The sequence below is a fragment of the Lepidochelys kempii genome, chromosome 11 (genome assembly GCF_965140265.1).
Source record: "Lepidochelys kempii isolate rLepKem1 chromosome 11, rLepKem1.hap2, whole genome shotgun sequence".
NCBI lineage: Eukaryota > Metazoa > Chordata > Testudines > Cheloniidae > Lepidochelys > Lepidochelys kempii.
The window spans coordinates 62,783,160-62,926,776 of NC_133266.1; the positions used below are offsets into that span (position 1 = coordinate 62,783,160).

Here is a 143,617-nt window from a genome sequence, read left to right on the forward strand (position 1 = left end):
GCTACTGAATACAAATGGGCTTCTTGATTTCTTTGTTGTGGCGGCCAACTCAGCATAGCTCAATGGATGTAGGCCAATTTACACCATCGGAGGGATCTGGTCCCTAGAGATCTATCTAAGTACAGTACATACTAGTCATTTGACACTTCACTCCGACCTCATGTTCTCCGCTGCAGAACAAGAGTTCTCCTGGTGAAGTCAAACATAGCTCCAATTCTGCCAAATGGTTTTTCCATTTTATCTTCAGGCAGCCTTTGTTTTTGCCCCTTCCAAGGGTGGGCCTTCTCTTCCCGCCCTTCACTGCTCAGAACTAGGTCATTATCCAGGGGCTGAGAATGGAGGTCAGGTCACAGAACCACCTCAGCTCAGGTGCTTCGCCAGGACCTTCCAAAACCCTGGGGGGGGGGGGGGGGGGAAGCAGGGGCGGGAAAACTTTAAAGAAAAAAATAATCCTTTACCAGTGTTCAAAATAAGTCCCCCCACTCGGGGCCTAGCCCGCTCTCTCTCTCTCACTCCCCCACCCTACCAGGCGTGGGGCTCGGCCACGCACCGAGCGGTGGCCCGCGGGGCTAGTGCGGGGACCAGCCGGACTCCATCGGCGCCGGAGCCGCGGGGGTTCCCTTCCCTCAGGCGCGGCGCGGGCCGCGAGCCTGCCCCTCCCCCACCCCCCGCCGGCGCGGGGCGGGAGTTCTGAGGGGCCGCCGGTGTGGCGCGAGTCCCGCGGCGGCGGCGGGGGCGGCTGGGAGGCCGCGGAGGGGGAGGGGGTCCGAAGCAGCAGCTGACCGGAGCCTGTCTCGGAATGGGTGGGGGCTTCACCCAGGAGCCTTGACGTAACCTAGAGGGACCGCGCGCCCCGCTTCTTAAGGAGCGGCGGGAGCCGCCACAAGCCCGGGCAGCGACGGGAGCCGGGGGCCACCGGGCGGGAGTCGGACGCGGCAGCTGGCGGAGGTAAGGCGGGGCTCGGGACAGGCTCCAGCACCCCGGACAGCGCCCGGCCGGGCCGGGCTGAGCTCGGGCGGCGCGCGCCGGAGGGGACGGGAGCCCCGGGGCGCTGCGGGCGCCGGGCTCCGGGGCGTTCCCCGCTGGAGGCGAGCGGGGCTGGGGGAGGCGCGGGGCTGCCCTCACGCCTCCCCTCCAGCTCGGCGCTGCGGGGCGGTGCCGCGGCTGCAAACACGCCTGGAAGCCCGGCGAGCGGCCCCCGGGCTCCCCCGGTGTGGGACGGGCAGCCCCGCAAAGGCGCGGCACCGAGAGCTCCGCCAGGACAGGGGGCTGCTGTTCACAGCTTTACCGCCCCCCCCCGGGGGACGGGAAATGTGGGACAAATCCTGCCGCGGAAGCAACTCGTTGCCCCGGGGCGGGACGGCTGCCCGTGGCCCGCTCTCAGAGCGCCCCTGCTGTTCTCGTGCTCGGCGTTGTGGTAAAGGGGACACGCGCGGGGCGCCCCCGTGCGCGCCCCGCTCCGCGCCCCGCCCCGCCACCTGCGGCTCGCGACGCTCCGGAGCTGGGTGTTTGTCCCATCGCCACCCCGGGGGCCGGTGCAGACTGGTCTTTAGATTTATTGACCTCGGGCGCTGGGGGTCTTCAAATATTGAACTTTTACAAAAGGCGACTGCAATGGAGACCGCCACCACTGCTGGCCCGACATCTTTACTGTATAGGTCGGTAGGAACCGTTTGAGCAACTGTTTGACCATTCATGGGAAAATAAACACACCAATGAGAAATTGCAGTCTCCACTACTCAACTTGCATATAACTCGTGTTACTTGGCTGACAAGTCAATACTCAACCCCTTTACTGTTTATGGAGAAGGCAGAGTGCTCTTGAGGCAAAGACCTTCTTCAATATATGGTGTACAGCACCTAGCACAATGGGCCCCCAATCCCTCATTGGGGCCTCTGGGTGCTACTTCAGGACAAGTAAATGCATACTCTGGATAGAAGCCAGAACAAGAGATCACCTCATATATATCTTTAACGCCAAAGGGCCAAAAGAGCACTTACTCTGGGGACAGCTTTGAACAGGGGATTTCCTGCTTTGAGCAGGGGGTTGGACTAGATGACTTCCTGAGGTTCCTTCCAACCCTGATATTCTATGACAGGCAGTTTAACTCCAGTTAAGCTGCAATAGCTATGGGGATTTATGCTACTATAACATTTGGCCCCAAATCTTTCCATTTTGGAAGAGGGCATCTTCTCCTGATGAAAGCATCTAGCTCCTCAATGAGACGTACCTACCAGCAGACTTTGTCAAGAGAGTATTTGGTAAATATTTCCCTGTCATCACTAGGGATTGTTTTCTAAATATTTTCATTTTATGAGATTTTATTAAGTGTATTTGTTATGTTCAGTGTCTAGGCTGATAAAAGAACTGTGATCCTTCTATCTGAACCATATGATATGGATGCTATAAGTTAATAGGCTGAAATATATAGCAAAAATCACTTTCTCTTCCTAAAAGTTTTCTAAATTTAAAAATAATGGAAGAATTTGAAAGAAAGTCCTAGAGGTTGCAAACAGCATGTTTTGGGTGGAGGGTAATCAGAACTCCATGTAAAGACTCCACTTCAGGGAATTTTCCTCCAGTTATTTTTAGAGCTGGTTGAAATTTTCCATGAACATTTCTGAAAACTTGTAAAAATATTCACCCTTTTTTTCCAAACAAATGAAGCTGCTAAGACTCATATCTCTTAGTTTTACATCCATCATCTGGATGGGTCTGGCTTTTGGGAATAGATTAAAGCCTTTTGCCTCTAAGTCACCAATTAAAATTAGCCCAGGGTGGTAGTGACCAAAGAGGTATCAACTTCATAAAACTACCGTCACTGTGGTGTGAGTTGGCCTGGCACTTCATTGAGGGCAGGGTTTCTTACAGCTGTATGGCAGTGTGGGAAAGCTTGTGTTGCCCTTTTTCTGTTGATAAAATGTAGGACTTCAGATCCAGGGTTGTCAAGCTAGAGTTTTTTATGGGCACCTAATTCACTTTATAAATTGCTGTAAATCTCTAAAATGTTAAGTCTCATTAGGGTGTAAATACCCCTTCTCCTCTCCGCCCCACATCCTCCTGTACCCAAACCAAGTAGCAGGGCTGAATGTTGGGGAGGAATCTTACTCCCAAGACATGGAACTTCTCCTAAAAGGTCCTTAGCAGGCTCCCTCCAATGGAGGCAGGTGTTCTTGCCCTGCACCCTGCTGATGCTAAAGCTGCATGCTAGGCAGGGAGTGTATATCCCCTTGCATGACCAGTCCTGATTCCATCCATTCCCCTTGCACAGCAGAACAGCACTGTTTATATTGCCCAGGGACCCTCTGTGCCCTCAAAGGCATGGAAGAGGCCTAGCTATACAAAGCTATGCTGTACCTAGATATAGTTTCAGAAGTTAGCTTTGGCTCCCTGAGGTAAAATATCCAATTGTTCCCTACAGGAATCTGGGCAAGTGACATAATTAGCTGCAATACTTGGAAAGGCAGCTTTGGTCACCCATCCAAAAAAACATTTATGGACTATTTCATGGCCAAAGTCTGAGATAGAAATGTTGACCTCTAGCAGCATGATCAACTCACAGTAGAAGTTAAGGATTTTTCTTTTTGGTACACTGTTATCCCCTAATACAGGAGCAAGAGCATTTAGTGGATAAAATTCACTAGAGTGGTGATCTTGTGGTGACAGCTAATGGGAAGGTCAGATTTCAGATATTTTCTCTTTGTAGCCTATAAACAAGTACCAAGTAAACAAGTAAATTTCATGATTCTAGCTCAACAGGAAAGTGTCACTGAGTCATCTGTTACAAGGGTGTGTATTTAATATGACGTGCACACTTCATTTCAGAGCCTTTCCAAAATTAATAGATACACACAGTTATACATTATTTTGGAAATGTTCTGAAAGAAATATACTATGTAAAATAGTCCTATTGAAGGGGATGTTCTTGGCCAATTTACATCAGGGGACAAACTGCTGTTTTAGATAAGAAGAAATCTTGAATGAGTTTAGCGGATTTAGCCTTTGGGTAATAAACTTGGATGTTTATATCAATGTAATGGAATTGAACAAACAAATAAAGTACACACCAGGCTTAAGGCCAGAAGGGACCAATGCTATCATCTAGGCCAACCCTCTGTATAACACAGGCTGTAGGATTTGATTTCACCCATCCCATTTCTTCATTTAGCCCAGCAACATATGAAGGTTAGATGATTTTTCAATTGCTTTTGTTTTTGTGAAGTTTCAGTGACACAATGGATCCTGGGAACAGAGGAAGAATTCACTCCAATGTGAGACTTATCTTCTGTCTGTTAATCATGGGAGTGTTTTGTGTGACTCCTTTCTTCTGCCAGAGCCAAAATGATCCACTGGCCCTTGGCCGAGCTGATCCCCAGTGCTGGGCGTTCTCCACAGCTGCCTTGCTGGAGATGAGGAAGCCACATATTTCTGAGTCTGTCAATGGTTTTTGGGACTTTATGATCTTCCTGAAGTCATCAGAGAACTTGAAGCATGGGGCTCTGTTCTGGGACCTGGCTCAGCTCTTCTGGGATATCTATGTAGACTGTGTGCTCTCCAGAACCCATGGCCTAGGGAGGAGGCAACTGGCAGAGGCTGAACAGAAAATCATAGCTCTGCATTCTCAGCTCACAGAGAGAAAGCAAGGTTATTACTTCTCTATCCAATACATGTACACCTTGTGGTGGAGAAACAGCAGTAGTGTACATAAAAATCAGACACCAGTAGAGAAACAAGTTTAAATTGGAGAATGAGAACCAAGCAAGAGTACGATTAGCATTAAAACAACTGAGTGCTTGGTGCTGTACAAGTCAAAGATTAATATGTTCAATAAAGAAGCTTAATCATGCTCAAAAACTTCTGAATGGGAGTTTTGCCTGAGAAACAGCTGCAGATCAGGCCCATATATGATTGACTTTTCCCTCAGGGATCATAAGAGGAGGTAGAAGTGAACCACTTGAAACATGTATGGGTACAGGTAGGGAAGATAGATTAGTAACCAAACACATGAAGATATACTGCCTCATTAACAGTGTTACTGGGTAATGCGTGGTCTAGGCCAGTCTTACTCATATGCAGTAGTATCCTACTCCTTGAGCAGTCCAACTGGAACCATTGTGGAGTATGATACTAAACATGAGCACAATGAATTAATATACTGTGAGTAAAGTTTTCAGCCACTAGCTGTCTCCAAGTTGCAGCCAGGGTCTGGTTACTGGTAGATCATGCAGGTAAAGCTGGGAATCAGGCTGTGTAGAGGCTGTTAGTGTGCACAGATTCTTTTAAAATACATACTTTCTGCTTAAGACTGATACCATACATCATGACACTAGGTAGGATGAAGAGATTTTTAGACACAGTCCAGTGCACGCACACTCTTAAAAAAGGAGGGATATTTTACTTCTGTTCTTACTTCTATTCTGTTTTGTGAGTTGTAATCAGTCCATCTAATTTCTTAATGCTGTAATGGTCAGCTAGTAGTGGTCAGACTGCTACAGTGACAGCCTAATTTTTGTTGTTGTAGAACTATCTAAGCTCTCATCCAAGGTCTTGTAGCATCTTAAAACCAGATTGTTCATATCTGCCTTGCTTAGTCAGTGAAACCAAAAGTCAACTGCTAGAAGGAGATTGCTCTCTGCAAATGATATGAGGAATTGAATTGCCACTTCTTAAGCATAACAAATTGTGCAAGCCTGATTCTTTAGTTTGAGCTGAACTATTAGCATTTGAATGATTTCATGGACCAATTCTGGGTCTAGATGGGAGAGCCAAGGCAACTTTCAGTGGGTTACTTTGAATATAAAACAATATTCCAAGTTTCTCCCTTCATACTTCTATTGTATCTTTTCAGACTCAGTTGCTACAAACTGAAATGGTCCTGGTCTTACCTTTTGAAAATATTTAATGATGGCTTACACTGTTTAAACCTAACATACAACAATATGTAATATCTGAAGCAGCCTCCGAGCCTTAGTCACAGTAATATTTAGGTTTCAGAGTAACAGCCATGTTAGTCTGTATTCGCAAAAAGAAAAAGGAGTACTTGTGGCACCTTAGAGACTAACCAATTTATTTGAGCATGAGCTTTCGTGAGCTACAGCTCACTTCATCGGATGCATACCGTGGAAACTGCAGCAGACTTTATATACACACAGAGAATATGAAACAATACCTCCTCCCACCCCACTGTCCTGCTGGTAATAGCTTATCTAAAGTGATCATCAAGTTGGGCCATTTCCAGCACAAATCCAGGTTTTCTCACCCTCCATCCCCCCACACACAAATTCACTCTCCTGCTGGTGATAGCCCATCCAAAGTGACAACTCTTTACACAATGTGCATGATAATCAAGTTGGGCCATTTCCTGCACAAATCCAGGTTTTCTCACCCCCCCCCCCCACCCATACACACACAAACTCACTCTCCTGCTGGTAATAGCTCATCCAAACTGACGGATACCCCACTATAGTGGCATTAGTCAAACTAGGCAAAACCCTGAATCAATGCAGCTCAGCTCTGCACTGGCTAGAGAAAGTAGGCTGGAAGGCAGCAGACCTGAGTTCTAGTCCCAGTTCTGCCATGAATCTGCTGTGTGACCTTGGATAAGTCACTTCACAGTGCCTCAGTTTCCCCAGCTAGAAAATGGGACTAATGCTACCTCCTTAATAACATGCCTTGAGGTGTAGGGGTCAAGAGAGCTAGGAATTATCAACACATCTGATTTTGGTACCAAAAGGTAAGTCTCATCAGTTTCACTAATTATATCAACATATCTGTTTATCATTAGTAGCAAATACTAGAGAGTGGGCTTTTATGCAATGAAGGACTAACTAAAGCTCTTGTAAGAGCTGTAGAAATATATAGCTCCACTTAGCACTGTTCTCTTATACATGTCAAAGTGGAGAAAACATTATCTGTATTTCACAGATAGGGAAACTTAGGTGCAGAAAGGTTGAGTGTCTTGCCGAGGGTCATGTCACACGTCAGTGACAGAACTAAGCTTAACACTCAGGTACCCAAATCACATTTCCATGTCCTGTTTGCTATGCCATACGGCCTCCTGATGGTGAATCCTCAGGGTAGAGTCAGTCTAAAAGGTGCTTTTTAATAAGCACCTTAAAGTTCAATATCAGTCACAGAAAAAAAGCCATCACTTTCCACATCAAATATACCAAATGATATGATAAATAATTCATACCCACTGAAGTACTAGTTGACCAAGCTTCAACTTTAGCATATTGCTTGCCTTTAAGGAATTATTAATTAAGCTTTAAGCTGAATCCCTTAAGAGTCCTTCAAACAAACACTGTTTTTTACATTGCCTAACTACTGAAATCACACCAACTCTCACATTTTTCTCTCCTCCCCCATGAAACCAGAGTGGCTTGTTGGTAAGGGTTTCACATAGCATATCTGATATGGTATGATCATAGAATCATAGACTATCAGGGTTGGAAGGAACCTCAGGAGGTCATCTAGTCCAACTCCCTGCTCAAAGCAGGACCAATCCCCAATTTTTGCCCCAGATCCCTAAATGGCCCCCTCAAGGATTGAACTCACAACCCTATATTATAGGGAACTATTTTACAAGCCCTGTAAAAATCAGACCATGAAATGTCCAGCAGAATCAGCCCTCAGGGCTCCCTTCAGGTTTTCACTTAATTTGCCTCTGCTTTCACCAGGAATACTCTGTAAAAGGAATACTCTCAAATGAGGTGCTTATTCTGTCTCCAAAGTTCCAAGGCAAACATGCTTCATTCACAAGTCCAGAGATGGCCTTTCATAGCCCTACAAATTCAACATGCACTGGCTTTCTTTCTTTCTCACACTATTGCATGAGGTCAGATTCTACCTCCACTATCCACCTGTGCAACTCCCACAGTGAGTTTGTACAGGTGTAACTAATTAACCTGTAATTAGATTTTTAGCATGCAATCCTGCTGACTGTGCACAAGAGAAGGAAAATAATCAAGCTTGTTCTCTCTTAGCTGTGTGGCTCTGCAGGGCTAACAGGAGTGAAATGCAGTAAAAGCTTACTTATGTCCCTAAAATAAGCAGTGATGATTGTAATAAACATAGGGAGCAGGTCTGTTGCTATTTTTACCTAGAGAGACAAGGTAGGTGAGATAATATCTTCTATTGGACCAATTTCTTTTGGTTCAATTTCTTCTTCAGGTATGGGATATGTACTCAGTGTCACAGCTAAATACAAGGTACAACAGATTGTTTAACATAAATAGTTAACACATATTCTAAGTGACCATTCAAGGTGAGGTGGTCCATTAATACCTTCACACTCATAGGACAAAAAACAGGGGGTTAGTGGGTTACAGATTGTTGCAAGTGTCTTTATTTAGACCATGACTTTTAGCATCTAGCAAAGTTATGAATTTAAGCTCCCAGACTTGTTTTTGAAGGTCTTGTGCATGTTTTCTTTGAGGATGAGGACTGAAAGGCCAGATATGGAGTGGTCGTTTTGTGAAACGTGTTTGCCCATGGGTGATAGTGTTTTTGTCTTTTATTGTTTTTCTGTGTGAATTCAGTTGAGAGCATGGTAATTGTCTGGTTTCACCCGTGTCATTGTTAGTGGGGCATTTAGTGCACTGGATGAGGTACATCACATTGTGATAGGCATGTGTAGGTCCCTGGGGGGTTGGTCATCTTAGCAGTGGCGGTATAACTGCAGGTTTTACATCTGTTATGCCAGGGTCTGGGGCTGCTTTGACTTGGTGGGTTCTACTTTTCAGACTAGAACTACACTTAACAAATCAGCTTGCTGGCTTTTGGGCCTCATCCTGCAGTCATTCAAATAAAGAGCAAGATTCCCAGTGAATTAAATGGTAAAGGATCACTATGGAAATGGTCTGAAGTCTAGTGACATTGAGAGTCCATTGACTTTGACAGGATTTGGATCAGGTTCTGATTGTGACTGACAGCGACAGACAAGATTATGATTCTGCATTTCTTACCAGGAGAAAACCTATTATTGTCTTGTATGGCTCATACTAAGGTTCCAGGATAGGGTCCATAATGTAATTTGGACCCTATTCTGGATTTCAAAGTAATTTGCTAACTAGAGACACTTGCTTAGTTTTGCCCATTGTAAGACTTCATCTGATGCCAATGATTGGCTCTGATTAGTTGGATACAACATTTATCTTAAATATCAGACTGGCAAAACATGGAGGATGAAAGCTACATAGGCTGCCAGCTTTACATTGTTTGGAAGCTGACCCTGATTTCCTCAGACATGGTTTCATGTCCCTTTCTTTTTTTTTTCCTCCCTAATTTCTAGGGACATTTGCTCACAATCAGAAGACACGAGTGCTGAACAAGAAAGAGCTGATTGAAGACTTAATAAGCATCCATGTGCATAAGAGTGGATCTGCATTACTCCGAAGAATTATTGGGGGGCTAGGGATAAAGAGGAAACAATTTGTCTAGTCTGAGGTTTATCTGTACAGTGGATATTTTTTAAACAATTTCCTTTTGGTTTTTGTTTTTAATTTTCCTTGGAAAGCTGCTCTAGGTGGAGGGGGAATGTCTGTACCTATCAACATTGTACCTTTGGGTTAGCTTTGACTTTTTGCCCTGTTGTGGCTTTTTTTTTTAAATGATGCCCATGAATTCAGTCTCTTTAATAAACTGCATGATTTATAAAGTGTTAGCCACCTTATCATGTGCATGAGCTACTGAAACTGTGTCTGGGGGGCATGCTGGAGAATACTGCCCAGTCATGCAACTGGACGTATACAGGCAGAGCAGGGAACCAACACGGAACTCCACTGAAGTCAACAGTTTTGCCTGTATGGATTCAATTGCAGGATTGGAGTCAAGTAGCTGTACTTGCTCTGTTTTAACTATTTTTTATGCATATAACACAGCACAAACAGCAGCCAAAACATCATTCTATTTAAAAAGAAAATGTAAAGAGTTAAAAAATCCAGGACCTCCAAACTTCAAGCTTCCAGTTTTTTCTCATAGGTTAATAAAACCCAAACATTCTCCACACCTTAAGTGAACAGATGTTCTCAAAGTTAATTTTCCAGGAAGAGTGTCCATAAACAACACCCACGTGCATATTCATTTTGATGATGTACAAGGGCAGCTGTTTCCCTCAGGTAGCACCTTATTCTGCTCCACTGCAGTCAACAGGTGTTTTGCCATTGATTTCACTGGGAGCAGGATTGGCCCTGAAAAACCAAAATGAAATAAAAGTCAAAAGTAAGAAACAAATATATTCTGAAAGAAAGCACACATACAAATGCTTTCTGTGTCTGTTTCAATCAGTACATGGTTACCTTTCAATTCCCAAGGCTCAGCAGATCAAAGGGATGCTAGAATAAAGTTAAATGCTGTACTGTGACCCAGGCAGGCAGGCAGGCTGCTTCCCGTGTATAGAGCCCAGCTGACTTGGCCCCTGCAGATCACAATGCAGCTTGAGCCTCAAATTCTTATCAGGAATGGAGAGCTCATAGATACATTGTAGAACAGGGTGAGTAACTCATTACTAGAGCTGGTTGGAAAATAGTAAATATTTTCTGCAAAAAGTTAAAACAAATTTCATGGAACGTTCCTAGATTTTTTTCAGAAAAAATGTGAAAATCAAAAAACCCCAAACGTATTACCAATTCCTTCCCTCTCCCTGAAAAATTGTTTTGGTTTTCCATTGGAAAAAAATTTGGAAAATTTAAACCAAGTGAATACTTCCCCCATACAATCATCATCTTTTTTGGGGGGGGATGGGGGTGGGAGGGGGGAGTCATTACATAACAAATATTTTGTTGATGGAAATGTTTCCATTAGCTATGTGTGACATAATCTGGATATTTGACAAATTTTGCTGCTTTTTCTGTTTGCAGATTGTCTGCAGATAAATCACAGTTTCTTCAAACTAACATAATTCAGTTTAAAGAATTATTCAAAACTATGAGCATTGAATGATATGTTGACTTCAGGATACTGATTAAATGTGCCATTCATTGCAAGAATTTAATATTCAAAATTGTGGCTGTTTTTAGTGGGTGCCTAGGTCAGAGGGCATGTTTCTATTACCTGGCTGAATGAATGTAACTCTTAAGCTACATCTACATGACAAGCTGGGAGTGCAATTTTCCTGTGTACGCATACTTATACTAGCTCTCAGCAAGCTAGCAGGAATATAAATAGCAGCGTAGCCACAATGCCATGGGTGTCCGCAGCGAAGGCCCAGCTGAGCTGGGTCAAGTACATACCCACTGGTGTACTCCACTGCCACTACCTGTGCTATAGCAGCTAAGCTGCTATGTACACCTATGCCATCTCAATGAGAGCTAGGCTGAGTATGTGTACGCAAGTAGGGACATCACACCCTACCTCGCAGAGTTGCCATCGTCTTAGAGTCCGGTTTCAGAGTTCAAGTTACAAATTTGTTCAAGTTACAAATTTTAAGTGACTTTCCTTGAATATTCTGCAATATATTTTATTCTGACAAATGTATCTGCCAGAAAACTCATTTACTGATGGACTCAGTCCTGATAGGTGCTAGGAACTTTGCCCCAATCCAGAAAAACAAATAAGCATATAGTTGACTTAAAGCATGCACGTATTCCCTTTGGGGAAATTCTGGACCTATTAAAGTCGATGACAAAACTCCCATTGGTCTCTGTATGGCCAGGATTTCACCCATTGACTTCAATGGGACTACATATGTACTTAAAGTTAAGCTTGTGTCTAAAATATCTGGGGAAACAACCCCAACAGGAGCATGAACACAGGGACAGAACCTTTATTTTCAAATATTTTGCAACTTTCACCAGCTTTAACTGTCTCAGGCTGTGCCTACTAGTATGTCCCCAGTACTTGCTCGGGGGTGTTGCCAGAACCATTCTCGCACTAAGTTGCAGTACCAATTGGTATTAGGGCCTCATGGTGCTAGGTGTTTTACAAACACACACAAAGGAACAATTCCTGACCCAAAGAACTCACCGTCTATGAAGACAAATGATAGACAAAGATTATGGGGTAGAAGAATACAATTCAGTATACACATATGTACACTTGCAATTGTTATTACTATGGATAGACAATTGATAGATGGGGAGAGCTGGCACTGTCTTCCAAGATTTCACTAGTCAGTAGCAGCAGAGAGATTCTCAGAAGACACTGTTTTCTGTCTCTGACATGCTTTAGGAGGGGCCTTCAGGAAGAGGCTACTACTATGGGCTTGTTTTCGCTACGGAGCTAGATCAGCACTGCTGCAATCAACGCAGCGGCATCGATTTAGCAGGTGTAGTGAAGACAGCTCCCATCGATTTCTGTACTCCACCTCAATGAGTGGTGGAAGCAATGTCGGCAGGAGAGCGTCTCCCATCAACATAGTGTAGTGTGGACCCCGTGGTAAGTAGATCTAAGCTACGTTGACTTCAGTTACACTACTAATGTAACTCAAATTGTGTAGCTTAGATCGACCGGCAACGGCCTGTAACTGTACATACTTTCCCTCTCGAACAACAGGACCCTGCATCCTCCTTTCTCCTGTTGAATAGCAGGATTATTGGTGAAAAGTAATTGCTGGCCAAGACAACATTCAGCTTTGGACCAATCCACCACAGAGCTCTGCATCAGCTCTTTTCCTTCATTAAGAAACTACAGCAGCCATTTGACCTTTGAGGAAATGGGCAGGGAAAGGTGTGTGTGTGTGGGCGTGGGGTTGAAAGAATAGTTTAGTTTATAACAAAAGGTCATAGTATTACAAAGAGGTCTGGAAGCTGCTGCTGTAAGGGAAACCATTCATGGTATTAATGTTGCTGAAATAAAAGAGTGAGGCAATTAAATGTAAACTTGCAAGTAATAACATTCCTGAAGGAACTGTTACCTCAGGCATTTTCTCCTGTCTGAAGACCTCAGAGCCTAATTCCATTTCATAGCATAGACCTTGTTTGTTTTTGACTGGAGCTCAATTGCTTGGCATGAAAATGATGACGTTGATACTTGCTGTAAATTCACTGATTCTAAACTGGGACCCTGTCACAGGCTGGCTGGTGCTTTAAGGGGAGCTGGGCTCAGCCTTGCCTGTGAGGTAATAGCCATGCACCAGCTGACCCTGATGTAGTGATTTAATGACACCCACTAGCCCGGGCTGTGAAAGGGTTAGGGTGGACTACAGAAAGCGAGCAAGCAGAAAGAAAGAACTCAGCCATAGAACAGAGCTCCTGGAGTAGGTTGCTGAAGGGAGTCATAGTGAGTAATATATGTCTGTCTATCAAGGGTGCGCCAAGGAAAAAGGAAAGGTAGTTCTGTGGGCTAGTGTTCTAGAGGAGGACCTAGGAGCTAGGCAGACCTAGGGAGAAGGCTGAGGGTATGTCTATATTGCAGCTGGAAGTGAGGCCTCCTTGCTTCCCACTAGTATGCTAAAAATAGCTGTGTGCATGTTCCTGTGGCAATAGCCAAGGGTCAGGCTAGCCACCCAAGCTCAAGCCCACCTTGTTCTGAGCCCATAGGATAGGCTGAGAAGTATCCCAAGAGAGGCGGAAGGACTCTTATTGGGACTTGTGAACTTCTACCTGGACTGCTGTTACCCCAGAAGGGGCCTGGACTAGATGTGGCTTAGCCACATGGCAAGTTTGGATGGAAACAGGCCACTGTGGGACCAAAGTGGCTGACAACCGAGGTGCTAGATGCAGACACCTTCAGCGTGATGCTCTAACTCTACAGCAGTGAGTGGAACTGCTTACAGGCTCTCAAGAACAACTGTTAAGAAGAAAGTATGTACTTGATTATGAATTGCAACTGTGTGCATTCACAGGGCCCTGCCCTGCAATCTTAAAACTCAATTCCTGGAATCAGGCTCATTGCTCAGGCTCATCTCCCCAGCTGCCTGACACCACCACCACCCCCTGAAACCTTAAGAGTCGCTCTGATGTGAGCCAAGTGTACTGCTGCCCCTTCCTTACTATTCCTCAGCCTGAGCACCATAAAGGGAGTCTAACAGAACGTAAGAGCTGCCCAAAAGTAGGGACTGTGGCCCTTTAACCATATTTTAATAGACTAGAGGTGGCTGCCTCCTGTGGGTCCCCCGTTCCACTATGTGTTCTATTTCTTCTTGTGTCATCTGGACACCACTGGTAGAGATGGCTGTGTAAGGGGAAACCATCTCCTTTGGCAAGGGCAAACTATGAGCCACAGCTGTGGCCCTGAGTCTGGGCTACTATAAAGGGGCAGTCAAGGATTCTCCACTATAAGGGAATTCCTAGGTGGTATAAAGCTGGCATAGTCAGCTCTATTACCCACTCCCAACATCACAGAGGATGTCAGGACAGAGTGGGAATTCACGGCACTCTGGATGATCCTCAGCTGGTGGAGCAGTCTCTAGGGGATGTTGGAGGATATTTTGGCCCTTGCTGTCTACAAGAGCATCAGAATGGAAAGGTGAGTTAGAGCCACCTTTCTCCTCCACCCTTAGCTGTGCTGAGGATTTAGCCCAATATCTGTAGTATTTACATCAGCTGGTTCAATGGAAAATACTGTCATTTATTTATATTTAAATAATACAAATAAAGCCCAGACAAGAAGCAACATATGCCCTAACAATTAGATTTATAATCTGAAATCATTAACACCCAGCAGAAAATGTGCAAATGACTGAATTCAGCCAATCAGTGCAGAAAATCTGTACTTTTAGCACACCAGGAACATACCCCCAGCTTTTTCCCACCCCCACCTCCAAATCCTTATCAAATAATTTGCTTTTACACCATGCATGGAAGGGCATCAAGGTCAGGCTATTTTGGACCATATTTTTGTTAAAACAGAATTCTGTACCACCACTTTGCTCTGACCTCAGAGAGGATCGTTATCGTCTTCTGGGGGTGAAGTATCAGTACGGTGCATTGGGATTCATCCATATGAAACCTGCAAGTGCAAACCATTAAGTCCTCACTCAGGTCTTTCTTGGGCCAACTCTCAGACTTCAGCATGAGCTGGCCTGAGGCAAACCTGAATAAAAACAATGTTAAGGCTTCAGGATTTAGTCCCTTTTATTTATTGGGAAATGGACAGCCAAATAGCTATGTACTATATGAAAATGTACTTCCTTATGTCGCAGGCTGGGGCCATCAAGCATAGTGTCCTAGGCAAATGGGACTATGTACTATAGTGTTGCTACTGCCAAGGCTACTAAGTTCCCATCCAGATCTTATTCCCCCCCAGCTTCCGTGTCTCTTTATGGGGATATAGCTGTACCTGCTTCCCACTGGTCCCTATTGCCCTGCCGTTTGTTCCATTTCTTCTTGTATTATCACCAGCCAACTAGTATTTTACCTTCTTTAATGTCTGTTCATTTGTAGATAAAGTCTTGTTAGCATCTAGCTCCTTCCCTTCATTTGTCATATGTATTCTTTGACATCTTTATGTGTTAAGCATGATTTGGGGCTTCTGTGACCAAAGTCTATATGAAGAGTTAGGAATGTTTATTACCGTGATCACTACTTTAAAGGTCTCTTGAGTGGGTGGCTGAGGTCTTGCCAAAGAAAAGCCTTCTATTCGTCTTGATTCGAGTCAGATAGCCCCCTTTATCTTGATGCCTTATAATCCCATCAAGACTTCTAAAAAACAGAACTTTTCTAGGCAGAAAAGAAAGCTGTCCGTTGAAACTGCGCCTCCTTGTTAAACGCCATGTTTCAATCTGCGTAAATGTTGCTGCACTATTTATGGAGCTCTGTTTCAGCATATGACCTTCTTCACTTTATCTTTTTCCAATAGTGCATTAATTTTCCCCCAAGTCGAGTTCTTTTTCTAGTCCTTAAAGCCATGAACAGTCTCTGGTTGTCCTTGGAAGTTTCATTTTTGGGGGCTAGATTCTCAGCTGGTGTCAATTGGTGTAGCACCTTAACTTCACCTATAAGTGATCTAGTTTAGGTACATTATTTTTGGAATTATGTCTGCTCTCATGATTTGTGCAAATCCATGTCTCTGTACTCTGTTCACTAAGTCTTCTGTGTACTCTTGCAGAACATTGATAGCAGGTCGATCTGTAATTCCACTGTCTGAAGGGAAACTGAATCACGTCCATTTCTTATTCATTAAAGTACATTTGTACTTCAGAGTAATTGATTCCTCATCTGTGTCATCAACTAGAAACATACATCTCAATTTGATGGAAATAATGTATCAAATAATAATATATCACAGAGCAAGAATGGGCTGACAAAGAGCGAAATTCGCAATAGTCAGCACTGGTGAAAAGCCAAGTCAGAAAACTTTAGTTCATCCTCTCATTCAACAAAGTATCTGCTTCCAATACAGTGAGTCCTTGTCACAGTCTGGGGTGCAGCCCAGACCAGCAAGGGGGTTCTGTCACTGCCTTCCCTGTAACCATGGGTGCCTCACAATGCATCTCTGTTGTAGTTCCCAACCTGGACTGCTCACAGCTAGCCTACCAGCATGCAGGCTGCACCCTGAGTATGTGTGTGCTAGACAATCCTGATTCAGCAGCTCTGATCCCGCCAGCCTATCTACAGTTCCACTCTGGCTTCCACCACCCTTGGATGCTACTTGCAGGGTAACCCCAACATACTCCCAGTCCCGGATTTTCTCCCAAAATGGATGTTCTGCACTGTCCAGCCCTTTTCTGGAAAGTTCAGATATTAAGGTTCCTTGCTCCTGTAAAGAGTTGATATTCAATAGTTTACTTAACTGGACTTACCAAACAGTTCAGTTTAAATAAAGTACTGGATTAGTTTAGATTAAAAATAAAACAAGTTTATTAAGTATTAACAAAGAAGTTAGGATTTTAAGTGAATGCAAGTATAAGAGAGAGAGAGTTAGAAATGGTTACCTGTGAAAATGCATCTAAAAGTCAAACTTATTCTAGCAAGTTTTTTCTCAATGCTTTGTTCAAGATGGCCTTTCTTATCCACAGTCTTCCAGCAAGATGGAGGCTGACAGTTTCCTTGGTTAAGATCTTTCCCAGAGGCCCAAAAGTGCTGGTGCCTTAGTCTTCTTAGGAGAAAGAGAGAGAACTTGGGGTTCTCTGCCCCTTTCTTTGGTGGATTCTTCTGAGGGTTATCCTTCAAAGCTGGGGTGGACAAATTTTTTTGGCATCTGGGTATGGAAATTGTATGGTGGGCCATGAATGCTCACAGAAGTGGGGTTGGGGTGCAGGAGGGGGTCAGAGCTCTGTGTGGGGGTGCAGGCTCTGGGGTGGGGCTGGGGATGAGGGATTTGGAGTATAGGAAGGTGCTCCAGGCTGGGCCCGAGCGGTTCAGAGGGCAGGAGGGGGATCAGGGCTGAGGCAGGGGGTTGGGGCAAGGGGTGGGGGGATGAGGGCTCTGGCTGAGGGTGCAGGCTCTGGAGTGGGTCTGGGGATGAGGGGTTTGGGGTGCAGAAGGGTGCTCCAGGCTGGGCTCAAGGGGTTCGGAGGGCGGGAGGGGGATCAGGGCAGGGGGTTGGGGCATGGGTGGAGCTCAGGGAAGCAGCGATATGTCCTACGTGGAGGCATAGCCAAGTAGCTTTGCACGCTGCCCCATCTGCAGGCGCTGCCCTGCAGCTCCCATTGGCTGCAGTCCCCAGCCAGTGGGAGCTCTTGGGGCAGGGGCAGTGCGCAGAGCCCCCTGGCTGCCCCTAAACATAGGAGCCAGAGTGGGTACATGCTGCTGCTTCCGGAAGCTGCGGAGCAGCCCCAGACCCTGCTCCCCAGCTGGAGTGCAGGAGCAGGGCAAGTCCCAGACCCTGCTCCCCAAAAGGAGCTCGAGGGCCGAATTAAATCAGCTGGTGGGTTGGATGTGGCCCGTGGTCCGCAGTTTGCCCACCCCTGCTTCAAAGTAAAGTTTATTCAAGCAGTAAAGAAGGCAACATGGAGTCTGGTGATAAAGGAGGCTCCATGCTCTCTTTTTTTTTCCCCCTCCCTTTGTCTTTGATGAAATCCAACTTGTTCTGTTTCTAGTCATCTCTTCCCCCTGCTATCTCGAGGACCCTATTTACTACTTATATGTACATTGAGGGGTAAACATACATGCCTTTATTTAGGATATGCCTGTTTAACAACTTTTGCCTAGACAGGCCTGTCTGGTTGTGAGCATGTGTTAATATCATATAGAGTGAATTTGTAACTTCACATATAATACTCTCATAAATTTCACTGTATTATTGACCAGCAAGTTATTTATTATTTTCAGATGAAATCTCACACGGCATATTTCATACTAAGATTACAATAGTATGTAGAGTGTGAACACAGGGATGCTTTTGGTCATAGTTACCCACAAAAATATCCGGTCTGGTGATAACACCACAATTAATAGTCCAAACATGACTGCCTTGCCCTCTCACCATTGTCTCAATCTTCAGCATTGCTATTCCATAACAAAACTGTCATGGGCGTGACTCTCTTCTGTTACCTCAATTTTATGTCAATATAACTCCATTGAAATCAGGGGAGTTATATTGGTGTAAAACAGATGTAACCATGGAGAATCAGGCCCAAGGCCAGGACATTAAAGAACAGCATATGACGCAAGTGGCTTTTCTTCTAAGTGCGAGTTCAGTCCTTTCCTTCCAGATCTCTCTCCTATGTACCAGAAGGAGAGAAAGTGGAATGTGGTACCTCTTATAGATGAATCAGTAGTGATTATCTTCTTCTTTTGTCCACTATCTTACTCCCCTCCAAAGCATCCAAGGCTGAAAGCTTGCACTGCTGAAGTCAATAGAAGCTTTGCCATTGACTTCAATGGGCACAGGATCTGGTGGTCAGCTAGCAATAACCTAAATAACCATCTAAACCCTTATAAGCATTCCAATATCTCTCAATACCATACAAACCTTCCATATATAAATACCATCCTTAAGTATTTTCAATGCTGCGTTGGAAATGTTTTCATAATTTGTTTTCAGCTGACTCTGTGACTATGCTGTGCTAGCAACAAAATAAAAGTTTCTTTTCTGATGTTGTAAGACCTTCAAGTAATATTAAGCTCTTTAACAGTTCCATACATATATATATATAGATATAGATATAGTAAGGGAAGGGGCTTCTAAAGCAATACAATGCCTCTAATTTTTCATAGCTCTTCCTTCTCACCAATTTAGTTGCTAATTTAATAAAATGCAAATACCCGACTGTCAGATGTTGGAGACAATGGACAACTTGGAGAAGACAACTAAAGATTTACTCCTTCTATTCAGTGCTTCTTGAACTATGATACAATGTCAGACAACTTATCAATGAGACTGGTTAGCTAAAGCCATCTCCATGTGTTCATGTAGGGGGAAAAAAATCCTCTGTTTCCTGAAACACAAGCAATTATCAGGTACTATAGTAATGAGAAGATAGTATGGGCCAGATCATTAACTGTATATGTCAGCATAGCCTCACTGAAGTCAACAGAACTATATTGATATGTATTGGCCAAGATCTGGCCCTATATTTTCTTGAGGTTAGGAATAGGCTAGGAATACATGGTTCTAATGTAAGCAGTGTCAGGATGAGCTCCACCCTGACATCTGGTGGTGAGGTGTGGCAAGTTGTGGAAAAGAACTTCAGGGGCCGATCTCATTTGCATAGGCACACCCACCATGCCTAGAATGAGACCATAGCTGCCCAAATGGTCACTTTGGCTGCTGTGGGATCCCCAGTGTCTCTGTTATTGGGGCAGGAAGAATAAATTGTTATTACCCTGATTATGGGAACTGTGCTTGGAACTGTATGTGGCCTTTTGTTATGATGGAGGGATTCACCATCATCTAAGTAGCACTCGCTAGGCAAGGGTCATGGGTTCCAAAACTGTGTGAATGGAGAGAGGCTGGGGACAAGTATTAATACTTGGTGGCATGGGCCCTTTGGTGAGGGCCTTACATGCTGATTGCACTTCCTCCTCTCTCCACTGTGGAATATCAGAGCTAATTTTGATTTCATTAGAAGTCTAGTTATAGGCTGCTGAGCTCACTTTGGGCTGACAGTGCACCAGCACTGGGGCTCCCCTACTATAAGCTGAATTCACCTAAGAGCTGAAATCACTGAGTGTTGTGTTAAGTAGTGGGGGAGCCTGAAGATATATTGTGGAGCAGGTTGCGGGACGGCTGGTGAAGCAGTTCGACGCGGAGCAGTGTGTGGATGGCAGGAGCTGCTTGTGGGCCGTGGAGCTGAGTGAAGGAGTTCGTGGGGCGGCTGGCGGAGCGGAGCGCAGCTGAGTGAAGGAGTTCGTGGGGCGGCTGGTGGAGTGGAGTGCAGCTGCGCGAAGGAGTTTTATGGGGCGGCTGGCGGAGCAGAGCGCCACTATGGGGCGGTCAGCTTCGGATCACGTAAGGTGCCTCTTACCCCCGTCCCATTTCCACCCAGGTTGGGAGGTAAAGCTCCGCCGATAAACTTTCGAACTCTGGGGCTGCCCTGACCAGGGACAGAGACTTTTGGGGCATTGGACTTTTGGGACTTTGGGTGATTTGGGGTTGCTGGACTCAAGAACCAAAGGGAAAAGGGCATGCCCCAATTTGCCTGGGGTGGGGTTGTTTTTGCTCATGGGTTGTGTTATGAATCCTGTTGGTGGTGTTTCCCCAACATAATGCCACATTGTTTCTCTCTGTTATTAAAAGACTTTTGCTACACTCAGACTATGTGCTTGCGAGAGGGGAAGTATTGCCTCTTGGAGGCGCCCAGCGGGGGTGGTATATATTTGTCCCAGGTCACTGGGTGGGGGCTCGAGCCGGTTTGCATTGTGTTATTGGAATGGAACCCCTAGATATTGAACCCGGCCCTTGTTGCTGCCAACTCTGACGGGCAGAAGGGTTACACTAATATAAAGGAAAATTCCTTCTCTAACACCACAGAAGAGTCTGATAAAGACCCCAGAGACAGAACTCCATTATGTTAGATTATTACAGTTCAATATCTGACCAACTTTAGAGATGACACATGGCTGTAATTACCTGGGCAATAGTGCAATGAAGTAGTAAGGCTAATACCGGCGTTCCATTACTTCCAAGCTGGCAAAGTCACCTGGCTGATGAGGTCAGAGAAGGACCTGCAAATATGCTCAGCTGAGGAGACCAACTCCTGCTTTATAGCAGACTGCTGAGCTGGAAAGAAAAGAGATTCTTTCATAGCACCTGAATGCAGCAAACTCCCTGTACAGCTCTTTATACGACTCCAATTCAAGATAGCTTTGTAAAAACAAAAGTTTTATCTGCTGGCTTTCATTATTACATCCTTATTAATGAAAAAGAGGCATTCTAGGAGCTGAACAAAGCTATGCTGTAATAAGACGGTGGATTATAAGGGGATTTTATGTGACTGGGAGACTGGCTGTGGGGTCAACCAATTACACAATCATAGAAATTGGAGATAGAAAAGACCACCAATGCAAGTTTGTTCCATATTGACTGCTGTGAGTGACTTCCTCTACAGTAAAAGGAAAAGGAGTACTTGTGGCACCTTAGAGACTAACAAATTTATTTGAGCATAAGCTTTTGTGAGCTACAGCTCATTTCATCGGATGCAAATAAATTTGTTAGTCTCTAAGGTGCCACAAGTACTCCTTTTCTTTTTGTGAATACAGACTAACATGGCTGCTATTCTGAAACCTGTTACTCTACAGTACTAGGTCTTCTCCAGTTTTAAATGACTCAAGCATTGAGGATTAAATGCTAATCTTGCATGAGTGCAAATCTGGAGTAATTCTAGAGTGATTGCAAGCTGAGAGAGGAAGGCTAGTGTTGTGGTGACAGTACTGTAGTGGCAATTAGGAGATCTGGGTTCAATGCTTGGGTCTGCCACATGTCTAATATGCTATTTATAAACTATGAAGAGAGTTGTCAGATTATATCTCTACTCATGTTGAGTTGGTCTTTGCTCTGTAACTTATATGCATAGGCACTGACTTCCTCTTTGCCCAGTGGGTGCTTGACCTCCTGACCCCACCCCTGCACTGCCCTCGCCCAAGTCCCCTGCCCTGCCTTTTCTCTGCCTCCTCCCCTCAGCGTGCCACATCCCTGCTCCTTCCCCTCCCTCCCAGAAAGTCCTAAGCACTGCCAAACAGCTGTTAGGTGGCAGGAGGGCGGGAAGCGCTGGGAGGGAGGGGGAGGAGTGGGGACTTGGTGCGCTTGCGGGGGGCGGGGAGAGTGGGGAAGGAAGCGAGGAGGGGGGAGCTTGGTTGCCAGTGGGTGTGGAGCACCTGCTAATTTTTCCCCATGAACTTGTCTGGACAATTTCAGCCAAAATGGCCCAGCCATTTCTCAGAACAAGGAGAGGGAAAATATTGTTTTGACCATGTTAGAGTATTTCAAAGAAAAGGTCACCAGAATTTTTTAACACCCCCATGTTTTGAAGCAGGGAGTAGAAATTCATCAGGCAGTGACCTTTGTGGCAGGGATGTGCCTCCTTCTATCCCTTGGAAAATCTGCCCAAATTTGACCATCCTATAAGCTTTGAAGAATCGCAGGTTGCACATGCTCAGTAGAGATGTGTTAGAGCTTAAAAGCTAAAATCTCCAAAGAATCCATCCTCAATGAGCATGCTCCATCCCCTCACAGCTTCTACATGGGCCAGGACTGCACCTATCCCCACATAGCAACTGTGAGCATGCTCCTCCTCCATAAGGCTACAAGGGCGAAGTCAAACGTTCCCTATAATGGCTGCTCTGGCCCAGGGCAGAGTTGGCACTAGAGCTTGTCTCTCCTGTGCTGTCAGTGACCCGCTGCTGGCAGTCAGCTAGCACAGAGGAAAAGCTGTCTCGTTTGAATACAACGGTAACAAAAACTGGACTGTGGAGCAGGGAAGAGTAGACTGGGACAAGGTGTCTGGTGAGACTGGAACCTGGGGTGAGGGGTGGAACCTGGGACTGGCTAGGCAAAGTGGTGGGACTGGAAGTCAGGGAGGGGAATGGAGGCTAGAACTGGTTGGTCCCTCCCGCCTTGAAAATCCATCCAGCATAACACAGGTGACCTATGAATCTAGCCACTTCCTGTCAGTGAGAGACATACAAGAAATGGCTACCTACCTTTCGTAACTGTTGCTCTTCAAGATGTGTTGCTCACGTCCATTCCAAGCGGGGGTGTGCACACCACATGCACAATTGTTGGAAGGTTTTTCGCCTAGTGGCACCCTTCAGGTTGGCTGTGGAGCCTCCTGGAATGGAACCCTTATGGTGGTGAAATAGGTCCCTGCTGACCTGCCGCCTCTTCAGTTTCTTCTTGCCGGATACTCTGAAAGAGGGGAGGTGGGTGGGTCTTGGAATGGACGTGAGCAACACATCTTGAAGAACAACAGTTACGAACGGTAGGTAACCATTTTTTCTTCTTTGAGTGATTGCTCATGTCAATTCCAAGTAGGTGACTCCCAAGCAGTCCCCTGGAGGAGGGGTCGGAGTTCACTGAGTTGCCGACTAGCATGTCTCTGCCAAACGCGGCATCGTCTCTCACTTGCTGAGTGATGGCATAGTGCAACGTAAAGGTGTGAATAGACGACCACGTCGCTGTCCTGCCGATGTCATGAATGGGGATCTGTGCCAGGAATGCTGCAGATGAAGCCTGTGCTCTTGTGGAGTGCGCTGTCCATGCTGGGGCTGGAATCTTTGCTAAGTCATAGCATGTACTGATGCAGGCCGTGATCCAAGAAGAGATTCTCTGAGATGAAATAGGGAGATCTTTCATTCTTTCTGCAATAGCAATGAAGAGCTCCATCAACTTCCTAAATGGCTTTGTTCACTCCATGTAAAAGGCTAATGCCCGTCTGACATGCAGGGAATGGAGCATGCATTCCCTGTCGTTGGCGTGCGGCTTAGGATAGAACACAGGCAGAAAGATTTCCTGATTTGCGGGAAATTGTGAATCTACCTTCAGGAGGGAACCTGGGTGCGGCCACAATCGTACCTTGTCCTTATAAAACACAGTATAAGGGGGCTCGGACATCAAAACCTTGAGCTCAGACACCCTTCTGGCTGATGTTATAGCCACTAGGAACACCACTTTCCAAGACAGGTGGAACAGCAAACTCGTTGCTAGGGGCTCAAAGGGAGGGTTAAACTCCCATGGAGGGATTGGTTGTTTTACTTGGTTTGTCAAGGGACTGGACACTTTGTCCAGTCCCTTGAGGAAACGCCAACCCCAGGGTTAGCAAACACTGAGCATCCCGTTGAGCCGGGATGGAAAGCTGAAACTGCTGCCAGGTGCATCTTTATTGATGAAACTGACAACCTCTGTTGCTTTAGGTAAAGCAAGTAGTCCAGGAAAAAGGGAATCAAGGACTGCAATGGAGGAATACCTTTGTGGAGAGACCAAATGGAAAATCTCTTACACTTTGCCAGATAAGTGGCACGAGTGGAAGGCTTCCTGCTGTTGAGGAGAACCTCCCTAACCGAGTCTGAGTAGGTAAGCTCTAGTGGATTCAATCATGGAGTTCCCATGCTGTGAGATGGAGAGACTCTAGGTTAGGGTGCTGGAAGCAGCTGTGGTCCTGGGTGATCGTCTGGAACCAAGGGCAAAGTAATGGGTGTACCCACTGACAGGCCCAGCAGCATGGTGAACCAGTGCTGATGTGGCCACGCTGGTGCTATTAAAATCAACTATGCTTTCTCTCACTGGATCTTGAGGAGGACCGTGTGGATGAGTGGGAAGGGCAGGAATGCATTCAGCAGGTGCCCTTTTCAGGACAGGAAGAAGGCATCCGTGAGCAAGCCCAGGCTTTGGTTCAGGAAGGAGCAGACCTGTTGACGCTTCCTGTTGCACTATGTCGTAAACACGTCTGTCTGGGAAGATCCCCACTGTTGGAAGGTGTTGATGGTGACATCCAGGTGCAGAGACCACTAGTGGCTGTGAAACAACCTGCTGAGGTGATCGGCCAGTTCATTCTGTGAACCGGGAAGGTATGAGGCCTCCAATTGTATCAAGTGGGGGATGCAGAAGTCCCACAGCTTGAGGGCTTCCTGGCACAGGGAGAGGAGCTAGTACCACCCTGTCGGTTTATATACGGATATATCAGTACGGATACACATCTTCCCTGCAGATGGGTTTGAAATGTCTGGCAAGCGAGGCGAACCGACTGCAGCTCCCTGATGTTGATGTGCAGCAAAAGTTCTGCCTGGTACCAAGAGGCCCTGTGTCTTGAGTTCACTCAGGTGCACCCCCCCATCCCATCGCTGACGCATCTGTGACTAGAGACAGCAACGGCTGAGGTATGGAGAAGAGCACTCCCACACATACTGCTTGCAGGTCGAGCCACCGTCGGAGGGATTCAAGAACCTGAGGAGTAAGAGTGACCCGTCTGTCTGTGACCTCTGTTAGGCCTGTAAACTCAGGCTAACCATTCCTGAAGAGGGAGTAGCCACAACCTGGCATGCTGTACCACATACGTGCAGGCAGCCATATGCTGGAGCAACTTCAGACAAGTTTGCGCCATCTTGAGATCCTCTCTGATAGTGTTCATTGCGAGGAAATGAGCTTCCTGGAGAAAAGCCTTGGCCTGGATGGAGTCCAGGAGGGCCCTGATGAACTCTATCCTCTGCATAGGAGTTATAGTTGACTTTTTTCCACATTTAGAATGAGACTGAGCCTGAGGAATATCATGTGCACCAGGCTCACATGGCCCTCCACTTGGGCCCATGCTTGACCCTTGATCAACCAGTTGTCCAGATACAGGAAAACTTGCACCTGCCGCTTTCGCAGGAAGGCTGCCACAACTGCCATGCACTTCGTGAACACCCAAGCGGCTGCCAAGAGGACGAAGGGGAGGACCGTGAACTGACAGTGGGTGTTGTTGACAACGAATTGAAGGAAACGTCTGTGGTTCGGGACTATGGACACATGGAAGTACGTATCCTTCACGTTGAGGGCGGCGCACCAGTCTGCCGCATCCAGAGAGGGCATGATGGAAGCCAAGGAGACCATGCAGAACTTCAGCTTCTTCATGAATCTGTTGAGGTTTCGAGGGCTAGAATAGGCCAGAGCCCACTGTTGACCGTGGGGACTAGGAAGTAACGGGAATAGAATCCCCTTCCCCTGAACTCCATAGGTACTTCTTCTACTGCTCTGAGTTGCAGGAGCATTTACACCTCTTGCACTAGAAGTTGCTCGTGAGAAGGGTCCCTGAAGAGGGATGGGGAAAATGGGTGGACAGGTACAGAATTGGAGAGAATATCCCAATTCTACCGTGCTCAAGACCCAGCGATCTGATGTTGTTTGAGCCCAAGCATGGTAGAAATAGGATAGATGGTTCACAAAGGAAGGAGAAGGATCCGGGATATGGACTGGTGCGCCGGCCCCGGGCGCACCTTCAAAAGTTTTTCTTGGGAGCCGGCGACTGTCTCACCGAGCCTTGGCCCTGGGTAGAAGAGGACTGCAGAGGCCTTCTCCTATTACTCCTACCCTGTCTCCTGTTTATAGTCTTGCCTCAGCTGAGAGGGGTTGAAGCGAGGCAGGGGCTGAGGCTTAAAATGCTTTCTTTGCGCGGCCGCGTATGAAGCCCCAAGGACTTTAAGGTCACTCTAGAGTCCTTGAGATTATGGAGCCTAGAGTCCGTCTGCTCAGTGAAGAGACCCACACCATCAAAGGGCAGGTCCTGCATAGTCTGTTGGACCTCTGTGGGGAGGCCCGAGACTTGTAGCCACAAATTGTGCCGCATGACAATGGTTGTAGACATTGTACGGGTGGTCGAGTCCATTGAGTCTAATGCAGCCTGCAAGGAAGTCCTTGCAATGGTCTTGCCTTCCTCCAGGGCAGCCCCAGAGTCACAGCAGGAGTCAGATGGAAGTAGCTCTCCCTGGACAGGGAATTCCAAGAGTTAAAAGGGTAGCAGCTAAGAACCGCCTGCTGATTGACAATTTGAAGCGGGAGTCCCCCAGTGGAATAAACCTTATGGCCGAAGAGGTCTAGCTTCTTTGCCTCTTTAGACTTTAGAGTGGGGCCCTGGTGACCCTGCCTTTCCTTGGCCTTGGCTGCATCCATGACCAGCATACCCAGCTGAGGGAGGGTGAAAAGGTATTCATACCCGTTAGAGGGTACAAAGTACTTCCTTTTCACCCCTTTAGCTGTGGGAGGAATGGAAGCAGGAATGTTCCAGAGGGTCTTGGTAGTATTGTGGATGGTCTTGATCAATGGCAAGGCCACCCTGGAAAGGTCTTCTGGCCTCAGAATGTTCATCATAGGGTCCATTTCTTCTGACACCTCCTCCGCTTTCAGGCCCAGATCTTGGGCTACTCTTCTGAGCAGCTCCTGATGGGCTCTATTGTCCAAAGCCGGTAAGGAGGCAGACCAGCCGGGTACTGCCTCATCCGGGGAGGAGAATGAAGAAGGCCTCATAGGCACGGGATTCTCCTGACCTTCCAACTCATGGAGGTCCTCCCGGGCAGGTGCTTCCTGCGCAGTGCAGATGTGTTGCCAGATGCAAACTTGGTGCCGGGTTCGGTGCTGTCCTGGGCACTGGGCTCCGAATCCCTTGGAGGTTCTCTCACCATTGAGGCAGACAGAGGTCCCACATCTGTCCGAGGTGACCGAAAGGGATGTGAAGTTGGCCCCTGGGCTGGATGATACGCCCAGGGAGTCCAGAATGGCCAATGAGTGGGTGCCTGCCACTGTGGTGGCCAGGACATCATCGGAAGTTGTTGCATCTTGTTATATCTGGAGCAACGAGACTGGTGCTGGCTGCATCTGGAGATGTATAATTCTGGTTCTAACTCGGAGGACGAGTCTGATCTCGGGCTCCATGGCAGTGCCGTGTGGGCTGGTGCCAGTGTTCAGTGCTGAGACGAGGACGACTGGTGCCGCAGCATGGCTGGTTTGCTTTGGACAGTCCAGCCCCCCTGTGCAGTGTTGGTGCTGCTGGCTTTGCCGGTGCTGGGGACTGCTGGGTTGCCATCTCTATGAAGTTCCTGGCAGCCTCGAACGTGTCAGGAGTGGACAGCATGTCAAACTCCCCAATTTGGCTCTCTCGTCCTGGGGGGTCCAACAGAATTGGAGTCAACAGTTCTGCCTGGATGGCCAAAGTCAACAATACCGGCTGTCCCTGAGCAGGAGTTGAGTGTCCCGATGTGGGACGCACTCCACGGGCACCATTGTGCTCCACTGCTTGGACAGTCAGCAGGTGCCCCCTTTCAGCTCCTTATGCAGCACCGGTGAGTGAAATTGGTGCTGAGAAGTCGACAAACTTGTCTTCAGTGCCAGAGAGTAGTGGTGCTGCAGGTCTATGGGCCCCAAATCCTTCGCTGCCACCGCAGCCTCCCTTACTGAGGCCGGTGCGCTCTGCACTGAAGTGCTGGGCTTGGATCCTGACGCGGTCTGAGCCAGCTGGGGATGGAAAGCTGACTCCATAAGGACAAGCTTAAGTCTAAAGTCTCTCTCCTTTAGTCCTTGGGCGGAAACTCCTGCAGATTTTGCACTTGTCAGTTTTGTGGGTTTCCACCAAGCACTTTAAGCAGGAGTCGTGAGGGTCTCCCCTGGGCATAGGCTTCTGGCAAGACTCACAAGTTTTGAAGCCTTGAGACCAAAGCATACCCCAGTCCCTGGAGGGTAGTAGGATAACGGGGTGGGGGGTATCCCCCAATAGAAATTTATCTACGAACTAATTAACTAAAATACTAGAAAGAACTAAGTAGAACTATATACAATACAAGAATAACTGTTCACTAGGAGAAGAGCTTGCCCAAGGCAAGAGAACAAAGTAGCTTCAAAGACCGTCACTGGTGGTAAGAAGTAACTGAAGAGGCAGCAGGTCAGCAGGGACCTATATTCACTGCCATAAGGGCACCACTCCAGGGGGCTCCACAGCCGACCCGACAGGTACCACTAGGGGAAAAACCTTTAGACAATTCTGCACGCAGCGTGCACACACCTACTTGGAATTGTAATGAGTAATCACTTGAAGAACTACAGGTTCCTCAGAATGCCATGTCACTCTCTCCTTAGTAATTTACAGTGCCAGGAAGCACATCTAACACAAATATCCTGAGACCTATTGTCTCCCATGCATTTCAGATTTCCATGTAAAAGCTTTCTGCTAATGTCAGGGGATGCAGTGAGGTTTAGTTACTGCACATCTAGAAGTAAAAGACACTTATGTGACACAAATTATCTAGTTGTTAATATACTGTCTCACCAAATTATATTCAAATTGATGAAAAACAGCAGGTGCCATCATTACATACTCTGCGACTTCTGTGAAGAGGGGATACGAAGGACACATCCCCGATGTTTAAAGAATGGATGTGAACTCTGTGGGCATCCTTTTTAGAGTAATTTTGAACCAGCGAAAGAAATTCAAATGAGATCTCAAATTTGTAGAGAAGGGTGCAAATAAGTGCAGCACCTGACTGACTCAAAGTGTAAATATAAAGGCACCTCATGCTAGACTCAATGGACTAAATTCTCTGTTGGTGTCAAAGGGTGACACTTTAAGTCAGTGATGCTTCACTCATTTACACCAGAATAGAGTTTGGTCCATCAGGTCTGATTCTCCACTCACTCACATATGTGTCCGGCGTAGCGCCAATGAAGTCTATAAACTATGCTGGATTAAATTGGATGTAGGTCAGAAGACAATCAGGCCTACTATCTGTGACTTTAGAACTCTTACCTGGTTGCAGTTGGAGAGATAAAGCATCCTTCAGCTTCAGCACTAGCTGCTGCAGTTCCTTCTCTTCATTCACCTCCTTCTCATTAAATGGCAATTCTGCTGCAGTGGGACTAGAAGCTGTGGTCATAATTCCCTGGGTAAGGTTCCTGGTCCTTTCAGGTTGTGATATCCCCTCCTGATCTGTCTGAGGAATTCCCTTCTCTTTTGATTTTTCATGCTGTCTCATTAGGGGATTGCCATTCTGCAGGAATATTGACCCCAAAGTGGTACCTGATGATCTCAGGTTCATTGCAGCTGGATCAGTCTGAGTCTGTAGTAACTTCCTTTTTTCTGCAGTGGAGGAGGGATCCAGGGATTTCAACTCAGTGAAGCTAGTGGGGATGGGTTTTGCCAGAGCTGAATCTGATCCATTGTGAAGCTTTCTTTCCTTCCAGGGGTCCTCACTTTTTGGCATCATATTTTGACACAGTACAAATGAAGGATGGTTTGGTGGTTGTAACATTGCCTGAAATGAACACAACACAGGAAACCTCTTGCTTATAAAGCTTGATACAAAGCCAATGGAAGCCTGTTAAAGAGGTAGGATGGTTTTGTAGTTAAAGAACTGAAATGAGACTCAAGAGATCTGATTTCAGTTCCTTCCCATCCCTACCACAGACATCCTGTATGACCTTGGGCAAATCAGTGAATCTCCATGACTCAGTTTCTCCACCTGTAAAAAGAGGATAGTAATGCTTCCCTTGTCGGTCTTGATTAATCAGGTTGTAGCTTTTCAGGACAGGGACTTTCTCTTCATATGTTTGTACAGCACTTAGCCCAATGGAGTCCTGATCATGGCTGGGGACTTTAGACACTACTGCAATATAACAACAAATCAACAGGAGTTATTCCATTGACTTCAGTCGATTTTGGATCAGGCCCATAAAAGTTTGGTGTCTATCACGAAACACCATCTCTGCCTTTTTCTTCTTCTAGTGACTCCTGCCTGATTTTCAGTGTCTTGGGTCTAATTTTATTGTACATAGGTTTCCTTCCACAATTTTCTATGTCTCGATTTATTGCAACTTCAGTCTCAAGATACTGTATCTTACTGTGCCAGTAAAAAGGGGACATCACAGTAGCCCAAGATTTAATTTGCTGGAAAATTATTCTAAAAGAATTTAACTAAGAATATAGGCAGAGTATATATACACGCACACCCACACCCATGCAATGTGTGTGTGTGTGTACATATGACTCATGCAAACAAATTGCATGTATATCCAGCTGTATGTATTTGCATAGCATATGGACTAATATTTTAGAGGTGAGAACATCATTTGAACTTTAGAAACCAAGGGTTACTTTAAATGAATCAGAATTAAAATATTCCAAAAGAAAAAGGCAAAATAAGATATTGATCCGCAGCAAGTAAAGACTTTCCTTTAATTATCTAATTCTTATGTAAGATTGTTCTTTAGACTGCACTGTCTAGTGATGTGTCCAGTCTTGCTTAAGATGCATTGAGCAATTCTCTTTGGAGCCTTTTTTATGGTTGGAATTTGCACAGAAAGGGTGTTTACTCAGCTGTTCACTCAGCTATTTATTATTAATTATTACTCTTATTTATTTATTTGTACTGTGGTGGTGCCTATGAGCCCCATTGTACTAGGTGCTGTTCAAACAGAACAAAAATAGCCCCTGCTTTCTATCCATCTATCGATAAGAGACAACAGGGGGAGCACAAAGTAACAATGAGACAATGCTGGTGCGCAGTGGTCAGAACATGTCAAAGCCAAATTGTTGTCAAGATTCTTGGTACACTGTTCTCTGTACCTTTATTTCCTGCCTCATTTGCTGCAGCTCCATCTGCACACTCTCATGGTTTGCTATCAGGACTTGGAGCTTTGCTTCTAGTCTGCAGCTTTTGTCTTCCTGGGAGTTGTGGAGGAGCAGCACCTTGTCTTTCCATTTGTTTAACTGCTTTCTCAGGTACCTGCCAGGCAACAGGGGGACAGGGGAGTTACTGGACTAAATTATCTTCCATGCACACTCCTTAATGCACAGCACAAGAGAGGACAAATATTGCAGCTTGGCTGGTGCAAAGGGGCTATAGCGCAGGTATAAGAACCTTCCCATCCAGGGTGCAGGGGCTGAGCTGTCTCCACAGCAGCCTATACACAGGGACATTCCAGGAAGCCCAGGACATGGGGAGGATGGAGAAGGTGTGGCCAGGATGGTCCTGGGCTCTGGTGATTCAACATTCCTGGAATGGCCCATGGGGCTGTCACAACAGAGACAAGAGAAGAGCTGCCCTCCTCTGTGCCTGGGGTCAAGCCAGCTCCTGCTAGCTCTCAAAGTGGGGAAGTGCAAGCTGTCTGTCCTGGCCCAACCACAGGGATGAATCTGCCCCATTGTTCCTTGATGATGATCCTTCTTGCTAAGGACCTTCTGTATGGCCTCCACTGATTGCACAGAAAGTTTCTATAGAAGCCACTGTCCTTGGAAAGATGAGGTTATTGCAATCAAAAGTGCTACCCCCACACATACTAGAGCAGGATAATTAGAGACTATGCACATAATATCTACTCAGGGTAGACAATACATAAATACCACCCATTTCTCTAATATAGAGGCAGACTCTTGCGGAGAAGTGCTGCCCACAGGATAGCAATACAGCTTTGTCTTGCCCACTGCTGAGGCGGAGCGAGAGATATAAAAGCTGGTTAGCACTGGAGCAATAAGACAGCTGCTGTATATTGCTCAATTGAAATAGTTATCCCCACTCTTCTATTACATCCAAGAGTTCTATTTATTAACTTTCCATTGGATAATGTGTTGGTTCACATAAGCAAGAAGCAATGGTGTTATAAATCAGTCTTTTACTAAATGGTTTCTTCCAGCTCTATTTTTGAAAGAAGAAATACATTAATCAGTACGTACTCAGAAAAACCCACACTAGGGGTAAAGACAGAACTCATCTGCTCACTTTCCTCATGCCAGTAGCCCCACTGACCCCTTCAATGGGATTATACATGTCAGCTGAGCAAGATTTGGCCATAAGGCTTGTAAGAAGTCTGGACATGCAAAGTTAACACTAGTATTTGGATCTGGGTTTAGAAAAGGTTTTCCTGTCCTTGCGAGAATTTTCTTTCAGATTTTTGACATTTTTTCCCATCCTGAGATGGGATAAAAAGTCAATCTCAAATTTTTTTTTGTGAACCAATGGTCTGAAAACTTTTTTGGATCAGATCAATTGAAACATCTCATTTTGATACCGACCTTTCAAATTTTTTTAAAACTTATTTTAGTACAAATTAAAATTTCTAAGCAAAAAGTCATTTTGAATCAGAAAATGAACAGATCAACATTTCCTGATTGGAAAAATGTTTCATTGGAAAATTCTTGACCAGCTCTACTAGTCCTTTTAATAGTCCTTATATTTCAGCATTTAATGGCTCTGTCCTGTGCGGTTCTGAGCATCTTTAGCTATTTTTTTTCCCATAGATATTTAGGTCAGAAGGGACCATTATGATCATCTAGTCTGACATCCTGCACAACGCAGGCCACAGAATTTCACCCACCACTCCTGCAAAAAACCTCACACCTATATCTGTGCTATTGAAGTCCTCAAATCGTAGTTTAAAGACTTCAAGGAGCAGAGAATCCTCAAGCAAGTGACCCATGCCCCATGCTACAGAGGAAGGCGAAAAACCTCCAGGGCCTCTTCCAATCTGCCCTGGAGGAAAATTCCTTCCCAACCCCAAATATGGCGATCAGCTAAACCCTGAGCAAGATTCATCAGCCAGATACCCAGGAAAGAATTTTCTGTAGTAACTCGGATCCCACCCCATCTAATATCCCATCACAGGCCATTGGGCCTATTTAATTACCAAAACCATGTTATCCCATCATACCATCTCCTCCATAAACTTATCGAGTTTAATCTTAAAGCCAGATAGATCTTTTGCCCCCACTGCTTCCCTTGGAAGGCTATTCCAAAACTTCACTCCTCTGATGGTTAGAAACCTTCGTCTAATTTCTAGTCTAAATTTCCTGGTGGCCAGTTTATATCCATTTGTTCTTGTGTCCACATTGGTACTGAGCTTAAATAATTCCTCTCCCTCTCGGGTATTTATCCCTCTGATATATTTATAAAGAGCAATCATATTTCCCCTCAACCTTCTTTTAGTTAGGCTAAACAAGCCAAGCTCCTTGAGTCTCCTTTCATAAGACAAGTTTTCCATTCCTCAGATCATCCTAGTAGCCTTTCTCTGTACCTGTTCCAGTTTGAATTCATCCTTCTTAAACATGGGAGACCAGAACTGCACACAGTATTCCAGGTGAGGTCTCACCAGTGCCTTGTATAACGGTACTAAAACCTCCTTATCCCTACTGGAAATACCTCTCCTGATGCATCCCAAGACTGCATTTTTCACGGCCATATCACATTGGCAGCTCATAGTCATCCTATGATCAACCAATGCTCCAAGGTCCTTCTCCTCCTCCGTTACTTCTCTGTTACTTCTAATTGATGCATCCCTAGCTTATAACTAAAATTCTTGTTATTAATCCTTAAATGCATGACCTTACACTTCTTACTATTAAATTTCATCCTATTACTATTACTCCAGTTTACAAGGTCATCCAGATCCTCCTGTAGGATATCCCTGTCCTTCTCTAAATTGGCAATACCTCCCAGCTTTGTATCATCCGCAAACTTTATTTCTGTTCCCATTCCTGTCAGCAAACGTTCACCTGAGTAACTTAACCTGTGCGAGTATTTCCACTGACTAGGAATGAAGGGGACTGCTCCTGGGAGCAAAGTTACTCATTTTCCTGTTTACGGAATCGGGTCTTGAGCAGGGTTGCCAACTTTGGTTGGATGCATTCTTGGAGGTTTCACCACACGACACAATCTTTAAAGATTCATCTTTAATTCCTGGAGACTCAGCAAGTATAGTCTTGAGTCAGGACAGAGTACATTTCCGAAGGAGCAGGCTTCATATGCATCATCTCAGCTACCATTAACTTCAGTGGGAGCTGAAGATGTTCAGCATCTCACAGGACTGGCCCCTATGGGTATATCTACATTGCAATGTAAGCCTGAGCTTGATCTTGGGCTCCATCCTAACACCCCTTGCATCTACACTGCAATTGCTCTAACCCAGGACTCAGTCCCAGGACCCCTCAGGGCTGCAGGGTCTAAGCAAATGGAGGAGAGGAAGGTGATCAGGAACGGTCAACATGGATTCACCAAGGGCAAGTCATTCCTGACCAAGGTGATTGCCTCTATGATGAGATAACTGGCTTTGTTGATATGGGGAAGGTGGTGGATGTGATATATCTTGCTGTAAGCAAAGCTTTTGATACGGTCTCCCACTGTGTTCTTTCCAGCAAGTTAAAAAAGTATTGATTGGATGAATGGACTATAAAGTGGATAGAAAGCTGGCTAGATCATCGGGATCAATGGGTAGTGATCAACGGCTCGATATCTAGTTGGTAGCTAGCATCAAGCGGCGTGCCCCAGTGGTCGGTCCTGGGGCAAGTTTTGTTCAACATCTTCATTAATGATCTGGATGATGGAATGGATTGCACCTTCAGCAAGTTTGCAGATGACACTAAGATGGGGGGAGAGGTAGTTATGCTGGATGGTAGGGATAGGGTCCAGAGTGACCTAGACAAATTGAAGGATTGAGCCAAAAGAAATCTGATGAGGTTCAACAAGGACAAGTGCAGAGTCCTTCATTTAGGATGGAAGAATCCCATGCACCACTACAGGCTGGGGACCGACTGGCTGAGCAGCAGTTCTGCAGAAAAGGACCTGGGGATTACAGTGGATGAGAAGCTGGATAGGAGTCAGCAGTGTGCCCTTGTTGCCAAGAAGGCCAATGGCATATTGGGCTGCATTAGTAGGAGCACTGGCAGCAGATCAAGGGAAGTGATTATTCCCCTCTATTCAGCATTGGTGAGGCCATACCTGGAGTAGTGCGTCCAGTTTTGGGACCCCTGCTATAGAAAGGATGTGGACAAATTGGAGAGAGTCTAGCAGAGGGCAGCAAAAATGATTACGGGGCTGGGGCACATGACTTATGAGGAGACACTGAGGGAATTCAGCTTATATAGTCTTCAGAAAAGAAGAGTGAGAGGGGATTTGATAGCAGCCTTCAACTTCCTGAAGGGGGGTTCCAAAGAGGATGAAGCTAGGCTGTTCTCAGTGGTGGCAGATGACAGAACAAGGAGCAATGATCTCAAGTTGCAGTAGGAGAGGTCTAGGTTGGATATTAAGAAACACTATTTCACTAGGAGGGTGGTGAAGCACCGGAATGGGTTACTTAGGGAAGTGGTGGAATCTCCATCCTTAGAGGTTTTTAAGGCCTGGCTTGACAAAGCCCTGGCTGGGATGATTTAGTTGGTGTTGGTCCTGCTTTGAGCAGGGGGTTGGACTAAATGACCTCTTGAGGTCTCTTCCAACCCTAATTTTCTATGATTCTATGTTGGCCCCTGAATCCACCATGAGGACTGAAGGCAGCCAGCAGCAGGCTCCAAGTGAAGGGCATGAAGTGACTCTCTTAATGAAACCAGTCCCAGAGCAGGCTGTGGATCAGCATCAACAGTGAGTTCTTGGTCCCTACTTGGAAGAGCTGTTTGATCCCCCTGCCCGAGGAACAGCCCACTGCCAAAATTTGCAACAAACACGGTGCAGTCTGAAGCGGCCCCAAAGCCCAGTAAGTGTATGATTCAAATTTACAGTTTATTATTACAGTAATGGGAGGGATTTCTGCTCTAAGAAGCAATGTAAAAATAAGTCCCAGATATCAGCATGTGGCCAATAATGGTGGATTGTAGCACAGCACCGTGGTGTTTGCCTTCCCTTCCCCCCACTTGTTTAGTTCAAAATGGCAACCTGAAATTTCAAAGATTCATAAACAGCTGTAAAGGTTATTGTAGCTGTTAAGTCACAGATGTTTGCTAGGGTCATTCATGATTTCCCTTCAGCAATAAGAAATATCCCACGCTGTAATCATTCCTCCTGGGTCTATACAGCTGCCTGTGAACAGCGAACTGAGCATGTGTGTTTGGGGTAAAGTCTTCTATTTCCAAATCTAGCTCATTTCTGTTAAGCGTAATCCATGCAGTCTGCGGGTCACAAATTCATTTCTCCAAAGTACGAGTGGGGCATCAGTTTTTCCCCAGAACTATGCCAGGTGCAGGGTGGAGAAAAGCTGCAGATTTTAGCGTATTTGTATGCAGCAGTAACAGGGTAAGCCAAAGGTGCTGTGTCAGCTCTTAAGGTTAATTCCTTCATGGATTCTGACCCAATCCTGGCTGCTGATAGCTGCATGCTTTTCCTGAAGCAGGAGCTCCACATAGATAGTCACATTGTGGGGAAGGGCATATTTTCCAGGACCTCCCTGCCCCGTATAGCTGACTAGTCCACCCCACTCTCAGATATGCTGTTTGGTCACTATATGTTTGAATACTTCAGCTGCATACACTGTATGTTTCCCTCCAGCAGCTTGGAATAACATGTCCCTCTGCCAATAGAGCACCACAAGAACACTTATGTCATCTTCCAAAATATGAAAGACCTGAAATGACAGAAAAAGCCTTTTGCAGCAAGGGCATTATACACACCTCTCCTCCTCCCCTGCATGACAATTAGTTACGAAATTTTTATGAAACAGAAAAAAGTTACAATTTTAAACTTACCATTGTCTTCACACTTCTGTAACTGTGACTAACAAGGCTGTGTTCAGAGACAGCATGAGGACTGAAGCCTTCCCGTCACAATATGTGTTCACTTTAGAAATGTTACATTTTATGTTCTTGAGATTCCACCATAATTAATTCTGTGCTCCTCCACTGAGCTACTTTAGACAACAATCCTTTTTCTTGTCCTATTTCAGGACCCTCAACCTCTACTGCCTGCTGTTCTTCAGGAATTCGATCCCTGGCCCAAGATACCTTCACGAACCATTCCAAAAGGAAGAGTTTCCATGACAAAGTTATGGTTGATGATCTTAAGAGGGCAGACGAGCAGGTCTGGTACCAGAAGAAGAGGGATGAAAAACTGAAACAACAGCATACTGACAGGCAAGAGGAAAGGCTGGGGCTCACCACCCAGGTAGAGAACAGGGTTTCAGCGAGGGGGCTGGCACTTGGAAAGCAGTTCTTGGAACAGGAATGGTGGCTTAGGGAGGGAGACAAAGCTCAACAGGGAACTGTTTCAGCGATTCCTGTCCATAATGGCTGCCAGAATACCATCTCCTGTTGCCTCCCCCACACCACAGCACGACCATCCTGCAACATACCTCAGATTCATACAGGATTCAAAAGCAGTGGGACAGGACAACTAAACTCCATGCAGCCTTCCTTCTTCAACTCTTCTCTAATGGAAACATCCACCTCCCTACCCCACTGTCAAGTGAAGGGAAAATGTGTAAAGAGGGGAAAGGAGAACATGGGGTGAGAGGACATGTAGTGGCATGGGGATTGTGTCAGGTATTAAGTATTTCCTCTGTGTGTGTGTGTGTGTGTGTGGTTTTGTTAAGGCAGCTGGTCTGACCAACATTGTGTGAGTGTTTTGCTATTTTAAGACTTGTTTACAAATAACATGCTTCATGTTTTCAAAAAAGTTTATTGCTATCAATGCATCACATCATGCAATCATGATTTGGGATAATAAAGCTGCATTCTAGGGGTTATTTCCAACTTGTGTTCTGGAAAAGGCAGAAGATTTTGCTTGTATTAGTAGTAAATTTAAATGATAATATTATAATAATCTAAAAAAGGACTTGGAAAATTGTTATTTGTATTTTTTTTTATCTTTTGCAGGGACGATAGGAGCTGAACTATCTTGCTGTGTTCATGAGGAGCCAATAAAAACAGCTTTATTCTTGTAACAATATTTAAAGAGAAATTAATAAGTGACAACATATATTAATGAGGTTCTCTGACATGGCTCTTGAGAACATGAAAAAGAGAATAAGAGGCCACAATTAACATATACTGCATTTAATGGTATATATTACTGACCCATGTGTAAGGCCAAACTCTTCCCTGGTGTAAACTGGCACAGTTTCTTTGACTTAAATGGAACCATGCCAATTGACACCAGCAGAAAATTTGGCTCATTAAATTGATGCCCACATGACAGAATTAAGACTTGCAAGCTGTCTCACTGAATAATGCACACGAGAGCTGTAGCCCAGCATTTGACAGCTAGAAAAAATCCAAGTGGACGGACGGACACACACACAGACACACACACACTGCACAAGGTTAAAAACCTTTCTCTTGCTTTGGTCTGGTTTAGGGTTGGAAATGAAGGGTTGGGACTGGAAGGAAAGAAGCAGTAATGTTTATTCAAGTTGTCTGGTTTTAATATTAAAACACTTATCTCCATTTGGCTTCAGCTTTGGTGTTAACACACTTACCCACCTCTTCTCACTGTGAAGGGCTTTGATGGATTCATGAGCTTTTAACAATTCTGCCTTAATAGAGGCTATTGCCTATGGAAGAAAGAGAGAAGATTCTGTTTTGAATTTTACCAGTGTGGTGTTTGTAATCATATTTGCTGTGTAAACCTTGCTGTAAGCAGTAATATCACATTTAGGATATGTCTACATTACAGTTTTTGTCTTGAGTTATTTGACTGCCATGAACTTGAGGTATTAGCACATTTCGAACAGTCTGGATACTTCTCTATGGATCACACTTTTCCACTGTGCCTGGAAGCAGATCCTCAGGAACCCCTAAGCATCTTGATTTAGCGCATGTCTGGTACAGTTCTGGTACATCCTATATCTATCTTCCGACAAAACAGGACTCTAGGACTTCCAATCTGTGTCTTTTAAAGCAGCACTGAAAAACCAGCATGATGTCAGTGTAGAACACAAAAGGAGGATAAAGCTTCTCAGAAAGAATTCTCAGCCCATGGAGAAACTAAACAAGTCAACAGCCAGCATGACAAAACCCCAGGCTACCTCACCAGATGGAAAAAGAATACACTGCAGGAACCCAAAGGTGGCAGTCCTGTCTCTCTCTCTTCTGAAATGAATGCATGCCTGACAATGAGGTGAAGTGCTCTTGACTTGAATATCTGCAGATGCTCACAGCTGCTACTGCTGGTACATGGTGGCTGACAGTGTCTCATGTTCTCCATGGAAGTACAGCTCCTGAAGAGAGGCATGGGTGTGATGGCAAAATAGATGAGCTTATATACGGGGATTGATTCTCAATTACTCCATTCTGGAGCTGGGGAAGAGACAGAGGGGTGGGGAGGCAAAATTGGCCTTGACCTCTTTTGTGCTCCCCATAGTCTAGGGCTATGCAGAGGCTGCCTAACCTGAGGCTACTCTAACTTACATTCTGATTCCCATGGCCCCTGGAAAATAAGGCAATACTGTTGTGCAATGCATTCACCTCCACCCACTCCCAGCATGCCCCTAACATGGCTGCTGGGCAGGGAGCAGAGTTGGTTTAGAGCCTTTATGGCACTTCTACATTGGCTGGAGAGAATCACTACTCTGGACATATCTTCAGAGGGACTATTTCTGCTGCCTTTATGCTGTCATGATGGCACAGAATGGCCCAAGCCTAATTGAGATTCAGGCCTATGATGTCTTTCCTTAAACTGTTGCTTTCAGAAGGGAGAGGTGATGGTATTTTGACCACAATCTCAGTGGAGCCTGTCATGTGCTACTGTAATGCAAATAAAAATGAATAACAGAACAAATAACCCTGCAGTGCAAATAGCCGTGTGTGCTACCACATTCAGGTAACGAGGCCCAGATTCACAAGGGGACATAGGAGTTGTGGTGCTCAGTGTTACAATGCCTGACTTTTAGGCGCATAACAAATCACAGGAACAACACTGTGATCCACAAATCCTGAGTTGTGGGCTAGGCTTCCGGCACAATGAGCAGAGCCAGACTGTGATTTACAAAGCCAGCAACTAAGCAGGGAGCTGCCTAAGCTAGCCAATGGGAGACGCTGACAAGGGGGGTATGTATGTGGTAGTGCCTTTCTCTGCTAGTGATTCTCAGCTGTGAACCCTTTTCTGGAGTTCAGGGCCCAAAGTGGTTTTTGCTAATTGCTGGGGAGAGGAGGGTACTCAGCTGGGATGCCCTGGCTCAAGTGCCCCCTCCACCGGATGAAGAGAAGGGATTTGACTGGGAATCTGCTACCTCCCAGGTGAGCACCCTAATCATTGGGCAATAGGATATTCTGACATGGGCTCCCTCAATCTCTCCTGTTCAAGCTATTCCACTGTGTATAAATAAAGAGTAATTGGAGCAGGGGGACTGGACCCTGGGCTCTCACATCCCAGGAGACAGCCCTAACCACTCAGCTAGAAAGTTATGTAGGGCCTTCATAAGCTGGGAAGAAACACTGCCTTGAGACATCTCTGTTGTAAGGATGCAGGGGGCTAGAGCCCAGTTTGGTGGAGCTTAGGACACCTGAAGTTCCCACATCACCACTAGGCTAAAAGTTATGAGGGAGCAGATCCTCCTCCTCGCCCCAGCCATTTTGTGTGAGCTTGCCGACGGCGCCAAATCTGGAAGGTGTGCTCTGAGCATGCTGACTGGATAGGGCTCTGCAGGCGAGTTAAGCAGAGGAATGTCTGTATTCCCTGGGTTCTTGAATTGCTCTGGGGTGAGGTGGAAGGTAAGTGTTCAGCTCCCTAGCATGGAGCAGCAGTGCACGTGCCCCGAGGTAGAAACTTAAGCACCTTAGGAAATTTCACTCTTGAAAATTTTTAGGCTAATTAAGTGTCAGTGCCTACAGGGTCAGTGGGAGTCTTGTGAATTGCAGTGGTGACTAAAAGCTGGGACTTAGGTGCCTAAATCTAGACTTTAGGCACCTAAGCCCTTTGTGAATCTGGGCCTAGCCACTATGATTGGGTGTATACACCCCAGACTTGTTAACCAGCAGTTAATAGAGCCTGAGCCCAATTAAGCCTCTGGGTGTCAGGTATAACTGATGATCATACCCAGGGGGGAGGAACTGGGCCTTCATAAAGGAAGGACTAAGGAGCATAGAGCAATAGGAAGGTAGGCAGGCAGGCAGGCAGAAGACCCAAGTGAGAGATAGCTAGAAAGTTTAGCTGAACTAAAGCCAAAGAGAAGTCTGGGACTAAGGGGCATTTGGACTGAAGTTTGAGGGGATACAGCTGCAAGGGCTACAGAGAACAAGTAGGTCCTGTGGGAGACCCTGAGGCAGAGTCTGTAAGAAGCAGGGAGAGGCTGGAGGTACTGAATAGGGCCTGGAGAGTAGATCACAGCAGGAGACCTGACATAATGGTTGTAGTTAGTCAGAACAGGTCCAGGGATGTAGCAGCAAGGAGTCTCATGGAGCAGACTACTGCTGTTTGTTTCATGATACCTGCTCTGGAACCTAGTGGAGTGGGAGGATCTGGGTTTCCTTACCAGCCACAGGAAAGATGGCATGAAGCCCCCTGAGAGGGGAATAAGGATGACTGGAAGCCCTGAGAGAAGGAGTGTGAAGACCTTTCGTAAGGACACTGGGACTGTTATTTGTTAGACTCTGTTACCTCAAAAGTGGGGAACTAAAATGTAATGTGGCTAGAGGGCTGACTTGCAAGATGAGACAGATCATCACAGGGCCGGAGAAACTATTGACAGTGTTAGGCAAGAAAGAGCTGCTATCTCAAGCTCTGCCATCCGGGGACTTGCCAATGGTGAGTCAACTCTTCTGCAGTCACCAATATTGAAATGTGGTCAAGCTCTTTAAGGGATGACTACGAAGTTTCCAGGTTCCTGATTTGTTTCCTTCTACTTTCTCCTGCCCACTTCCCTCCCTCCAACATGAGAAATTAACAGAGTTGAAGTTAACCAAGGGAACATCTTAGGATCAGTATTTAATAGGCAGTCTGAAAGCTGATCGATAATTGGTCTGGGTCTCCCTGCACGCTTCAATACTCGCCCTGATTTGTTCAGTGTGGCTATATCTTGTTTTTGCTCACCTGAGCTGATGTCTTGTCTTGTGCTGGTGCCCTGCTGTCATTCTCAATCTGCTGCACTGCAGACCCCTTTTCAGCTAAGTGCTTGGATGACTCTGGGGCCAGTCTGTTTTCTGGGGAGGATAGGTAATGATGGGCAGGCTGTGGGGAGGTGCTGAGCTCTGTAGAGGGCCTGTACACCAGGAAAGAAAGCAAAAATAAAGAGAGGATGAAATGAGAAGCTCAACAGTCGAACTCTTAGGTTCCTTTCCCTAGAATCTAGAATCATCATAAATAAAACTTCTGTTTTCAACAGAGTAATAACTGTCATGCCTGAGTAGGAATTACGGAGTAGTTATGACCACTGTTAGCTAGCACTATATTTGGCTGTAAAAATGGATAACCGACAGTGGATGTCATTTTGTTTATTGAATGGAGACCATAAAGTCTTTAGCACGGAATTCCAGTTCCTCTTCATTTAGCAACAGTACAGCTGCTCTCCCTTTTCATCTTCCCCTGTTTCTTAGCCATTGGCAGTAGAGGGCCAACTAAACTAGGCAATTCAAATAAGGAAAGTTTTAGAAAGCCAGAAATCCTGTGGCCCAATCTGTGCTAGGCTGAGGTACCAATGATCCTTTTAATGACACCTGGAGTAGCAACTCAAAATTCTGCTCTCACTGATGGCTTATCCTGCCCAAATGTGATATAAGCAAAAACCCCTCAAGTCATCAAATGACCTTGTGGACTTGGAGAAAGATTACGGTAAAGTTCATGTAAAGAAGGGAGCTTTTGTTGCTAAATGAAAGTAAGCAAATATCAGTCATGAAAGAATTAATGGGCAAGTTGCATTCAATCACATTCCATGCTAAGGAACAAACACTTAAGCAACATCTCAGTGATCAAATAGCTTGTTGACAAGGTTGATATTCCAGCAAACTATTCATACTGTAGCTAGGGGCCTTGATTAGTCTGAATGTATTTAAAATTGGTTTCTAATAGCAATAACACTACTCAGTGTAAAGTTTAGTAAATATATTTTCCACTTCCTTCCTGTTGGGAAGGATGAAATTCACCCCTGTTCAAAAGGATGAATACCATCACTCAATTTTACTTAAGCCCTGTTTGGCAGATATTTAAGTCTACAAACTGAACAGACCAATTAGGCAAGACAAACACTCAGAACTTGTGCTAAGGACCAGCACATGGTTAAGAGACCTCTTCAGTCTCATTCAAGTCCCCCATAGACAAAGTGCAAGAATGGGTCAAATGAAGGACAAGCATAACAAGATGCCAAAACAACTCACAGATATAGAGTATTGCAGTGAACCTAAGAGGAGCCTTTTCTCACACCTGGATGACGTAAAGGGACATGGGTCATTCAGGAATGGAGGTAACAGACTTAAGTCAATTACCTGAGTCTAAAGGGCACAGAGCAGTCTCATTGACTTCAGTGGTGTTACCCACAGTGGGAGGTACTGTCTGGTAGTAAGTATTGCAAAGCTGGGCCCGAGATTAGATATGACAAAACATGGCACACAGAGCTGACATTAAGAAGAGAAAACAAAATAAATGTGTGCTTGTTTGTGAATGGTGCTCATAATTCTAATTCCATCTTTGTTGTTTTATTTAGATAGTTATTAGTACGGCCCCCAGCACCATAATATTCAAACCCCTGTAGAAGGTTGACGTAAGAAGTCACATGCCTTCAAATTCATTGTTTACCTACTCTGCTGCCAAGCATCCTAAAGAGTTGATGGACTACAACACTCATGACACCCCCTAAAGGAGAGTATGTGTTATAGAGTAACTGACTCATCCAAAACTGCTTGCTTATTTGTATTATGGTAATACCTAGTGAATCCACCTGAGATCAGGGCCTATTGTGTTACGTCTGTACAAATACCTAGAAAAACATGGCGCCTTTCCTAAAGCATTTACATTCTAAATAGACAAAGGAAGCATCGTTGTCCCCACCTTCAGATGGGACACTGAGGTTCAGATAAGTTAAGTGACTTGTCCAAGGTGTCACTTCAGTAGCAGAGCTGGGAAATAAACCCCGAGCTTCTGAATCCCAACCCAGGGCCATAACCACACGACCAGCCTTCCTTTCTACTTGTCAGCAAGGCTGAGTTCTGCAGTTACTATATAGGACCAAGGCCTGATAGAATGTTTTAAAATTTCTTTTATGGAAGTGTGTTAGATAGGTTCTAAGTATGGGGGCCATTGCGACCACCTTCACATTCTCTAGGGTGAGAGCTTTGCAGATTCCTGCTCCTCTTTCTGCCATAACATGAAGTCACAGCATGGAAAAGGTTCTCAGTCACTGACCCCCATAGACTGTAATGGCTACTTTGTGGGCACAGTATCAATATATCATGCAAAGGCTTATTTCAGATGACTGGTATTTTTTAAAAAGCATGGAAAGAAGCTGCTTTTATTGTACAGTTTCAACCCTTCCATTTTGTAATCTTAATTTGTGTTTTATGGACTGATCACTGACCACATTTCATCTGTCAAATCAAAGTCATTTACTGTGTGAGCACAGTCAAGTAGCTTATGTTCAAAACTGCTTCTATTTTAGTACTGTTAAATGCAGGTGGTGAATGTGCTGCAGCTTGGAAGTATCTGGTCTCTTCAAATTCACCACTCAGGTGGTATAAATACCCTGGGACTCACACTCACAGTGCTTGCTCATGTTCTGGAAAGTCCCCTCCCTCCATCGTTTCCAGTGTCTGCCTTCTCTGAGCCTCCTTCCTTCTGCAGCGCTCTTGAAGCAGGTTATTTCTGACAGTGCGAAAAAAGATCTTTGCATTCTCCTTTGCTGACATCTGCTGGAACGACATGTAACAGAGAAAAGAGTGGATTTAAAACCAGCACTGCTCTGAAGCAGCAAGCAGTCAGTCGGTCAACACAATCCCAGATAAAGCTGAGTGTTGCTATCTTCTCCCCTCTACCCACAAGAAAGCTAATGTAACTCCAGACCTTTGTGGATGCTGGCTAACTTTAGTTGCTCTTCCCTAGTTTGTCTGGAGCTTAATAGAACCCTCATCTTTAATATGATTTTGTTTTGTAGATAGGGGTGAACCTAATGTCCTTTTTGAGGTGGTTTTTAAGAATGTGCTGGAAAGACAACAAAGGGCCCAGTTACTTCCTGCTGTGAAAAGTGGGTGTAAAATGCTGCCTTTCCTAGCTGGGAGCATTTGATGCTCATTATGCATCTAAATGGGGAATTGTGAAAAAGCAAACAGGAAAAAATAATGCAACCATTGTATGTTCTACTCATTTCTTACATTGATGATAAAACTACCACAAGGTGTCACTGTGGTAAAGAAAAACAGCATTGTCATTATAAACATTGGTGTGGGGGCTAGAGAAAGACAATGTAGACCAGGGATTTTCAACCTTTTTCTTTTTGAGGCCCCACCCTACCCCCCCAAAAACACAAACACACACACACGCTATAAAAACTCCACAGCCCACCTGTGCCACAACAACTGGTTTCTGTATACAAAAGCCAGGGCCCGCATTAGGGGGTAGCAAGCAGGGTAGTTGCCCGGGGCCCCATGCCACAGAGCCTGCGTGAAGCTCAGCTGCTCAGGCTTCGGCTTCAGCCCCGGGTGGCAGGGTTCAGGGCCCTGGGCTTCAGCCTCATGTGGTGGGGCTTCAGCTTTCTGCCCTGGGCCCCAGCAAGTCTAACACTGGCTCTGCTTGGCGGCCCCCCTGAAACATGCTTGCAGCCCCCCAGGGGGCCCTGGATCCCAGGTTGAGAACCACTGATTTAAAGGATAGGCTATATCATGGTCAGTTGCCACTTTCACCTGAGCTATACAATACTTTCTGAATTAGCTGTTGGGCACAGTAAAGCCTGTACTCAGTTTGGCTTAGAAAGTAAGTGTGTTTGTCAACTGCTTTCAAACACAGTTCATTTTCTAATGTCAACACACCTTCAGACCCTCATTCTGCAAGCTGATCCTTGTGGGTGGAGTCCTCTGGCTTCCTGGAACCCCATTGATTTCAGAAGGGTTTAGTGCAGGGGTTTCCCTTTGGATCAGCTTGCAGCAAGCAGATGAAAACTCTGGGATTCCCCTTGCAGAGTTTCTTCCTCACTGCTCTCCCACACTGACTGGCTTGTTTGTTTCATTCACCTGTTAACGTCTCCATTTTTTTCTATAAGCTCTGTGGCCCGGGACAGACTCTCATTTACTGTATGTTTGCACAGTGCCTAGCACAGTGACTTCTAGGTGCTAGTGCAACAATCTATTCCATTTAATACAGTCATCTTCTGGATGTGGTGGTCTGTAGGACTGGAGTCCTCCTTTAACCGAGGGGTGATCTCCTTGGTGTTCGTGCTGCCACACTGCTATGTGAAGCCATGATGAAAAAGGAATTCTCTTTTCACACACAGCCCCTGGGGCCGCCTCGCAAAGGTTGATAAACCAACTAGAAGATGCTTTACTGAGGAGTTCTTGCAGCTTTACACTGAATTAGCTCCTGAATGGACACAGGGTGGGGTAGAAGGGAGGGGGAATGATGCATGTCTCCTACAGCCATATGCCAAGCTCCCTTCCTTCCTTCCCCCTCCCAACCAGTCTGCACACACAAAAATCTGGTGCCATGGAGGGCCCCTTCCACAGGTCCAAAAATGGGATGGTGGATGCCTGTGGGTGGTGACGTGACATACCACACACACAGGACGGGGCAGGATTTACTCCTCGGTGTCCCATGTGACTAGACTGTGTCTTTATCTCAAAGCAGAGTGAAAATTCTAAACTTAAAACCCCACTTTATTCATTCTCTCACCTAATATTGCTCAGCAGCTAGTGCGGATATATTTCATGGGGGTGATCACACACACACACGCTCTCTCTCTCTAATCATCATAGCCATGAGCCTACCTATCCATACCAATAGGCCAAGCAAGCAGATGAGTCAGTAAAATGGGATGGTACCTTCACACAGTACTCCATCACAGGGTGTGACCTCTTGTGTGGTTTGCTCTGACGCTCAGTGAAGAAGCAGACTTGGCAAAGATCAAAATTCAGGCACTTCAGACAGCGATACCTGTCAGGGAAAACAGAAAGGATAAGATTAACCTTCAAGGACTGGCAAATTCATGCAAGTGAATTGGGATCTTAGAAATCAGCACCCATGAATGTTTGATAATCTAGACAGAGCTGGGCAGGCAACAGTTTTTCTGGTCCAAGAAAATTTGAGATATTGAAAATTTTTCTGTCCGAAATAAGGATGAAAAGTCAAAATCATGAATTTTCACAAACTGAAAATCTGAAAAAGGTTTTGGTTTGGGTCAAGTGAAACATTTCATTCTGATGATTTTGAAATGTTTTGGTTTTTGATTTTGACCTTTGTTTATTTTGGAGTTGGAGTTTTTTGTTTGTTTGTTTTTTTGACTTTTTAGACTAAATTTACTGAAACTTTGAAACGAAAAGTTGTTTTCACTCAAAACTGAAACTTTCTCTTTTGAAAATGTCCGTTTTCTTTTCCAAAAACTTTTTGAAGTCTGACACTTTGTTGAAACCAACCTTGGTCATCAAATTTGGCATTTTTTGGTGAAAAATCAGTTAATCAAAAAACCCAGCTTTACTGATGATATTATCAATGTAGTAATGGTTTCCCACAGCTAGGGGAGAGCCAAGGAGTTCATTATCGAAACAAGAGTAATTGATCAGCTGACAATGTTCTAATCCTTAGAACAGCTTTATTTTTATAGTTAATAACTGATGCACTGAACTTCATATAGTGGAGCCATAGTTGCCGATGATACCATTTTTTTGGTCCTGTTGTGGTATCCTCGTATTTTGCATGCTTCAGTTTATCTCTATATACAAAAAGAAAAGGAGTATTTGTGGCACCTTAGAGACTAACCAATTTATTTGAGCATAAGCTTTCGTGAGCTGCAGCTCACTTCATGTATGCATCCGATGAAGTGAGCTGTAGCTCACGAAAGCTTATGCTCAAATAAATTGGTTAGTCTCTAAGGTGCCACAAGTACTCCTTTTCTTTTTGCGAATACAGACTAACACGGCTGTTACTCTGAAACCTGTCTCTATATACAGTTCATTGTGGGCTGTAACATCCCAGAATGATGAATGCTGGGGCATCAGAGCAAAGTGAGACCTATGACTTTGGAAAAACTTAAGTCAATAATGCAAGCTAACATTGCCACAAAAGTATAATAGTAAAACTCCCTGTCCTAGGTTCATCACTGTCCTCTTGCCTAGTCCCGTCTTTTCTCAGACGTCCTCCCTTCACCCTTCTCATAGCACCTGTCCAAGAGATGGGGAAAGAGAAGCTGCAGTTAACTCCTGGTTTGCTGGAGACCAGGCAATAGAGCAGGGTGAAGCTTTTCAGCTGAAACTTTTTTCAATTAAAAATGCAGATTTGAGTCAACTGAAACCTTTTGAGAATTAGGGTCCAATTGTTTCATTCAAAAAATCAGAATCTGAAATGTTTATTTCAAGATTTTTGAAATGTTATGATTTTTCAATTCAAAAAGCCTTTGTTTCACACTTTACGGCAATTTTATTTTTAAAAGGCGAACCTCCCCCAAAAAACTAAAGGAAATGTTTCATTTAACCCAAAGTGTAAAACTTTAATTTTTTTTGGTTTGCTAAAAATTTTTTTTGAATGGAGTCAACTCAAAACAATTTTCCCCACTGATGATTTAGTTTAGCCACTGAACTGAAAAAGCAGTTATTCACAGTTTAAACAGGCAGTGCCCTGAGCCCTATTCCATTTTTATTAAACCAGGTGTGAGATACTGAATTCAAAACTAGAGGTCTTGATTACAGCTAGACTAGGATGGAGAACTGACTGTTCCCTGTGTAGCCCTCACTGGACTTTGAATACTTGTACAGCTCTTGAGACCCTTGTTCCCTCACAGAGCTTGTTGGGTCTTTGTAGAGGAGTTTTGTAAAATAGATCTAGGCAAACACTGCCGGAGAATATTCAAAACCAGATCATGATCTAGTTTCATGAAAACATTTACATTAATATTAAGCTTTTGATATTTGCTTTTCATTTGCTTTTTATTTTGGGCCCTAGCTACCTGGTAGCATTCCTTTAATACTCTGAGGTATTTTTTTAGTTGCCTGGATGTAAAGCAGAGGTTCTCAGACTTCATTGCACTGCAACCCCCTTCTGACAACAAAAATTACTACATGACCCCAGGAGGAGGGACCAAAACCTGAGCCCTGCCACCCAGGGCTGAATCCCTCGGGTTTTGGCTTGGGCCCCAAGCCCCAGCAAGTCTAAGCCAGCCCTGGTGATCCCATTAGTTTGAGAACTGCTGACCCACAGTTTGAGAACCGCTGACGTAAGGGATATCGTAGCTAACCAACTGGAGAAGGCAAAAGAAGATTTAATAACAAAAAGACACCATGGCTACAATGTATGCAATGTACTTGTAGCCGGGTCGGTCCCAGGATATTACAGAGACAACACAGGTGAGGTAACTGTTGTATGTAGTGTTCTGAGGGTTATAGATGGTGAGACCTCTGGGGATGATGTTTTGTTTCTTGCATTTGCTCAGGAAGTAGATGTTGCTGTTAAGTTTTGCTACAAGGCAGCATTGCATAATGGCCAGGGTACTGGCCCAGGGCTCAGGAAACCTGAGTTCTATACCCAGCTCTGCCACTGGCTTGCTGTGTGATCTCAGGCATGTCACTTTCCCTTTTTGTGTTTCTATTTCCCCATCTGTCTTGTCTTGTCTAGTTATACTGTAAGCTCTTTGAGGCTGCAGCTATCTCTCACTACGTCCATGTAAAATGCCTAGCGCAATGGGGTGCTGATCTCTGTATGCTACAAATAATACTTCATAGTAAGTATGCTGTACCTTAGTCCAGTGATGGGGAAATTCTTACAGATGCTACATCTAACGTGATGCATAACCATTTCAGTGGCTGATAATCTATAACAGGTAGGAAGCCACAGAAGAAGGCCAGGTTCAGACTGTAGCCAAGATAGGAATTTCTCTTCACTGATTGCTGAGTTCAGAACCTGGAAAAGAATATCAATCTCTGGTTCAATCACTTATTTAAATAGAACTATTGCCTCTGTCACACCTCATAATATAAGCCCTGATCCTAAATCAGGATATGCTATCACAGACTCCTCCACCCATGTAGAATGCCACTGGCTTCAAAGGGTCTCCACACGAGTGCAGGGGTCCATGCTAGTACCTTATTGAGTATTCTTCTTTATTGGTGTCCGATGTTTACCATGTGGAATTGGGAAGCAAGCTTGTCCCTTAAAATGAGGTAACGTTAACTGCTGTAATGTGATACACTGGCAATTTCAATCAGTCAGCAACATTCATGGTCACTTCCTAGGGTCATCTGAATTCTACTCACCCCATGGAAGCAGCTTCGAATAGCAATTTCCACACAAGATTGAGCACAGCTTTCTCCCACAATGGCTGGGATCTACATCAGGAAGACAGACAACTGTTCAGAACCACCATTATAAGACAGCTATCACCACCAGGCTATACCGATGTAGTGACAGAGCACAGATGGTGAAGTGTCAAAGGAAAAGCCATTTACTTCTAATAGTGGGGGAAAGACTGTTTAAATTTAGACACATGACACGAGTGTAATTCTAAACCTGAGTATGTGTCAGAATGATGCCTCTGGCCCAGTAATTAGATATGAATCAACAGATTGTGCTGTCAGTAGTAGGACAGACTTTCTTTTTCCAGCATAGACTTATTCCATGTTTTCCTAAACACAGTGAAGTGAGAAAACTCCCACCTCAACCTCCACACCTTATAGTATCTCCTGGCTGAGAGCTTCCTGAAGGCCATTCTCAGAGCCATGCCAATGAGTAATGCCTGGCTGCTGCTGCTGTTTATTATTTGTATCATGATAGACCCATAGGAGCCCCAGTCATGGACCAAGACCCCATTATGCTAGGCCCTGGACAAACAGAACAAAAAGAAGGTCTCTGAACATCAGAATGTCCATACTGGGTCAGGACACCATTCCTGTCCATCCTGGCTAATAGCTATTGATGGACCTATTCTCCATTAACTTAACTAGTTCATTTTTGAACCCTGTTATAGTCTTGGCCTTCACAACATCCTCTGACAAGGAGTTCCACAGGTTGACTTTGTGTTGTATGAAAAAACACTTCCTTTTGTTTGTTTTAAACCTGCTGCCTATTAATTTCATTGGTTGACCCCTAGTGCTTGTGTTATGAGAAGAAGTAAATAACACTTCCTTATTTACTTTCTCCATGCCAGTCATGATTTTATAGACCTCTTATCATATCCCCCCTTAGTCATCTCTTTTCCAAGCTGAAAAGTCCCAGTCTTATTAATCTCGCCTATACAGCAGCCGTTCCATACCCCTAAAAATTTTTGTTGCTCTTTTCTGAAAATTTTTCAATTCCAATATATCTTCTTTGAGATGGGGCGACCACAGCTGCACACAGTATTCAAGATGTGGGTGTACCGTGGATTTATATAGAAACAATATGATATTTTCTGTCTTATCATCTATCCCTTTCTTAGTGATTCCCAACATTGTTTGCTTTTTTGACTGCCACTGCACATTGAGTGGATGTTTTCAGAGACTTATCCACAACGACTCCAAGATCGTTTTCTTGAGTGGTGACAGCCAATTTAGAACTCATTTTATATGTATAATTGGGATTATGTTTTCCAATGTGCATTACTTTGCATTTATCAACATTGAACTTCATCTGCCATTTTGTTACTCAGTCACCCAGTTTTGAGAGATCCTTTTGTAGCTCTTTGCAGTCTGCCTGGGACTCAACTATCTTGAGCAATTTTGTATCGTCTGCAAATTTTGCCACCTCATTGTTTACCCCTTTTTCCACATTACTTATGAATATTGAATAGGACTGGGCTCAGTACAGACCTGTGGGGGACACCACTATTTATCTCTCTCCATTTTGAAAACTGACAGTTTATTCCTACTCTTGTTTCCTATCTTTTAATCAGTTACCGATCCATGAGAGGACCTTCCCTCTTATCCAATGACAGCTTACTTTGCTTAAGAGCCTTTGGTGAGGGACCTTGTCAAACGTTTTCTGAAAATCTAGGTACTCTATATTCACTGGATCCGCTTTGTCCACATGCTTGTTGACCCCTGCAAAGAATTCTAGTAGATTGGTGAGGCATGATTTCCCTTTACAAAAGGGAAATCTCTTCCCCAACAAATTATGTTCATCTATGTGTCTGACAGTTTTGTTCTTTACTATAGTTTCAACCAGTTTGCCCGGTACTGAAGTCAGGCTTACCGGCCTGTAAATGCCGGGATCACCTCTGGAGCCCTTTTTAAAAATTGGTGTCACATTAGCTATCCTCCAGTCATTTGGTATAGAAGCTGATTTAAATGATAGGTTACAGGCTACAGTTAGTAGTTCTGTAATTTCACATTTGAGTTTCTTCAGAACTCTTGGGTGAATACCATCTGGTCCTGGTGACTTATTACTGTTCACTTTATCAATTTGTTCCAAAACCTCCTCCTCCCTTTCCCCAAGAAGCTTACAATCTAAGTAGCTATGGCCTGATCCAGCAAGCAGCTGGAGCCCCTTGTGACAACATCAGAATTCTGCATAGGTGCAACTCCATTCTCTTGGAACTACTTACAGGATATGGCTACCATAAATTTAGCCAGAACTCAAGCTGCAGAGGCACTGATATGAATGGGAATTTTGACTGAGTGAAGACAACAGGATTTGACACTGAAGCCCTGATCCAACAACTGGTCTGCATAGCATATCCCTGTGCTTACATGGAGCCCCAATGACTTCAGTCAGTTTTGTAAAGGGACTGCTCATTTCAACAAAACAAACTCTACTCACAGTGCTGCAGGCTGGGAATTTGCTCCTTTATTCACCTGTAGCACAACAGAGTGAAGGAAAGCCCTGCACCTTACAAAATAGGAAGGGAAGGGTGGAGCAAGGCTCCATCCCATAATATTTGGGGTAACCCAGTTAGTCCTTTCACAACCACTTTTTACTACACTTAGCCATTCCATGTGTGGAGTAGCACCTGATGTAAGTCTGTCAGCAGGCTCCTCATGGCACTCCGAGTGATCAGGGTCTCCTTCCCATTGGGATCAGCATAGAGTTGAAACAAAGCTGCAAAGGACAGGAGAAGACAGCTTTACAATCCTGGCAGAGCCTGAAGATTCTGAATGCAACTTATTTCCAACAAGAGCTGCCATGGCAACAATTGGGTGTGTCTCATCAATACACCACTATCAAGAAAGCTATTTTCACCATCGTATTTTCTGTGACTTGTTCTGAGATGCTTACACAAACCGTACTATATAATAATCACTGATAGATGGATTTCAGAGTAACAGCCGTGTTAGTCTGTATTTGCAAAAAGAAAAGGAGTACTTGTGGCACCTTAGAGACTAACCAATTTATTTGAGCATGAGCTTTCGTGAGCTACAGCTCACTTCATCAGATGCATACCGTGGAAACTGCAGCAGACTTTATATACACACAGAGAATATGAAACAATACCTCCTCCCACCCCACTGTCCTGCTGGTAATAGCTTATCTTCTGCATCCACCTTTTTCCTACCATAAAGCGGTAGATTTTGGTCCCATGTACTTACATTTGTGCACATTAGGACCCTGTTTTCTTTTTGTGTAGAAATAAAATAGATTGGAGATTTGGTCAACACTCAGTACATAGTACCTTGAGTAGTGTGTAAAGATCTGTTTTTCCCACCTTTGTATTTAGTAAGCAGACTGTCTCCTGAGAGAGCAATTAGGGCAGCTGCAGCCGATCTGGCTTTTATAAAACCTGTTCCAGTCCTAGAACAAGATAAAAATAAAGCTAGGAATGTGAAAGCTAAAGCTACTAGTGCAAAAACCATTGTTATATTGGAAGACAACCTCATAAGAATCCAGTTCCTTTTATATGTACATGCTTTGATATACCATATTATTTATTTTGTATTGGGTAGTGCTTAGGAGCCGCAGTCATGGACCAGAGCTCCACTGTGCCAGGCTCTGTACAAACACAAAAGAAAAAGATTACAATCTAAGTAAATTTTTAGCCTTGGATTTTACACTGTGATATCACAAACTGTAACAAGATTATGTCCCATCTGAAACCCTGTGTTAAAATGTGACTCTGTTCTGAAAGCTACCTTATAAAATGGCATTTTTTTACTCAGTAGAGCTGCTTTTGATCTGCTTTATGTCACTGAACTCTCTCCCTAAGTTTTTACTATCTCTGACTCCTGTGGAACCAGTACAGCTGTGGGAAGGAAAGCTGGGTTTTACTATGTCTTATGTATCATCAAAAGAATTAACTTGGTCCCCAGTCCAGCAGTGGGCTCTGCATGGGCAAATCCCGGTGACTGAGCAAATCCCCACCAACTTCATTGGGACTCTGGATAGGCTTATGGATAGGCAGGATCAGGGCCTAAGTTCTAACTGTTGAAGTGCAGGCCAGAAAGGACCCAGCTTAACTTTCAGATTAACTGCAGTTTGCAAGGTGGGCAGTTAATAATTTTTTTTTTTTAAACCTGAAAACAGGGAAGATTTGATCTGGAATCTGAGAGACCATAAACGTGGAACACTGCAATGCTATTTTAATAGAGTCATTTTTCAGGGTAGGGTAGCACTTTAAAGAATTTTAATTACTGTGATGCATCAAAATCATCTTCAGAAGTGTCCATATATCTTATTTTATTATGGGAAGGTTGAGATATAGCGGTAATATATACCTTGGTGGGAGTTTCAGTCAAACAAGGGTTTCTAGACTTGGAAACTTACCATTCTCTTCAGAACATCAGTGGCAAGAGTTTTGAAGGGAAGAATAAAATTGTGCTGTACTACTGGAAAGGAAACTACAGAAGATTAGAAATTCTCTTAAACTGAATGGACTAGTGAGCTGAGTCATCAGCAGTGCCCTGAGACCAAACTAAGATCAATCAGCTGGGAAAAAGTTGAAGATGTAAACAGAATGTTCACCAGACACTGCTGTCTGATGAAATGTGCAGAAAAGATACCAGTGAAATCACTCTTGAACTCCTACTGTCGACAGAAAAGCCTTTGTGATATTCTCAGTAGGCATACAAGTAAACTAACGCATGGATACACAAAAGGTTCTGGTGTGTCCCTGTTAGGAAAAAATGTTTGAGCTTCAGATAGTGGGGAAAAAAATATAGATGGAAGTAAATGATCACTGGATGAAACCACAATTACATGTGAAGCTTTTCCTACAGTGCATGCATGGCAAGAAATTCACTGGCAAAATCAAATATCCAGCAAGTGGACAATGATGCCTGGCCTTAGGAAGACAGAAAATGGCTTGCAAAAAGGGACCAAGTCAGTCCTGTAATGGAGATTCTTCTATGCAATTTCCCTTGGGTTGTATGTACTTAGAATATGAAGCTTAGAAAATACTCCTGATATTTCTCGTTTTGTTCCAAAATGCACTAGTTTATATTTAACCTTTAAGTGATTTCTGTAAGCAGTTCATCAAATGGAATTGCAAACAGCAGATCAACTTATTCATTACGGAAAATTCAAGGGGGATGGTAAAAGTACAATGAATCACTTAAGTTCTGCTTTTGAGGGCTTAATTGGTACATAGGTTTTGTTCTGGCTCTTTATGCGGGGTAAATTCCATCCATTGTGAATAAATTAAACAATGAACTTCACTTTTTTCTTTTGTTCCTGATTGATTCTGCTTATGAATGGATGACTAACTTTTTAAACTGGAAAATGATGGATAGTAACGCAGGTGTTAGCAGACTGTCAAACTGAATGACTGAGTAGGGTTCAAATGAATTTTGGCAAAACTGTCTGATAAGCCTTGTGTTCGCTAGTGAAATTTTGCAAAAATTTCCCACCATGATTAAAACTAGTTCATCTTTGTGGCTTCCTTGTTAGTAAAAACCCAGCTGTCAGCACCACCCTTTCACTGCCTAATGGGCCGCGGCTCTCAGCGCACACTCTTTCTGCTTGTCACCCTACAGTTTGAGCATTTCTTTTCAGTTCAGGGAAGGGGTTTATCCTCTGCATTGTTCAACAGCAAATCAGGTTCATACACCTTTCCAATTCACCATCACTTAGTTTCTCAGGTAAGAGCTGCACAGAGCATTCATAGTTCATGCCATGTAACCTAGCACTGTATTTTTTCAGGGCACGGAAAGCCGCCATAGATTCAACCCTTGTTGTACATCATTACTGCTCTTTTGTAGCATGAGTGAGGTTGTTCACACAACAACAAAGCTTCTCCAGGTCTTGTTCTTACCAACAAAACCCACTTGTACATTTCCCTTTGCTGTTGTTGTTGTTTGTGAACTTAGTGCTCATTCTATTTGATAACTGGGATTGGTGGGTGAAGCTCACCAGACCTGGAGACTGAATTACTCTGTCAGACTGAATAGCTGCAGAATGGGAAGCCATCATGCAGGCTTCCTGCACTGCTCTGCCAACATGCCTCAACCCTCAGCTGAAAGCATTGCTTCTAAGGTTGAAGAGGTCATTCACCTTCCCCACGCTTTTGGTTCCTGGCCCCTTGTCTGAGATTGCCATCAAGGGGTTGATTCAAAATGGCAGAAAGTTTGGAAAAGCAGCATAGTTCGTGAGATTTCCACCAAGTTGGCCTGAAAGCTCATGAGAACAAGTCTGCAAGATTTTGGTGCTATCTAACCTGAACCTTAGCCCTGCTTTGAGCTTTTACCTGAACCTCAAACCTTAGCCTAAGCTTAATTCAGATCTGAAGCTAAACCCCTCTGACTATGTATAATTTAAATAACACATGCCTTTTGAGCTCGTGGCGGGGGGAGGCACTTTCCCACTGAAGTGGCATGTAAAAGCAGGAGGGGATGGAAATGGGTGTTGCTATAGTGATGATGAAGTCACTGGTGCACTTGCTCTCACCTGTCATACATGGCAGTTAGCAGGTTCCAGGTGAGCTCAGGGGCTTGTGGCTCTACCTGGCCTGGCTTATCTAATCTGGCTTTCTGGAATAGCTCCTTCAGCAACTGCAGTAGCTGCTGTGTTGTCAGGGAGCTCTGCTTCTCCCTCTGACACTGGTGGCTTGGCAGGAGGTGCTGAATCAGGGAGACATCAGTCAAACTCACTGTGGGAAAACAATGGGAGAAATTAATCAGTCCCTATGTCTTTATCATAAATGGAAGCTGAACATTTCGTGAAAATACATAACTAAGACCTGTCTGGAAAGCAAAGCCTCTTACAAGACTTGATATAAAACTGAATGGGGAAATACCCTGCAAGGGCTCTTGTGCTGGGTTTTCATATTCAGCTAATTTTCTGAGAGTCCAAAGAAGGAAAAGATCAATTGGGCTTTCATAGGCCTGATTTTAAAATGGTGATACAGGAAAAGTGCAGGAGCAATTGTTCATCCAAACTGCACATGTAACTTTTGTATATGGGATGCAATTCACCCCTGTGCAGAGAGAGAACACAAAGCCTATGCACCACTTACAACCTCAATATAAGGCTTAAGTGGGACTTCAGGTTTCCTTACCCTCCACTGTAGGTTTCCATACAATGTCCGCTAGAATGAAGGAGCCTGGGAAATGGTTTGGCCAAGAACACTGGGGCAACCACCCTATTATAAAAAAGTGCCATAGGATAGTTAATGTCCACAGAGTGCAGACAGAACTCTGATTTTTTTTTTTAAAGATCACATCCAAAAGACCACAAGCCAGAGTAAACAGCATAGAACTAACTGTATCTAAGTAGAGGGAAAAGTGCATGGAAAGTGACTGGAAAGAGAGAAGAGATGAACAAAACCAAAGTGAACAGCAGGAATATATCCTTGGAGTTCACTCAAGAACTGAGACCATTAATATGAGCATGTCCTGCACACATATTGATCAGAGAATAGATTCCAAAATGGGAACATCCACTGAACCAACTGGACATATGATCTGAAAATCATCTAGGAAGTCCTATTTCATCAATGATTTTGTGACAACTTTTGCATATGCTCCAAAGAGTCTGAAAAGATTTTTTTCATAGATTATAAGGCCCAAAGGGACCCCTGTGATGGTCTAGTCTGTCCCCCTATAAAGGTATTTATGGGATATTTTACTTTACTAAATCCAAGCCTTAATGTGGTTTTATTATTTATTATTACAGTAGAAGCAATGGGCTCCAGCTGAGATCAGGGCCCCATAGTGCCAGGGGCACTATACATACTGTGAGACAGTCTCTGCCGCTAAGAGTTCACAATCTAAATGGATAAGGGATGGGAGAAAGAAAGTATTATTATCCCCCTCGTAGAAAAAGGGAACTGAGGCACAGACAGATTAAGGGTAGGATTTTGAAAACCTAAGTGGTTTAGGAACAGAGGATCTATTGACTTTCAAATGACTTAAATATTTTGAAATTCCCACCCAAAATGACTTGCCAACACATAGAAAGTCTGTGACAGAACTGAACCCAGGTTTCCTGTATCCCAGGCTAGGGCCTCAACACAAGGCTAGTCTTCCTCTTCATGGGGCTTTTTGCCTTAAAGGCAATGACTGTTATTTTTGTACATCCTCAGGAACAGACTGTTTCAAGTGAGGATGCTGGGGCATTCACCTCCTTGAAAGTGACACAAAGACAACCAATTACATATGCTTCCATTCAGTGTTAAGTTTGCATCCAGAATTAGAGAGCAAAATAAATGCTGAGAACTCTACTCAGTAACACCTTACTAAAACAAAAGTCCCACTGACTTCAGTGAGAATTTTGCCTAGATAAGCAGTACTGACTAGATCCTTTATAGTCTAATTTATTTTGTTGTTGTTAATATTAATAGCATTAATAATATTGTTTGCAAATTGCCCATGCCTTTTTGATGATCTATGTCTATTTCCAATAAATCAATTCCTAAGCAACACATCAGATTGTGACATTTAACAAGACCATATATGAAGTTCCATAATTGCTGGCAACTTTTACACTATGTTAGCAATGTAATACATTGTAACAATTATGCAAACATTCCTTAGCTTGCAAAACTTTTTTAAAATCTCTGCTGTCTCAGGCTGGCCAGCCTTCTAGGGGAGCTGGTTTCAATCTAGCTTGTGATTTAGCAGTTAACCCCGAGCTGATGGTGATCTGGACTCCATTACAATTGGTGATCCCAGCTGCGGAAGGGTCAGGGAGACTACCTAGAGAAGGGAGAGAACAGACACAGGAGGAAATCCAGGAGAAAGGGAGTTCTTGCTCTCTGGGAAGGGCCTGGTGAAGACAGACTGAGCAGGGCTATGGAGACAGAATTAGTCCTTGTGGTGGGAGCTGGAAAAGGAGAAAGGTCCAGGGAGGCACGCTTGTGGGTTGGTGTACCAGGGTAGGAACAAAGAACTGGGCGGACCTTGGGAGAAACTTTGGAGCCAGAGGAGAGGCTGTATTATCCGTAAGCTATTAGGACATGGAGGTAAGAAGTGGGCCAGGGAAACAGGAGCAGATCTAAAGGGGAAAACCTAGCTGCTCAACAAACCACAGTGGAGAAGGGGGGAGAAATTGGGGTTTCCCTACCAGCTGGGAAAAGGATGTAAAAACTCTATCACAAGGACTGTTGAGCCCAGAGTGGGGCTCAGGACTGAGCCCAGAACATGGATTGAGGAGTAGCCCCAGTGGGGTGAAAGGCTCTCTTGTTGGGATGTGTGGACTTTTAGCTGGCCTTGTTACTCCAGAAGATATCTGAACTAAATGTGACTTAGAGGCAAATTGTGGACAGAAATGGTTCATCGTATGACCAAATTGGTGGTCAACAGGGGCTGTTAGAGGCAAATATCTCTGCAGTGCTATGCTAAGGCAGTGAGTAGAACTGTTTACAAAGATCTATTAAAGGGAGAGTTCTTTTGAATTTCAGGGGTGCAGTGAACAATCTACTACTGCCATTATAGCAGATCTGCTTTTTCTGTAATAGCATTGAGTGTGCTCCTCAACCTTCACCACTCTTTCCATTAGAGAGCTGAGATAGTTCTGATGATCTGTGCTAAGTAGCTACTGAGTGACCAGTCCCTTAACCCCAAATACACTGGCAAATACTATTTGCGAAAAGGGGCTTGTTACCATCTGGTTTAGCATAGGGGGTGAATTTGACATTTTACATTGTAGTTTGCAACGTTGGAGCTGTGAGAGAGACAAGGTCGGAGAGCTAATATCCTTCCTTGGATGAACTTCTGTTGGTGAAAGAGACAAGCTTTTAAGCTACACAGAACTCTCCTTCAGGTCTGGGAAAGGTACTCTGAGAGTATGTCTACACTGCAATGGAAACCCAGAATTAGTAGAACTTGAGTTAGCAGTCTTTGGGTTTGTTAACCATTTATCTGTAACCACAGGTTAGGAACTATTGAACTCTGAGTCCCAAACTGGGGCTCCACCATCTGCACTGTATTATGCAGGCCCAAGTCCAGCCACACACATCCCAGACTTCCTAGTGCCCTCCCAAAAGATGGCCACTTTACCTCTGTTCATGGTGCAGTGTGGGAAAGCTTGACGGTCTAAAGGACAAGGAAAGTTGGCCTGTGAGGTTGTGGACTACTTTTGGCAGACTCCCAGAGTCTGAGTCCAGAGGGGCTGTGTCCATGCTGCAAAGCAATAGAGCTTGAATCCTGGTCCCAGTTTGACTCCGGTTCCAACCCTCCTCTCCCATTGAATCCTAGCCCTGGGTTAGTGCAATTTGTGTGTAGACAGAAGGGGGATTAAGCTTGAGGCTGAGTTCAAACCCTGGGTTTACAATGCAGTGTAGAATAGACATACCCAAAGTGTCACAGCTAAATACAAGGTGGAACAGATTGTTTAGCATAAGTAGCTAACACCCATTCTAAGGGACCACTCAAGGTGAAGTGGTCCTTTAACACCTCTTCAGTCATAGGGGAAAAGATAGGGGGCAGGTTAGTGGGTTACAGATTATTGTAATAAACCATAAATCCAGTGCCTTTATTAAGACCATGATTTTTAGTGTCTAGCAAAGTTATGAGTTTTAAAAGACAAGCCTGGGAGTTTGTCTTGTGCAGATTTCCTTTGAGGACAAGGACTGAGAGGTCAAATATGGAGTGATCATTTTGTGAAAAGTGTTTGCCCAAGGGTGATGTGTGTGTGCGTGTGTGCGCACACACGACTTCATTCAAGAGTGTAGTGATTGTCTGTTTTTCACCCACATAGTTGTTGGGGCATTGGTGCAAAGGATGAGGTATACCATATGTTCTGATGGCATGTGGAGGACCTGTGGATCTTGAAAGGTGTGTTTGGGTGTGGGGGTGGTATTGGTCATCTTAGCAGTGGAGATATGTCTGCAGGTTTTGCATCTGTTCTGGCAGGGTCTGGTGCCACTTTGAGCTGGTGTCTCCAGGTCTGCGGGAAGCTTGCTTCTGATGATGAGCTTGGTGAGGTTGGGGTGGGAGGTTATTTGAAGGGCAGAAGGGGGGTGGGTCCAGGAAAGACTTCTTTCAGGATGTAGTCCCCATTGAGTATGGATTGTAATTGTTTAATGATACCCTGTATGGGTTCCAGTGTAGGGCTGTAGGTGACAACTAGGTGTGGATGGTCAGAGGGTGTGTTTTCCTGTATTGAAGTAAGTTCCCTTGGGGTACTTGGATGGCCAATTCCATGATGCAATCTACTTTGGTGGAGAGTTCTTGTTTGCTGAAGATGGTTTTAGTGTGTTGTGTGAATCCCAGACTTACTCCTTAGAGCATATTCTATGGTATCTGACGGGTGCCTGGCTGTAGATAAGTTTTTGGTGTTGTTTTGGGTAGTTACTGGATCTGTGAAGGTAACTGTGGTAATCTGTGGGTTTCTTGTACCATAGTTGTCTGCAGGGTTCCATAGCTGAAGCTGATTGTGGTGTCCGGGAATTACTCAGTAGTACGTGCGGCGGAGAGTCCTGTGGCACCTTATAGACTAACAGACGTATTGGAACATAAGCTTTTGTGGGTGAGTACCCACCTCATCGATGCATGTAAGTGTGGGCAAGGGAAAGCTGGGCTCCAAGGCAAAATGGAGAACATCTGCTTCTCTTTCTGGGGTGAGTCTGCCATCCTACAGGGTACAATCTGTTTGCAAGAATACTGTTGTTTGCCTGGTCACTGTGGTTTTCCCACATCAAATACTTCACTCACTGAGGAGTAGGTTTATAGGTCTAGACTTTATTTTAGTTAGTCTGGCTTCAAGTTTTAGAAGCTATTTAACTTTCTCCTCATTTTTCTTTTATTTTAATTTATAGAGAATGAGCCAAGCAGATGAAGCAAGTAGGGCAAAAATTTTTTTTTTTTTTTACAGTTTGAGTCCGATTCACCCCACCTAGCAGCAGAAGGTACAGTTTTCACTAGTGAGGCCCATACTACACTGAGGATTGAGGCCCAGATCCTCACAGGTATTTAGGTACTTAACTGCCAGTGAGAGTAAGGTGCCTAAATACCTTTTGAGGATCTGGGCTTTACTCTAAGGACAAGAAGGTTGTATTTGCTTCTGTTCCTTGAGGAGTCCTCTGGACAGAGGTAGTTTTAGCCTCTGAGCTTCAATAAAGCCCTTCTGATGAAAGCTAAACTACGAAAGGGATATGCTGAAACTGGGGGATCCAACTTAGCCACATCCCTTCCCGGGCCCATTCAGTCCACTTCTTGGCTACTTTAGCTCCATGCAGAGTCCTAAGCAGAGGTGAGGCTCTGATTGCTTTTGATAGCAGAAACCATGCTAAGGGCCTTAAGCATGGTTTCTGCTATCAAAAGTTTATATACATAGCACCAGATTCACGCCAAATTTACATAAACTATTGCTACTATGGCCCGATACGCTTCTTTCTTACTACTAAAGCTGGTCAAAATTGGGGGTGGAGAAGGGGAGGGATATAACAAAAGATTCTTCGGGGAAAAATGAAACTTTCACATTGAAAATTAAACAATATTTTAAACAAAGCAATGCTTGGTTTTGTTTAAAAATATTTCACTTCAATTTTAGGTTTTTCCCTACTTTTAAAAAAAATTGGAGAAAGTATTTGTTTCACTTGTTATGCTCTCTCTTTTTATAAATATTTGCACTGTCCCCCCTCCCCTGCCTCACACACACTGGTCCAGTGGGAGGGTGAAAGGAGAAAGTAGGTTTTTCTTCACTTTTATTCTTTTTTATTTTCCATTGAAAAAGAATTAAATACCTATTTTTCCTCACTTAGCTTTTTCCAATGGAGAAAGAAAAAAGGAAATATAAGTATTTTCCTGCTATTTTAAAACAAATTTTGAATCTTCTCGTTCCTTTTGAAATTTTTTCAAACAGAAAACATTTAATCAAATCAAAACTTTCTCCAGAAAATCTTTTTTAAAGTGAGACCCCACTTTTGATTACTTTTTTTTTTTGCTGTTGAAAATACTTTGAGCAGTTCTATATGTACTTATTTTATAACACAAATGGAGATAATGATATTTATCCATGTCAAATGTGTGTTGAAAGGCTTTGGGAAATCATTTAGTTATTAGAACAGGTAGAATCTGAGCTCTACCCCCAACTAATTGACTAAACTGTCATTTTGGGCAAGTCATTTCACCCCTTTTGAGCTTGAGTTTTTCAATCAGTAAAATGGGGATAATGCTACTTAGCGCCATTTGACTGAGAATCTCAAAGGAAGCAAGTACATGTATGAAGTATTATTTATTAATTCATTAATGTTGTTGATAATGTTTGAGATCATCAGACGGAAAGCATTAGAGAAAAACAAGTAGCAGTATTTATGATTGCAACTCAGAGCCAGCACTCTTGCAGGTTCTCCTCCCACGGGACTCCTTTGAGCTACTTACACTGGCACAGGGTTTGCACTGAGCGTAGTTTCAGGGCTGTTCTGTAGACAGAATTCTGAATGGCATTTAGAGCTTCTGTAAAGGAAAACAAATATAAATTACCATAGATTCTCTTGTGCTAGTTATGAAGGGAAGGGACGGTGGAACACTCAAGAGAACACGGAAGAACATGAAAGGAGTCTCCAAAACCTGACGTCTGAGACCAGGGTTTCTCAAACTGTCCTGTTCACACCTGATCCCAGTCTGGACTCAGTTACAATTAGTGAGTAAAAAACGACTAAGGACACAGGATTTAATCCAAGAACTTCAGTGAGATAGTCAAGGGAAAGCATTAAAGCTGATAAATTGCTTGATTCTAAGAGGGCCACAGATGTTTGTTTTAACATAGAATTTGCCCAGTGCATGGAACACTATAGCCCGGCTGGGTGTGAGGGTAACTCAACAGGCTCTTACAGAAACAGCATCTCTGCATTGATAAAGAAGGTGCACTGTTTTTAGAAATATCATTTCATTATTAATTTGGCAAAAGACATGCACAGTGCTCATCCTTACTCTGCTCCATAAACAGAGCCAATGCCCAGAGAAGTTAATAGGTTTGTGTTCCAGAACTGCAAGACCCAAGTGTTATTTTTACAGTATAGAGTACACCTGGTACAGAAAAACATAATGCTCTCCTGATGTAAATTTTTCAGAGAGAGACCAGCCTAGAAGTTTGATCACTATTTTAGACCCTCTCCATAAATAATGCTAGAGGGACTAGCCTGTCCATCACTGGAGCCACAAGACAGGAGGATGCCATTTTGGGAAGTTACTACACACTGACAGAGCTCACGCTATACTACAGCTCGTCAAAAATGTCCACTGAAATAGTTTTTCTGACAGAAAATAGCTTTACAACAAAATGGAAACTTCTGCAGACTTTAAAACAACAACAACAACAAAAACAACCCAACAACTCGGCTTCAACAAAAATCTAAAACTTTGAAGGAAAATGGATGAAAACCAAAACAATTTCATTTTTGTAGCCTTTTGCCAGGAAAAACAATTTCTCAACCAGTTGTACTTTATACTGTGAAAACAATGTTTGGGTCTTGCATCTGTGGCTCTGTTAGAATCAAACAATTTGTCAGCATGAATACCTCCCCTTGGCAATCTCACTGAAGTTCTTGGGTTAAATCCCGTGTCGTTACTACTTCTGCTCAATCCTTTCACTCCGCTCAAGTCAACGGGAATTTGAGTAGGAACTGAGTAAGGGGCTTCGTGACTTGACCTGTTATTTATACAGCGCCAAAAATATTCCTGGCGCTTTACAGACATACATGTAAATTTTGTATTTAAAAAATGCTTATATACAGTATCTTTAGAAGCTATCACAGGACTTATTAGCTCATTGCTTTCTCCTGGTGAGCCATATATATCCCTGCGGTTCAAATAGGAGGCAAATACAGATGATGAAGGGTGTAGATAAACTGCAAACATGCATAACTGAGAGGAAATAGGTCACAAGACTCTCCACTTGTTTCCTGTGGAAATGGACCAATTTGTGGTTCCTCACATACAAACCAGTCTAATGCTAATAGTCAGCAAATTATGGACTCTGCTGGTTCTCAGTTGCTTCCTATGATATAGCAGTAACCCTTGTCTGCTATGCCACTTGTCCAGTCTTGGTTTTGTCAGGTTATGTTGCTGCCTGTTGTTTGGAGAAGTTATGCAGCATAATGCACTGTAGCAAGTAATGCAATATGGAAAAATTTGGTTTTGCTGGCTTATAGTACTAGTGATTTTTTTTTCTTTTCTTCAAGGGCCTGATCCAAAGTACATTAAAGCCAATTGAAAGATTCCCACTGATTTTAATAGGCTGTGGATCCAGTCCCAAGTCTATCTTCCAGAAGAAGAACAAGAAACATGAATGTAAGGTATCATGTGACCTAGGGGTAACAGTGGACAAGAAGCGGGATATGAGTCAACAGTGTGCCCTTGTTGCCAAGAAGGCCAATGGCATTTTGGGATGTATAAGTAGGGGCATTGCCAGCAGATCGAGGGACGTGATCGTTCCCCTCTATTTGACACTGGTGACGCCTCATCTGGAGTACTGTGTCCAGTTTTGGGCCCCACACTACAAGAAGGATGTGGAAAAATTGGAAAACATCCAGCGGAGGGCAACAAAAATGATTAGGGGACTGGAACACATGGCTTATGAGGAGAGGCTGAGGGAACTGGGATTGTTTAGTCTGCAGAAGAGAAGAATGAGGGGGGATTTGATAGCTGCTTTCGACTACCTGAAAGGGGGTTCCAAAGAGGATGGATCTAGACTGTTCTCAGTGGTAGCTGATGACAGAACAATGAGTAATGGTCTCAAGTTGCAGTGGGGGAGGTTTAGGTTGGATATTAGGAAAAATTTTTTCACTAGGAGGGTGGTGAAACACTGGAATGCGTTACCTAGGGAGGTGGTGGAATCTCTTTCCTTAGAAGTTTTTAAGGTCAGGCTTGACAAAGCCCTGGCTAGGATGATTTAGTTGGGGATTGGTCCTGCTTTGAGCAGGGAGTTGGACTAGATGACCTCCTGAGGTCCCTTCCAACCCTTATATTCTATGATTCTATGTGACCCAACAGGAAATTCTTCCATGAATAAGATTCTCTAAGATAAGGGAATTTCATGCTATCATCTGACATTCTCAGGCTCACTTGCAGAGGGTACAGGTAACCATCTGCTAGTGGTCTGCTTTGGAAACATTTCACCATATTTTTAACTTTTAAGTCAGTCCTTAACAAACATTAGGTCACCAATTGCTCATACTTTAGGATTAGGATTTAGATTAGCAAAACTAATCTGCAAGGTGTCCAAGCAAAAAAGAAATTAGCCTAAATTACATATCAGTCAGAATTACTATTGATGAGAAGACATTTTACAAGACACAAACTAAATATCTAATTTCAAACTGGGGTGAAATTCACCCCTTTGCAGAGACACAGCAGGAGGCCTATGCACCACTGAATTCCACATCCTCCCTAGATGGACTTCTTTTGTGGGACTCAACTGGGGCATAACCTTGTGCAGGTCCAGGCCTTAAATGGCCCTTATGTGGTGCTAGACCTTGTGCTGACTCTCTGCAGAGGGTGAATTGTACCCCAAAGCCACTAGGTTTTAAAAAAAACATAACTCAGTAGTCATTAATTTATAGTTGGGAGGGTTTTAGAGACTGAGAATCAAAACCAAGAAGAGAAAAATAGCACACAGAGCACCAATATTACAGTAGACTTTCTCTCCATGTTACCTGGCAGTAAATAGGTTATTACTGAACAAAAGGGTTTATTAATACATTGAATTCAGTTTGGGGCTACACCAGACAGCTGAAGCTGGGCTGAGGACCTCCTGAACTTCATTTAGACTAGGTTGGCCAGGAGTTGCTGCTGGCCCTCAAATATAAAACTCATGAAAATAGCATAGGCCAAGTAATTGATGGTCCTTGATGTAAAACTCTTGCTTTTATAATAGTTTGCTGATTAACTTGCATTAATGAGAGGGGACATAACTGTTTTCAAGTATATGAGTTTGTTACAAAGAGGAGGGAGAAACATTGTTCTCCTTAAACTCTGAGGATAGGACAAGAAGCAATGGGCTTAAATTGCAGCAAGGGCAGTTTAGGCTGGACAATAGGAAAAACTTCCTGACTGTCAGAGTGGTTAAGCACTGGAATAAAATTGCCTAGGGAGGTTGTGGAATCTCCATCATTGGAAATTTTTAAGAGCAGGTTAGATACACACCTGTCAGGAATGGACTAGATAAGACTTAGACCTGCCATGAGTGCAAAGGACAGTCCCTTCCGGTCCTATGATTAAATTGTTTTAAGTTACATATTTTTATCCTCGTTTCCTTACACCTCACATCTAATTATCCAGTAGTTTTGCATCTTACTGACTTAAATGGCAGGTAAGATAGGAGAACAGATACTACTTTACATATAATACAGGGAGCACTGTAAGAATAACACAACCCGGAAATCCTTCTTCCAGGCTGCATGATCTAAAGCAACAGACTGATCTGCCATAGCATTTGATCTTGTCTCCTGCATTATAACAAAAGATTCTGAAGATGGAACAACTCCAGTTAAGTTCACTAGTTTGGACACTGGGAATTCTCTTGTGAAATTTGGGAAGCACTTGACAACAGTACTTACCTTGCTGGTCTGGATCCATAACAGAAAGGCTTAGAATAGGCGGATGCCACGGGACTTCCTGTAACCAAACAAACCATGGTATTAAATCACAGCTCCCAGCCAGGATATGTGCAAGCTCTTTAAATTGGACATCTGAATCTGCATCATTTACTGGGTATATTTCAAGATGAAATTAAACAAAAATTACATAAAACAAGTCTTTACTTTAAAATGGACCCCTTCGTATTGCAGTTCCAAGTGCATGAATTCCATTAAATGGGCCTGACTCCCCTCTCCCAGTCAGTGTGAAACAGGAGTAATTGTAAATTGGTGTGAGAGGAGAATCAGGACAAATGGGCATTTAAATGCAGGTATGTGGTAGGATGGGATCCTTTGCTATTCAGTAATCCAGTGTGCATGTACAATATTACCACCCATTCAAGAGTAAATAATCCCAGAGAAGAAAGCATGTCTTGAAGTCTGCTAGCCACTTAGCAAGTGCACTTGCTTTAATAATTCAACTTTTTAGATTGTTCCAAGTGGAGTAAGATTCTTCAGCTAAGGTGCTATTATTTCTTTTCAGAGGTGAATATGGAAAGGTAGAAGGGAAAACATACACCCAACTAACATCTGTAACCCACTCCTGCTCTGGAAAATAGAAGTCCTTATACCACTGAGAACAGTGGAGATTTCAAGCCCTGCTCTCAGCTTACATGTCAGAAATGCATTAAATTAAATTCTGTTATTAGCTGCTGTAAAAATTCCTGTGAAGTTTATCTTCTAGTTATGCACTCACCTTTAGCAACATAGGGCACAATGGAACAGTTATAAGGTTCTAAATGCATTATGTACGGCTCAGTGAAAAATCCTGATGTTAAATTGAACAAGAAATGAGTAACCTAGTCAGTCAGAGTTGGAAATTATCTGAAACATTAATAGTATAAATATGACATTAAAGCTGAACTTACCCAAACTTGCATCATATTGTATTTTTCCACTCACAGCCATTGACCACTACTTATCAGATAAACATGATAGTACATATGCCAATTCCACAGCATAGAAATTCGATGACCTATAGTTATTAGTGGGTCTGAAAAATTATGTCTACTATAGATGTATTGATTACCATTTTATTGTGTGAAAGCTGTGACTTTTGGTCCCAATCTTACTCCCACATTAATATTTTAAATAGAGGAACCTACAGTTATTTTTGTTCATTTGTAGACTCTCTCAAAACTCTTGCTTTGAAAGGAATATCACTTTTTAAAAATTCTCCTTTCCTTTCCTTTCTTCCTTATTACAGTTTATGGGCCTGATTCTCCACTAGCTCTGATAGCCCCAATTCTCAAAAAGTTCTTAAGCGGTTGCATACTGATGTACTAGTGCAGTCCCAGGGAAATCAGTGGGACCCCAGAACAGCAGGGTTCCATGCCAGTGAATCAGGATATACGTTGTTATTAAAGGTGTAGTTACCTAAAGGCTGCCTCACTTTTCTTATAAGACATAGACTTATATAGATGCAGCCTGCTACAATAATTACCTCTTACTTTTTTTTCCCAACAAAGGTATACAAAATAAAGCAAGAGGTGACATTGTATATAAAGGTACATGGGGCAAACTGGGCGTTAACATAAATGGTAACAGTTCCAATGACTTCAATGAAGTTATGCAGTGAGTGCAAATCTGTTAAGGCTTGATCCTGCAAGATGTTGAACATTTTAGCCTGATCCACCAAAACATTTATGTATATCCTAAAAGTTAAGTATAGATGTAGTCCTGTTGAACTAAATGGGACTATTCAAGTGCTTAAAGTGAAACAGGTGCTCATGTGTTTATCTGGGTTGGACTAGAGTGCTCACCATCTTGCAGGATGGAGCCCTCAGATACCAATGAAGTTGCATCCATGTGCATTAGCAATGCATTTGGCTCAAAGTGTTTTAAAGGCATTATTACATTATCACACCCACTCACATGATGAACTTATAAACTTTTGTGTTTTAAAGAGGGAGGTAACTAACGTGATTGCCTTTAATGGGGATTTCTCGTGAGGTGAACAGGATTTAGCCCAAGGTTAGTATCTGTTCTGTACATAAAGTAAGCAAAATAAAAAGTAATACTTATCCAGGTAGCAACTAATTGCTACATTAACACCTCTTCTCAATTTCAGTGGGATTTGATGTACTATACTTGATGCACAGTATAGCATGTCAGTAACAATGTCTAAATGCTATTTAATAATTCAATAGGCCTTATCCGAACAAACTAGTAGTATAAATCATGAATATGCATGACAGAACTCGTACAACCTTAGGGACTAATCCAGCGAACAAAAGTAACAATAGAAGTGCAAGGTATAAGTAACATTACTCACATAAGTAGTTCCATTGAAACTAGTGGGAATAGTCACATACATTAAAGTTACTCATTTGCATGAGTGTTTCCAGTATCGGGTCTTGCATTGTTTTTTGTTTTTTTTTAAAACATAGGCTAACTAACATTCTGGAAGGCAAAGATATCTACAGTAGATCAACAGGACCAATCCTGCAGTCTTTAGTCAGGCAAAATCGAGTCAAGTGAGATATTCAGGGTGATCTGTACTTAAATACCCTGAAGAAGCCATAGCAATATACCCTGAAGAAGCCATAGCAATATAAAACATTTTCTTATACTTTTTTGGGGGGAGGGGGGAAAGGGACTTATTGTCATGCTGTAATTGTAAATACAATCTCTTCTCAAATACAGTAACGGTTCTTACCTTTCTCTATTACCTACCGAAGGCCTGGAAGTCACAAGGTATTGTGGAAGCTGTTCAGTAGTTAAAAGCTGATTTCAAGACACAACTCTAAAAGATTTTGCTTTTAAATGAATGCTGTTCACAGTAATACACAGGAAAGACTCGGCTCAAGACACTGTACATTGTCTCAGCAGTCAAAACACAGAAGAGTAATAAATATTCTGAATAATTAAATACAGAACGAACTTGATCGTTGTTTCAAAGGGCCATTTTTCTTCTACTGCGAGGTAACATTTCTAGAATGGGGAAACACAAACAAGCATCTCCTGGTTGCTGAGAAACATGATGTTGCTATGGACACTGGAGGAAGTCATTCTCTCTCAGGCAGGAAGCAAAGTGTCCTGTGACAACCCACTAGTCTGACAACTCAAACAGGGACAGTAATAAGCTGAACTGGTAATGTAACCCCCTAGGTAAAGTAGTGTTAGTGTAACCAAAAAGCTTACACATTTTACAGTACAGCCAAATGGTACAGTATGTGCAATGCAAGTGCTAAAATTGGCAAGAGAAATTCATTTATTTAAAGAAGTTTTAAAATTAAGCTTTTCCAGTTATTCTGACAGGCAGTATATCAGAACTCACATATTCTACACATTCCCAGCATATACAGCATTAAATAATAGCTCATAAAGTATGCACTGGAAATTATTTATGGCTTAAAAGATACTAAATCTGAGAATGTATGAACAAATATCTTACAAAGAGGCTGTTACAATGTCAGATTTTAACTATCCTATAATTTAGGTTTAGAAAATTGGTCTGGTCTAAAAACTGGTAGAAATACTCTGAAGGCCAACGAGAACATACTTACAAAGTTTGAAGAAAATGTGACAAACTGGTTTTGATTAGAGCCACGTCTATTCCCTGAAACCAGTGCCCCCATTGAAGCACCCTTGCCCCAGGAATCATCTGACTCCTACATGATTTCCCTAAGACACCCAGGAGACTCTTGATTCCAGTATGACCTCTACGCAGGAGACAGTTGCCCCCATACGAAACTTAGGTCCCTCACTTGTTGCCTCCATGACACTCTTCCCATCTATGCTATTCCTTCTATAAAACACTCAACTTCCATTTCCAAATCCCACCCAAGCTCCCACCCTCCTTTGGTCCACCTGAGCACTCTTCTCATAAGCTCCCTTTCCTTTGACTCACAAGACTCCCTCTCCCCATTTAGTCCATCTCAACTGGCAAAGAACTCATCTTAGTTTCCTCCCTTGTCAAATGGAGCCTCCATCTGAACAGAAATTAGTTTATTCAAACACTCTTTATTTGTTGCAGATAACAGCAAAAATTTTTATCCTGATTCCAAACTTTGCAGAAAAAGCAAATTAAGAATGCACAATGGCATTTAATTTATTTTTAAGGTTGTCTATTAAAAGATGTAGACTAACAAAAGAAAGGAGCTGGTGTACAACCAACTTCCACTGAGTACACATGAAAAGGTCTACTGCAGCTATCCAATGCCCTGATTTTGGCAAGGACTTAAGCATCTGCTTACCTTTAAGCATACGAGTATTACCTTTTGAAACTAATGGAATGAATGAAATAATTAATGGAGGAAAAAATGAAAGAAAAAATATCAACTTTTCTTCCTTTTAAGATGAAGCACTAAGAAGCAATGAAATGATCTTTTGTGATTAAAGAGAATTCTTGCCCTGACCATAACACTGTTGTCCTGTAGCTTAATCGGGGACGTCACGCACCAGAGCTTGTCACACAGGGTTGACTGTCTATTAAGCCTCCCATTTTATTATTACTTATATTTTCTAGCGCCAATCCAGAGAGCAAAACATACTTTTGCTGTGCTGATCAGAGTGTGCTATGCAGAACTTACATTCAGAAAGAAAATGCTTTCAATGGCTGTGTCAAGAAATTAAGGCCAAATCCTGAAGTGCTTACCCTGGCAAAAATTTCATTAACTGTAATGGGAGTTGTGTGTTGGTCCATAAGCAGCAGAGAACACCTCTCAGTAACATTTTGTTCAAATCTGTTCCCTTTATAAAGGGAATGGTCTTGGCACCACTACATTTACCTTATGTAATAAATATGGATGGAATTTTTCCCTTAGTACCTCCCCTCTAGTAAGTGACAATAATGACCCTTGAAAATGTATTTTGTGTATTACCTTGGGTTAAGCAAACTTTGTCGCTATTAAGGCTTTGTGAACCTTTCAAATGATTCTTTGGATATGCAAAACCAGTCTGAGTTTCCTATAAATTGCATAAAAGTTTCCATTATAACCCTTCGATTCATTCATTTGTCAAGTGCCAGATCCTGCAACCCTTATTCACGAGTATTCGTACTGATTCCATGACCCTGCCCAGATGTGACTCTCTTAGGACCAATAGTGCTGCCAGCAGTGCTAACTGGCCTCTACTAATGCTCCCCAGGTACTGAAGCCAAGTTATGGCTACATCTGGACAGATGCACTAAAGGTCCTTTTGGCTGGGTGCACCTAAGGAGAGGGTGAGTTTAAAACCTATGACGCTGCAAAAAAAAAAAAAAAAAAAAAAGCACAACAGTGCAACTCTACAGTGTACAGCTAAGATGCTTTTCTTTATTGTATCGTGACTTCTCCAGCACAAATTTTTTTAAAAAAAGGCAATTATTGCTTTAGCACCTCAATATTTTTAAATGCTTGGGTTTTTTTCATTCTCTCATTCTTCTCTGTTCTATGTCAAGTTCTAGTCTGAAAAGTGACTTTGCTAAGTCGATATCATGGCTTCCATGTTTGTTGTATTACTAATTTTTGTGTCAAATGTGCTCAGTACTTAAGTAAAAGATTTATTTCCTAACTACCACCTCCTTCTGGATTCTGAGGATCAATTTGCGCTTTTTCACTTTCTGCATCAGCATCTTTGACAAAGCTTCTGTAAGACAAACTGGGACTCAGCTTTATCTGTGCAACAACATTTTCCTCAATGGGTTTGCACAGGTGTAACTGACTGGAACTCAGTAAACAATCTGCTGAGGCTGTGCAAGATTGAATAAGATGCAGATTCTATTCCATCTTAGTTCTGTTGGCTCTGTAAGGCTAAGAATATTTTTGTCACTAAAGTGAGCAAATACATTACTGTTGTGCATATTTGCTGAGCAAAGAGATGCCATTTTTACTGTTACTTCTCAGAGTAAAACTACACTTTAAATATGTAACATTAATGCTACACTTACATTTTAATTTCTTATTTTAATACAATATTAATATTACTAATTCAAACATAAAGGTATCAGAAAGCAAATAAAAGAAAGCATCCTTTTTTTAAAATCCTGGCTTAAAGTTAGACTCTCATTTTTGACAATTTTGGCCTAAGATTTTTGCTTAGGCTGTTAAATATTTACTTTGATATACAACACATGCAATGTGAATGAATTATTGATAAAATAATTTTAACATTTTCATTTATTGAATTTGTGTTTAAATTTTCAGCCCTGTAGAATCAATTAACATGGGGGGGGGGTTGTGTGGGTGTGGTGTTTTTTTTTTTAAATGTGCCAGTTCCTATACATTCTTTCATAACTACCATAAAAGAAAACCTGTGAAGTTTCAAAGCTGTGAATCAGTCTCTGCCAGATCACAGAAATAATATGTTCCAGGCACTATAGCATATCCCTTGCTGTAGTTTACTTGATCAGAAATTATTTAAGGGTTTTCATTGTTTTCTGCATTGCTCAGACTGGTCTCTGATTGATTTAAGCCCTCAGATGAAGTTTCAGGATCTGTAAAAACAGATTTAAAATATTTTAGGTTTACAAGACGTTCTCTTTTTTGGAGTTTCTCCCTATTTGTTCTTGGTTTTCTGATGGTCTGTAGGAGCCAGATCACGCTCTCCGTGGAAATTTCCATCTTAAAGTAGCCAGTACATGTAGGTCTACCTGAGCTGGGAATCACATCTCCCAGCGGATGCGTAGACATTCCCTTAGGGGGCAAGTAAAATTCACTGGCCAGGTTTTCCAAAGCGCTCATCTCCCAGATAGACACCTAAATGATGTGGCCAGGCTTTCAAAAGTGCTCAGCTACCAACAATCCCCACTGAGAAGCTATTAATACCTGCTTTGCTTGTTTATGGTACATTTTCCATTTAACTGAATGGATAAATCTTTATATTCTGTTTTAAATTAAACCAACTGGGTCAGTGATTGAATAAACTATTTAGACCTGGTATTTTGCTATCCTGTTTACTTACAAAAGTTTTCCATTATTTTGTTTCTAGCCCCCTGTGAAAAGTTGAGGATTTGTATTCAGGTGTATCAAAAGGTGTTAAGAGCTACAATTTGAACATTATGAACAATAAAAAAAAATTGTATTTAGGCATCTTGGCCTACCATCTATGGGCACTTGGACTTTTTCTTCTTCCAGCATCTCTGACTGAAGTAACTCATTGGGTGGAGCTTCAGGTTCTGTAACAAACAAAATGAAAGGACTAAACGGAAAAACCACACCCCTGAACGATGAAGTTATACCTACATAAGTTTGTAGTGTAGACCAGGGCTGAGGCTTCAGGAAGATGAGATGTGGAACAGTTTAGAACTGAATGAGGAGAGGAAGGCTAACTGCGGCTAATGCACTGGGCAGGGACTCAGTAGATTCTGATCCTATTTCTGGTACAGATTTCCTGCGTGACCTTGCCTTGGCCATTCAATCAATAATGCGTATGAGGTGCTTAGATATGAAAAACCCTTCAGAAAAACTGACATTCTTTGAATAAAATAGAGGATCCTCATTTGACTTTTGTCATGCGATGTGTTACCCAAACACATGTTATTTGTGATATTTGGTCCTAAAATGTATAAATGGATATCAATTGCACTTAGAACTTCCTGAGAAGACAGTCATTTTTAGATAGCTAGGTGTCTAGTCTAAATACTGAACAATGTTTAGAAACAGGCTGGCTTGCCAATAGCCTCTATGTGAATAATAAATAATAATACTTAATACTTGTGTAGTCACAATGCTTTACAAATGTGGCTAACTATCATTTTATACATGAAAAAACTGATGATACAGTTAGGGAAAGGCCCATTTCTCCAAAAGCAGTCACTGATTTTTGGAGCCTTGGTTCTTAGGTGCCCAATTTCAGATTTCTTGGGTCCGATTTTTAGAAGTGCTGAGCATTCACAATTCTAACTGAAACTAATGGAGTGATGGATGTTCAAAAATTCTGGAAATCAGGCCCCCGTGTCTAAAGGTGGGCATCCCAAATCAGTGACCACTTTTGAAAATGCTGGCCTCAGTGATTTGTCAAAAACCATAGACCACGTCAGCGTAAGAGCACAGGAGCAGAACTTTCAATCTAATTTTTTAGCAACTAGACCACACTGTTTTAGATGTAAGGGTTTATAATTCTGCTTATAAGGAACTCCAAAGCCATAATGAGTCTAGGTATCTGTCGGCTAAAAACATGCATTCATTAATTGAAGAACTAAGTTCACAGTTTATGCACTATGATGTACATAAAGGAAGCAGTATGTGGAGAGACAGAGAAACTGAAAGAAAAGGTATCGGGCGCAGGTGCAAGCAAGAAGGAAATGTGACAGTAGATTGTGAATTCTTTTTACCATGAACAAAAAAAGATAATTTTTAATTAAGCCTCTTGGCATATCCTTGGTGGGAGTTTGGAATTTTTCTCCTTCTAGGGTCCCTGGCTGAAATAAGTCACTGGAAGAAGCTTCAGCTTCCACACTAAACAGAATTAGAGGATGAAATGCTTTACATTCATGAGTGAGTTAATTCTCATTTTTCATGCTCTTCCCCTATTCTCTGATTTGCCTGGTTTGTGTCTAATAGTATTGAGGAGGAGAAAAGGGTATTAGAAGGGTCTTTCAGCATTTCAGTGAGGAGTCCCCTTGGCCTCATTGATATTAAACAGTATATGTATTTTTTGCTCAATAAGCCTCTCTCTCTTCATTAAAGGCCCCAAATAGCCCATTGAAATCAAGGAAAAAGACTCCCATTGGACTTCGGTTCAGATCCTAATAGGATACAGTAATAGAGGCAACATTTGTTATCATTTACATATATTTCTTGGTTGGTGGAACAAGCTACTTCTCTTTAGTGGTATTTAATATAAGTAAGATACTGATGATATTCTGCTTAGCAGGGAGGGTTTCAAGAGGATGTGGAGATTTTTGAAAATGTGATCAGTTATGATAGTGTAGTCTCATGTTTCACCTTCATATATGTTATGTCAAGTTGAGCTTTTGGATATCATCACTTGTTTTATGATCACGAATGATAAATTACAAAGCAGTAAGACAACTTTGGTTAACAATTTGCAGTTGGATTGGAATGACCATCCTAAGGACCAATTTCTCAGGAGGACCTACAGGTATTGGAAATTGATTTTATACATATTTTCTTGAATGTTTTCAGGTGAGTGTGCTTGTAATTATGTATTTCACCAAAAAACCTAAAATTGGGTACATAAAACCTTCACAGAGAAAGGACAAAGAAAGCTCAACCTTAACTATGCCTTCTTGTTTATATATATATTCTTACAAAGGAGTTGTCATGTATTATATCTGGCCTCCTCAGGAGGCAGTAGCTTGGGGCTGTGAAACACTTCTTTTTATCCATGAATACCATTGTTCAGTAAACCCAAATGTGAATATTTTGGACAACAAAGGAAGGTTTTTAATAGTTTGTTGGCCTACATGGCTACAAATCATTAAACATAAAAGGTGAAATCCTGGCCTCACTGACTTCAGTGGGCCCAGGATTTCACACAAGACGCTTTGCCCTCTTGTCTGGGAATGTCACATTTGCATTGTTTTTCAACCTGCTTCTGCATAAAGAGCTCCAGCCTTCAGATGTTATCAATAAGGGAAATGTTGTAGAAACTATAATATTCTGGAACATATAGTTTACCATCAGTGGTTGTTTGGACTTTTTCTCCTTCCTGGGTCTCTGGCTGAAGTAAGCCATTGGATAAGGTGTCCAGGTCTGTAACAAACAAAATAATAGAATGCTGTGTATTTTAAAACACACATCTCCTCATATTTAAATATGCAGGGCTACAGGAAAAGAATTTTGATATGTTTGCTATTATCTGAATAATATGATGCTATGAAGATTTGATTCTAAGACCCCCAAAGCCTCAGGAAAACTTGACTTGCAGGGTTCTCCACCAATTGAGTATTTAGGTTACTACTAGCTAGCTGACTGCCTGTAGCTGAGTTGCTCCTCTGCTGAGCTGCCAGTGTGCCCTCTCTTGCCACAAAGGATGAGGAAGTTTTGCAAAAGGTGGCAGCCAGGTAGGAAGAGTCCTGTTCTCACTTTAAGTCTATCTCGGAGAGCACCAGGATGTGGCCAGAGCGGACCACTGAGCCCTTCATAAATCAAGAATTCATCACTGGAGCTGTGGACTATGATGAGAGACCAGAATACTCAGGTGGTCACTGGAGGTGTGGAGCTGCAGAGATACCACTCCCATTCCTCTTCCTGTTTCCCAGTATGTGCATCTATAAAGTGGATGGTAAAGAAGAAAAGTTTTCTGGGAAAAGAGAGTTGATATGACCTGAAAGAGAAGGAATTTGAGGGGATCTGAGAGAGGGAAAGCAATTTAGGACCAGGAGAAATAGCAGCACCTGCATAAGGGAAAGGACATAGCTGGGGCATTATGAGAACAAGGCTATGTCTACACTACGAAATTAGGTTGAATTTATAGAAGTCGGTTTTATAGAAAGCGTTTTTATACAGTCGATTGTTGTGTCCCCACACAAATGCTCTAAGTGCATTTAGTCGGCGGAGTGCATCTGCAGTACCAAGGCAACCGTCGACTTCCAGAGCGTTGCACTGTCGGTAGCTATCCCACAGTTCCCACAGTCTCTGCCGCCCATTTGAATTCTGGGTAGAAATCCTAATGCCTGATGGGGCAAAAACATTGTCACGGGTGGTTCTGGGTACATATTGTCAGCCCCCCACTTCCTTCCCTCCATGAAAGCAACGGCAGACAATCCTTTCGTGCCTTTTTTCCTGGGTTACCCGTGCAGACACCATAGCACGGCAAGCATGGAGCCCGCTCAGCTCAGCGTCACCATATGTCTGCTGCGTGCTGGCAGATGTGGTACTAGTATTGCTACACAATAGCAGCTCATTGCCTTTTGGCAGCAGACAGTGCAGTATGACTGGTAGCCATCGTCGCCATACTCCAGGATGCTCTTAGGTTGGTCAGGGGCGCCTGGGCAAACATGGGAGTGACTCAGCCAGGTCATTTTCCTCTTAAGTTTCGTCTCATGGTGATTCAGTCCTGCCAGCAATCGTACTGCACCGTCTTCTAATGAGCACCCAGGAGATGACGATGGCCAGCAGTCGTACTGCACCGTCTGCTGCCAGCAAGATATATAAAGATAGATGAAGTGAATCAAAACAAGAAATAGACCAGATTTGTTTTGTATTCATTTTCTCCCCCCTTCCTCCTTCCCTCCGTGAAATCAATGGCCTGCTAAACCCAGAGTTCTGAGTTCTATCCTTGAGGGGGCTATTCTGTTTCTCCTTGATGCAAAGCCACCCCCTTTGTTGATTTTAATTCCCTGTAAGCCAACCCTGTAAGCCATGTTGTCAGTCGCCCCTTCCTCCGTCAGAGCAACGGCAGACAATCGTTTCGCACCTTTTTTCAGCGCAGATGCTATAGCACTGGGAACAAGGAGCCCGCTCAGATCACTGCGGCAATTATAAGCACTATAAACACCGCACGCATTATCCAGCAGGATATGCAGAACCATAACCTGCAAGAAAAGTGAAACCAGGCGAGGAGGAGGCGACTGCAGCGCGGTGACGAGAGTGATGAGGACATAGACATAGACTTCTCACGAAGTACAAGCCCCTGCAATGTGCACATCATGGTGTCAGTTGGGCAGGTTCATGCGGTGGAACGCCGATTCTGGGGCCGGGAAACAAGCACAGAGTGGTGGGACCGCATAGTGTTGCAGGTCTGGGACGATTCCCAGTGGTTGCGAAACTTTCGCATGTGTAAGGGCAGTTCCATGGAACTTCGTGACTTGCTTTCCCCTGCCTGAACCACAAGAACACCAAGATGAGAGCAGCCCTCACAGTTCACAAGTGAGTGGCGATAGCCCTGTGGAAGCTTGCACCGCCAGACAGCTACCGGTCAGTCGGGAGTCAATTTGGAGTGGGCAAATCTACTGTGGGGGCTGCTGTGATGCAAGTAGCCAATACTATCACTGAGCTGCTGATATCAAGGGTAGTGACTCTGGGAAATGTGCAGGTCATAGTGGATGGCTTTGCTGCAATGGGATTCCTGAACTGTGGTGGGGAGATAGATGGAACCCATATCCCTACCTTGGCACCGGAGCACCAAGGAGGCGAGTACATAAACCGCAAGGGGTACTTTTCAATGGTGCTGCAAGCACTGGTGGATCACAAGGGACGTTTCACCAACATCAACCTGTGATGGCCGGGAAAGGTACATGATGCTCGCATCTTCAGGAACTCTGGTCTGTTTCAACAGCTGTAGCAAGGGACTTACTTTCCAGACCAGAAAATAACTGTTGGGGATGTTGAAATGCCTATAGTTATCCTTGGGGACCCAGCCTATCCCTTAATGCCATGGCTCATGAAGCCATACACAGGCACCCTGCACAGTAGTCAGGAGCTGTTCAGCTACAGGCTGAGCAAGTGCAGAATGGTGGTAGAATGTGCATTTGGACATTTAAAAGCGCACTGGCGCAGTTTACTGACTTGGTTAGACCTCAGCGAAACCAATATTCCCACTGTTATTACTGCTTGCTGTGCGCTCCACAATATCTGTGAGAGTAAGGGGGAGACATTTATGGCGGGGTGGGAGGTTAAGGCAAATCGCCTGGCTGCTGATTACGCACAGCCAGACACCAGGGTGGTTAGAAGAGTACAGGAGGGCGTGGTGTGCATCAGAGAAGCTTTGAAAACCAGTTTCAGGAATGACCAGGCTACGGTGTGAAAATTCTGTTTGTTTCTCCTTGATGGAAATCCCCCCTGGGTTCACTCTACTTTCCTGTAAGCTAAGCACCCTCCCCGCTTCGATCACCGCTTTCAGAGGCAATAAAGTCATTGTTGCTACACATTCATGCATTCTTTATTTATTCATCACACAAATAGGGGGATAACTGCCAAGGTAGCCCGGGAGGGGTGGTGGAGGAGGGAAGCACCGCGTGGGGTGGTGGAGGAGGGAAGGACAAGGCCACACAGCACTTTAAAACTTATTAAATGCCAGCCTTCTGTTGCTTGGGCAATCCTCTGGGGTGGAGTGGCTGGGTGGCCGTAGGCCCCCCCCCCCCCACCGCATTCTTGGGCGTCTGGGTGAGGAGGCTGTGGAACTTGGGGAGGAGGGCGGTTGGTTACACAGGGGCTGTAGAGGCGCTCTGCGCTCCTGCTGCCTTTCCTGCAGCTCAACCATATGCTGGAGCATATGAGTTTGATCCTCCAGCAGCCTGAGCATTGACTCCTGCCTTCTTTCAGCAAGCTGACGCCACCTACCACCTTCAGCCTGCCACCTCTCCTCGCGCTCATATTGTGTTTTCCTGCACTCTGAGATTGTCTGCCGCCACATATTTTGCTGTGCTCTGTCAGTGTGGGAGGACAGCATGAGGTCAGAGAATATTTCATCACGAGTGTGTTTTTTTCGCCTTCTAATCTTCGCTAGCCTCTGGGAAGGAGAAACATACGCAGCTGGTAGAGGAAAAAAAAAAGGGAGAGTGGTAGTTAAAAAGACACATTTTATAGAACAATGGGTACACTCTTTGAAAGTAAACTTTGCTGTTAACATTACATAGCACATGTGCTTTCATTACAAGGTCACATTTTGCCTCTTATTGAGGATATGCCGGTTTGGTGTGAGAGATCACTCACGCAGGGCTGGGCAACAGAATTCGCCTTGCAGGCAGCCATGGTAAGTCACAGTCTTTTGGCTTCTTTAACCTTCATTACATGTGGGAATGGTTTCAAACAGCAGTGCCCTCATTTCCCATACAAAGTAGCCATTGGGTTGGCCATTAAAAATGGGTTGGCAATTTAAAACGAGGGGCTGCGGTTTCCGGGTTCACGTGCAGCAGAAACCCAACTAACCCTCCCACACAAACACACACACCCAATTTTCTGGGATGATTGCTTTACCCCTCCCCCCACCGCGTGGCTAACAGCAGGGAAGATTTCTGTTCAGCCACAGGCAAACAGCCCAGCAGGAATGGGCACCTCTGAATGTCCGCTTACTAAAACCACCCTATTTCAACCAGGTGACCATGAATGATATCACTCTCCTGAGGGTAACACAGAGAGACAAAGAACGGATGTTGTTTGAATGCCAGCAAACACCGGGACCATACGCTGCAATGCTTTGTTCTGCAATGATTCCCGACTACGTGCTACTGGCCTGGCGTGGTAAAGTGTCCTACCATGGAGGACGGAATAAGGCTGCCCTCCCCAGAAACCTTTTGCAAAGACTTTGGGAATACATCCAGGAGAGCTTTATGTAGATGTCCCTGGAGGATTTCTGCTCCATCCCCAGACACGTTAACAGACTTTTCCAGTAGCTGTACTGGCCGCGAATGCCAGGGCAAATTAATCATTTAACACGCTTGCTTTTAAACCATGTATAATATTTACAAAGGTACACTCACCAGAGGTCCCTTCTCTGCCTTCAGGGTCCGGGAGCCCGCCTTGGGTGGATTCGGGGGATACTGGGTCCAGGGTGATACACAGATCCTGGCTGTTGGGGAAACCAGTTTCTCCACTTCCTTGCTGTGAGCTATCTACAACCTCCTCCTCCTCATCATCTTCCTTGCCCCCAAAACCTGCTTCCCCGTTGCCTCCCACCCCTTGGACGGAGTCAAAGCACAGGGTTCGGGTAGTGGTGGCTGCACCCCCTAGAATGGCATGCAGCTCATCACAGAAGCGGCATGTCTGTGGCTCTGAACCGGAGTGGCCATTTGCCTCTCAGGTTTTTTGGTAGGCTCGCCTGAGCTCCTTAATTTTCACACCGCACTGCTGCAGGTCCCTGTTATAGCCATTGGAGATTTTTTCAAATATTTTGGCATTTCGTCTTTTCGAACCGAGTTCTGCCAGAATGGATTTGTCTCCCCATACAGCGATCAGATCCCGTACCTCCCGTTCGGTCCATGCTGGAGCTCTTCGGTGATTCTGGGACTCCTGTGATGATGAGCTCTGTATGGTGACCTGTGCAGGTGAGCTCGCCTCGCTGGCCAAACAGGAAATGAGATTCAAAAGTTTGCAGGCCTTTTCCTGTGTACCTGGCCAGTGCATCTGAGTTGACAGCGCTGTCCAGAGCGGTCACAACTGAGCACTCTGGGATAACTCCCGGAGGCCAATACTGTCGAATTGCATCCACAGTATTCCAAATTCGACCTGGCAAGGCAAATTTCAGCACTAATCCCCTTGTCAGGGGTGGAGAAAAGAAATCGACTTTAAGAGCCTTTTAAGTCAAAAAAAAAAGAGCTTCGTCTTGTGGACGGGTGCAGGGTTAAATCAAGATAACACTGCTAAATTCAACCTAAACTCGTAGTGTAGACCAGGCCCAAGAGGAAAGAGATTTGGGGGACTGAGAAATAAGATAGGAGAAACTCAGTGGAAATGAGAAGAATCCAGGGAGAGAGGGATTGTGAGAAAGGGAAATGACACAAAGGAAGAGGGAGGGAGACATGGAAAGAGTAAAAACTAAAATTGAGAGAGAATTGTAGTTTAAAAAGATGAAAAAAGAGAACATGGAATGGTAGCTAAGAAAATAAAACTTGGAGATGGAAGGAAGGGGAGAAAAAAAAAGGGAAAACAGAATAAACCCCAAGAACACACAGCTTTCAGGTTAGGAAATTTTCAAATTTAATGGATGCTCTTTCTTTTTTCCCTAATGTAATCATCCTGAAGTGACAGGGCAGAGAATCCAAGTAGCAAAACTGGTGGGAAATGAAGCATTGGAAGAAGTGGATTAGGACTTGGCCTTGTATTGTGGATGGGAAAAATAGATTGGGGAAGGCTCAAGAGTTTGTCATGGCATTGTGATGTGGTTTGCAGGTCCCGCCAAACGAATCCTGTTCATCTCTCAAACTCCCAAAGTAGAGAAGAGATACTGAATTTTCTGTAAGTATTGATAGGGTTCGGTTTATGTGGTTATGCACTTGAACTCTATCATGGTAACCTAGGAATTTTACTTTAAGTGAAGCCAAGTGGATCAATAATTTAGTGCTGGTATAAAAGATCTCTCATTTCTTGTAATTGGGACCTCCTGAGGAAGTGACAAGATGTAACAGTGAAATATTGGATTTAACTTCCCTGAAATAATTGGGGCTACTATCATGTTTATTAGCCTACCCTTTGGGGATGTTTGAAAGTTTTCCTCTTCTAGAAGCGCTAGCAGATTGAAGCCATTAAATGCAGTTTCTGTAAAAAACATCCAAATGAAAAGATTCAAATTCACATTTACAACAGCCCTTTCTGCATCTGCGGTTCCCCTCCCTTTTTTTTTAATGGCAGGTGGTTAACAAAGAGGCCAAAAGAGCCCATGATATACCAGAGTGGCTTCAAAAACATTAACCAAGACATATGGCAAAAGTATTTTCCAATTAGTCATTTCAATATGGAAAGAGGCTTAATGTTCAATATTAAACAATGACAAGATATAAATTCTACATCCCAACTCAAGTGATGATGTTCATAGTCTCTGAATGCTAGAAGATCAACAAACCAAAACATGACTGCCACCATCCAGTCTTGCACTCTCTAAGGGCTATGAGATTACAACAGTATGGTAGGATCAGGACCCTTAATACCAGCACTTAAAATAACTTCAGGAATCCAGAAGGCAGAATTTTAATTCATTGAAAAAGAAAAATAATCATACAACCCAATCATCACACCCATTACTTTAAATCCCCCTCAAAATCTTATTTTATGTCCTCTGTTATATGACACAGCTTTAAACCAATGTTTCCTATTAATGGTTTTACCTTTATATGGACGCATTTCAGGTATTTCTCCTAGTGCAACTTGTTTTTCCTACATGAGAAAGAGAGCTTTATTATCATATACTATTTACAACAAATACAATTTCTAGCACGAATTTAAAATGTGATGAAGATACCCCCTCTGTACTATTAACATGACTAAAAAGGAAAAAAAATGAATGATGTTAAAGTGAAGTGTTTGAGATCAGTCCTCTTGTATTCAACATTAATAAAAATTTTCAACTTATTGTGAATGAAACACTGAAAAGAAATTGCTGTTAGCTTATTTTGTGTTTTATGAGAAATTCTAGGCTTTGAAAAAACCCAGTATTTGAAAAAACTTTCAGTATTTGCACATATGGCACACCACAGTCATACCAGCGGACAGTCAGTGTGCCATGGTACTATCATAAATATGGTAAAGCCAAAACAAAATGGTCCAATCAGCCACTCAGAATGCAACTGGAAAATTAAGGCATAATTTTCTGTCCTGCACAGTACAAAACACACAAACTTGTGGGTGCAAAATCTGTATTGGCTCATGTTAACTATTATTAATATGTGCTAATAGGCAATTAGTTGCTCAGTTGCCCAATCTGTATACATAAATGCTAGTTTACACATGCCACTATGAGATTTTTGTATATTCAACAGTATGTGTGCATTTTGTAGGGGTCTCGTTTGGCAGATGGGTCTCAGCATCCAAAACTATAATACAACCTTTGATGGGGTGTTCACCCCATACCAGCCTGGAAAGTGTTAATGAGGCTGAGAAAGGGCCAATTAACCAGCTAGGCCACAGCTGAGGGGAATTAGGTGGCCTAATTAATCCCCTGAATGATGACAGCACCCATCTGAAAAGGAAAAGGAGGGCCTAGGATAAAGCCAGGAAGCTGGCAGCAGAAAGGGGCTGCAGGGGAGTAGTCTGCTGTCACTCCTTGAGAGTAGGGAGGTGTATTTGAGGCTACAATGCTATGTAGCCTACAGTTATGCCCTGGGAGGAGGGAGCCATAAGGTAGAGCTAAGAAGTAGAAAGATGTAGGAAGGAGTCTGGGAAAGAGCAACATGGTCTGGAAGTGAGCAGGCTATGGTTGCTAGAGATAGGTCTCTGGACTGGAATCCAAAGTAGTTGGCGGGCCAGGGTTCCCCTACTAGCCACTGGGGAACTTCCTGAGGCTGTTGGTATGGAAAGATTTTGATAGTTCAGAAGGTGAACCACTTAGTGACCTGACTGGAGGACTGAGTCACAAAGAGGAAGCTGGAGAGAGAGGCTGCAGAGTGCAACCGCAGGAAGGGGCATTGGCCTGTCAGTGTTAATCCCAGAAGAAGCCAGGAGGAGGCGCTTCCAAGCAGTGAGTAGAGCACCCTGTGACACACCCATAGATTGTTGGATAGAAATAATACATCACCTGTATCAGATCATGGGCTAAATGCTTCAGAGTTTCTTGAGTTTCTTCATCAATTTCTGTTTCTGTAATGACCTCCCAGCTACCATCTTGGAACTTCACAGGCATGGAGAAGATAATCCCTTCAGGGATACAAAATTGACCTAAAGAAAAAATGCCCCCAAAACATGTTTCTTTCTGATTAAAACGCACAATGATGTGCTCAAATACGGTAGTGGTGAGTAGCAGTGTAAAACCTTAAAATAAACAGATTATTGCCTTTCTCAGTTTACAATACAAAGAACACTGAACTCCCTGATTTATCATGACTGCAAGTTTTAATTAGAAATCCACAAAATCATTGTGTACCTTACTTAACACTAGGTATGCAAAATTCCTTATTTCCATCTGTGCTTTAAATGGCACTTATGAAAATATTACTAAATGTATTTGGACTCATAATCACAGTTAAAGGACATTCTTTCAAAATGTAGCCCAAAGAATCACTAAAGAATATAAAAATCCTTTCCACAAAGCAGTGACTACATAAAATCAATTGAATTAGTGGGTTAAACTAGAGGGAAAAGAAAATGAAACCACAAAAACACCTGAGTACTTTTTACATGCATCTCACAAAATTACATACAACATTCTAGGTTCTTGGTAGAATCATTTCTTAGATTTGGAAGCTCTTGTATTAAGAAAATTGTTATACTCAGAGAATCATGATTTAATTGAAAATTGTTAAAGATCTGAATACAAAAATTACTATTACGCTTACTGAAGGAAGGTAAAGAGAAATCTTCTCAGTATATGTGAACTACAAATAGAAATTTACCTTCGCTGAGTATTCCCATTGAGACAATCTCCCCGGGAGGAGAGTCTTGATACCAGTATCTCAGCACAGTAGCTATTACATGAGCAGGTGACATTCCTAAGCAGTGATGCTCCAGGGAACTCAGTACAGACACAAATTCTGAACGCACCCAGTTGCTGCCATCAAGAAAGGAGAGATTTTTAAATATCACTATGGAAGACTCAAGATCAGGTAGTCTTCTAGATTAAATAAGAATGAAAGACAGTCGGAGATGTCAGTATGGACCAATACAGTTCTCAAACAGGGGTTCTCAAACTTCACTGCACCATGACCCCTTTCTGACAGCAAAATTACTACACGACCCCAGGAGAAGGTACCAAAGCTTGAGTCTGCCTGATTTCCACTGCCCTGGGTGGGGAGCCAAAGACAAAGCCCCATTGCCTACGCAAGGTAGGGGTCAAAGCCGAAGCCCAAGGGCTTCAGCCCCAGCCAGGGGGCCTGTAACCTGAGCCCCGATGCCCAGGGATGAATCCCTTGGGCTTTGGCTTTGGCCCCGGGCTTCAGCCCCAAGTTCCAGCAAATGTAAGCTAGCTCTGGGGACCCCATTAAAATGGGGTCATGCCCCACTCTGGGGTCCCAACCCACAGTTTGAGAACCGCTGGACTAATTCAATCTTGAGTGCTTAAAGCTAGTCACCTACAGCTATAGATAAAAGCACAGAGGTAAAAGTGGCCTGGTTGTCGGAGGCGAAGAGTGGTGCAGGTCATTTATTCAAATGCCTTCTTTCAGCATTCTAAACTGTAGTGGGGACTCCATAAGGCCCTTTTGGTGGAGGTAATCAGGGGAATGTGCTGAATCTGCAAAACCTTGATCATAACATCTCCGCTGCTCCCTTGTGGCTGCAGGATCCCCTCAGAACACAGATTGTTTGACTAGTGCTGTCAAGTTAATAAAGCCAGGTTTTCAAAGGGATTTAGGCACATAAAGATGTAGACAGATGCCTTAGCTGGTTTGTCAATAGAGATTAGGGCCTGGATCCTCAAAGGGACTTAGATGTTGTGACAACGATCATCAAAGCCTCTAACTTTTAGGCACCTAGAAAATCACAGGAACAGCACTGTGATCCGCAAAGCCTGGGTTAGGTGCCAAGACTCCCTGTACAATGCGTGAGGGGAGACAGGCACCTTAGCATTGTAGGCCTCACTTGACATGAGTAACTGGACAGAAGTGAGGCCTAATTCTGCCTCCCAAGAAATGAGGGAGGTAAATGGATTAGCAGGCTGGAAACAATGTCTGTACTAACTAAGATAAGGGGGAACATCCAGGGAATCATTTACAATGGACAAGACAACAATGTATAAAATAAGCCTGGAATGTAAGGTGAGGTAAAGAGTAAGTCAAACACTGACAGCACGTGGACCGAGCATGCTGTACAATGATTGGTTCCTGCAAAGTAATAAAGCCAATACCAAAACATGATGCTGTGTATAGTAAATTAATGTGATTTGTAAATGTGTATGTAAAGGAAGGGGGGTTTCTGTGTAACTTTGGATGCATGATATACCCTGTACTCACCAGCTACATTTGTCTGATCAACTCAGTGTAGCTTTGCTGTATGCCAAATTTAAAAAAAAACAAAAAAAATTCACAAAACCTGAGTGAGACTGGTGCCTGAGTTCTTGGGGGAACCGAGTGCAAGAGGTCTTGGAGGCTACCCCAATAAGCATGAGCTCCACAAACCTAGTATGCTAGGTAGGGAGCTGCCTAACCTAACCAGTGGGAGATGTGAAGGAGAGTGGTATAGCCTAAGGATCACTCAACTCTCCTGGAGATAGCTGCCTATTTCTTCTAGTGATCCATGAACCAAGGAAAGATAGGTGCTCCTTTGCCTAATTCAAGTGCAGGGCCTATTTGATAGATGAGCTTAGAGGCTGACTAACTCCATACAAAGGTAGCTAGTGGAGTAGGCTCCCTCTTATAACCTTTAGCCCAGAGGTTAGACCATTCCTGGGCTGTGAGAGACCACCAGTTCAAGTCCCTCTTCTGCCTGCGGAGAAGGGGTCTGAACAGGAGTTTGCCATTTCCCAGGTGAGTGTCCTGACCATTGGGCTACAGAGTCAGTCTCACACTCTCTGGCCCTTTTAATAGTCAATTTTTTCATTTAAAATGGAATAATTTCAACAGGAGAGATTGAGGGCGCCCCACATCAGAATCTCCTGTAGCCCAGTGGTGTGAGTACTTTCCTGAGAGGTGGTAGATCCATGTTCAAATCCCGTCTCCTCACATCCCAGATTAATAACCTTTAACTTAGATGGCTAGGGTCTAAGGGAAGTCCTTCCCTCTCTACCCCAGCTGTCTTGTGTGGAGTTAGGCAGCCTCTGAGCATACATACTGAATGAGGCCCCACGTGCCAGTTAGGTGGAGGAGGGCCTATCTTCTCCCAGTTTGTGGATTGTATTGGGGCTTAAGTGGGAGGTCCACACATGGATGCCTAGAGTCAGGTAGCAGTGTGCATACCCAGAGGCAGAAACCTAGGCACTTTCAGAATGTTAACTGCAAAAACATACTCACTGAGTAACTGAGTGAGTTTAGGAGCCTACAGGGTTGAGCAGGATGCTGTGGATTGCTGTGGTTTGTAAAAATGGACTTAGGTGCCTAAGCACCTTTGTGGATCTGGACCTAGGTGCCTACCTCACTTGGGCACTTTTGAAAATCCCTCTAGGTGCCTATATGCTTCTTTAAGTGCCTAAATACTTTTGAAAATCTGGTTCATAGTGAGTTTTCCTTGTTTCTCTAGTCCTTTACATGGTAATGTGGGAGAGAAAAAAAAAATTATACAATCAATTTTCCTACTTTTTAATCACAAAAATTGGCAGGGAATAGAGAAATGTAGTTCATGAAACTACTTTCACTCATTTTTGGGAAATGACTCTATTTCAAGTTGATTTGTGTCCCTTTAATATTATGCTAGAAAGTGTCATCTTTAATTATACTAATCTCCATGTATTCATGAGCAGCCTCAGGTTGATATGGATTTTAAAAGGGTAACATTTAAACGATCAAAATGAAAAATAAATGTATACTGTACCCATCATAGATCATGTCCAGCAAACGGCGTGAAAAGTTAGGTGGACCCCAGATAGCACTATCATATCTGTAAACTTTTGCTTTAGACAGATCAATGTAGTTATTGCCACTGATATTACCCCAAACAATCACATCTTTGACTCCTGTAACAAAGAAGAATATATAATGACAAGTGACCAGAAAGTTATTGTTTTAAATGTCTACTGCCTAGTAGCAGGAGTCATTTTACCTCAAAATTGCTACAATAACAAAAAACCTTAATGTATGAAACCCAGACACAAATTGAAGAAGGAACTCTAACATATCTAATGCTATTGTATACATTAGTGTATATTGTAGTGCCTATTTAACAAATCGCAAACATGGTAATGTTACTTTTAAAGCCTTAGACACTTAGTCTTAATGGTGACCTGTACAAGATAATTATATAAAATATCAAACTGCTTTGGTGAACACCAAAATAAGAAATACCTGGTCAATTCCCCAAATAATAGGATATTTAACATATTAACTTCAAAGAGGCTGTGATTGCACCTGCAAAAAATGTGTGCACCCATTGTATTTATAAATATCTACATTTGCAGATGTAATAGGTGTACTTGTGTTTTTACATATACTCCAACTGCATCCTGATTTGAAGTTCCCAGATTGTGACTGATATTGAAGAGTACAAATTACTCACCTGCTGAATTCATATTCAGTTTCCTGGCCAGCATAGCTTTAGCTGCACTTTCCAAGAACATTGCCATGGCGATAATATTCTGGCCATCAATAGATGGGGCAAATGTCATAATCATTAATGCCTTAAGGTTCACAAAGGTTTTTCCTGACACAATAACTTTGACACTGCTGTTGGCATTCTTCTCAATCAGGGAACCGTACACCTTACATTGCTCAGTCACCTGTCTGATGCAGTCTTCCAGTGATGGGATCTCGTGTTGTAAGAGGATATCATCAAGCAAAATAACAATATCAGCCTGAACAAAGGCATCCTCTAATTCAGTGTGCATTGAGACACTGCGAAGGAGAGGGAATGCTAAGTCTTGAGCCTCCATTACAATACCATGCAGAATTTCCTTGTAATGGCTACTGTCGAGCAGATGGATGCTAACTTCTGTTGCCATCCCAAACACTTCTCCATTGGCCAATAATGGAATCAGGTTGTAGCAGGCAGGAGCTGATGCACTGATGAGAAAATTTAGATATGGAAAATCTTTGTTAACCAGTAAATACTACCGTTTGTCATCCATTTTTAGAATACATTTTACAGTACAAAGAACTCAGTCTTGTAGTTGATATTCAAATGATCTATTACCTTAGATCATTTCAGTCTTGCTTTCATAACAAAAAGTTAAAAATTAATACAGATCAGGCTTCCTTTCACTTAAAGGTATACTGTCAGGTTTAAAAATCATATTTAAAAAAATCCAACAAATTAAGAAATGTGCAAGAATTTTTAAGTCTAATTTACTCTTGTTTGCTGCTTGTTTCCTTTTTGCATTTCCGTTATGGAGGACAGTGTAAATAAACTAATCAGTTTTTCTTTTGTTTCTAGTAAACTTCATTTTTGCTATTCATGTATTAGCATAATGTTGCAATGTTTGGATTACCAACACTATATGGGAATATTTATTCATGTAAAAATTTCCTCTGTTTTAAAATAAAACATTTCATCAAAATATTTCTATTAAGTTCTGCTACTGTAAATATGTAAACCTTTTCCAAAGGTCATTTGGGGGCTAAATTTGGCCCAAAAGTGTCCCTTTAAGTTCATATCACCTTACCAGGTTTTTTTGGGAGGGAGAGGGGGGAGGGAAGAGGGCACAAGAAAGATTGGGTTTGGGGGTGCGTGGGTTAGAAGCTGCAAACAAAACATAAATACCTTCTGGAATATTTACTGACTGCCCATAAACAATAGTGATGAGTGCAGTAAAAATGACTGACTATATACAACCTATTCCAAGTAAACGAATCAGCATGTATTTGAACAATTTAGTGCTTTATTTATAGTATTTTTTTAAATAAATTACTACAGCTATGGACAATGTTTTACAAAAAAAAGCTTTTTAATTTACATTAAAATTTAGTTAACACCAACTTCTGATATCCCTTTTATGTGTTTTAAGGCTTAGAATTTACAAAAAAAGATAAATTTGTAAAGTGTTCCTTTAAAATCCTATATACCTCAGTAAATAACAAAATGTATATGTGCAAGCCCAACATTCATTTAATCACCTGAAGGAAGACTGAGAAGAAATGCATTATTCTAAAGCCGAATGAATATTACTGTGCTTTTGCTTTCTCACCTGCTGATCCAGATCTGCAAGGGTTTGATAAGACTTTTAATATATTCCTCCTCTTTCTCAATTTCTATATGGGTCTGCAAGTTCTCTTCAGCAATTCTCAGCATCTGCTCACTCAGCATGTCCGAGGTGATGCCATAGTAATGCTCGCAATGAAGAAAGGATATTCAGTAATCAGAGCATGGCCCCAAACACCACTAAGTTTTACCACATAAAATAATGCTATGTAGCATCTCAAAAAGGAGGAAGGAATGAGAAAAGACTGCAAAATGTGGATTAGCAGTACTGAGAGTTTTGTTACCTGGGCATACTCCATAAAATCGTTAAATCCTCCCAGAAGCAGGCCCTTCCCTCCCCGATCCAACAATTCCCTCCAAACAATCGGCGAGCGTTTGTGTTTCCATCCATTCTTCTCACAGATGTCATGAAGCCACTGCTATAGGCAACACACCCAAAACAGTTTTAATAATTTTTTTCACATGCAGAAAGGCAATATTTATATATTACTGCTGGTACTTTCCAATGTAAAATAGTAATTCTCATCTAAATGTACAGCTGTGGGATATTTCACAGGTCTCCCAAATGTGAATATTTGAAAAACAGAGGAACCTTACCAACCAGATGGATGTGATGTATTGTGCAAGGAATTAATTAGCATGAGAACAAAATATCCTACTTATGTCTCCTTAATCATATCATTGTGAAAAGTATTGCTCAGCTGGTTTAGCAGTGAACTTGGTAAATTCTAAGAGGTGATACCATTAGTAAAACCTCTCTTATAGCTTTGTCTGCCTCATGAGATAGTTCTGGGATTTTTTTCTAGTAACTTCCCCTAGTCTCTCTGTTGCAGGTAAGATATTACATTACCCTGAATAGCTACCAGCAGTTAGATAATAAAGGAAATTACATTTAAGAGATTTAATTCTTCTGTAACACATGCAAGAAACACCATTTCAGTAAGGAAGAACTTGAAGGAGGCAACTGTCTTTTTCCATTGTCTTTTTGGTAGCTCTTTTTATTAATAAATATTATTTCAACTGCTTTGAAATAGATGATGCAAGCTGGTTTACAGATGGGCTGAAAGAGTTGTCTAGTTGTTTACTGTAGCTTCTGTAATGTACAGCATTTTATCAAATGTTGTTTTGTAACTACTGTCACCCATACACCTACAGCTACTACTCACTATGCTGCACTCTACTAGGTGTGTACCAATTTAGTTTAATTGGTGATTAGAAGCATTTGCGGAAATCGATTTAATAAGTCATCAAATAGTTTGATAATACTGACTCTTAATGAGTTTGACTTAATCTAGATATGATCTAGAATATTACAGCCACAATAAAAAGGAAATTATCTTCAGCTGGACATTTCCGATACTATCCATTGCACAGTCACACACTTAGTGACAGATTCTCATTTACACTGACCATACTTTACAGCAGGCTGCTATTACAACAATGTATTTGTTGTATTACTCTAGCACTTAGAAGTATGGACCAGGACCCCATTGGGTGAGGCAATGTACAAACATACCCAAAAAACACCTCAGTCTAAGTCAAGAGACAACAGATGGATACTAACAGACGGAGAGGTAAGCACAAGGAAACAATGAGAGAGATCACCTTACTCTGACAGGACTATGTGACACCACAAAAGTGTTGTAAAGGGAACTTAGAGTAAATGAGAATGGGGCTTTCAGTTTCAATACTTTCAGGCACTGTAACATAAAGTTGAAGTCTAGAATTCCTTTTCCACGGATTTATTAGCAAATAATGAATGAGAAGGAATATATACTGTATTTGAAATAGGCACATAGTAGTAGTATATAATAGGCTAAGCGGGTACTTGTACACTGAAGGAAATAATAACATTTTAATATCAAAATACAATCTTAGTCTGGGACATTTGCAAATCATAATACAAAATATGATGGTAGAATGATTACCAGACTATCTACAATAGTAATGTGGTGTCTGACACTCATGTAGTTTTCAGAGCCAGAAAGTGGTGCTAATATGCGCAACAAAGGAAGCACAGTACAGATCAGAGGTACATTCCATGCTCAGCCTAAAGCACATGGGCATCTATTAATGAACTGAATTAAATACCCTTACCTCCCACTTGTCAGGATGCTGAGTAATCTTGTGTATTTTGAAATTAGGCAAATTAATCTGCAGATAGTCAGCCAGAAGTTCTGCCTTTACAAAGTATGGACAGTCTGCCTTACCTGAAAATAAGGGAATTAGCATGATAACTCTAAGAATTTATTAATTCGATTGATGAAAGCATCATAAGATACACATTTTGAAAAAACAAGTCCTTCTGATTCAAAAGAAGGAATAAGAGAGGGGACTTTACAGGACCAGTTTTCTGTGGGCTCAAGAACAGTAGTAGTATAAGGATATTAAAATACCAGGAAAGAAAATTTTAGGGACCTAAGACATCTAAACTCCAGTTCATCAAAAGTACTTATTCACATGCTTAATTCTAAAGGGGATAAGGAGGATATAGTGGGGGTGATAGTAGCAGTAGGAAGAAGGTCCATTAATAAATGAAGAGGGAGGTGAAATTAACGATGACTCAGAAATAGCTAAGATACTGTAATTCTTTTTTTTTTTCTTTTTTTAAAAAAATCTGCCTTTAACAAGAAAATAAAAGAAGCTTGGAAAATCCGGAAGAAAGAGAGTCTCTTTAAAAAACAGAACCTAACTAACTCACACTAATGACTGGGAGACCCTAATCAGGATAATTGAATTTTATAATTTAGGCTACAATCCTTCAAGGTGCACTGCACAGGTAGAACTCACTGCACTTGCATGGAGCGCCAGTGAAGTCAATATGGGTCTACCCACATGGGAAACTTTACAGGATAGGGACCTAAGTGACAAAGCAGTTTTTTAAAATGCAAGGATACAGAATTAAAGTGCATGCTGTTCATTTATATGTCAAGTGCCATTTTGATTATGTATGACTATACTCGATGATATACTACTGAGGGTATGTCTATACTGAAATTAAACACTCGCAGCTAGCCTGTGTCAGCTGACTTGAGCTTGCACGGCTTGGGCTGCGGAGCTATAAAACTGCAGTGTAGACATCTGGGCTTGGGATGGAGCCTGGGCTCTGAGATCCCACAAGGAGGGAGGGTTCCCCGAGTTCAGGCTCCAGACCAAACCCAAACTTCTACACTGCAATTTTTCAGCCCTGTAGCCTGAGTCAGCTAATATGGGTAAGCCATGGGTGTTTAATTACAGTGTAGACCTTCTCTAAATATTCTGTAGCATATTTTGTAAATGTAATGAAGATGTAGTGATATGTGACATCACTACAGCTCTCTCTGTGCTATTAAATTTTAGCTGAGATGGGAAGACAACACCATTTCTTGTAAAAATTGTAAGTCTGCAGAATAACAATATTCTACTGTATTGGTAAAGAACAGCTAAGACTTGAAAAATGTGAACACATCAGTCTTTCTGGATGATATACATGCTTGAACATCAGTCAGGAAAACATCCCAATTCAGGATTGCATTTAAGTGCCTGCTTAACTTTATATCCCATTGAAGTCAATTACCTTAATGAATGAGGGGGAAAGAGTTAGAGGTACTATATTGAATTTTAGTGAACCATTTTGATAAAGTTTCTTGTGAAATCTTACTCTTTAACTATATTCAAATCAGTTCAGCTAGGAACTGTGCTATTGGTCCTGAACACTGGCTAATGAACCATAAAGCAAGTGTAATAACAAAGATGTAATATTTACTGTTATCTTAATATCTTCATTAATGAGACACAACAGAAAAAAATATGTAATTTCCAAACAAGACCAAGTTGAGAGTTCTATGATTTATACTCCTCACGCTACTGCTACCCCTGGACACAGAGTAATTTAAAAAAAACAGCCAGAACATAACAAAATGAAATTTCATTTGAGAAAATAAGAAGTAATATATAAAATAATCAAAAATACTAGTAAACCATGGAAGAAAGGAAACCAAACCCAATAATATGGAATGAAGACAAGGTCTGATAGTAGACAGCAAATCAGCTGTATTTGCAACATGATTTGACAGCAAATACAAAATGCATGTGCAAGTGAACAGGGCAATTCGATAGGCACTCTATGCTGTAATCATGGACCACTCTTGGAAGACTAAGGCCTGCAATAATGAGTGTGCTGAAGGGCAACATTTAGTCTGAGCGTAAGGGAAATCTTCCTGGCACTGAGATGTATCAGGCTCCCAGGGAGAGCAGATGAGGCCTCTTCCCTTACAACCAGGCTGGGCAAAACACTACAGAATGTGAAACATGCCTATATGGGCCCCGAAGGATATGAACTGAGTGAGCATGGAGCTGCCCGCAAATCCCCTCCCTACCCTAACTGCCCCCATACCCCTCCCTGTCCCCTCTAACTAGCCCCATAACCCCTCTCTACCCCTCTAACTAGCCCCATAACCCCTCTGCCCCCCATATCCTCTCCCTCTAACTGCCCCTATAAGCCTCCCTGATCCCTCTAACTGCCCCCTCCTAGCCCCTCTAACTGCCCCCATAGGCCTCCCTGATCCCTCTAACTGCCCCCTCCTAGCCCCTCTAACTGCCCCCATGCTCTAACTTCCCCATGCCCCTCCAACTACCCTATACCCCTCTCTGCCCCCCATATTCCCTCCCCCTCCCCTCCAACTGCCCCCATAGGCCTCCCTGGCCCCTCTAACTGTCCCCACACTCTAACTTCCCCCATGCCCCTCCAAATGCCCTGTACCCCTCTCTGCCCCCCATATCCCCTCCAACTGCCCCCATAGGCCTCCCTGGCCCCTCTAACTGCCCCCATATCCCCTCCCTGTCCCTCTAACTTCCCCCGCTCCTTACCCCTTCCTGGCCCCTCCAACTGCTCCCATACCGTGTCCGTGTCCCTGTCCCCGCTAACTAGCTCGGAACCCCCCGCTCCGACTCCTCGAGTCCCCGGCTCGCGGGGAGTCCCTGGGGGCGCGGGCGGGTCTCTCACCAGCCAGCACGAACTTCGCCATGAGGCGGCCGGCGGCGGGGCACGAGCCCCTGGGGCAGCGGCTCCTGGCTGTCGCTTAGCAACGTGGCGACGCTGCCTCCAGTCAACCTCCCCGCGCGAGGGCGAGCGCGAGACGTTGTCCCCTGGCCCGCCCCGTACTCTCGCGCGATTTAGAGAGGGCACGTGCGGAAGCCATCATGGCGGCTCCCGTAGGCCGGTCCCATGAGGCGTAGCCGGGTCGGTCCAGTGTCCGGTGAGTGGCTGGCGGGGTCGCCCCCGGCGAATCAGCCTGGCTGCTGCCCTGGAATCATGAAGGGCCCCGGGACTGACCGGCTGCCTCCGGCCGCGGCGGGGGCCAGGGGGCTTGTGAGTCCCCACGGTGCGGGTCCCCGTCCCCGGTCGTAGCCAGGGTGGGAGGGGGTCCCCGTGGGCGGTGTCCGTGGGCTCAGGCCAGGAAGCCACGGGGAGTTCACAGGTGTCTCTGCTGGTATGTGACGATCAGGGCCCGTGTATCGTGCAGCTGAGGCGCAGGATCCACCCCGGCCGTGCCATGGTGCTCCGGGCCCTGCGGTTTCTTTTAAGGAAGGTCGCAAGCCCTGTGACCGCGAAGGCCTCCGTTTAGCATTGTGAATGGCACGTGGCTGAAGCAAGGGTGTCTGCCTGTGGCCCACCTTAATTATGCACATTGTAGGGGGAGTGGTCACTTTGGATGGGCTATTACCAGCAGGAGAGTGAGTTTGTGTGTGTGGTTTTTGGGAGGGGGGTGAGGGGGTGAGAGAACCTGGACTTGTGCAGGAAATGGCCCAACTTTATTATCATGCACATTGTGTAAAGAGTTGTCACTTTGGATGGGCTATCACCAGCAGGAGAGTGAATTTGTGTGGGGGGGTGGAGGGTGAGAAAACCTGGATTTGTGCTGGAAATGGCCCACCTGATGATCACTTTAGATAAGCTATTACCAGCAGGACAGTGGGGTGGGAGGAGGTATTTTTTCATATTCTCTGTGTATATATAAAGTCTGCTACAGTTTCCACAGTATGCATCCGATGAAGTGAGCTGTAGCTCACGAAAGCTTATGCTCAAATAAATTGGTTAGTCTCTAAGGTGCCACAAGTACTCCTTTTCTTTTTGCGAATACAGACTAACACGGCTGTTACTCTGATGCCTGAGTCTACAGGCAGCCTGAAACTGCACCTCTGATATGTGTGTGATCCGCTGTCTGGTCAGCGGTTGAAACCTAAAGATGACTGTTTAAAAGACACCGTTGTTATCTCTTTTGCTGCCAAGTGTGTTAACAGAAACATGTAGTTAATGGGGCTGATGGTTGCTGGGATATGAAAGTCGGTGTTGGAGTCTCCCCTTAATCTTAAACAACCCCCCCCACCCCCGTATCTGCAAATGGAAAAGGAAGAAGTGCCACCCCAGAAATGCTCAACTGCTATCTGTATGCCAAAACCTCCGGATTTTCGCCATGCAACTGTAGTTTCTGCACAGTTTTTAGCATGTTGATCATTAAAATTTTGTCAATGGTGTAAAATCAAAACTTAGAAAAGAAAAACAATGCTAATTGCTCTTAATCTTCATATTTAATGATAGCAAATCTTTAATTTATATCTTGCTTGAAGTTGCTGCAGAATTGTTAGTCTTCCACCACAAAGGGCTACAATATGGACTCCTTTTCTGCCCTAAAATACACAGAATTCTGCTTACAATTATATCTTCAATTGTATCTCATTAAAACATGATTGACTTAAGTGGATTGAAAAATAAAAAATTGTCCATCTCCCTTCAGAAATTCTGCAGGTCTGCAAGTAAAATCCCTGAAGATTTCTACTGCTGGTACCAAAATGTGTCTTCTATTTGTAGCATGCTGTTCATGAGAGGAACAGAAGCCTGTCTGGTTTCAGTACATCAGATTGTTCCATGAATTGTGAGCTTTAATTTCTCTTCTTAACATTTGTAGTTATTATGAAAATTATGACATCAGGCCCCGATCATACATTTCTTGAACACCCATGACTCCCCGTTAGTTAACTGGATCCATGACTTCTGTCTGCATCACAAAAATTGATGCAACCTTTGATAGAAGCCCTTGGGTTGTGCAAAGAAAGGTGCAGGAAGCCCTTAATAGCTAAATTTATGGCATTGTCTTTTACTTGGTCTTATTTAGTCTCATAATATAGGTCTTCTATCTGTCTCAGGCATTTCTAGAGGCTCCTATCTCTATGTTGCCTGACTGCTGAATTTGTTGCAAGTGTCAGAATTTTATCACTTGTGGTAAATCGGGAGTGCTGCATGGCTCCGGGAGGCTTGGGGAAAAGGAAATCAGGAAAGTGAAGGTACACGGTACAGACTCTAGACTCAGTCCTGTAAGTGCACCCATGAGGACAGACCTCTGTGCCAGTGTGTGTGGAGACGCATCTACACAGGTAAATTGATTTCAGTGGAAGTTCAGGGCTTAAGTCTACCCAATTTCTCTTCAAATCCTATCCCTTTTCAGTTATACTGTGGAATTGCAACAGTTTTGTGACTGAGACCCTGTGTAATTGCGGAGTCAGGAGCAGAAGACACTCATTAATTAATGACGGATTACAAATGAAAATGAACTATTTCCAGATCTGTTTCAGGTTCTCTGTAAAAGATGTGTTAGTAGATGTGGTATTTTAACCTTTAAACCAAAAGCTTGTTAATGATTTTATAATTTTCAATTGATTTCACAGATAATGCATTTTACCTGGTGTCCAAAGTCCTGTTTCTATGGGCTTGAACCTCATTAAGGCCCTGTCTTCTGAGCTGGCATTTGAAAGCCGTTTATAAAACGGTAGCAAAAATGAACAATAAAGTGGGTTGTTTGATAAGGACAATCAGACATTTGCATGTATGTGGTTCTAAACTGGGTCCCAGCTTTAGAACGGCGATGAGGACATACACATTAGGGATCAGTAGACATAAGAGTGCCATACAAAGTGTGAACCTGAGAAGATTCCTGTTAAATGTTCCTCCTCACCGGCTTGAATCATCTCTCCGATTGCTGTCTCACGGGGTGCCTGTTTATAGTAAAGGAGATGCCACTGTAAAAGAACAGAATGTTGCAAAGTCTCTTTTAGATGAACATATGCAAAGTTCATCTAGTGCCTTGGACCCTCTAGAAGAAGATAGAAGTGTTGTTGAAGAGAATCTGATAGCGAAGAGCGAAAGGAGTCAATCACAGCAGTTCTTTGATGACCTTCAAAAATGCACATCTCCCTGTGATGTATTAGACCTAGTTTCAAAGTCTGCTATTTCTGAGAAGCATTGTAGTAACTGTTTTACTACTATGTGGGCGCTCACCAAAAAGCTGTCCGAAGACCAGAAGCGTTATGAGAAACAACTGATGGTTGAGCATCCTGCATTCATGCAGCTATGTCAGCGTCTGATGCAAGAGTCTAGGAGCATGTGGTGTGATGACTTGGTATACAGTCTGCATGCTGTGGTGAAGCTAGGGATATCCCAGAACACTCGACTGGTTCAGACTTTGCTGAGGGTCTCTCAGGTAAGTATTGGAATCTTTTAAAGATGGGAATAAAATTCCAGTGCCAGTTCTTACAGGTTATAGAGGCTACAGCCTCAGAGGGTCTCCACATGAACGCCTGTGGTTTGAGTTCTGCCCAGGCTTTCTTTTCATTCCTCTGCACACACCACACCATACAAAGGGAGAGGGCTCAAAGAATACTTGTGCTTCAGGCTGTGCCAAAACTTTAGATCAGCTTGAGGCGTAGAAAAACTCTCTTCTCCCTCCACCCTCACTTCCCCCTCTCCTTTCTCCTCACATGATATGGGGCAAGTTTGAGAGTGAGCAGTTGTGAGGAAAGGTATTTTTGATATTTTGATTGGAGGGCGGAGGGCAGAGGCCAGTGTCCTCCTTGACTCCCAGTTGTTTTACCTGCTGGCTCTGGGAGCTTTCTTTGGTCTACCCACTATTAGCTGTATTATGCTCCCCTTGTCTTGGGAATTTTTGCAGGACCTTCCCCACCTGCTGATGGAACCAGGGACTTCCTCTGAGCATCATATGACTATTTCATGCTGTGCTAGTTGAGGGTTTCTCCATTTCTGGACCTGCTGTTGCCCTGGGAGTTTCTTTCTTGACTTTCTTCAGAGCCCCCCACCAACTACTCCCCTCACCCACTGTGTGCAACTTCTTCTCCCTGTTTCTTCCCTTTCCATTCCCTTAAACCAGTCTGTCCTCATCCCTACCGCCACCACCTCCTAACTCTGCACCTAGCCAACCCATCCTACTTTGTAGAGTTGTATGTGTTTTAATAAAGCAGCATGCAACTTTCAGAGGGAGAGAGGGCACTGATCTATTACATGGAGGGGAAGTTTCCCCACCAGCTGTGCCCACAGTTGGACCCCAGATGTTTTTGAACCTGCACATCAAAACTCTGGTAAATGTTTACAAAACACTTTAGAGAGGAAATCTTGAACATGACCAGTACGACATTCTCCAGCTTGTATCATACTATGTATAGTACATTACACAGTTTCTTCCTTTTGTCCTTAATATGATTTTTATTTTTGGCCTGATTTCTCATTTTCTCAGGGTTAATTGGGAGTTATCTCCACAGAAGTCAGTAGAATTATACCAGTATGTAGGTCAAAGTAGAATCAGCTCTAGTGACTTTTTCTTTGTTCTCGGGGAAGGTGGTGGGGGTAAGATAGGTCAATTTTTGCTAGCTTTCTGCCACTTAGTCTTAAGAACTTTCTAACATTGTGAAAATATATCTTTAATAGGAGCGCCTCAATGAATGTGATGACCGATGTCTCTCTGTTGTGTCAACCACCTTGGCAACCATGGAAAAAAGCAGAAATGTGGATGCTCTTCAAGCTGGATTACAGTGAGAACAATTACATTCTTTTTAATGGTTTCCTTACTTACAAGTCTTGTCATGTGACCATTTATTTCTGTTGGAGGAAAATAAATATGGCATGAAAGGATAGTGATCATCTTTACTCTTTTGCCCAAAATACACTTTGATATTTTCTGGCTTACATTTTTAGCATTTTCTTGAGGATTATTTAATGATACATTGCATTAGAACATTTTAGTAATCACTGCAATGTGCTCATATCTAAAATATGGTAGAAATGTCCAAAGCAAGAAGACACTTGAACTTTTAAGTAACTTTACACGGTCTTAGACAATCAGGGACACTCGGTAGTGACCATGGCTGGAATCCTACGTTGACCTCTGTGTGACAGCTCTGTGCAGGGTCCACCTGGAGAAGCTCATTGCGGGATTGGGACCCAAGTAATTACCATCAGATAGTAGTTGAAACAAATAGCTCTCTTTGGCGCCATTGTTGGCATTCTCAGCAGAAAGGGTGAAGATAGGATAAAACACTGGTCCGGGGCACAGGAGACCTGATTTCTGCCACAGGCCTGCTCGGTGACCTTGGGCAAGTCACTCCACCTCTCTATACCTTAGTTTCCCCATTTGTAAAGTGAGGATAAAACTGCCCTCCTTTGTATAGTGCTTTGATATCTATTAGTGAAAAGCCCTATGTTTCAGCTGGGTGTTGTTCTTGATTTCAGTAGGAAATGCTGTTGAGTTGGAATACCATTTTAGCTTGTATTCCACCTGTATTCAAATGTAGGGGTGGGAGAAGCATTACATCTAATCTTGTTTTAGAATAACTTGTTTATGGGTGGTGTTTTTATACGGAGATTGTCGGTCTACAAAGCCTCATCTGCTTACCCCTTCAGGGACCTGGTGTTTCTGAGCTTCTAACAGAACATATTAGTGGATTTATATTGTATGTATCAATTCTATTTCAGCTCAAGCTACAAGAGGATGGGCATGTTGGTTAAATAACAGCATATTCTGTTAGAAGTTCAGGTGCACAGTTCCGGGAGTTTGGGGGAAAGTGGGTTATCCCTCTCCATTTTCCATTTAGAAGACTTTGACTCCATCTTGATTAATCAAACTTCCCTGTTCTCAGGGAAATGTCAATCTCAGTGGATCAATTTCAGAGACTTCCACTGCCATACAGGCACTGAAATTTCCAAAACTATGCTCTGATATTTGATTTAAAAAAATATACTGTTTTAAAGAGAGTTGGGATTTTTTTTGGTTTCTTTAGCCTTTTTGTTTCCTACTGAGCCAAAATGGCAACCACAGATACACCACATCAGAGTCCTTCTCTGTGTGATGCTTTGCCTTCTGCTATATTCAGATCCTGTTCTTCTCCTACAGACTATAGTATCACTTGTTCTCCTTTCCATCTGCTCCATTTTCTGTGTCCTGTACAAGGCTCTCCCGAATTTCACGGGTCACGGGGGGCTTGTCTCCACAGAGAAATTGCACTGGGATAAGTTACATCAGTTTAGTTAAACTGATACCTCTATTTCCCTGCAGTATGTTCACTCTGTTGCTCTTGCATTGGTGTATGTTGCAGCACTGTGTCCACACAGCAGCATTCTGCATCAGTGTAAGCATGGTGCAGTGTGGGTGGGCGGGCGGGCATTCCAGGGTCCTCTGCACTGCTTGGGCAGTGGAGTTTAGAAAGGTTGCCGGACAGATCACGGCACATAGGGAGGAGAAGTCCTACTGATATCTCACGCCAGTGTAGTTACTTCAGTGTCAGGAGATGGCCGCATTGCCATTAAGTCAATTTAACTACGTCAATGTAGAGCTGCACCAGTTTAATTTAAAAAAAAAAAAAAAAAGGCGGGGGGGGGGGTGGAAGAGGCGTGAGGAGCTACACCAGTTTATCTCAGGATTCGTCCATGGGAGACAGATGTGTGCCTGCTTCCACCAAAATAAGCAGAGCTTTACTGATTCAACTTGTGTGTGTAGGCCCAAGCCTCCTTAAACCAATTCCATTTCTTTCCTTATCAGGTTACTGGTGGAGCAGCGAATTCCAAAGATCAGTAACATTTTTATGTTGCAAAGCATGATGAAATGCATTGGAAAAGATGCCCCACTCTCTCTCAAAAGGAAATTTGAGGTAAAAGATTAAAATAATTGGTGGGGCCTTGTATTATTCCTGCATAGCTACTGCTCCTGTGTTGCTATTTATTCGTTGTTTATGGTAGCACCTGTTGTACTCTAGGCAGTTTCCAGACATTGAAAATGAATGGTAACTTCCCTAAGTTGCTCATCCTCCAGGGACATTTAAGCAAGTAAACAGTGGTTTGTGGAAGGGAAAACATTTTTTTAATGACTGTACATGTCAATTAAGTTTGCTGTAGTCTGCCCAACAGAGGGACTTAAATAGGTAGAGGGTGCAAAGGTCAAACCACGCATAGGGATAGAAAGCATGGAGGTGTTTATGTAAGAAATTGATAGCGTAAAAGATAAGATGCTATCTGTGAGCTTCATTGTAACAGGGCTTTCTGTGTAATGAATCATGCTATTGAGAGGCAAGTAACTACATCTGCCCTAGTCCCAATAGAAAGGGATTCTTAAAATGTTTTCTCAATCCAGTGGAAGGAGCTGGGGTTGATATAGTATTTTTAAACATTGTTTTGACTTTTTTTTTCTATTGATAAAATTTTTTCATTGCCCTTTATGTATGTCTTTGAGAATGTACTGGGTGAAACTATATTTTAAGAGCTGGGGAAACTGAAATTAGTGGGCCTGATTTTTGCTGTTGGTTGCGTCAGTGTAACTCTAACCATGCGAATGTAGTCACTCCTGATTTACTGTGGCTTAAGTGACATCAGAAGTGGGCCCACTAACTTTAGCTTCACCAGTTTTTTAAATCTTGTTTAAATTAGTGTACATCTGCCAAAGGTGTATCACAAAGGGCAATAGAAAATAGTGAGTAATTTACTAAGGATTTAGAATAACTTAGTCTTTGCCATGTGCAAAAGCTCTATCATCCTGACTGTACAATATTGGTAAATATGCCATCCATGCTAAGTAGCAATCCACCGTTCTTTCAAGCATGGGTAGGAAAACTATATACATAGTAACCAGAAATAAGTATTATAAGGCCATCTTGTATTGATTTTATTCAAGAAAGAAACAGGAGCGCCAGAGAACTTTTTAAGGACAGCTCACACTAAACATTAGATTAGCTGTAGTTGTTTTTGTAAGAAAAGTGATTGGAAGGAGTTATTTTAAGCTCCTGCCACTGCTTCCAACCTTTCCTTCAGTGCAAATCTGGTGACGTTACTGGATTGGCGTAGTTTTGATCTTCCTGACTCACTTCATCCTTCGACAGATAATTTGGACTGCCAATGCCAAGAATGAAGAGTCTAATCAAATTGAATTCATTTTTAGAGTAGAGTTTTGAAAGAGCTGGACCACTTGACTCCTCTGAACGCTCAACACATGTTTAGTGCTCTGGCTGCGATGAATCACTGCTCCATGCTAATCCTGGATGCCTGCAGTAACAAAATCATTGGTGAGTTAAAGTGAATTTTTAAACTTCCCCTCTCCTTTACTCTGACTCTTCCTAATGAAAATGTCTTATTCCAATTTCCTTTTAAGCCCAGAAAACATGATTGTTTTGTAGTCTAACAATGCAGATCCATTAGACAAAGTACATTACAAAATATTTTGGAGGACTGATGGATGATCAAAGAAAGTAGTTCTTATGGTCTCTGCCCTCATTTATACCATGAAATGTCCTCTCTGTGGATTATAATGGCATTCTTCATATCTCTGAAGTTAAAATTCTGTTAGCATTTTCCCTATTTATAGAATTTGGGGAAAAGAAAACTAAAGGCCAGCAAGAAAAATTAGTGATTTCAGATGTGCTTTTAAAACTGTTTGTTTCTGAACTGAAAATTTGCATCTCCTAGTATGAATTGACAACTGTTTAGGGAGTAAGCAAAAGGGAACATGTTCACTGATTAAGTGGATTTCATTATTAGTTCTACTTAATAAATGATGGCCCAATTGAGCCCAAAGGAACTTAAAATGAAGGTTAATACTCTGACCTTTACTCAGACCCTTGCAATAAGTATTGTAGACATAATTGATCAATAAGTATTGATATATACTCTTGAATCCAAAACTATGGTAAAAGAACATTAATGTTGCAAAGTCAAGCCCTCAAAAGGTAGGAAATGTCAAAATTCAGGTTGCCTGTGCAACCTTAATTTGGTCTCCTTATGCATACACCTTATGATACAATCTTTAATTATATGGCAATAAACTATTTTCTCCCACAGGACCCCTGCTTCATTAATGTGCAGGATGGATGGTATTCATAGTATGAAGCTATTGAATACTTTGTTGTATCCTCATTGTTTAGTGTACAGCCATAGGTCTTATTTACTGCAGGTGATTCAAATCCTGCTCTGAAGACAGCATTATTTATTTCCCAATTTGCTTTTCTGTGGCATTTATCACTATAATATCTGAGTGCTTCACAAACATGGATTTATTTTCATAACACCAAAGAGTGAGGTGGTGGTATCTGCATTTTAAATATGCAAAAAGAAAAGGAGTACTTTTGGCACCTTAGAGACTAACCAATCTATTTGAGCATAAGCTTTCGTGAGCTACAGCTCACTTCATCGGATGCATACTGTGGAAAGTACAGAAGATCTTTTTATACACACAAACCATGAAAAAATGGGTTTACCACTACAAAAGGTTTTCTCTCCCCCCACCCCACTCTCCTGCTGGTAATAGCTTATCTAAAGTGATCACTCTCCTTACAATGTGTAAGTAAATATGCAGAACTGAAGCACACAGATATTAAGGTCAGAAGTGTCCACTGATTGAGTGCCTAATCTGAAATGCACTGGATCTGATTTTTTCAGAGCACTCAGCATTATTTGGCACTTTATGTGTTTTGAAGCACAGCTCCTCTTGATTTAACTTGCAGCTGTGAGCGCTCAGCAGTTCTGCAGATCAGATTCGAGGGTCTCAGCTTGGGCACCCAGAAAATGAGGAACACATTGGGTTAAGTGATTTGCCCAGCATTGCATAGGATTGAAGGATAGAAGACAAGGCTAGGCCAGGATAGAATTCAGGATGACATTCAAGTAGCCGAGACCATCCTTCCTATTTCTGCAGTCATCTGTCTTGTTCGATATACACCTTCCAACTACTGCAACAAATGAAGCAGGGGGTCCTAGACAATAGCCTCCTTTATTACGCAACCCTGATGATCCACCTGATCATGTCCATCCTGTGCACTGAATGAGGCACAGGTCTTGTGGAAAAAATAGAATGTGATCATGAAATTACAGACTGTCTCATAATGCATATGCACTAGGGGAACTGAATTAAGGTTACACAGGAAGCCTTCATTCTTGCATTTCCTAACTTTTGAGCGTTCAACTTTGCAATTTTGCTACTTTTCTTTTAATACAAATTGTTTTGCGGTTTGTGTGTGTGCGTGCATCCACACGTATAATTTCCTAGGGTTTTAAAAGAAAACTGAAAAAAACAAATTCCATCCGCTGGTATCATGCTGACACCCACATAAAGGTCATCAGCAGGACTGGAACCTTTAGACAAGTGGTTTTCAACCTGTGGTCTGTGCACCTCTGGGGGTCCACAGATGATGTCTATGATTTCCAAAGGAGTCTGCACCTCCATTCAAAAAAATTTTAGAGGTCCACAAATGAAAAAAGATTGAAAACCACTGCTTTAGATCCAGTTCATATAACTCTGCCCCTACATCTAAGGGAGTAACTTATTGCAATAATAGTTGGTGATTCTCAATATGGACCAGCACTAGAGGAGGATGAAACACGTTTCTGTCTGCAAATAGCTATGAAACCCATAGGCAGAGGAATGGTAAGACTCAGGATGTTTGGGTTCCATTCCAGGCTTTGGAGGGGAGTGTTCTCTGGTGGGCATAGACTTTTCTGCCCATTCCTCTCAAGCTTTGTCCCTTCTGCCCTGTCTCAGCTATGTCTCTTCCCCCACCCTCAGCTCCTTGTCCCAGTCTTGTTCTCCTTGCCAAACCAGTCTATCTCCACTCCTCAGGGTTCTCATCCTAGTTCCAGTCTCTTGCCCAATTAGTCCCAACATCCCCCTGTGTGCTCCTAGTCAGAGACCCAGTCTATATCCCCAAACTTTTCATCTCGGTCTCCTTTGCCCAGCCAGTCACAGTCTCTTCCATGGCTCCCCATCTGATTTTTCACATCACCCCCCCACTGGCTGCTGGTCCCAGTCATATCCCACAACGCGCCGCTCACAGTCACTGTTCTTTTTGTTGTTGTTCTGTTACAGAGAGTATCCATGGTACTCCATTTTGGCAGTTAATCCATGTTCTGAGGTCATGCAGCATCCTCCGGTACCGCAATGTAGTTTTGTATTCAGCAATAGCAAACTACGTGACTTCAGCCATCTACATGTGGGACACTAAACAGGTGAGGTAGTGACCACAAGCTCTATAGTGACACCACACGAACTGCCAGTACAAAGCTGTGCCCAGGTGCACACAAACACTGTTTATGGAGCTGCTAGTTACGACTCAGTACTTCGGTTTGCATTCTGAAATGGTCTTAAAATGGGGCATAAGTTCCAGTTTGGCTCTACACGTAGAGCAACTACACAATGTTAGAAAATTCAAAGGGCATAAAAAACAATGCAGTTTTTCTCTGGTTTCTTTTCATGAAAGTTTAATAGGAATAACTTGGTAGAAATTGGTCCGTGGCTGAAAAATTTGTCAGTTTCAAACTTCTCTTTCTTGATGTATATCTTTGAAACAACAGGGTGTATTTATGCAGATTGATTGAGGGGAAATCTTCAGTAAAACTGGTACATTGGCTGTCGTTTAATTTGTATAAGCGTAGCACCGACAAGTCCTCATCATGGACCTGAACCCTGTGCTCGGCGCTAGAACCAAAAGGCAGACCCTGCCCCACAGAGCTTCAGTCTAAGTGTAAGAGAAGAAACAACAGGGATACAGACATACAGATGGTGGATTAGAGGGAAACAATGAGACAATATTGGCTTAAATATTTTAATAAGTGTTTGGAAGTTTAACAGTCCATTGTTCTCCTATTTATTGCAGTATAGTAATAAAGAATACAGTTAGTCATGCTCATAATATATTAATTTTCAAAAGTTTATTTTCATTTTTAAAAACCTCTCTGATGCTATGACACCAGACAATTAAGTAAATTTCCATATTGAGGTCTGTACTCTAGTTTTAATTTGTTGGTTTTTAGCCTTAAAAATGTTTTTCTTCATATACTTTTTTTTGCGCGTTTTAGATTGTCCTGTTTTTGTCTGCCTTTGAGGGACTTCGTTTTCGACCTGTTGAGCTGATGGATATTTTGGCTGAGAAGGTGACAAGTCATCCTGAATCCCTGAATCTGAAGGATATTCTAAGTATTCTCCGGGTGTATTCACTTCTCAACCACGTTCCCAAATGCCAAAATCAGGAGTAGGTTCTGGCTTAGAAAGCTTTGTATTAAATTACATATTTGTTATGTGGGTGTCTGAAGAGGCACCCTAAAGAGTACCTGCTACTGATCTTGGATTCCAGTTGTGAAATACTTCTCACTTTGTCTGTTTTACTAAATCTGTGAGATAAACTTGCTTTACCTGTCACTAGTATAAAAAATATATACATTTTTTCTAAACAGTAAAGCAATGTAATAGAGAATGCACAAGATGTAATAGAGAGTGGGTGCCCATCACTTAAGTTATAGCCTGATAAAAGTGGTGAACAGGTTGTAGCTAGTGGTAAGCTTAGGTGCTGGACTTGGGTTCTGGTTATCCAAATAAATTGGAATATCTGTCTGGGGTTTTATTTCAAAAGTATTGATTTATATTTTATAGAGATTTTTAGGAAAGTCTGAGTTTATTTATAAACTGGTACGTAAAGATATCTTTTTTTTTTTTTTTCTTTTGAAGGTTCCTGGAGTCTCTCAACAGTGCCTTGAATAAGTACCTCACCAGGATTTCTAATGTGGATCTGCTGAAGGCAGTGTATTCATTTTGCGTTTTAAAGTATCTGCCCCAGCCTGCACTTAGTCAGCTCCTGCAAGGGGACAACCTCAATGAGTTACTAAAATCAGGTCAGGCATTAATGTATTCATGTGTGTTATGCCATTGAATTCAGACTAGTGTGTAGAGAACAGTAGTAGTAGCTTCAACACAATCACTCTTTAGGGTGTGGTTGCATTGAAGCTCACAAGCTAAGTGGGGCAGACTGGTTAATATAAAAAATGGAGTTCAGCAAGTTGTTGTTACTTGTTAGTGATTCAGGTGACCCTGTCCTCAGACTCAGCACTGAACCAGTGCCCTCATCGTGGCGATGTGTTGTGCTGTTGGAGGTACCATTTTCAGATAAGACACTTCAGTAATGAGGAAAGTGTTTCCTAGGTAACTGTGTATGTGAAAGACAGTAAATCCAAGATTTGTTGTAGAAAGTCAAATGTGAACAAATTGTGGATTCTTATGTCTGTGATGCACATTCAAGATTTTCCAAGAACCTTTTAAAAAAATAACCAAAGTGATGTATGTTTTTCAGCTAAATCAAAGTTTAGCTCAAAATACAACTTGTGGTTAGAAGTTGCTTGACTGTTTTGCTTTAGGATGAAGGACCCTGACTGAAATGGTTCAAGGTAGTTGTTCAGCTTTGTGTTATAATGCTCTACAGCTAATCGCTTAGTTTGGCACTGAGTCAGGGTGTAAGTGTATACGTTGCTTGAAGTTCTGTAAGCCCCTACGCTTCAACAAAACAGCCTGTCTACTTGGAACCTGAATAGTTCAGTGCAGCTGAGTGAATAATTGACCCTTCCATTCACTGGCTGAATCAAAGGGGGGAGAAAATCAGTTTATTTTGAACTGAAATTGATTTTTATTTATTTAGGCTTTTCCCACTGAAATGAAAAAGTTCCATTCTGGTCAAATGAAATGTTTCCATATTGTTTTGAAAAAATATTTTTCACAATTTTTTCCCTCATTTTTTTTGTCTGAAACTATTTGCTGAATTTGACCCAAATTTGCAAATAGTTTTCCCCACCTCAAAACCTGCATTTTATCATAGAATTTACTTTTCAGCTGAAAAATTTTGCCCAGCTCTTGTTACGAATTACACCTGGTAGGACACGCACAGTTCGAATCTAGGCTGAGGCACAGAAATAAAGTCCACAACTGCAGAGTTCCCAAAAGACACTAAGTTTATTACGCTCGAGCGTGGTGCCCCCCTGCTAGCCAGGAGGGGACCCTGAATGCAGATTATACAAAGGTTATATACCTTTTAGCAAAGCATGTTGCCCTCATGCATCGGAAACCTTAGCCAATAAACAAACCCTTGTCTTATCTACCACCTATCCCTGCTTGGTGCATTCCTCGTGCTATACCAGTATGTTAATTACACAGCATGGTCCTAAAGCCATGCATCAGTAACTTTTATTATCAGAATGGGAGGCCTCACATCAAGGCCAAGAGACAGGGAGTTAGAGACTGACAAAAACCAGATACTGGGAGTCAAGGCAGGCTGGAGACAAGGAGGAGGATTTTCACAGGGATTCAGTATCTAAGGATCGCTCCTCCTGGTGTATGATGTGCTGGCATTTAAACAATGGTGGGCCCCAAACCAAAGTGGAGTCACATGTGCTAACTTTTCCTTAACACTCTACAGTTTGGTACTGTTAAAGCATGTTCTCAAAATGACATCCAAAATGTGACTTAACTTCTTATGTTTTATCAATATCCATTAAAGTATTGGGGTATTTTGTTTTTGTTTGTTAAAAACAGCTTCCATGTGTACATCAATGTATTTCACTTATTAGTAACCCAGCTGTAATAGGGTAACGTGTGTAGCTGTACACAATAGGGGGTGGGGGGGAAGTGGTTAAGTGAATAGATTTCAGACTTTCAAGAGTGGATGGTCCAGTGGTTAGGGTGGTAACCTAGGACCTGGGAGCCAGGGTTCAACTCCCTGCTCTGTCACAGACTTCCTCAGTGACCTTGGATAAGTCTCTTAGCCTCTCTGTGCCTCAGTTCTCCATCTGTATAGTAGCATTGCTTTACCTCACCAGGAAGCTGATTCTACAGTAATGTGTGTCTTGTAAATTGCTTATAGAGCTATATAGAACAAGAAGGTTTTAACAATGCCTTGATGGCATCTTTTCAAGAAACAATTAGTTTTGTTATGCCTAATTTGGAATGAATCTACTGCTCAGCAAAGCTGAAATCTGTTCTTACTGCAAGGTAGCCAGTGAAACTGTGGATTTGTTGAGATAAAACGATACAATATAAATATAACGAGTCCACTATAATGCTACCTTTCTATCCTTTTTTCAGATGGCCTTAATAAGGAGCAGAATGAAATGATGCTGCACTGTGTGAACATGTGTCTGGAACTTGATAGTCCTCCTTCATTCACTAAGCCAGCAACTGTGTTTATAAAGAAACCCTCATCACCTTTGGTTTCTGATCTCCCTGAGGTACAGGAGGCTCTCCTGAAACTTCTGGGAGATGAGCATATGGTTCAGCAAAACATCCAACTGCCACATGGTTACAACATTGGTATGGGACCAATTCATTGTCATGTGCCTTTGAATATTGATTTATAGTGGTAAAGAAATGGACTGGCAACTATTGCATATAATATAAGGGGTGTAAAATATAAATTTCTGGTGAGAAGGTCTATTTGACAACTATGCCTTTATGGTTGTATTTTCTATGACATTCACGTTAAAATAGTTGGACAGTTGACTAAAATATTGTTACTGCTCTGGTTTGTAAAATTGCGGTGGGCTTTTTGTGGTTAAAATCTGGCTTTTGATGCAACTAATCCTACATAAACCCAATAGGCAATAACTATATTAAACAACACTGACCTTTCAATGCTAACATATTTTTTTAATCTTTGGATTAAAGAAACAATATAAAATGGCAAAATATGAAACTTCAATGTGATTGTTTTAGCTGTGGAACAGTTTTCCTTTTTCTTTGATTTAAAGAACAGGATATGAGCTTCATTGAGAAACCATTTATAAATTTAGTAAAGTTCCATGGTGTATGGTTTCTTTTGTATGCAGGGTTTATACTTCTATGATTATATCATTTGCAAGGTACTCTCATTACCTGATTCACTTATTATATTTCTGGTATTTTTATTCCTAAATTTATCAATCCTAGTGATAAAAGACAAGGGACTATGTATGGATCTATGAAACCTCAGACAGCAATTTTTTTCTTTAAATCCTGAATTGATACGCCTATTCATACTGTATCTATGATTTGTGATAACAAGTACCTTTTCTGACTGTGTCAAAGCGCCAGCTGAATCTATTCGTTGCTCTCGAAGGAACAGCAATATATTGTGCAAACTGTCACACAAATGCAATAATTATAGCTGTTTCTTTTCTATTGACTCCATAAAATATATTGGAATGGTCAAAGCCTCTTGTGGCATTTAATATTCTACTGCTTTGCTTTCAGATTTTGAAATCAAAATGGATGCAGACAGAAAAAAAGTGCTTCCAGTAACTGAAGTAGATGATCCTGCTGATGTTCCAAATGTTCAACGGTACCTTTATTTGGTTACAAGTTTTCTTTACCAGGCCCTTTTTATGTGAGGCTCCTCCTGTGCCTCTCTGGCTCATTGATCTGCAAAGCAAGTAATTCATTTTCTCTATGCTCTCACAAGAGTATAAGAATTGCCACACTGGATCAGACCTGGGCCTCATCCAGTATCCTGCCTCCAACTGGGGCCAGCACTGGATGTTTCAGAGGCAGGTGCAAGAAACTCCACAGTGGGTAGCTGTGGGATAATCTGCCCTCATAAAGGTCTCCTAGGTTATAAGGCCAGAAAGGGGGGGATCACTTTGATCATGTAGTCTGACATCCTGCCTAACACAGGTCATAGAACTTCCCTGAATTAACTCCTGTTTGAACTAGAGCATGTCTCTTAGAAAAACATCCAGTCTTGATTTAAAAATTGCCAGTGATGGAGAATCCACCACGACTCTTGATAAATTGTTCCAATGGTTAATTACCCTCACTGTTAAAACATTACACATTATTTCCAGTCTGAATTTGTCTAGCTTCAACTTCCAGCCATTGGATCTTGTTATACCTTCGTCCACTAGATTGAAGAGTCCCCTCCTCCTCCCCCCCCCCCCCCCCCGCAATTATCAAATTTCTGTTCCCCATATGTAGGTACTTATAGCCTGTGATCAAGTCACCCCTTAACCCTCTCTATGTTAAACTGAACAGATTGAAGTATTTTAATCTGTCGCTATAAGATGTGTTTTCCAATCCTTAATCATTCCCATGTCTCTGAACCCTCTCCAATTTATCAACATCATTTTTAAATTGTGGACACTGAAACAGGGCCTCCTCCCCTAATAATTAGAGTTTGGTATAAATCCTGAAACATGAGATTTTGATTCCCTTCCAAAAAAACTTTTGCATTAACTACAACTGAATATTCTTGTTATCTATATAAATGTTGAATCCCTCTGTGACACTTACTAAAGTTGACTTCAACAGGATCCTGTGGCAATGAGTTCCAGTCTAATTATGCGTTGAGTGAAAAACTATATCTCTATTCCGTGTTAGAATGGAGAGACCAATTCAACTGTATGCTAAGGAATGTTCTCTTTTTTTAGTAAATGAGATATGTCTAAATCCAGTGACCCAATTTTTGGACCATGTTACAAACTAGGAAACCTAAATTGTGACTTTGAGACCACAATACTGCAGATTTTGTATCTTTAACAATAACGTATCCCTTGTTGACCAAATTCAGCAAAAGGCCTGTGCACCACTGAAGTCAGATTCTGAGGGTTTAGGTGGGATCTAAGTGATGCATGGCCTTGCGCAGATGAATTGCTATCTGTCTGTCGGGGGAAAAAAGGAACTGGTTACTCTGTACCAATACTGCTTGTCAGGCTACCAAATCACTGGACTTTTCTGAACCTTCCAAGCAGGTTAGGGATTTGCACAATAGATAATGGAAGAAAGAAGGAAATAAATGTTACATGCGTAAGAACATAGGAACAGCCATACAGGGTCAGACCAATGGTCTATCTATCCCAGTATCCTGTCTTCCAACAGTAGCCAATGCCAGATGCTTCATAGGCAATGAACAGAACGGGGCAATTATCGAGTGATCCATCCCTGTCCTCCAGAATCTGGCAGTCAAAAGTTTCGGGACACCCAGAGCATGGGATTGCATCTCTGATGCAATCCCATATTTTGGATGCTTCTGTTTCACATAATGCACCATTCTGAACTTCTCCAGCCTTAGTTGCAGAATGATTTGAGGCCTAAGAATTCAATCTTTGACATACATACTGTATGGGCAGACCTCGGCACCTAGCTAAAACACATTGCAGGAGAGAGGGGTTTAAGTTGCTTAAGTCCGGAGAAGCAAAAGAATGATTAAATTAGGAGTGGACAAAAATATTAGCAATAAACTAACACAGCAGTGCTATTCCTTAATATTAAAGGCATTCTCTGAACGGTTAACTGTGAAGAATACTTAAATTGCACCAACATAATGCTGTTTGCCAGCTCCCTAAGAAATTATTACTGTTTTTGGCTTTAGAGTGGCTGTTCTCTGTGCTCCTCCATCTGCTTTCTGTTTTGGCACAAGACACCCCCGAGGCAAGCTGGCAATGAAGATGAGGCATCTGAAAGCACTGGGCTATCATGTGATACTGGTAAGAAGTCTAAATGCAAATCTTACCAGTATGATGACATATATGATGTGTATGATAGGTGAAGAACAGAGTACTGGGAGTGGTAAGCTTAACCTAAATTGACACTGCTGGAAAAACTCCTTGATCAGTGATGGTATGCTGTGGTGTTGGGCAAAGGAACTCCACTATGGTAAACTATGTCCAGGTGGAGTTTGATCCTTTTTTGTCACGAACTACACCAGGGGTCGGCAACCTTTCAGAAGTGGTGTGCCGAGTCTTCATTTATTCACTCTAATTTAAGGTTTTGCCTGCCAGTAATACATTTTAACATTTTTAGAAGGTCTCTTTCTATGTCTATAATATATAACTAAACTATTGTTGTATGTAAAGTAAATAAGGCTTTTAAAATGTTTAAGAAGCTTCATTTAAAATTAAATTAAAATGCAGAGCCCCCCCGGACCAGTGGCCAGGACCCAGGCAGTGTGAATGCCACTGAAAATCAGCTCATGTGCCATAGGTTGCCTACCCCTGAACTACACCATAATTCGCCAAAAGCTAAAACTGAGTTGCTGAATTCCAGTACCTAAGAACCTTGCATGAATTTGATCAGATATTGACTCATTCACCTGTTTTCATGTGGAATTGCAGATCTGAACTGATCACTTTCTGGAATGCAGGGATTCTCTACATCTGTTTCCTTTCATTAAGTGCGTTGGTTCACAAGAGAATGTGAGTTTGTTATTTAGCAGCGGAACTAATGCACCCTTTCCCTTCTTCTCCTGTCCACTAAGGTCCACTACCAGGAGTTTAAAAAACTGAAGAAAGAAGAAGCAATTGAGTGTTTGAAGGGAGAAATCTATTCAGCAAATGCTTTTCCTTTTTCCGATGTGAATTTGCAGGATAATATTTAAAACGGACTGAGAACTTCGGATCTCCTGCTTTTTTCCCATCACAGCCATTCACAAGAAGATGGAAGCAGTTTCATATATTCCTGAAAAATGCCTCAAGACATTATACCCTGTAGAAAGTTTGTAAATTCAACTATATCTACTGAAGGAGTTTTTTAGCAGTAGAAGCAGTTACTTTCAAACCTGTGTTCTGGAATGCTATAGCTAAGGCTCCTTAAACAATGATTGACTTCATTTAAAAACAAACAAAAAAAAAAACCTCCTGCATTTAATGTTGAAACTATCTCAAATTTATCTTTTTTTTTAAACTACATCTAGGCTACTCCAGTGGGCCAAACTGTTCATTTGTTCTTGAACTGGGGGAGTGTGACCGTCTTTCAGAGCAGTTGGGACCATGACTGCTCTCACTGTAGTGAGAATGGGATAACGAGTCAATCTGTCTTTAGCTTTCAGTAAGAACTCCAGCCAGAAAAGCAGTAAATCATTAGATATTGACTGGAGTGGAAATCAAAACTCCCAAATCTCTTGATAAGTTTGTAACTCAGAAAATAACTTTCTAGTCTCGTTTTCAGAAGTCTGGGACAGCAAATGATTCTTTATTCTCCATGCTTTTTCTTCAGTCTGAAGCCTTTCCGCCTGTTATAAAGCACTCTGAGAGTCATAGCTATAAGATCCTGTCCCTCGTATAAATTGCCTTGTGATATCTTCTTGTATTTCAGTATTAGCTCTTCCAAGACTACTTACAGCTATTGCACAGTGCTTACGGAGGAGCACTGCGGAAAGGGATCTGGGGCTCAGAGTGGACCACAAGCTAGATGAGTCAACAGTGTAACGCTGTTGCAAAAAAAAGCAAATATCCTTCTGGGATGTATTAGCAGGAGTGTTGTAAGCAAGACACGAGAAGTAATTCTTCCACTCAACTCTGCACTGATTAGGCCTCAGCTGGAGTATTGTGTCCAGTTCTGGGCACCACATTTCACGAAGGATGTGGACAAATTGGAGAGTCGAGAGAAGAGCAACAAAAATGATTTAAAGGTCTAGAAAACGTGACCTATGAGGGAAGATTGAAAAAATTGGGTTTAGTCTGGAAAAGAGAAGACTGAGAGGGGACATAACGGTTTTCAAATATGTAAAAGGTTGTTGCAAGGAGGAGGAAGAAAAATTTGTTTTTCTTAACCTCTGAGAATAGGACAAGAGGCAATGGACTTAAATTGCGGCAAGGGAGGTTTAGGTTGGACATTAGGAAAAACTTTCCAACTGTCAGGGCAGTTTAAGCACTGGAATAAATTGCTTAGGGATGTTGTGAAATCTCCATCTTTGGAGATTTTTAAGAGCAGGTTAGACAGACACCTGTCAGGATGGTCTAGAGAATATATAGTCCTGCTGCGAGTGCAGGGGACTGGACTGGATGACTTCTCAAGGTCCCTTCCAGTTCTATGATTCTATGATGCAACACAACATCCACTGGCCCACTACGTAGTAGAGGATAAATCAGAATAATGGTGGTATTGCCTACTGATATAAATGTGAAGTTTAAAGAATGCTCTAATTTGAAGGAGTGGAAGAGGCAGACCTAGCTCTTCCATCCTGTTCTTGAAAATACTCATTAGTACTTGCTTTCAAGAGTCAGTCAATGAAACACTTGCATTTTTTGTCAAGTTATTTTTTTGTTTTAGTGAAGTGCAATTTTGAATAGGGGTATTTTGAACATTTACTTAGTAACAGCACTGAAACTTGTGGTCTTCATAGAATATCAGGGTTGGAAGGGACCTCAGGAGGTCATCTCGTCCAACCCCTTGCTCAAAGCAGGACCAATACCCAGTTTTTGCCCCAGATCCTGAAATGCCCCCTCAAGGATTGAACTCATAACCCTGGGTTTAGCAGGCCAATGCTCAAACCACTGAGCTATCCCCCCGCCCCTTACAAATCTGTTACCCATTTTTGCATTATGGTCAGTCCTGTGATAATGATATTGTTCAACCAGAACAAGTAAATATATGTTAGAGCCTTTGGCAGTAACCTTATTCAACCAAATGGCGGTGCTCTTGCTTCGCATCATGGTGAGCTGTGAACTGCACACTTCTTTGTCTCTGTATCTGTCTCTGTATTTGGCTGAAGCTTTGCAGTGATGTGGTAAAAGAATTAAGGTGAAAAGAAGAAATGAGGCATTATTTTAATTTGCTGCCGTACCCTTCCCGGAGTAGGTCAGCTGAATATGATATATGTTTGTGGAGAGAACTTGCTAGTAAAGATATGTACAGAGTTATGACTGGTAACATACCACAAGAAGAGCTGTCTTTGCTGGTTTTCAGACTGGCTGAAACCCTGAAGCATGGAAATTCTGCCAGAAAGCCTGAACTTGTGAGATTTAAAACTGGGTTTTCAGACCAAAGCGATTTGCTTGTTGATGGGATTTCCCTTTTTCTGGATCAGATGCACCAAGAAATACTGATTATCTGAATGAACCTTTCCTTTTCTTCTAGCCAAGATGGCATGCAAGCGATTTTCTTTTCTGTCAACACTACGTTAAAGGTGTAGAGTACTCATGACCACTGCACTGAATGAGTGACCACTGGAAAAAACCGTAGTGGGTGGAACCAATGACCCACCTCATTACACTAGTTATAATGTAATAGGCCCGAATAGAAGGCATATTTCATGCCATATGCAACGTGATAGTACCTTGCTCCTGCTGTATCACTAACTGTTTGTATTATTCTTGCATCTTATAAATACAGTGCTATAAACACTCAGCTATAGAATAGTTATGAAAGATATTTGTTCCCACTGAGGACTTCGGTCTTTCTTCAGATTTTCTGAGTCTTTTACCCTATTCTTTCCCTCCTACTGTGGATTCTGCTTGTTAGCAACCTCTCAGATCCCAGCAAAAAGTTGCTATTATCTAAAGGTTGCCAGTAAGCAGAAAGTTAGCCCATAGGGGTGCAGCTAGGGAATGAAGCACTGGGACATGCGTGGTACCTTTCCCTGCCTGCCCGCAAACCTGCCTCCAGCTGGGAGGGGCAGCTACATGCAGAGTAGCAGGGGGGATGCAGCCCAGATGCTGGGGCTTTCCTTGGGGGTTGTGGGGCTGCACAGTACAGGAGCCTGGGCTTGGCACGTCCCACTTCTTCCTCCCCTGGCTGCAGCCCCGCAAACCTCCCTGCTGCTGCCCTGCCTGCAACCTCCCCTCCCAGCCACAGGTAGGGCTGCAGACAGGAGGCACATCAAAAACTTGTCAATTAGCAGTATGCCTGTTGCCAATATCCAAATCCTATTAACATTAAAGTCAGTGGGGTGGGATTAGAAAATGTTGCTACCCACAGGAAGTTGATAATATCAGGATTCCTATTAAGTGGCACCCACTGTGTTTGCCTCCTAGCATTTCCCTCTAGCTTGAGTGTGAATATCATTCATTGTACAGTTGCGACCATGGCATGGCATCTAAAATGCCACAAGATTTTCAGGTGTCAATCATCGAAGGCCAAATTCCATTTTTAGGCATGATTCCTGGGCCAGAGTATATATTTCGGATAACATGCTCCCACTGATGTCAATGGAAAATTTTTACATAGATCAAGTATAGAATTTGACAGTAACTCAACTTATTAGTTACTATTCTTTATTAAGTACTTTGTTTTTCCATTCAGTATTGCTCATGGGGAAAGCATATGGCACCCTCATGGGACCACCACCCACTTTTCCTTTTCACTTTCATTTCTCTTTCTGTCCCTCTTCCTTTTCATTCTCTCCTCCTTTCTTCCCTCTGCATTTCTTTCCTCACCGCAATTCCTAATTTCTCCGTATCCTTGGTTTTTCTCCCACCCATTCCATCTATTAAATGATCAGCAATAAAGAAAGTTAATGTTGACCCTAAAGGGTTTGTTTTAGTTCTCACTCGAGTGAGATTAATAGGGGACAGAGGAGTTCATGCCTCTCTGAGCCATTGTTTCAGGCTGGCTGCAGACTCGGGAAGGCAGCCTTGTGTCCATTTACCCTTGGTTCACGTTTGGAAGGTTTTCTTTCTAGTGATAGTTAGAAACTTCTTTCTGAAATGAAAGCTGAGATTTTGCACAAAGTGAATGACATGCAAGCTGTGAAGTGATAAATAGTACCCTTTTCATCGGCGCTGTTATAGCAGTTCTGGATCTATCCCACTTGAGATGTAACTTTCTTTTCAAAGAAGAGAGCAGAATATTCGTCTTAGAGGTGACATAGATTTTGTCAGATCCAGGAAGGGGGCAACATGTTTTATTCCCTGGGCCACAAGGAAATCTGAATAGAGGACCCATGTAACGTTCTGTTCCCCCATTATGAATTTGTGAAGTATTAACTAGGGGTTTGTCTACACAGGGAACCTATTGCAAAATAAGCTAGGGAGTGAATTTAAAGTGCAATAGATATTTCAAATTAAGAATGCCTTTGTGCGGTTTCATAGAAGTGGAGTAAGCTAAACCCACATCCCCTAAGGGCGTGGCTATACTTGCAAGTTAGAGCACATTAAAGCAGCCCTGGGCCCCCTAACTCCTGAGGTGTCCACACTGGTAAGGCACATAGAGCATCTGGACTCTGCAGCTGGAGCGCTCCTGGTAATCCACCTCCATGCTGCACCCCGGCTGAAACATCCAGGCATCAGTGTGGACGAGGCGTTGCATTACTGCGCTGTGATTGGCCTCCGAAAACGTCCCATAGTCCCCTGAAGTCAAGTGGTCACTCTTGTTGTTGTTTTGAAATCGGCTGCGGGCATGTGGATATCCCCTTTCAAAGCTCCGTTTCTGGCAGCCAGCATGCTTCTCTGCTGTGGGACAAAGCAAACCATTAGCGTGAAATGCTGCTGTTGTGAGTGTGTGTGTGTGTGGGGGGGGTGTCTCCTCCTGTCTGAACTTACAAGACAGCATGCTGACACACTCTCCCCTCCTCCCCCACATACACTCCCTGTCACATTCTCCCCCCGCCCCCCATGTGAAAAGCATGCTGCAGCCACTTGCACACTGGGATAGCTACCACAATGCACTGCTCTCTGTGGCGTTGCAAGAGCTGCTAAGGTGGCCATGCCAGTGCGCTTCCAGCTGATAGCGTAAACACACAGCAGCGTTTTCCCTGCTGCAGTCTCCAAAGGCTGGTTTAACTCCCAGTGCTCTACATCTGCAAGTGTAACCAAGCCCTAAAAGTGCCTATGTCTCCACTTAAAACACTACAGCTGCAGTGCTTCAGTGTAGACACTCCCTACAATGACGGAAGGGGTTCTCCCAGAGCTGTCTACACTGGGGGTTAGGTTGGCATAGCTACATCTCAGGGGTGTGACAAAGCCACACCCCTAAGAGACCTAGCTATGCTGATGTAAGTTCCCAGTGTAGACCAGTGTTAAATGTGGGTTAAGCATTCACATGGGGAGCTATTGCGGAATAGCTATTCCAGGCTATGTCCCGTAGCAGGCAAAGCATTAGACACTAGTCCCATTGAATTTAACTGCCCCTTTCACATGAGAAACAAAAACTCTCATGGAAAAGGGTGGCAGGATCAGGTCCCTTTTGTGCATAATCTTTGATATAAACTGCTAAAAAGGTTTTGACTTAAATAATATAATAAAGTTCAGTGATCGAAAGCACAGACAAAGTAATAACTGGCACTAGGATATGCAAGCCAGGTGAGGTCTAAAAGTGGGCAGAGAGGCAATGAAGCAAGCCGGAAATAAGAAGACATGCCGCAAAGGAGAAGGCTCTTGCAACAGGTGGCTGGTGTGAAGGAATGGGGCCAGTACCAGATGAGCAGAAGGAGTGAGGTAGCGTGGAAGGGTTGAAAATAGAAATTAAATAAGTGGATCCTAGAATGAGGGTACAAAAACATGTTTCTGGGGGAGTGATGTGGTTATGGATCTGTGTAAAGGGGCTGTACGCAAGTATCCTGCATGTGCTGGAGTCTAGAGAATTAGGACTTGGCAATTGCAAAAGAGAAGGGAACTGTAGTAGCCAAGAGTGCTACAAAGACTGACCTGACTCTTCCCTAGTCTGAGTTCTGTTCCCAGGCTACTTTAATTGGTATTGTTTTAGATTATTATTTATTGCTAAACTGTTCTCATCTCTCCAAGCAAATTGCAGAGCAAATAACCTTGCTTGAATAAGATATCAAGTTTACTTCTTATTTCTTGGCAATGGAAGATCAGCATTTGAGAAGAATTTACAGAGGTTTTGTAAGTATCAACAACAGCAGAGGCAAAATGTGTAGCATTTCATGTGACGAATTATTAAGTTATGTCTGGAGACAGTAAAATACTGATGTTGAACATTCTTCTTTTGCCAGTAATCAGCCTGGTCCTTGTTTAGAGCATTCCATGTTTATAGAGTGAAAAAAAAATGGCCTCCCAACCCCCCAAATTTTATTTTTTGTAGTTTATACTAATGCAAGGCTTTAGATCAGTTTAAGCTACTTTAAGGCCCTAAGTGGATTTAAAGTGCAAAAATAAAATTCCCCAAAACACAATTTGTGGGAAAAACATGAAGGGATCTGGCAGGCTGAGCAGAGGTGTATGTTAAGAAGCAGCTGTCAGGCACCTCTTTCTGTGGATAGAAAATCCAATGGAGCAACACTGGTTGTGAATCAATAACAAACTCGTTAAGAAAGCATTTTAGCATTCCCTCCAAATTCAAACACTTACAGTAGTAATTTTGCTCAGAGTATAACTCTGTTGCTATGTCCAGACTGCACACCACTGTAGGCGGTGTGTAAGGTGTGTGTAGCCACATGCCACAGTGAAAAGCAGGCTGTGTCCATTGTAGGACACCGCTGTGTAGTGTAGCTACACATGTCAGAGAGGTGGCAGGCGGGAAAAGCTCAGGCAGCTCCCTGTGGCAGGGAAAGGCTTGGCCAGCAAGGGAGCTGTTAGAGCCTTTATCCACTGCTGGGAGCTTCCCTGCGGTGGGGAAAGACTCTGGCAGCAGGGGGGCAGTTGGGCCCTACGCTGATAAAAACAGCAGTGTAGACAGAGGAGGCACTGCTTGAGTGCATGGAGAGTCATGTCGGGTACATACTTACAGGATCCAAGCGTATCTTTACTCACCTAAGTGCCTCTGCTGATTATACCCGTACTAGGAGAGAATGCAGGGTATGCCATCTACATGCTGCCATAAGGAATGCGCAGTGTAAACATGCCTTGTGTTTCCATTTTTTTGCTAACAGCTATAAAAGCACCAGGACAGCTATGTTGTCCTACCTTTGAGTGCTGCAGTGATAGTTGATATTTGAGCCAGGTGTTCAAGATCTGTCATTTCAGGAACAACAATTTAATCCTTAGCGCTCTGATCCCTTTTACATCTTCATACTCAAGTCTTCAAGGTGGGTGTAAAAGGCTACCCTTCTGCACCTACTTTGCAGAGGTGTAAAAAAGCACCCAGTGGGCAAGGCAGTAGCAAATTGGTTCCAGCGTGTCTGCAGCAGGCATTTATATAAAGTCCCCCTTTTTCCAGGTAGCACATAGGCTGTCATTCTACTTTGCTCCACCTTTATGAGAACACTTCCATACAATGCTACAGTGGCATGATTACCATAGCACCCATCAAGTGCCAGATTCGCTCTAGCCTTGTCTTGTGAGATGCAAATTCCAATAACTAGGATAATTTTCTTTCATTTGTCACTGTTTAAGGTATTGGATTCTACTGATGCCTTCGGACAAAGAGATAGTAGTCAATAAATTTGTTCAATTTACCTTTTGCCACATGCCATATGCCACATCTTAGTCTCCTCAATCCATGCAGCAAAATGTGCTTGTTAAGATTTCTGTATTTATTTTGGTTTGGTTTGATTGCACAGATCATCTTGTACATAGCTTCATCTGAATTATGCCTCATGTTAAACTAGGGACCATATGCTCAGCTGATGTAAATTAAAGTCAGTGGAGCTACACCAATTTATCCCAGCTGAGGCTCTGGTACTAAGTCTTCAAAGAAGAAAACTTTTGGATTGTTACGCAAACACCATTTTCTCTTTCTTCAGCAGTAATGGCTATTGGGCCTGATTCTGATCTCAAGGAAACTGAGGTAAATCTGCCACACTCCCAGCACTGGTAGCTATTCCTCTCACAGAGGTGGTTTTATTATAGCGCCAGGAGAGCTCTCTCCCACCGCAGGAGCTGCGACTACACAGCCACGTTAACCACGTTTAACGTTAACCACATTTAACATTGGCTGTGTAGACTTACCCGTAGTTAGAATGTGTTTAGTCTCATTCAGCTGCAGTGTCACCTGGGTGCTGGATGTTATGTATGTAAAGTACCAAGAAAGAGAGAGCACTTGGGATTTGCTCTGTAATGTTCTGTACCCAAAACAAAGTAAAAAATGGCAGATGCCTCAGTGCTGTTGGCAAACAGACTCCCTTTCAGCATAGGTACAGTCTTTCCACTGTGTGGCTACATTATACCATAATGGATATCCCAAAATGGTTGTCGTATGGTTCGCAAAGCTTGGTCCCTGTGATGGGGTCTACAGCAGGGGTTCTCAAACTGGGGGTTGGGACCCCTCAGAGGGTCATGAGGTTATTACAGGGGGGCTACACCCCAACCCCACTTTGCATCCCACATTTATAATGGTGTTAAATATATAAAAAAGTGTTTTTAATTTGTAAGGGGGGAAACACTGAGAGGCTTGCTGTGTGAAAGGGGTCACCAGTACAAAAGTTTGAGAACCACTGGTCTACAGGTTCCACACAACCAGTGCTGGGAGTAGAATACTGGGCTACGGAGGCCCTGCCCCTCAACAGGAACAGGGCACATTCCCTGTGGAGAAACAGTTTAAGAGGACACTGGTAGCCCAGGAAAAGAGCTGCATGCAGCATCAGGGAGTGTGGCTCATGCCAAGAGCTGTGCCTGAGGTTGCAACAGCTTTGTAAGGGCTGCTCTAGCAGCCGTGACTTAGATTTCCCTGATCCACCCTTTGGGAGTTGAAAGCCCTAAAAGAGATTGACTGAACAAGGCACTAAAAAACAGAAGACAGTCTGCTAAGCCAGCAACCATGCCTTAAACTGAGGCACTTGGACTGGCAGGAAGTGATCTAGGGGAAAACATAATTTGGGGTAGCTCAATAACTGGGCTAGATACTTCATAAACCTCTCTCTCTGGTAATGGGTTGGGATCTGGTGGAGTAGGTGGGCCAGGTCCCCCTACCTTGCTCCTCTGTAGTGATAGAACCTCTGGGGGAGCAGCTGGAGCACAAGGGGGTGACTGAGGCCATAGCCAGGCCCTCTCTGGGATGACTAGTCCAGCAGAAACCATAAGGCCACGACCTACCTCTAGACAAGCTGGTCATTGGACCTTCCCACAGCAATCCCTGAAGCTTCAGGGTAAAGAGCGATCGCTTCAGCTTCAGTTGGAGGGAGGAAAAGTGGCAGGTTAAATATAAAAGTACCAAAATAGTAAAACTTTCTCAATTCCTAGCTTGGCCACAGGCTGTGTGTGACCTTGGGCAAGTCAGTTAGGGCCAGATTTTTGAAGCCATTTATGCACCTAACTCCCAACTGTGCCCCAGTTACCATCTGTACAGTGGAAATAATAGAACATCTTTTCTCCCACCCTTTGTCTTTCTTCTCTATTGGGATTGTAAGCTCTTCAGGCAACGGCTGTCTCTGACTTACTACATGTTTGTGCAGCTCACCAGGAGCTGAGATCCTGGCTGGCATGCCAAGGCGTGACAGCTTTATAAATAATACTTACTAGTAATACACTCCCCCACTGCCATGCCAATCACAGCTGTGCCTGCCTGGGTGGTGGAGGAAAGGTTTTGGCTAATTACTAGAAAAGGGCTCTAATTATCCACCCCCAACCACAAGCAAAATCAACAGGCCTGAACTGAGGTAAAGCCAGACTAACTAAGATACTGTTGATAAAGCTTTTCAACCCAGCCAATGCCCTCAGCACTATTTCTCCAGCTATTAACAGCAATGAAGGTTTACAAAATCACAGGCTAAAAAAATTAGCTGTTTCTAACACACTTAAACCCATACACGCATACTACAGATATTTAAAACATGCCTAGTTAAAGCGTTAAGGGCCTGATTCCAAAACCCACCAAAATCTCCTATTAATATCAATGATGCAGGAATGGGCCCTTATTCAGCTAATCCCTAAAAGCCTCAATTAAGAACATAAGAACGGCCATACTGGGTGAGACCAATGGTCCATCTAGCCCAGTATCCTGTCTTCCAACAGTGGCCAATGCCAGGTGCTCCAGAGGGAATGAACAGAACAGATAATCATCAAGTGAGCCATCCCCTGTTGCTTATTCCCAGCTTCTGGCAAACAGAGGCTAGGGACACCATTCCTGCCCATTCTGGCTAATAGCCATTGATGGACTTATTCTGCATTAATTTATCTAGTTCTTTTTTGAACCCTGTTATAGTCTTGGCCTTCACAACATCCTCTGCCAAGGAGTTCCACAGGTTGACTGTGCATTGTGTGAAAAAAATATTTCCTGTTGTTTGTTTTAAACCTGCTGCCTTTTAATTTCATTTGGTGACCCCTAGTTCTTGTGTTATGAGAAGTAGTAAACAACATGTCCTTATTAACTTTCTCCACACCAGTCATGATTTTATAGACCTCAATCACATCCCCCCCTTAATCATCTCTTTTCCAAGCTGAAAAGTCCCAGTCTTATTAATCTCTCCTCATATGGAAGCTGTTCCATATCCTTAACCATTTTTATTGCCTTCTGTGTCCCTTTTTCAATTCAAATATATCTCTTTTTGAGATGGGGCAACCAGAACTGCATGCAGTGTTCAAGGTGTAAATGTATCATGGATTTATATAGTGGCATTATGATATTTTCTGTCTTATTATCTATCTATCCCTTTCCTAATGGTTCCTAATATTCTGTTAGCTTTTTTGACAGCTACTGCACATTGAGCAGCTGTTTTCAGAGAACTATCCACAATGATGCCAAGATCTCTTTCTTGAGAGAGAACAACTAATTGTATGAGTAGTTGGGATTATGTTTTCCAGTGTGCATTATTTTGCATAAATCAACATTGAATTTCCTCTGCCCTTTTGTTGCTCAGTCACCCCATTTTGTGAGATCCCTTTGTAACTCTTCACAGTCAGTTTTGGACTTAAAAAGAAAAGGAGTACTTGTGGCACCTTAGAAACTAACCAATTTATTTGAACATAAGCTTTGGACTTAACTATCTTGAGTAATTTTGTATCGTCTGCAAATGTTGCCACCCCCCTGTTTACCCCTTTTCCAGATCATTTATGAATATGATGAACAGCACTAGTCCTAGAATAGACCACTGGTGGACACTACTATTTATCTCTCTCCATTCTGAAAACTGACCATTTATTCCTATCCTTTGTATCCTGTCTTTTAACCAGTTACTGATCCATGAGACGACCTTCCCTTTTAGCCCATGACTGCTTACTTTGTTTGAGAGCCTTCAGTGAGGGACCTTGTCAAAGGCTTTCTGAAAGTCCAAGTACACTACATCCACTGGATCACCCTTGTCCACGCTGGTTGGTCCCCTCAAAGAATTATAATAAATTGGTGTGGCATGGTTTTCCTTTACAAAAACCATGTTGACTCTTCCCCAACAAATTGTGTACATCTTTGTGTCTGATATCACTTAGGACACTCCAATTAGTACACCCGAGAATGATATTCACCTGCAATTGCGTCTCATTGTCTCATATTTAATTTGTGATCCACTATAATTCCCAGATCCTTTTCACCAGTTCTACTGCCTAGCCAGTTGTTCCCCATTTTGTATTTGCATTTGATTTTTTCCTTCCTAAGTGTAGTACTTTGCACTTGCCTATATTAAATTTCATCTTATTGATTTCAGACCAATTCTCCAATTTCTCAAGGTCATTTTGAAATCTAACCCTGCTGTCTTCCAAAGTGCTTGCAACTACTCCCAGCTTCATGTCACCCACAAATTTCATAAGCATACACGTTTCCTTTTTGTTGTGTGAGGTTAACGCTATGTGTATATATAATAAAATTGTTCATTATAATAGTAATAATTGTATCAGGGACAACACACTCCAGGGCTTGTGCACTGTGTTGCATCATGTTATCCCTTGCAGACCTTTTCTTGTGTTTTCATAGGTATGTTTTGAGATACCTATTTCAGAGGCGGGTATGCCATTGGCCACATTTGAGAAACACTGGTCTATGTGGCCGCATGCGGCCACCAGGGGCTTTTCTTGCCACCACAGCCTCCTGGGCTGTGATTGGGACGGGTGGGGAGGGCAAAGGAATGCCCCCCTCCCTCTCTCCTGGATGCACTGCCTTAGTATTGGTTGCTGGGGCCGCCAGCAGGGGTTGAGCCCTGGCCCCTCTGGAGTAACCTGGGGCACAACGTAGGAGTAGGCAGCTGGTGAGTTCCCCACCTTCCCAGGGATGGTGTGGCTCAGGCTTTGGCCTTCAGCTCGGGGGTGGCAGGGCAGCAGGCTCTGGCTTCGGGGCTTTGGGCTCCAGCCCTGGGTCCTGGCTGTGTGGCAGCAGGCCCCAGGGTCCGGCCACATGGCTTTGGGCTCCATCCTTGGGCCCCGTCCTCCAGTTGTGGGACTTTGGGCTCCTGCTGCAGGTCTTCAGGCTCCAGCTCTTGCTGCCTCCCCCAGCCCCACACCTCATCTTCCCTGGCCCTCCCCCAGGGCTGAATTTGTCCCCAGGCTTGCCAGAGATGAGTAACTCTGCTTTGAAAAGTAATACTTGCATGTTTGTTAATATCACTGTTCACAACAGACTTACTAGCTAGCCATAAATAAATTACAATGATTTGGATGTGTCTGTGTGCATATTTATTTGATTTTCCTAAAGCGAATTAAGTATTTTAGGAAAAAGGGAGGCCACCAAAAAATTTGTCGTGAGAACCCCTGCCATAGACGGTTATCTAGAAGGGGGTACGCAGCCTAAAAAATTTGAAAACCACTGATCTAACTTATCTAAATATTCTTTAACCTGTTTCGCCCCCCCCCCCCCCCCATTCTGGCTTGTGTTCCTTTCCCCTTGTTATTAATACTAATCGTGTTAAGCATCTGGCCACAATTAATCTTTTTGTTGAAGACTGAAACAAAATAGGTATAAAAAACCTCAGCCTTCTTGATGGCATCAGTTATTAGCTCTCCTTCCCCGCTAAGTAATGAACGTATGCTTTCCTTCATCTTTCTCTTCTTCCTAATATATTTATAGAACCTCTTCTTCTTGCTTTTTATGTTCCTCACTAGGTGTAACTCATTTTGTGCCTTCGCCTTTCTGATTTTGTCCCTATTTTCTATTCAAGCATATGTGCATCTAATAATTTGAGCTATGGTTAAATGGTTAATAAATTTATTTTACTGCTTGTAATAAAACCCATAAAAATGAATGTAGCTGGATATCCTAAAATGCAGTGCAGTAAGCTGTTTCCTAGCCATTAAACAGTAGTAATGACTTATTTGTTGTCTCTTACAGTTTAGCTTTTGGTAATAATATAATACTTGGCTTACTTAGAGTTAATTATTTAAAAAAAACTAGTAAAAATGGGCTTTTAATGCAGTAAAACAGTCTTTAAGTTTCTTTAAAAATTGTGTAATTTAAATAAAGTACTTAGATGCTCCTACTGTCCGTTTGAGGAAGCAGAGGTGAGAGACCCAGTCTAGTTTCTTGCTGCAGTGAGAGCAGGATTTAAGCCACACTAGTCAGCAGTCTGCTGTACTGATCCCTGTGAGTGAGGATTCCATGCCAGATACAAATCAGGAATGCTATACAGCAACAGTGCAGGGGCATTTACTGGAGAAGGATTCAGTCAGTCTAGATGATGACGAGAGAAAGAAAGAAAGAAAGAAAGAAAGAAAGAAAGAGAAAAATGTCAAAAACACCGAATTCCGTGTAGTTCTTGTTTGATTTTCAGTTCAGGTGAGATCAGTGTTAGATTAAGCTGTGGAACCGGGGAAACTCCTGACGAATGAGAGTTTGAGGAGGGGGATGTGTAGAGAATGTTTTACCTAAAGTCCCCAGTGCCCAGAACTCCCGTGCAGTTCAGCAGAATCTGGGCACAGAAGGCTTGCAGGATCAAGTCCTCTATCTGTGTTATTCTGTTTAATTAATATGTAACTTTTGAGCTGTTTCTCAACAGACTGTATGCAGATCCCAGTGGAAAATAGCTGAGCATATGAATAGTACCAGGTTGAAACAATAACAAACAGGTTGAATCATTCAAACCCTGAAAATCACTTTGACTCTGGGCCAAAAGCTTATCATGAGATGATATCAGTATGGGAAAACTAACAGGCTTAGCAGCCAGCTGGTTGGAGTTGGCATATATTGTATCCACAACTCAAGAGCAGGTGGTTCTTATATTTAAGGTTGTACGTGACAGGGAGTCAGGAGATTTGGGTTTTATTCCTAGCTTTGCTGCAGAATACCTCTATGACCTTGGGCAAGCTACTTGCTATCCTGCTCTCTCTCTCTTTCTCTCTCTCTCTCTCCTTTTCCTCATCCTTAAAGCAGGGGCAGCAATATCCGTCTCAAAGGGGTGTTGTGAAGCTAAATTCATTTTGAAAAATTGCTTTGTGATCTGAAGAAGTAAAGTGCTTAAGAAGTCTAAAGTATTATACTGGACGAAAGGAGACGCTAGTATTTCATACTGCATGTTCTTATTCATGACTCTTTCTAAAACCAGAGCATCCCATGTCTTATTGTACCTAGTACTCAAGATGGGAATAAGTGGCTTAAGCTGCCTTCCAGCTGTGCTAGAAAGATAAGCAACTGCCAGTGAGAACCAGACTAAAGAACTGACTTCATAAGGCAAGAGTTTTGTTTATGCCCAAGAGGGCAACAGACATAATGAAGTTACTTGTTCATCCTGTGACTATTTTTACATCTGCAGAAGAATCATTTTGCAAAAGATCTTTATTCCAACTTCAGTGGGGCTACTCATAGTCTTATTTAGGCACAGACTTAAGTACCTTGCTGAACTGCAGCTTTACCAGGCCCTGTTAGCAAATAAAGTACAGTGAACACAAAGTCTCCTTGTCAAGGTTCCTCCCCCACTCTGAACTCTAGGGTACAGATGTGGGGACCTGCATGAAAAACCTCCTAAGCTTATCTTTACCAGCTTAGGTCAAAACTTCCCCAAGGTACAAAATATTCCACCCGTTGTCCTTGGACTGGCCGCTACCACCACCAAACTAATACTGGTTACTGGGGAAGAGCTGTTTGGACGCGTCCTTCCCCCCAAAATACTTCCCAAAACCTTGCACCCCACTTCCTGGACAAGGTTTGGTAAAAAGCCTCACCAATTTGCCTAGGTGACTACAGACCCAGACCCTTGGATCTTAAGAACAATGAACAATCCTCCCAACACTTGCACCCCCCCCTTTCCTGGGAAATGTTGGATAAAAAGCCTCACCAATTTGCATAGGTGACCACAGACCCAAACCCTTGGATCTGAGAACAATGAAAAAGCATTCAGTTTTCTTACAAGAAGACTTTTAATAAAAATAGAAGTAAATAGAAATAAAGAAATCCCCCCTGTAAAATCAGGATGGTAGATATCTTACAGGGTAATTAGATTAAAAAAACATAGAGAACCCCTCTAGGCAAAACCTTAAGTTACAAAAAAGATACACAGACAGAAATAGTTATTCTATTCAGCACAATTCTTTTCTCAGCCATTTAAAGAAATCATAATCTAACACATACCTAGCTAGATTACTTACTAAAAGTTCTAAGACTCCATTCCTGGTCTATCCCTGGCAGAAACCAGCATATAGACAGACACACAGACCCTTTGTTTCTCTCCCTCCTCCCAGCTTTTGAAAGTATCTTGTCTCCTCATTGGTCATTTTGGTCAGGTGCCAGCGAGGTTACCTTTAGCTTCTTAACCCTTTACAGGTGAGAGGAGCTTTCCCCTGGCCAGGAGGGATTTTAAAGGGGTTTACCCTTCGCTTTATATTTATGACACTCCTCTTTTATAAATAAGTTTTGTGCCAAAGCCCAGACCAAAGTCCATTTTCTCTATCGGTTGTAAAGGGCTGTTCATCGTTACTGGTACAGGTGCCCACTGAATTCAACAGTTTTGTCCATTGACTTCACTGGCATTTGAATCAAAACGATAGTGAGGAACTGGCACTCTGCTGCCCTTGTATTGAACCAGCTTCTGTTGGTAAGAAAGACAAGCTTTCAAGCCACACAGAGCTCTTCTTCTGGGATTGACATGGCGACCACTACACTGCATACCCTATTGCTACTACTCTACTACCCTGTTAGGCAAAGTGATGACATCTAGCTTGATAAGTTGTTGACATTACAGAAATAATGTCACCAAAGAATAAATATAACCCATTTTAAAGGTAGACACCTGCCATAAATATAAAGGGAAGGGTAACCACCTTTCTGTATATAGTGCTATAAAATCCCTCCTGGCCAGAGGCAAAATCATTTCACCTGTAAAGGGTTAAGAAGCTAAGGTAACCCCGCTGGCACCTGACCCAAAATGGCCAATGAGGGGACAAGATTCTTTCAAATCTGGAGCAGGTGGGAACAAAGGGTTTGGTCTGTCTGTGTGACGCTTTTGCCGGGAACAGATCAGGAATGTAAGCCTTACAACTCCTGTAAAGTTAGTAAGTAATCTAGCTAGAAAATGCGTTAGATTTTTCTTTTGTTTAATAGCTTGTAAAATAAGCTGTGCTGGATGGAATGTATATTTCTGTTTTTGTGTCTTTTTGTAACTTAAGGTTTTGCCTAGAGGGATTCTCTATGTTTTGAATCTGATTACCCTGTAAGATATTTACCATCCTGAGTTTACAGAGGTGATTCTTTTACCTTTTCTTTAATTAAAATTCTTCTTCTAAGAACCTGATTGATTTTTCATTGTTCTTAAGATCCAAGGGTTTGGGTCTGTGTTCACCTGTACCAATTGGTGAGGATTATTATCAAGCCTTCCCCAGGAAAGTGTGTGTAGGGCTTGGGGGGATATTTTGCGGAAAGACGTCTCCAAGTGGGCCCTTTCCCTGTTCTTTGTTTAAAATGCTTGGTGGTGGCAGCATACTGTTCAAGGACAAGGCAAAGTTTGTGCCTTGGGGAAGTTTTTAACCTAAGCTGGTAAGAATAAGCTTAAGGGGTCTTTCATGCAGCTCCCCGCATCTGTACCCTAGAGTTCAGAGTGGGGAAGGAACCTTGACAACACCTCAGCTTTCAGCTGAAATTTACTTTCAGAAAATCTCATGGTTTACATCATTAGTGTTTTGTTTTTTATTTAAGCAGGAGGAAAACAAGATTGCCTCAGTTCAGCCTTTTCCCTCTGAACCTGTTTGTCTTGTCCCTAATTTGGACCCCCTATCACATGGCCCAGTGTTGCAGATTTGAGGCTTCACAGGTCTGATACCATGAGGAAAAGGTCTTGGGAGTTATCGTGGAGAAGACCCTGACAGCACCAGCCCAGTACACAGCTGTGGAGAAAAGACATGCATAGTAGGTTATATTAGCAGAGAGCTGGAATATGAAATAAGCGATACTACTGCAATCTGCGGTATTCAGTCTGCTTCCTCTGCAGAGCTGTAAAAGAAGGTGCTACCTACTCTAGAATCTTCTCCAGCCCTCTTCTGAGGTTACAGCTTAAGCACTCAGCTAGGAGGTAAGGCAAGCATGTTATGTCACCACTGGTACAGATGTGGGTTGATGGGCTTTGTGGGTTGATGGGCTGAGCATTGGAGTCAGAGCAGTATAGCTCATGTTCTCAGAGTTCCCTCATTCCCCCTCCCCTCACAAGCATTTCTCTCATAACTAAAGACAAGATAACCCTCCTTCAGTTGTTCCAAGTTAATTTTTATATAATAGTGCAAACTTTCATGGAGTTCACAGGCAAAATTTTCTTCAGTTTCTATAGCTTTTGCCACGTGATGTTTGTAATGACAAAATGATGTGCATAAAAATGTCTGTTCCTGCCTATGCAATTCTGCTTTGGAGGAACTCATGCCAGTTTTTGGGTGAAGGAGTGGGGGAAATGTAGGAGAGAGTATAATTTACTTAGTAGTGCAACAAAGAAGGGCAAAACTCTGGGTGGTGATGATTTTGCAAAAGTTTAGTTCACATCTGGGCCTCATTTAATCTGAGGCAACGAAGTTCAGGACTAGAAGGGTTAGTCAGCTGGTAAATTTCAGTTTAGGTCAATATCTTTGTTTCTAACAGAGATGAGCGGAGGTCAGGGGAAAGAAGGGTTGAGCAGATAATTCCAGCTTTTTCCAATCTCCGAAGATGTACTATCTCTATATGGGAACTTACATATTTCATCAGAGATAATGATAACATGGGATACTGAGTTAATTATTTAACTGTGGTAAATTTCGGCTGAGCTCATTTATAAATAGGTTCATCTTCTGTGCGAGCGTCAGTTTGATCCACAGTTGATACTGGAGTCGACATATGCTCTATGGCTCTGTGCTGCTGAGAGTCAGGTTCTTTGCAGAAGCATGAAGTTATCTCTTGGGATCTTCTGCCTCCTGGGAGTCCTGATCCCAGGGAGGTCTGGCCTGATGTTGCAATATGATGGATGAGTATAAAACCTGGCAGGGAGCTGCAGTTTAGGGCTGTACTCTAAAACACCATAAGGAAGGCACAACAGATTACAGTACCTCTGAGACAGTGTAATGAAAGGAACAAGGAGCTGTAAATGGGGCATGTCTGCTACAGATTGCTGAAACACAGGAGGTTACAGTCCTATACTGGAAATGGAAAATGAGGGTCACCAAATCCAAATACTCAGATATGGTTAAGGCTTGTAGAGAAAATATAGAGCAAGAAAAAGGGTGAATGAGTTAATTTTAGTCAAATAAGTTACGGACTCAATCATGAAAGGTTCACAGTGTCTCCTTTTGGCTACTCAGTGTGCTAAGCTCCCATTGGCTAAAATCCTGTTGGTGCAGCACCAAGATTAGGCTTTATGGGACGAAAATGCTTTTGAGACACTGAACTCCTATTAAAAATCTGTATCAAGAGAAGTGAAAAGAAGAGGACTGGACAATCAGGGAGCAAAGGAATCCCTGTAAAAATAACAGATAAAATTCAGGGAATGACAAATTTGGAAAAATCTGAAAATACGCAAATCTGCAAATACCAATGATCCAAACCTAGAGTATTAAGGGAATTAGATCATGAAGTTGTTGTACTATCGACAATTATTTTTGAAAAAGTATGAACTCTCCTCAGTCTTTTCTTCCCTCTCCCCCACTAAAACTGGCATGATTTCCTTCACAGCAGTATTTCCTAGAAGAAGGTAGATATTTTTAATACATGCCATTTATTGTCTTTACAAAAATGGCATGGCAAAGTCCACAGAAACCGAGAAAAACTTTGCCTGTGAATACCATGAAAGTTTGTAACATTCTGAGAAAATTCACCTTTACAACCTCAGGAGTGTTGTCTTGCATTGGGTTGTGAGAGATGGTGGGTGCTTGCGCAGCAGGGGGAATGAAGGAGCTCTGGGGCGTGGTTTAGCCCATCACCCACGGAAAAGCATTGGAGTTGACACGCTGGCCTGACCTCCTAGTAGAGTGCTGGAGTTGCAGCCATTAGAAGATGGGATGTGAAAGAGACAAGCTGTGGTTCCCTTAAGAGGAAGGGTTGGAGGTTTCAGAACCTCACCTGGATCGCCTTTGTGAGCAGAGAGAAATAATTGCAAGGGCCTATAAAGGCGGACACTAACAGAATGAAATACAGCTTTGAAATGCCATCTCATAACTCGGGTAAAATTATCGAAAACACACCTGTGGGTATAGCTAGAAGAACTGGGCTTAAACTAAGAAGAAAAATTTCCTGCAGAGGGCCAAATTGTATCCTATGTGGAATTTACTCCTACAGGGGACAGAAAGTTCCCGGTAATCCATGGAACTTATTATTTATTATTGTTTATTACAGTGATGCCTAAGGTCCAACCAAGAGTTGCGCCATTGTGCTAGGCAGAATATAAACACAGACTGCTAGCAAGTCCCCTGCTGGAATTTCCCCTAGGGAGGAGAGAAGGTAGCACAGTGGGAGGTGGAAGTGCCTAAATTAATGCTACCTCAGAAGCATTTGCTTTTAAATGCTAGAGGGAAAATGCTGTACTTTTTTACACTCTTTACAAACGCATAGAAACTAAAAGGGGTTTTCACGTGGTATAAATCAGCATAGAATCTAATCTCAATTTACCAAAAAATCAGAGACCCATTCATAACAAACCTAAACAACTGCACAATTGTCTTCTCATTGCTCTCATTATCCATTGTATCATATTCCCCCTTCCTGCACAGGGGGAATGAGGGACACATGTCCTCCCCAACTGGGGAGTGCAGTTGCAGGACTAATTCTCACTCCTAAATCCCCTTGCCAACCCCCATTTTATTTGCAGTTCTCATCATTTTCATGTTGAAAATCTAGGTTCTTTGGGTCCACGACTGAATCTTCTATTGTTCTGGCAAGAACCCAGCACACTTTAGCTACTAGGGGTCAGATTTTTAAAGGTATTTATGTGCCCTAGTGGGATTTCAAAAGTGCCTAAGTGGGGTAGGCACCTAACTACCATTGAAATCCTATCTGCAGCTTTAGGCACCTAAAGACCTTTGAAAATCTGGCCCTATGTAAATAACAACAGCTTGATTTACAGCAGGTTGGGATTTGCTGTGGATTTGGGGTAGGGATGTGATGTGATGAGAGCAACATATGAGTGTCTTATTCCATAACTAAATTACACTGATACAATTTGAGACTGAGCCCAGTGCCGGAAATTACCACAGTAAGTATAGCCCAGGGATGCCCCAACTGGCACTGTCAGAAGACTTGGATCTGCTCAGGGGGTGGAACCAATGGGCAGTTTATTTAAATAGGTTCCTGCCTCCCCCATTAGCTGTATAAAACCTCCAGTGCAGTCGGCACAGACCCTTCTTCCCCTTTTAGAGACGATCTATATATCTCCAGGCCCAGGGCCTATTGAATTCAATGGAAAGCCTCCCATAGCACTCAGTGTGCTTGGCTCTTTGGCAATGGACCTAGCACCTTGGGGTCTAATTGCTGGCTGGGACTGAGCTCCCGGCTAAACTGGGTTTGGGTCTGGCCCCAGTCTTTGACTAGAATTATTAAAGCTAGCTCAGCCCAGCCAACCTGTGTTTTGAGTTGGGAGCAGGATGCTACTTAAATAAAGGGACATTATTTGAAATGACTCTGGAAAAGACCAACAAGGATATTTTACTTCATCTTAATTTGCCACATACTATCTATAAAAAGTAGAAATTCTGACCAGCCAATCAGAACACAGCTTACACTGACACTATTAGTTTAGCATAATGAGGATGCTTCATTGTGTTTTTATTATTGAAAAACTGTTCTTGATTGGCTGGGTGGATCGACTTTGCACTTCTATAATTGAGAAACCTAGTCCATAATCATAAATGGGCACAATCTTCGTAATATTAGCATACTGTTAAAAATTATCTGCCTCCATGTTGGCCATTGTAAAAGGTTTTATCAGTAAATAAGAGCTGGCCATCTGGCAGCAATCTGATTGTCTGACATTTCTTTCATTTGGTGTAATTAAGACATAATGTCAATGGGGACAGAAAAGCATTACAGGATATTGTTTCTTTTCTGACAGACAAAGAGCAAAGCAAGCCCAGGCATTTATGGAAAATAAACTCCCAACTGCAGCTGAGAGATTCATTTTCAGACTGGGAGGCATTTATCCTATATCTACGAGGTTCTGTTGCATCGACATTTACTGTGGTTATATCAAATAATTAGCAATGCAAGTGTTATCATTTTGCCTAATGGACAAAAGTGCAACAGCGTGACACTGGTATGGGTAATAAACAGCTAATTCCAATTGTCAGAGAAAATGGACCTGTTTTGTGTTTCAGCTGATCAGCAAGCATCATATTTTTAAAAGATCAGGGATTTTTAAAAGTTTCCTATATTTTTTTCCAGTGGCTAATGGGAGAGTTAGCTAATTCTATTTGCAAGTATATTGAGCTGATATCGTACATTTGCGATGGGAGTGCAAATGCCCAGTTAGCAATTATTGCTCATGCAGTGAGCATACATGATATTGATGATCATTAATGATTTGCTACACAAAGCTCTTGTGATAAGTTTCCATTATAGTAGAATCTTTGTATTTAAATTCTTTCCTGACCATACATGTACGATAAGAACTTGATCCAAAGCCTATTGAAATCAGGGGAGACGATTGTAAACCAGTGGTTGTTAAGAAATAGAAATATTTCTGGTACCGCTCTGATTTCATATCAGTGGCAACAGCTCTCTTCCAAAGATACTAACTCACCTTTGGATATCTAATGCAATGTAATCATGAAAATCCACTCCCAGTGATGATGGCACATTCTCACGTCACAACCTTTCATTTATTGCTTTTAAAAACTCTTATCCATTTTGAAGTTCCACATCTGCTTGCTACAGGACCACAAAGCTGAGCTTCATTAGTACCCCAGAAAAAAGTATTTAGGAAGATTTGTTTGTAGAAACCACACGTTTGCTTCAACTGTGTTTGCAGCCTTTTTTATTTGTTCTGTGTAAACCTTCAATATTTTTTTTCAGATAAAAATTTTCAGAAGGTGAAAGTCTCAGGAATACTCGGTTAAATACATCTCCAGACAGGAAGTTTTCATCCAGCCATCTTGAAATCACTGTGATTTTTTTAAATTAGGTATTCCTGTTTATAAATTTCAGTTTACCAATCAGGGAGCAGGAGCACTACCATGTAATTTAGGTGACCTGTCAAAGGCCACAAATAGTGAATAGTCAAACATACAGCAAGTAGTTTGTGAAATCTTATTGGCTAAAAAAGGTTTGCATAAAATTTTTGTCAAGCAATTTTGAATAATGAATAAATATGCAAAACACTAAGTCTATTTGTGGATGGTTCATGACCAGAAAAAGGTCAAAGTTGATGAAATAGCGCACTGTATATTATTACCAACTTTATTAGGCCCAAGTCCAGCACATACTTAAGTACACGCACAGGTTTAATCATGTAAGCAATGTCATTGGCTTCAAAGAGGCTGATAAGATGAAATAAAATTGCTCATGTGCTTAAGTGTTTGAAAGATCAGGGCACTGGCAAATAAGTAAAGGTAATGTAGGGCCCTACTGAGGTACCCAGAGAATCTACAGAACTTGATCCTATCTATATCTAAAGTATTCCATTAATTCATCAGTCAGTCATGTTCTCAGTGAAATGGGACTCAGTTAGATGAGCTAACTCCCTTCTGCATAACAAAACAACTCTTTAGACTCAGGGGAAAGGAAATTTTCAACAGATGCTGGGCTGATTTTTTTACTCTTAATTTCCAGGGACCAGGTTTTGCAAGTCTTGCCACAAACATCTAAGCACGTAAAGCAACTTCAGCATCTTTGTGACACCTTGCTGGTGAGTGACGCTAACAATGTTTACAAGAAACCTGATGCAAAGTTAGTTCTATGAAACAGATTTGTATTTAACTTTGTATAGAAATTAAGGAAAAAGCAAGCCTGAAAAAGCTTATACCTAAGAACTTTACTAATAAAGGGCTGGGTTGAGCCTTGCCCTTATGCGGTCATAGGAAATTATGAGATTTCCCATCCTCCAATTGTGGCCAGTTGTTTCACAGACCACGCATGGATGTCCCAGATGTATGCTCTGGGAGCAACTGGGTAGAGAGCTGATGACTGGGGAGGCGTGGGCAGAGAGCATTAGGAATGATTGCTTCCTCTTATTCATCCATAGCTAGCATATCTTAATTAGATTTTTTAGCAATGGAAACAGAAATGTTATTTGTGTTCCCATTCTTTCTCTCCAGCTGGATTTGTGGAAGCCACTGCTGCCTGAAGACATCCAGGCTGGAGAAGAACTGCATGTCAGGGCTCCAGCCTCCAGTTTACAGGAGCTGAAAGGCTGCTTAAATCAGCATTTGATATCTTATGACTATGTCCACTAATTGCCTGATAGGGATCCCCTTGCATACTGAATGACTCCATTGGCTTCAATGACCATCCTCCCTATCATGGAAATGGCAAATTTCCCCCAATCCACAGGGTGGATCCACAGGGTGGTCACCAGACTGTGTTAATTGGATCCAGCCTTTGGATCCTGTGTGTGTCCAGGCCAGCTGGGTCTAGGCAAAGTCCAGATACTGTGTCTTCCTCTGCATCTTCACACTCCTGGGTTGCAAATTCCCTGTCTGCCCTCCTTTCCTTGGAATGAGGGAGTCTGTCGTCCAGATGACCTAGGCCCTGAATCCAGTGATCTGACCTCCTAAGCCTTCCCAATGGCCTGTGCACACTCCTCCAGAGCTTCACTCCTGTGGGCACTCTAATTTCTAGTTTACAGCCCCGGCAACAGTGTGGTAGGTAAAGTAAGGAACATGGTCTTGCAAGGGAACTTCTTAAATGCACACACTTTACTCTTAGATAGCACAGGAGAGTTATAGATCTATGCAAAACCATAAACCCCTGAATGCAATCTTCCCCCATCAGGGACCTCTCCACTCCTGACAGTCCTTGGGGTTGGTTTTTGTCCTTGAAGGGAGACAATGTCCCTCCTGCCTCCACTTCTCCAGCTATGCCTTTTGTTTTGTGTGATGGACTGGCTCCCTTTGGCTATGGGCCAGGTGGTCAGTGGAAGAAACTGCAGATCCCTCAGTGATGTGATCAGGCTGAGCAGGAATCCCGCCACGCTCCTTCTCCCCAAACAGATATCTATGAAGAGATGATACATTCAAAAGCAAAGGCCCTTCTGGGAAAAACTCCATTGTTCAAGTAGGTGAGAGCCATTCAATGCTGATGCTGCCTTGATTGCCTGGTCATATCTTTCCAGACATGGCTCCTCACTATGTGCCAGGTTCCTGCCACCAAATGGATGATCTAAAGTATATCTATACTGCAATTAAAAACCCATAGGTGGCCTGTGCCAGCTGCAGCCCTCCCATGGTCCTAAAGCCTGGGCTTCAGCCCCAAGCCTTGAAGTCTACACTGCAATTAAACTGCCTCACAGCCCAAGCCCCGTGAGCCCATGTCCACTGGCACAGGCCAGGTGCAGTTGTCTAATTGCTGTATAGACATACCCCTAGTCACAATGACTGTTACCTGTACAACTAGTCTTCATAAAACAAAATGGTATTCATAATTGGGCAAAGATATAGTCCCCAAATTGTCACACATCACATAAAATATTTAAAAACCCAACCCACCAGCTATAATGTTTCATATGAAAATTACAGTTCTGCAGCCATCCAGTGCTAGGATGGCAAATGACTAATAGACATACTGAATACAGCCCAGCTGTAGTGACATTCACTAATAAAAGATACCTTGAAAGAGGATTAAAGTCCATTCTGAAGCTATGACAAGCAAGACCATTCACAGTTAAAGTTGATATCTGATCTCCTCCCTAATGAATTCTCTTTAGTAGTAATTAATGTTGATGCCTTGTCAACAACAAGTGGAGAGATATGGGATAGGGTTGCCAGTATATAACTATCTAGCATCTGGGATCGGTGTTTACAGTCTAACTGAAATATTATTGTGGTTCAGATTTTCTAAAACTGGCCTCTGTTGTGTGGGGTGCACAAAAGGGAGGCCAAGTGGAAAGGCAGACTGAAAATTTGATTCTCTGTTCTTTAGAGGTGAAAAACAGAATGATAGTTAATTTCTGTATACAGACTTTGAGGAGAAGCCCCTCTAAGAAGGTGGGTGGCATACAAGGAAGGCAATATGACAACTTGAGCCATGTAATGATGGAGACATAAATGGCATATTATATTAGGGTCATCAAATATTCAAGCTGCATTAAACTCAGAGATTTCAGTTCACAGGAGCTGTGATGAGCTCCTTTTTGTTGGTGTCCGTTCATGTGAGTTTGCACTGCTTACATTTTACCTTGAGACACAGAGGTGAGAAAGCTCATATTGAAATTCAGCTGAGAGCACTCTCAAAAGTTAAAAGGGCAGCCTTCCAGAAATGCCGGTCAGTGCTTGAGACAGCAGAGTAGCCAATTAGTGCTCTCAAAGCATGACATTAACATGTGAACTTGCACTGCTTTCACAGTTGTCTTATTCTGAGCATGTACTTCAAGCACAGATTTAGAACAGTGTTGCACATGGCTGTGTTGTCTTTCAAAGAATTCTACTAAAAGCACAGGGCCTGAGCCAATGCCCAGTGGAGCCAATGGAAGTCTTTCATTGACTTCAGCAGTCACTGAAGCAGGCCCATGATGAAGCAGATTCAGAATTAATTTGTGGCCAACCTGCTGGAGCATCTATTTTCCAGGACAAAGACAATTTTTGCAAACCTATAAAAAAGCACCATTGGGAAATCTTCCAAAAATATATTTTTAAAGTGTGAAGTTTTTTGAAAATTTTTACTGTTTCCCCCCCCCAAATGACAAGCCTTTAACATGATTTTTTTGA

General features: G+C 42.9%; 4 protein-coding genes across 20 annotated transcripts; 2 read left to right on the forward strand and 2 right to left on the reverse strand.

The window, feature by feature from the left end:
• The first annotated feature begins 553 nt into the window (after positions 1 to 553).
• FAM237A (family with sequence similarity 237 member A) lies at positions 554 to 40,171 on the forward strand. 4 transcript variants are annotated; one of them, XR_012154373.1, is made up of 3 exons: positions 554 to 948; positions 37,418 to 38,012; positions 38,346 to 40,171. XR_012154373.1 is itself a non-coding variant. In XM_073306615.1 (3 exons), exons 2-3 carry the CDS (start codon positions 4,237 to 4,239, stop codon positions 9,440 to 9,442), a joined length of 558 nt encoding a protein of 185 aa, XP_073162716.1. In that variant the 5' UTR covers positions 554 to 948; positions 4,224 to 4,236; the 3' UTR covers positions 9,443 to 10,226. The 4 variants fall into 4 exon arrangements, 1 of the variants encoding a protein (XP_073162716.1); XM_073306615.1 differs by lacking the exons at positions 37,418 to 38,012; positions 38,346 to 40,171 and adding exons at positions 4,224 to 4,645; positions 9,294 to 10,226; XR_012154371.1 differs by lacking the exon at positions 38,346 to 40,171 and having other exon boundaries at positions 37,418 to 38,339.
• Positions 10,115 to 71,162, reverse strand: DYTN (dystrotelin). Its single transcript, XM_073306616.1, has 15 exons — positions 68,432 to 71,162; positions 64,254 to 64,328; positions 57,379 to 57,580; positions 54,206 to 54,291; positions 53,513 to 53,601; positions 50,844 to 50,915; positions 50,327 to 50,490; positions 47,424 to 47,535; positions 45,157 to 45,302; positions 42,499 to 42,667; positions 38,952 to 39,022; positions 31,344 to 31,503; positions 29,529 to 30,033; positions 20,897 to 21,046; positions 10,115 to 10,191 (listed from the first exon to the last, which is right to left on the reverse strand). The coding sequence occupies exons 1-14, from the start codon at positions 68,448 to 68,450 to the stop codon at positions 20,943 to 20,945; spliced, it is 1,974 nt and encodes a 657-aa protein (XP_073162717.1). The 5' UTR covers positions 68,451 to 71,162; the 3' UTR covers positions 10,115 to 10,191; positions 20,897 to 20,942.
• MDH1B (malate dehydrogenase 1B) lies at positions 64,089 to 97,879 on the reverse strand. 10 transcript variants are annotated; one of them, XR_012154370.1, is made up of 15 exons: positions 97,751 to 97,853; positions 94,864 to 94,976; positions 93,051 to 93,185; positions 92,753 to 92,895; positions 91,129 to 91,631; positions 90,448 to 90,589; positions 87,381 to 87,535; positions 86,567 to 86,706; positions 85,161 to 85,209; positions 84,526 to 84,594; positions 78,076 to 78,150; positions 75,534 to 75,608; positions 71,394 to 71,443; positions 68,432 to 68,489; positions 64,089 to 64,328 (listed from the first exon to the last, which is right to left on the reverse strand). XR_012154370.1 is itself a non-coding variant. In XM_073306583.1 (13 exons), the coding sequence occupies exons 1-13, from the start codon at positions 97,770 to 97,772 to the stop codon at positions 71,406 to 71,408; spliced, it is 1,659 nt and encodes a 552-aa protein (XP_073162684.1). In that variant the 5' UTR covers positions 97,773 to 97,853; the 3' UTR covers positions 71,174 to 71,405. The 10 variants fall into 10 exon arrangements, 8 of the variants coding, with proteins under 8 accessions (XP_073162684.1, XP_073162683.1, XP_073162685.1 ...); XM_073306583.1 differs by lacking the exons at positions 64,089 to 64,328; positions 68,432 to 68,489 and having other exon boundaries at positions 71,174 to 71,443; XM_073306582.1 differs by lacking the exons at positions 64,089 to 64,328; positions 68,432 to 68,489; positions 71,394 to 71,443 and adding an exon at positions 74,469 to 74,927.
• Positions 97,880 to 97,921: 42 nt separating this feature from the next.
• On the forward strand, positions 97,922 to 121,093 carry FASTKD2 (FAST kinase domains 2). Of its 5 annotated transcripts, none has more exons than XM_073306590.1 (13): positions 97,922 to 98,003; positions 99,543 to 99,680; positions 100,471 to 101,282; positions 102,521 to 102,624; positions 104,628 to 104,736; positions 106,017 to 106,140; positions 108,933 to 109,072; positions 109,922 to 110,094; positions 110,568 to 110,731; positions 112,968 to 113,192; positions 114,111 to 114,198; positions 116,224 to 116,338; positions 117,109 to 121,093. In XM_073306590.1, the coding sequence occupies exons 3-13, from the start codon at positions 100,581 to 100,583 to the stop codon at positions 117,226 to 117,228; spliced, it is 2,064 nt and encodes a 687-aa protein (XP_073162691.1). In that variant the 5' UTR covers positions 97,922 to 98,003; positions 99,543 to 99,680; positions 100,471 to 100,580; the 3' UTR covers positions 117,229 to 121,093. The 5 variants fall into 5 exon arrangements, with proteins under 5 accessions (XP_073162691.1, XP_073162690.1, XP_073162693.1 ...); XM_073306592.1 differs by lacking the exon at positions 97,922 to 98,003 and adding an exon at positions 98,020 to 98,129; XM_073306591.1 differs by lacking the exon at positions 97,922 to 98,003 and adding an exon at positions 98,020 to 98,116.
• Positions 121,094 to 143,617: the final 22,524 nt, after the last annotated feature.

Coding starts and splice junctions, on each gene's coding strand:
- FAM237A (XM_073306615.1), top strand. CDS start 4,237: ATGGATCCTGGGAACAGAGGAAGAATTCACTCCAATGTGAGACTTATC. Junction 4,646..9,293: donor GCTCACAGAGAGAAAGCAAG/GTTATTACTTCT, acceptor CCTAATTTCTAG/GGACATTTGCTCACAATCAG.
- DYTN (XM_073306616.1), bottom strand. Junction 31,504..38,951: donor GCCCTTCACAGTGAGAAGAG/GTGGGTAAGTGT, acceptor GTTGCCTGGCAG/GTACCTGAGAAAGCAGTTAA. Junction 21,047..29,528: donor ATCTCTCCAACTGCAACCAG/GTAAGAGTTCTA, acceptor TTTTCTTTCCAG/CTCAGCAGTCTGCTATAAAG.
- MDH1B (XM_073306580.1), bottom strand. CDS start 97,772: ATGGCGAAGTTCGTGCTGGCTG. Junction 92,896..93,050: donor ATTTTATGGAGTATGCCCAG/GTAACAAAACTC, acceptor CTTCATTGCGAG/CATTACTATGGCATCACCTC. Junction 81,874..83,304: donor CAGCATGGACCGAACGGGAG/GTACGGGATCTG, acceptor TTCCTCTACCAG/CTGCGTATGTTTCTCCTTCC.
- FASTKD2 (XM_073306590.1), top strand. CDS start 100,581: ATGAACAATAAAGTGGGTTGTTTGATAAGGACAATCAGACATTTGCAT. Junction 102,625..104,627: donor GCTCTTCAAGCTGGATTACA/GTGAGAACAATT, acceptor TTTCCTTATCAG/GTTACTGGTGGAGCAGCGAA. Junction 116,339..117,108: donor TGGGCTATCATGTGATACTG/GTAAGAAGTCTA, acceptor CTGTCCACTAAG/GTCCACTACCAGGAGTTTAA.